General features: G+C 41.9%; 1 protein-coding gene across 4 annotated transcripts; it reads right to left on the reverse strand.

Moving 5' to 3' along the window:
• Positions 1-1,617: 1,617 nt before the first annotated feature.
• Positions 1,618-106,493, reverse strand: LOC132378971 (microsomal triglyceride transfer protein large subunit-like). Of its 4 annotated transcripts, none has more exons than XM_059946366.1 (18): positions 106,382-106,493; positions 103,625-103,809; positions 97,161-97,304; positions 96,008-96,115; positions 82,624-82,740; positions 72,355-72,494; positions 64,630-64,777; positions 43,815-43,972; positions 40,858-41,026; positions 30,737-30,844; positions 26,980-27,192; positions 24,987-25,201; positions 23,952-24,049; positions 23,704-23,825; positions 14,376-14,606; positions 9,702-9,826; positions 6,376-6,546; positions 1,618-3,823 (listed from the first exon to the last, which is right to left on the reverse strand). In XM_059946366.1, the coding sequence occupies exons 2-18, from the start codon at positions 103,718-103,720 to the stop codon at positions 3,688-3,690; spliced, it is 2,499 nt and encodes an 832-aa protein (XP_059802349.1). In that variant the 5' UTR covers positions 103,721-103,809; positions 106,382-106,493; the 3' UTR covers positions 1,618-3,687. The 4 variants fall into 4 exon arrangements, with proteins under 4 accessions (XP_059802349.1, XP_059802351.1, XP_059802350.1 ...); XM_059946368.1 differs by lacking the exon at positions 106,382-106,493 and adding an exon at positions 106,307-106,331; XM_059946367.1 differs by lacking the exon at positions 106,382-106,493 and adding an exon at positions 106,031-106,284.
• Between the last annotated feature and the right edge of the window lie 33,457 nt (positions 106,494-139,950).

Consider the following 139,950-nt stretch of genomic DNA (forward strand, 5'->3'; position numbering starts at 1 on the left):
TTGATTATTATTATACCCGTGCTTTTAGATTTAGTATTGACGACATAAATTATCTGTATGTTTGCATTGATCTTTTTTTTGTGCCCCTTTATCAATAAATACTGTTAAAAATAGTACCTTCAGACTTCAACAGACCTCTCTATCTTTGCTGGTAAGTGACCCAGTTACGGGGTTCATAACAAGAGACACGATGTAATGATGCAGCTCTATAAAACTCTAGTTAGGCCATATTTGGAGTACTGTGTCCAGTTCTGGTCGCCTCAGTATAGGAAGGATGCGGAAGGATTGGAAAAGGTACAGAGGAGATTTACCAGGTTGTTGCCTGGTTTAGAGAGTATAGATTATTATTAGAGATTAAGGGAGCTAGGGCTTTACTCTTTGCAGAGAAGGAGGCTGAGAGGAGACATGATAGAGGTGTACAAGATATTAAGAGGAAAAGTTAGAGTGGACAGCCAGTGCCTCTTCCCCAGGGCACCACTGCTCAGTACAAGAGGACATGACTTTAAGGTAAGGGTTGGGAAGTTCAAGGGGGATATTAGAGGAAGGTTTTTCACTCAGAGAGTGGTTGGTGCATGGAATGCACTGCCTGAGTCAGTGGTGGAGGCAGATACACTAGTGAAGTTTAAGGGACTACTAGACAGGTATATGGAGGAATTTAAGGTGGGGGGTTATATGGGAGGCAGGGTTTGAGGGTCGGCACAACATTGTGGGCCGAAGGGCCTGTAATGTGCTGTATTATTCTATGTTCTATAAAACGTAGAAGATTGAGAGGAGAGTAGATAGAGATGTACAAAATTCTGAGGGGTATAGATACGGTAAACACAAGCAGGATTTTTCCTAAGATTGGGTGGGACCACAACCAGAGATCATGGGTTATGGGTGAAAGGTGAGAAATTTAAAGGGAACATGAGGGAAAACTTTTTCACTCAGAGAGTTGTGAGTGTAGAATGAGCTGCTAGCACAACTGGTGCATGCAAGCTTGATTTCAATGTTTAAGAGAAGTTTGGATAGGTACATAGATGGTAGGGATATGGAGGGCTGTGGTCCTAGTGCAGGTCAACAGGAGTACACGGTTTAAATGGTTTTGTTATGGACAAGATGGGCCAGGTACTATGCTGTACTTCTCTATGACTCTTAATTCCAGAGAGTACAGGCCCAGAGCCATCAAAAATGAAGCATATCAATCAGAATATCTACATCATAGTTCTGAGTGTCATCCAATTGATTATAGACCTTAGAACCTAAATTTACAAATAAAAAATCTTTCATGTTTTCGCCCCCTCAGAGTTTGCTGGTCAATGGTGTTGTATTTGATGTTGGAGATGTAACCCTGGGAGAGGATGTTAATATTGGGTTGCTTATCCTTCCAGTAATTTTGATGGATTTACCGAAGATACCATTGGCTCTTAGTTATCCATGTCTCAGAGAGATAGGGATCCTTTCTGTATGGTCAACCATGATTTTTGTGCTGGGCCTGAGGTCAGTCTTCCAATGCCCTTTTCTTCAACTGGTCAAACTCTGTGCTGGTAAACAGAAAGCAGTAGTGAACGTAATCATCAATGTCTGTTTTCACAACAGAGAGGGACACTGATCTGAGATTTCCAGTCATCATATGAATCTTTATTGTGAGAGGAGTGCAGTGGGAGGCAGGTTGTTAGAGACCTTCCGTATCGTGGGTGTTGACTGTAAATCCCATAGTCCTTACATTGTCTTAACGCTTGGCCACAGTTAGCTTCGAGCTTTTCACGTCATTCATGTGCCTGACATCAGACTCCCAAAACAGACATTCTAGTCCTGCCGGTGAGTTTTGACCTGAAATGTCAATGATACTCTTTTCCATGGATGCTGCTTGGCCTGCTGAGCTCCTCCCAGCAGGTGTTGCATTCCATTGTGAACTCTGCTATGGCAGGAGATTACCAAGCAGACAGAACAGGACCACTCTATATGTGCCCTTTGGCCCACAATGTTGTGCCAACCTTTTAACCTACTCCAAGATCAATCTACCCTTCCCCCTCAAATAGCTCTCCAGTTTTCATTCATCCATTTCTTTATCTAGGAGGAAACAATTCAAGGAAGTGTTCAAAGCTTCTTTGAAACTATAATAGCCTCACTGAATCCTAGGTAGCTCAAAAAGAAGTACTTGGAATGGTGCTGAATTCCTTGAGCCTTTGCATTGAGTGCACAGAAGCTCACTATAGGCAGCAGAGGTACATCAGCTGGGTACCCACCCAGTCATCCACTTCCTACCCCATCTTCCATAGCCACCTTAACACCTAGAAAGCAAAGTAAATCATCCTGAATCCCGAGGGACTGCCCAAGAACATTCTAATTTATCTGCCGAATACTCCATTACATATTGTTTCAGATTAACACATTCAATAGTTATTAGTAGCCTTCAGTTTGTTGGTTTACATTTTAATCAAGAACACAGAAATAAACGATTTCTGTTATAATAAATCAGATATCACGTAAAAGCAGAAAATACTGGAAAATCTCAGCACCTCAGAAGTGCAAAGTTAGCATTTCAGTTCAAAGCTTTTCACCGGAACTGGGAAAAGGTAGGAGTTGCAGAGAAAGGAAGGAGAGAACAAAGAAAATTTCAGAGTTAGGGTGGTGATGAGAAGAGCTAATGTTATAAATAGATGAAAATGACAAGAAAATTCTAGTGAATAATGTCTGATTAAGGCTCATTGAGCTGACACATTAACATCATTTTCTCCCTCCATATATATTACCTTACCTACTGGGTAATTTTTAGATTTCAACAATTAGTGATGCCAGCTTGTATCAAACCTGCCCAATTCTAATGGAAGTCCATCAACCTCCATTGTTACCTCAGATTTTCTCTATCTAATTTTGCCTTACCATCAATATGTTTTTTAATTAAAAAATTTCCAGCAACTGCTGGGTTTTATACATCACAGTTCCAATTAGCTTCCCTTTTCTCATTCATTTTCCATTTGTATCATCCTCCATATGAACTGTAGTTAACAAGCCCTCACAATAGGCTTTAATTTAAATAAATTGAATTCAAAGTTAGAATGGGAACCAAATTAACCAATTATTGAGACTGTGGGTAGTTGGATAATTCAATTTGCCTTTTCAACTAACTGACACCTTATTTGCTTTGAAACACCCACTACTATTTCAACAATCTCTTAATTGCTTCATATAAATAAAGCAGTTTAGTCAAGCCCTGTTGCTCTGACCTCGCAATTAATAAACACATGGGAGTGATAAGATGATTAAAATAAGAAGAAAAAATACTGGGTAAGAGGCAAAAAAAATTGAGACATAAGTCAGGGATTGGCAGGGATCCGATGAAATTATATGAAATGCTATTTACTTGCTTTGAAAGATTAACTGATGCATCAAATTGAAGAGTGACTTTTAACACTGCATACTTCAATCTGCAGGATTGTGATCAAAATCCCAGGACATTTACTGATTTTCATATATGCACTTTCCTTTTAAATCAAATGCAAAAGTTAAGAATACTGATCATATCCAGAGGATTGGTTAAGAACCTGGCAAAGAACAGTTAACACTGTCAACTTTAGAACCATGTCTAAGTGGGTTTATGGAATAGCAAAGAGGAAGGAACAATTCACCGGAAATATTCCACCCAGCTAAGTTTACTCTTACATTAAGCAATAGTGCCAAACCAATTCAGCACCCAGATGAAACCTAGAACAGCTTTTTACACATTTCTGAATTGGCTTGATGAAGAGGTAACTCAGCTTCCTGAGTAGTCCTTGTTCTCTTCTTCCTCTTGATAAATGCTACCTGCTCTTGCAATGATTTGTAGATCGTAATCTCCTCTCTGAAAACAAGACAATTTAAGACTAACTTCAAAAATTTATTTGAACTGCACATGAATAATTTTCAAAATAATAGTTATTTCATCATATTCATTCCTAATGTGTCAGTCTTATAGAGAGAAAAGTTTGATGTGCTTGACATTAGCTCCTCGGAGCGTAAGTATTCATAGTTGAGAGTTCACGTATTGAGTCAATTAGCACCCAATTTCATCATAAAACCTATAATCCAGACTGACATTCCAGTATTGTACCGTGAGAAACCCAGGCTACGTCCATACTAGACCGGATAATTTTGAAAACACTGGTTTTGTGTAAAAAAGATAGGCGTCCACACTAGGCATTTTAAAAAATATCTCTGTCCACATTGAAATGGATATTTCGGCGAATCTCCTCTTACTCCGCATGCGCAGGACGCATCTACCAAAAACAAACATGTTTGTTGTCGAATCTCGCTGTGAAAGACAGTATGTGTTTGTTCAGTTACAGACTAGAAAAACTTAAACGACAGGCAGCTGTTGGCCCTCGTGCAGGAGGACTTAAAACTAAAAAAAAACGAATACTGGAGCGTATGGAGGCAACCGACAGGGTGTTCACGGACAATATGACCCAGCTGACGATGAACACTGAAAAACTGATGAACTCTGTTGCATTAATAAAGCCCCTTGTTAAATGTATAAAACATGTCACATCAGTGTTATCTTGTATTTCCATACAATGTTACATTAGGCTGTTACACATCTATTGTCAGAGAAGTACTTGCATAAAAAGGTAAACCACCTTCATACGAGCAAGGACAAAAAACAGGGCAAAGTGAGTATACTTATTTATTCAGTAAGTTATGGGTCAAAGTATTTGGTGAGTACATTTCTAACTCTTCTGACTTCAGTCTCATTGCTGTCTGTTCTGAAATTGCGTTCAGGAAAACAATGAAATAGCGTGCTGCTGTCTGACAGCACTTTCAGATTTCTCTGGTTACCCCATCCACATTGATCTGCCTAAGCAGCGTTTTCAAAATTACACAACCTGGAGAGCGTTTCCGAAAAGCTTCGGTTTCGGGGGACGAAAACACCATTTTAGTTTGGACGGAGGGTAAAAATGAAGAGAAAAAGCTTTGGTTACGGATTTATCCAGTGTAGTGTGGACGTAGCCCCAGTCACAGAATTACTGTCACAGTCACAGAATTGATCTGTTTGCTCAGCTGATTGAAAAAGATATGAATTTACTGTATACTTTCAACAATATTTATACATCAACCAACAATGACATTTAGAACTTGACCAGTAATTCATTTCAACAGTAGTTCATACTTGTGGGTTCTTAGTAAGAGCAAATTATTTTTTGTCTTCTTCCAATTTATAACAGCGCTCTCCACTTCAAAAATAATTGCCTGCTACATGCCTTGAAAGATTATGATAATTGGGAAAATGGCAAATTATTTTTTTTAAAAGGTCAAAACAATAGCTACCAATTATTAGCCAGAAAATGGAATTGTCTACATATCATTCTGTACAGAAACTATGCAGCATGTCCCTCCATAAAAAAAAATAGGTTCAGTACCAAAAATTCATGCAGGTGTTTCTTAGTTCAACACCAAATTCCCTGATTTATTCACAAAACATTATTGTCTCAAAATTCTGATGTACCCTAACAAACTTGCAGGCTAGGCACAGCAGAACAGTTATGAAAGTGCTGCGGAAAGACTGGTAAACTTGGTGACCGTATGCATAATCAGCCGACTGTGCCATGGCAAACAAGTGGGCAGAAATTCATCGTGAATCAGTATTTGAGAGGGAGGGGTAGCGATGGTGAGGGAGCATTTACTGGGCGATTAGGAGGCTGGGATTTACTGTTATGCGAAGGGGGTAGGGTACAGTGTTGGGAAAAGTGTTGAGAAGGATTGGGATTGGATCTGTAAGCTCATAATAGGGAGATCAGGTTTTAATTGATTGACAGCGCAGAGTAGGCCTTTCCAGCCCTTCGAGCTGTGCTGCCCAGAAATTCTCCACTTTAATCCTAGCCTAATCACAGGACAATTTATAATGACCGATTAACCTACCAACTGGTATGCTTTTGGACTGTGCGAGGTAATGAGAGCACCCAGAGAAACCCTGCTGTCATGGGAACAACATAGAAACCTTTTACAGGTAGTGGTGGGAATTGAACCTGGGTTGCTGGTACTGTAAAGTGATGTGCTAACCAGTATGCCACCATACCATGGGTGGCACGGTTAATAGGGTGAGATGAGCACTGGATTGGACGGCCATCCCAAACAAATTTACAGTGCAATGTTCCAAAAGGATTATACCAAAATATCAAAGATTCATGCCTGTAAATGCCCAATTAAATTCCCAGAGTGAGCTGAAGTGATCTCTTAATAATTTCAATCATGATTGAATTGGGGAAATTCAAATTACATAATACCAAAGAAAAGTTAACAGCCTGCAAATAGCTTGGTTATAGAGCATTAGGACTCTTTTGTAGGTGATAGTGGAACAAGCTTTATAGCAGAAACTAAGGGGTAAAATATAGGAGAATGGACTGAAGGAAGATTTACCTGTATTTGAATGGCCCATTTAACAGTTGAAGGCAAACAGGAATGGGGTAATCTATAAATTCAACAGAGCTGATGAAATCCAAAGAAGCTGTTGCCTCATAATTGTTTTTCACTCCTATTTGAAGAGAAGTGGTGTCGACTCTGATTATAGAATTAATCACCAGTGCCCCTCTGCAGATTAAATGGAAAAGTATTATACATGGCATTACTTAAAGGTCTAATCAAGCAATAGATAGGCCTTTACACTGTTTCCAGTCAATTGATCACCCCTCCATTTTGGATCAGGGAAATTTTAAAGATCTTAAAACTAATTCCCAGCATTTTACAGCTTAATTTCATTAGCACTGTAGACACCTATTGTACTATATACCAACAGACTGGTTAAACACAGACTACTCAGACAGTGGATATGAAGAAATACCGGATGAGGAATAACACTCATGGCATCCCTAACTTTTTTATGATACTATTGACACTTACCCACACTAACATTTTTTATGTGGCTCTAGATCAGATTTTGTCTGATCAAGTTTCTGGGAAATACATTGGTAAATTATATATCTGATCCCAATCCACTTCCTAAAAACTTCATTAGCTGGGGAAAAAGCCTTGAATCCTCAGCGACAATTAAATGTGCTGTGGCTTGAGAAGTAAACTTAAAGAATCCCATTGGTATGCTAGAGGGCAAAACCTACATACCTTTACTGAGAGACAACACCAGAAAAATGTAACTTGAATTGTTGTCATATCAATTTACAAGAGTAAATGCAGACAAACAAACAAGGTCATTGACAACAGTCTGTGGATTGGGAGTGCAATGCAAACTCTCACTGAAAATAAAATTCCTTTTGCTTCAAAGAAGGAATTTTATGCTGAAATCAGAAAAAAAACATGTTTACTGGTATTTCAAAGAACTAATACAAGCTCTTTTTAAAATCTAACTTTATTACAAAGTGTCTGCCTCCTTACACCTTTTTTGGGAGAAGCTGACTCAAGCTGAGACATTGAAACGGTAACCATCCAAAGTCTCCACCTAGTGGCTAATTATCATGCAGGAGCCTTGATCGTGATTCCTTAGAACAGATGGTGGAATTAGTTTGGAAAAAAAACAGAGGTAAGGCAATGAAAATAAGCAATTCCCATTAAGGGAAGGCTTTCCTCTCCGCCATCTTACAGGGACAATGAAAGCAAAAATTTTGTTTCTGAATTGTTTGCCAAAGATGCAGAAATAGGTGGAAGGGCACATAGCGAGAAAGATAACGAGAACCTCAAGTAGGCTATAGCTACAGTGAATGACTGGCCAAAATTGATAAATATAGAGGGATGTAGTGAGAGAGCTATAGGGGCAAAGAATTAAATGGGGAGAGGCAGTCAGAATATAAAATTAGTGTGGCTGAGCAAGGTGCAAAGACAGAGAAAAATGAGTGATTGGGAAAACAGAGAGGAGCAGAAGAGAGGGGGGAACAAACTGAGAATGTTGAGAGATAGAGAAGGAGAGAGACAGTGAATGGCAAAATATATGAGGGGTGATTGATAAGTTCGTGGCCTAAACTAGGAGTCAATTTTAGAAAACCTAGCACATTTATTTTTCAACATAGTCCCCTCCTACATTTATACACTTAGACCAGCGGTCATGGAGCATATGAATCTTGGACTTCCAGAAAGTGTCCACAGCAGGGGTGATTGATAAGGTTGTGCCTAAGATAGAAGGAGATGAGTTATACAGCTGTATCAGGTCACCTCTCATCCTCCGTCGCTCCAAGGAGAAAAGGCCGAGTTCACTCAACCTAGTCTCATAAGGCACGCTCCCCAATCCAGGCAACATCCTTGTAGGTCTCCTCTGCAGCCTTTCTATGGTTTCCACATCCTTCCTGCAGTGAGGCAACCAGAACTGAGCACAGTGCTCCAAGTGGGGTCTGACCAGTATCCTATATATCTGCAACATTACTTCCCTGCTCCTAAATTTAGTTCTACAATTGATGAAGGACTATACACCATATTCCTTTTTAACCACACAGTCAACCTACGCAGCTGCTTTGAGCGTCCTATGGACTCGGACCCCAAGATCCCTCTGATCCTCCACACTGCCAAGAGACTTACCATTAATACTGTATTCTGTCATCATATTTGATCTACCTAAATTAATCACTTCACACTTATCTGGGTTGAACTCCATCTGTCATTTCTCAGCCCAGTTTTGCATCCTATCAATGTCCCGCTGTAACCTCTGACAGTTCTCCACACTATCCACAACACCCTCAACCTTTGTGTCATCAGCAGACTTACTAACCCATCCCTCCACTTCTTCATCTAGGTCATTTATAAATATCATGAAGAGTAAGGGTCCTAGAACAGATCCCTGAGGCAAACCACTGGTCACTGACCTCCATGCAGAATATGACCCGTCTACAACCACTCTTTGCCTTCTGTGGGCAAGCCAGTTCTGGGTCCACAAAGCAATGCCCCCTTGGATCCCATGCCTCCTTACTTTCTCAATAAGCCTTGCATGGGGTACCTTATCAAGTGCCTTGCTGAAATCCATATACACTACATATACTGCTCTTCCTTCATCAATGTGTTTAGTCACATCCTCAAAAAATTCAATCAGGCTCATAAAGCATGACCTGCCCTTGACAAAGCCATGCTGACTATTCCTAATCATATTATACCTCTCCATATGTTCATAAATCCTGCCTCTCAGGATCTTCTCCATCAACTTATCAACCACTGAAGTAAGACTCACTGGCCTATAATTTCCTGGGCTGTCCTTACTCACTTTCTTGAATAAGGGAACAACATCCGCAACCCTCCAATCCTCCAGAACCTCTCCTGTCCCTATTGATGATGTGAAGATCATCACCAGAGGCTCAGCATTCTCCTCCCTCACCTCCCATAGTAGCCTGGGGTACACCTCATCTGGTCCGGGCGACTTATCCAACTTGATACTCTCCAAAAGATCCAGCACATCCTCTTTCTTAATATCTACATGCTCAAGCTTTTCAGTCCACTGCAAGTCATCACTACAATCACCATCTTTTTCCATAGTGAATACTGAAATAAAGTATTCATTAAGTACCTCTGCTAATACATTTGCTCTCAGATGAAGGAAGTTCCAAGAATTCATGTAACTAATTAGAACTTAACAACTTGAAATCGTGCTGATTTCTAAGAAAATATAAGTACTGTACTTATGAAAGGAAACTAATAGAACAGGAAATCAAGAGAGGTACCACTGTCACATCAGAAGTATTTAGTAAGCTATGTCGGCGCCTTATTACTAAAGAAAGAAACTCAAATATCTGATTTCAGTATGTTAACTTCCATACCTGCTTTTGATGTTGGTTTTACACTTTTGACTCCATAAACTGAGCTCAATAGTGCCTGAAACATCAATTCCAAGCCCCCCTTCAAATTCAGCATTTGCTAGAAGGCCCGACTGCAACATGAATGCCTGCAGGAAAGAGGAAATTGGATGCTATGAGACTGTGAAAAAGTAATTTGTTTTTGATCATCGCCAAGAGCAGTGGAAGTATGTGTTATGTGCCACTTAATCATCTCAAAACTGTATTTAAAGGGTACATGGTGAATATTGTTATTCTTACTTTCCAGCTGTGTTTAATTTCACACATCACTGACATATTTTTAATATTTCACATTTTAATGAAGCCACAGCTATTTTTTAAAAATTAATTTCTTGGGAAGACAAGCTTTCTTTTCAGAATTGTCTTTGAACAGGTAGCAGTAAGCCAGCTTTCTAAATATCTGCAGTTTTTCTGTGCTGTTTGATAAGGCATTCCAGATTTTAAGACCTGGTAACAGTGAAAGAATAGTTCCTTTTTTAAGGCAAGATTATGTGCAGATTGGAGGAGAATCTGCAAGTGATGATGTTGCACGTGCCTACTGGCCTTGTCCTGTATGGTGATAGAGATCAAGGGCTTGTCAGATGTAGTAGGAGTAGGCTGGATGAGTAAATACAATGCGTTTTGTAGATGCTGCCTTGGTTCACCAGTGGTGGAAGGATTGAATGTTTAGGGCAGCAGATAGTATGCCAATCAATGAACACACACAAAATGCTGGTGGAACACAGCATCTATAAGGAGAAGCACTGTCGACGTTTCGGGCCGAGACCCTTCGTCAGGACTAACTGAAAGGAAAGATAGTAAGAGATTTGAAAGTAGTGGGGGGAGGGGGAAGTGCGAAATGATAGGAGAAGACTGGAGGGGGTGAGATGAAGCTAAGAGCTGGAAAGGTGATTGGCGAAAGTGATACAGAGCAGACGAAGGAAAAGGATCATGGGACAGGAAGCCTCAGGAGAAAGGGGGAGGGGGGAAGCACCAGAGGGAGGTGGAGTACAGGCAAACAACTAAATATGTCAGGGATGGGGTAAGAAGGGGAGGAGGGGCATTAACAGAAGTTAGAGAAGTCAATGTTCATGCCATCAGGTTGGAGGCTACCCAGCCGGTATATAAGGTGTTGTTCCTCCAACCTGAGTTTGGATTCATTTTGACAGTAGAGGAGGCCATGGATAGACATATCAGAATGGGAATGGGACGTGGAATTAAAATGTGTGGCCACTGGGAGATCCTGCTTTCACTGGCGGACCGAGCGTAGGTGTTCAGCAAAACGGACTCCCAGTCTGCGTCGGGTCTCACTAATATATAAAAGGCCACACCGGGAGCACCGGACGCAGTATACCACACCAGCCGACTCACAGGTGAAGTGTCGCCTCACCTGGAAGGACTGTCTGGGACTCTGAATGTTGGTGAGGGAGGAAGTGTAAGGACAGGTGTAGCACTTGTTCCGCTTACAAGGATAAGTGTCAGGAGGGAGATCGGTGGGAAGGGATGGGAGGGACGAGTGGAAAGCAGAAAGAGTGGGGGAGGGAAAGATGTGCTTGGTAGAGGGATCTCATTGGAGGTGGCGGAAGTTAAGGAGAATTATACGTTGGACCTGGAGGCGGGTGGGGTGGTAGATGAGGACAAGGGAACCCTATCCCGAGTGGGGTGGCGGGCGGATGGGGTGAGGGCAGATGTGCAGGAAATGGGAGAGATGCGTTTGAGAGCACAGTTGATGGTGGAAGAAGGGAAGTCGCTTTGTTTAAAAAAGGAAGACATCTCCTTCGTCCTGGAGTGAAAAGCCTCATCCTGAGAGCAGACGCGGCGGAGACGGCGGAATTGTGAGAAAGGGATAGCATTTTTGCAAGAGACAGGGTGGGAAGAGGAATCAATCAATCAATGAGAATGAGAGGAACCAATCAATGAGATGCTTTGACCTTGGTTGTGTTGAGTTTCTTAAATATTGGAGCTGCATTCATCAAAACAAGTAGAAAGAATTCCTTCACACTCCTGTCTTGTAGAAGATGGACAAGATTTCAAACATCAGGAGATGAGTTACTGAATGCAGAACATGCAACCACTTGTAACCACACTATTAACAAGGTTGCTCGAGATGAACTCTGATCAAAGGTCGCCTTCAGAACATCGCTAGTGGGGAATTTCCCACTAAACATGAAAGTTTGGTACTCAGACTCTCCTTTGCCAGAGATTGTAATTCCCTTTCATTTTTCAGGTATGAATGTTATTTGTTACTTATCACCTCGTATCTGGTTATAACTGCTGGAGTTTAGAAGAGTTCGAAGGGATCGAAAGATATAATGTTCTTAGGGCTGTCCAGGTGGATTGGAGATAATATATGCTCACCTAGAAGAATTTAAACCTACTAGGTGTTTACAATCTAAAATAGTATCAACTACTTAAGACAGAGACAGAGAGACTTCTTTTCTCTTGGAGAGTCATGAGTGGTTGGAACGCTTTTTCTCAAAGAATGGTGGAAGCAGTCTTTGAGTATTTTTAAGGAAGGGATAACTAACTACTTGAAAAGTAAGAGAATAAAAAGTTACCCCAGATAAACATGAATATGAAGTTCAGATCAGCCATGTCTTTAGTAAGAAGAAGGGAAAGCTTATGACAGTGAATGGCCTACTCCTGCTCATAATTTAACTGATTCATCCACTGGAGCTTCAAACAGAATCAACAACCTTAATTCCTGATGAAGGGTTTCGGCCCAAAACGTCGTCACTACCTCCTCCCATAGATGCTGTCTGGCTTGCTGAGTTATGCCAGCATTTTGTGTTTTTATTTATTTCCAGAATCTGTAGATTCACTCGTGTTGTCAACAACTATATAATCAGAGAACATTCAGTTCTGATCTTACAAGGGAAGAAAAATCATAAATGAAGCTGCTGAAGCCAATTTAACTAACACACTGTTTGCCAGCTTATAAATACATCTCTCTCTTTTTAATCTCACACTCTCATCTCACTTCACCTTAATCGGTAATACTTCAGCAATCTCCTAAACATGAGAAAGACTGCAGATGCAGGAAATCCAGAGCAACACACACAAAACGCTAAAGGAACTCAGCAAGTCAAGCAGCATCTATGGAAATGAATAAACAGTTGATGTTTCAGGTCAAATTCTTCAGGACTGGAAAGGAAGGGGGAAAATGCCAGACTAAAAAAAGGTGTGGGAGGGGAAAGAGGCTAGCTGGAAGACAACAGGCGAAGCCAAATGAGTGGGAAAGGTAAAGGGCCAAAGAAGAAAGAATTTGATGGGAGAGGAAAGTAGACCATAGGAGAAAGGGAAGGAGGAGGAGACATAAGGGGAAGTGACAAGCAGGTGAGAAGAGGTAAAAGGAAGGAGAAATGGATATTCGTGCCATCAGATTGGAGGCTACCCAGATGAAATATGAGGTGTTTCTCCTCCACCCTGTGAGTGGCCCCATTGTGGCAAAAGAGGAAGCCAAGGACTGACATGTCAGGAAGGGAGAGGGGATAGGAATTAAAATGGTTGGCCACTGGGAAATTCTGCTTTCGGCCAATGGAGCAGAGTGCTTGACAAGGCGGTCCTCCAATTTACAGTGGGACTCATCAATGTAGTGGAGGTCATATTGAGAGCACCAGATACAAAGCATGACCCCAACACATTCACAGGTGAAGTGTTGCCTCACCTGGTGGGACTGTTTGGGGCCCTGAATAGCGGTAAGGGAGGAGGTGAATGGGCAGGTGTGGCACTTTGGCTGCTTGCTGAGAGAAAGGTTAGAGAGGAGAGCCGAATGGACAAGGGAATTGTGGAGGAAGCGATCCCTGTGGAGAGTGGGAAGATGGTAAAGATGTGTTTGGTGGTAGGAACCCACTGAAGGTGGTGGTAGTTTCAGAGAATGATGTGCTGGATCCTGAGTCTCATGAAGTCATAGGTGAAGACAAGAGGAACTCTATCACGGTGAAAGCAGAGGGAAGATGGGGCGAGCGTGTAAGTCTGGGAAATGGAGGAGATGTGGGTGAGGGCAGAATCAATGGTGGAGGAAGGAAAACCGCATTCTTTGAGGAATTTCTGACGACCTGGGAAGAAAAGCCTCATCCTAGGAACAGATATGGAAGAGATGAAGGAATTGAGAAAAGGGAATAGTATTTTTACAGAAGAAAGGGTGGGAAGAGTTATAATCAAGGTAGCCAAGGGAGATTAATTAGAGGTGATTGGTTTAATTAATTCAGCATAACATTGTGAGGCAAAGGGCCTGGCCTGTGCTGTACTGATCTATGTTCTTTGCAAAGAGGATGTACGTGTTCAAGGTTTTCAGCTGTTACTTCACAGATAATCTGTAACATTGCTCTGTTTATGATTGCTCTCTCCATATACATGTTCCCATCTTCTGATTCAAATTATATTAACATTCCAATCTACTGTTTTTGTTTTGAAATGTGTCCACCCTTAAAACAATAACTTAACAGAGTTCTTATGCTTACTGGTTAACCTATGATCTTGCAGCATTCTCTTGATTCAAAATTAATTCACTTCAAACCCATAAAATTATAATAGAAGTGGCAAAATGATAATCCTTTTCAACTGTTGTGATTGACCAAACCAGATTAATGAAAATATTGGTTACATGGGTTAATAATATCTATTTTGTAATATCAAGGGTGTGTCTGAGTTCATTACCTGTCGATGGTCAATCAGTAAAATGGATCCTTTTATTATACTTGCAGGCTCTTCAGTGACTGACCAGAGCTTATCCATTAGATCACTGTATCCTTGGAAAAATACAATGGGAGGGAACTGGACATCAAAGAGAATCACTGACATACCGGCCATGACTTCATCATCATCATCATCAGCCTGAGCTGAGCTTTGCTTGAAGAATGAGTCCAGACCTTTTGCTTCAATTGATACCTATTTCAAATGTGAAGATGTAGGTGCAATAAATAAGCATGCCAATATGATAACGTTAATAGGTGTGTGAGAGCAAATCAAGATTGAAACTTCCCAAAAGCAGATTGCTAATCCCATATATTACTGAACTGAAATTATGAGGGGCAGCTCTGTACGAACTTATTCTATCCCTTTCCAGAAGCACTGGGGTTAATTTTAGCATCACACATGCTGCCTGACAGTTCTTTAGCTCAGAAGTGGGTGACCTCAGTGGGGGATAGTATGCTGTCTTCATGAGGGATGTCAGAGGGTTATTTCTACTAGTGTTTTTTTCTGCAGAGATAGACTGAACATAAGAAATAGGAGCAGGAGTAGGCCATTCGGCCCATTGAGCCTGCCCCACCATTCAATAAGATCATGGCTGATCTGTCTGTATCAGCTCCATCTACCTGCTTTTCCCCCATAACCCTTAATTCCCTTACTATGTATAAACCTATCTAACTGTATCTTAAATATATTTAATAAAGAAGCCTCACTGCTTCCCTGGGCAGAGAATTCCACAGATTCACCACTCTCTGGGTAAAACAGTTTCTCCTCATCTCCGTTCTAAATCTTCACTCCTGCACCTTGAGGCAATGTCCCCTAGTTCTAGTTCCAGTTCTAGATGGGTAACACAGTAAGTATATGCTCATTTTTGTTCACTCACTAACTAACAGACCAGAAGTGTGGCAGGTACTTCCAATCGCTATAAAATAAACTGGATTACCTTAGTCTGTGTTTGAACCATCGGGAGGTAAGGGACAACTGCATAATCGTCCTGACAGAAATGTAGATCCAGGATCCAACACCAGACTCCGCTATCCATCAAGAAGGCTTAATCTCCTTCCAGGCGGACAGAAGTGTGATGATCTCCATTAAGACCCATGGAGGAGGTCTGTATGACTATGCCAATAAGAACTGTTGTGTGAATGCCTTGGTAGTAATGGCCCACTGTTGACTGCAGATTGAGGTTTTAACCTACGATAAGAGTTCACTGCCATTGTGGTTGATGCTGTTTACAACCACTCCCTGCACTAGTGTTGGGGAAGTGCTGCGGGAGTTCTACAACACAATCTGCAACCTCAATGCCACTCACCCCAATGGTTTCTTCATTGTTGCTGGTGACTTCAATCATGCCAACTTAAAAACAGTCCCACCAAAGTTTTACTAGCATGTCAACACAACCAGAGGAGAGAATATCTTAGACCATGCCTGCTGAAGTGGTCTGCCAGTGCTTCTCTGACCATTCTCTTTACAGAGCACTCAGCGCATTGGGCGTTGCTGTTACAAGGAGGCAGAGAGCCATCAGTCACATTACCGAGGCAGCAGAGAAAGCCTCAAGATGGCTCTGGATGAAGAAGTCCATGGGGATCTGCAGCACAAGTTACCTGAACTCAAGTTGTGGCTTGATCAACCACGACTGGGTCGCCTGGGTGAGGGTGTCTGATGTTGAAAGACCCGAAACACCTGATGACCCCAGGTTACATCACTGATGATGTGTCCGAAGCATCGTGAGGCGTGTTCTTCAAAAGAAGGACCTGTTCAAAACCGATGTTTGTGGAACCTGTAAGGCTGCCACCTGTCATTACCTCAGATACTCAAAGTTTCAGACCACATATCCATTTTGCTACTCCCTGCATACAGATCCCTGGTTATACACGTCAAACCAGTTTACAGGGAGTTCAGGACCTGGCCAGAGAGTGCCACCTAGGCACTGCAAGACAGTTTTGAAACTACTGGTGGCCACCTATGATCATGTCAACATTGATGAATGTGTGAGATCGGTGGCAGGCTACATAGGAAAATACATTGAGGACGTTACCGTGATTAAATACCACTCTGCAAGGGCAAACCAGAAATGATGGCTGACTGCAGAGGTTCATGTCATACTTAGGGATCGTGATGTTGCCTTCAAATTGAGGGATCGGATGACTTCAAGGTCAGCACGAGCCCTACTCTCCCATGCCATCAGGAGGGCAAAGCAAGAGCACTCACAGACAGCTTTGTGACAGCAGGGACATGAGGCGCATGTGGCAAGTTATACAAACTATAACAGATTACAAGTCCATCCTGTGCACCAACAACAATAACGCCTCCCCTCCTGATAGGCTGAATGCCTTCGATTTGATGCAATGAATGATCTGACGCAGAGGAAAGCCCCTTCTCCCCCCCCCCCCCCCCCGAGAACAGGCTCCCAGTCTGACCGCAGCTGAGGTGAGGAGGACCTTATCCAGGGTAAACCCAAAGCTGCAGGACCAGATAACATACGTGGTCAGGTGCGGAAGGATTGTGCAGCCCAGCTAATAGAAGTCTTAATGCATATCTTTACTACCTCTTTGCAACAGTCCACTCTCTCTCTCTGCAGACTTCAAGCCAGCCTCATCATTCCTGTGCCCAAGGGAGTGATGGTAGCTGGCCTAAATAATTGCCACCCAGTGGCACTGACTTCAATGATAATGAAGTGCTTTGAGCGGCTGGTAATGGATGATATAAAATCTTACCTTCCAACTACTTTGGATCCTTCATGGTTTGCCTACCAGTCGAACCAGTCCATTCATGATGCCATAGCCTTGGCCCTCCACTCCATTCTGTCCCACTTCGAAAATGATGCCTCATACGCCAGGATGTTGTTTATCAACTTCAGCATGGCATTTCACACAATCATCCCCGAGAGGATGGTTGGCAAATCTTCCTCATTGGGATTCAACAGCCCCCTCCATAACTGGATCTTGGACTTTTTTTGATTTATTCATTTATGGGATGTGGGTGTTGCCAGCTAAGCCAGCATTTATTGCCCATCCCTAGTTGCCCTTAAGAAGGTGGCGATGAGCTACCTTCTTGAACCGCTGCAGTCCCTGAGGTGTAAGTACACCCACAGTGCTGTTAGGGAGGGAATTCCATGATGTTGACCCAGCGACATTGAAGGAACGGCAATCTGTCTCCAAGTTAGCTCAGTGAGTGACTTGAGGGGGGATTTCCAAGTGGTGGTGTTCACAGGTACCTGCTGTTCTTGTTCTTCTCAATGGTAGTGGTCGTGGGTCTGGATGGGAAGACCCCAGTCAGTCTGAGTTGGCAGCGACATCTCACGTTCCATCACACTGAGCTCTGGTGCCCTTAGGGCTGTGTGTTCATGCTACTGACTCACGACTGCACTGCCAGATCCAGCTCAAACCACATCATCAAGTTGACTGATAGTACAACAGTGGTTGGCCTTATCAGCAACAATGATGAGTCAGCATACAGAGAGGAGATAGAGAGGCTTTTCAAATGGTGTGAGAACAACAAACTGAGTCTCAATGCAGACAAGACAAGAAGATGATTGTGGACTTCAGGAAGGCGCAGGTCAACTACTCTCCCTTGCTCTGCTGTGCAGAGAGTGAAGATCACAGAGTTCCTTGGTGTGCACATAATAGACAGTCTAAGCTGGACCCCCATTTGTCAAAAGGACACAGCAGCATCTACACATTCTGAGGAGAATGGGACATGCAAGGCTTCCTGCTCCCATTCTAACAACGTTCTACTTGAGCAGCATCCAGCGTGTCCTGCCTGGCTGCAGCATTGTGTGGTACGGTATCTGTATGGCATCAGATCGTAAGACCCCACAGATGATAGCAAAAACTAATGAGAGTCTTCCTCCTGACTACTTGTGACATTTACTGGGACCATTGTAAATGAAGGGTCTGAAATACTGTTGAGGATCCCCACCTTTGACCCACTATCGTCAGGAGGGAGCTACAGGAGCATCAGGACTGGGTAACAGCTTCTTCCCTCAGGCTGTGAGAGTAAAGAATATTCTGCTGCCACCGAGGTCTCGTCACTAGGACAGCGAGCTGTTTACTGTCTGTTGTACTGTTTACTGTTTACCTATGCTGCATACTACATGCATATTGAATTATATTTTGTTGATTTATTTATGGTAACATTTGTTTTATGTGCTGCGTGTGGTATATGTTTTGGGGTGCACCATGGTCCAAGGGAAGATTGGGTTGTATATATGTACAGTCAGGTGACGATAAACTTGAACTTAAGGACTCACTCAGCTTGGTCACAAATGGTGCAACTGAGCTACACAGAAAATCCTAACAGAGTTCATTGGTCCACTTGTTACTTACAGTGCTTTCTCAAACTGTCCTTCAATATTCATTGGAGGATGGTATTCAGGAGGTTTCCTTATACTTGTTTGACCTGAAGAGCAAAAGACTTTGTGATATCTGGATTTAATGTGCTACCACCTCTGATGTGTCTGTCTTGCTAGTGGGACAGGGCCTAACCAGGGACTAAGATGAAGATTCTGGCTTTATAAAACATTGGCGAGACTTCACTTTGAGTATTATGAGCATTTTTGAGTCCCTTGTCTTAGAAACAATGTGCTGAAACCAGAGAGGGTTCAAAGGAAGTTCACAAAGATGATTCCAGGGCTGAATGGCTTGTCATGTGAAGAGCATTTGATGGCTCTGGGACTATATTCACAAGAATTCAGAAGAATGAGGGGTGACCTCATTGAAACCTATCAAATGTTGAAAGCCTTGATAGAGTGGGTGTGGAAAGGATGTATCCTCTGGTGGGAGAGTCTAAGAGCAGAGGACACAGCTTCAGAATAGAGTGTTGTCTGTCCTTTTAGAATGGAGATGAGGAGGAATGAGTAGACCGGTGTTTCCATTTGGGAAATGCAAGAGCCCAACAGCACTAGAGGCAGAGGCTGACGCTACCTTGTAATAATAAAGAACCAACTGGAAGAAGATGGCACCAACGAACAACTCGACCACAGGCAACATCCTCCAGACAGTTCATGAAACTAATTGCTTTATGCCTTCTTTTTCTTTCAAATGTGGTTCTGCTACTGTTGGAGCCTGTGATCTACATTTTGGTGGCGTTTTCAGGTCGACTGAGCAATCTAGCGCTTTGCTGTTTCTGAGAGGGTTCGGTGAGGCTTCAAGTGAAGTGTGCAGCCTGGAGGTCAGGAAGCCCGTGAGCCCAGGATGAACTCCATTTCTCACCAATCTCGCCAATTAAAGCATCGAGGAAGACGGAAATCATTGAGGCGACAGCGGAAAGCGAGTAGGTGGTCAGCACCATCTGCCAGCCTCTTCTGTATGCTGCTGGAGAAAGATGTCTGCATGTGACAGTCCATCTCCCCCTCTTGCCTGCTGATTCTGGAGGCACCTGCCTGCATTCAAATGATCTCTCTCTCTCCCTCAATGCTGTTGGAAGAGAGTACTGGAGTCCTAGATCTTGGGCAAAGATTAATTGAAGCAATTTGTGGATTGGACTCTGGAGCTCAAGTTCCGAAGTGTTTCTGGTTCTGGCTGCTCCTGGTTTTGTCGCTATTTTGAGTGATTTTGATCAGGGCGGCCTGCAGATAACGAACTGAGCTGAACTGAACAAGCCTGAACTCTTTTCGATGTTGTCATTTTTCTCTTTTTTTGTGGCCATTTGTGCGATATGTTTTTTTTTGTGAGTGGGGGGATTTGATGTTTTTCTTTAAACAGGAGTCATAGTTTTCTTTGTTTCGTGTCTGTCTTTGGGGAAGGTGAATCTCAGGGTTGTAACTGTATACAAACTTTGATAATAAAAGTACTTTGATGTCAAGATTTCCCTAGAGTCCAAGTCAGGCTCTGATTTCTGCCACCTGGACTAGGCTGCATAAGAACAGTGCGATGTAACTCTTCAGCAGATTATTCCCTCTATTCCAGGGGTTCCCAAAGTGGGGTCCACAGATCCCTTGCTTAATGGTATTGGTCTAGAGCAGGGGTGGGCAAACTTTTTGACTTGAGGGCCACAAAGGGTTCTAAAATTTGACAGGGGCAGATGGACGGAGTGTTTTGGTAATACACCTCATAAGAGAAAATAAAATATCATGGGATATGTAGAAAACATGTGCTTTAATTTCAATTGAAAATGAACAAATGCATTACAACAAAATGTCTGTCTTTGAAGTCCCATGGTATTTAGCTATTTATTGAAATGACTTTTAAAACACTGAAAATTAAATGAATAAAATACAGCTTTTTTAAATAGTAACAGTTATTATTTTAAAGCACTGAAAATTCTGTTATCCTTCAAGATATTATCATCATCACTCTCCTCCTGACTGTCTTTATTTCAAAAATGGTAGGAGATGCAGGTCTACTTGTCCTGCTCCTTCTTATTCAATTGTCCCCTGTGCCAAAACTCAACAACGACCAGCACAAGGACAGAACACTGACAGCGCGCCAGTATGCGGAGCGCGTTATTTGATCTGGAGCGCATTTTTATTTTGAGAACGCACGTGCACCTGCGCACTACTCACGTCCATCACTTAACAGAAATGACATGTAACATGTAAGGCTTATTGAAAAAAATATTTTCAAATGCATTTTTTACATAACACAACGAAGAAACTTATTTTTAATTTCAGTGGGAACAGTGTTGTTGGTCTCCCTTTTTAGCCAGCGCATCAAAGTCTGGATTTAGTTTTGTTGTGGCGATTCTCAGGATGGATCTGAGGTGTTGGTCAGTTAACTTGGATCTGTGGCTGGCTTTGTTGATGTTCATGACGCTGAACGCCTGTTCACACAAATAGGTCGAGCCGAACAAAGAGTAAAGCGCAAATGTGGAGTAATACGCTGCACCTCAACAAAGGTCAATGTGTAGCGGTGTGCGTCATCTATTGGGAAAACACCAGAATTGCGGGGAAAAAACATTAACAAGGTTTATTAATATAATTTCATCAAGTTCTGCGGGCCGGATTAAAAAGCTTAACGGGCCGCATATGGCCCGCGGGCCGTAGTTTGCCCATGCCTGGTCTAGAGTTTAAAAAAGGTTGAGAACCTCTGTTGTATTGAGAGACAGATGCTATTCTTGAGCAAATTATTCTTTTTCTGGATTGGGGAGATGTCATCAGAGAACAGTTTAGTCCATCAGGAAGACTGCATTGCTACCCGTGGGCAGATAGCTGTTCACTAGAAACAGAGATAAACCTTTCATAATTGCATCTAGTCTCTTAACCAAGGGACCCCAACACTGCAGAAATCAACCCCTTCTCTATTAGGAGTAGAGTATTGTTCAAAGGAAATAAAATAACTTGGAGAAATCTGGAGAAAGGAGGGAGTAGGAAGCTGTGCTCTGAGATACGTCAACATATAGTGATGGATCTAGATGGGTCTTATTCCTGCACTGATCAATGAGAACACAAACACGAGAAAATCAGCAAATGCTGGAAATCCAAAGCAACACACCCAAAATGCTGGAGGAACTCAGCAGGCCAGGCTGCATCTGCTGACGTTTTGGGCCAAGTCCCTTCATTTCTGATGAGAGTCCTTGACAAGAATTATTTGGACCCAAATGCTGGGGTATCTGAAGCAAGGTTCGAGAGACCGATTAAACTGGATTTGAACACAAAACAAATGCTAGACAATATCACTAGTAGGCTTACGGTTGAGCACTGAACCACAGTTGAGGTGTTTCTTAAGTACTCAATTCTTGGCACTCGAAACATGATTACCAATAAGTGGGAATGTTTTGAACCCTTAAAGTGGCTGTGTCAGCTATCTGTACTCCAGTGAGTTTGTGTGTCTAAATCCCGGAAGTTGGCGTGGTTGGAGCTGTCTCGTAACACCATCAGGAAATCTCTCCCCTTCCTTTCCAGTCCTGATGAATGGACTCGGCCCGAGACATCGACTATTGTAAGTTGCTAATGGAGTGTTCTCCAGGCTCCGAAACTGACTGCTGGATTATTTGCTGTTTTTAAGAAGTATGCGGCAGCACAGCTGAAATTTATACTGGAATGCTGAAAAATGTCTCCCTGGAAATGTTTGCAATTGCAGGCCACTGTAGATAAAATTGTATTTTCAGCGCATTGAGCAGAGAAAGTCAGTAAGATTAGATCTAATTACTAGACATATATTAGTAATAAATTCCTAGACATACTTTACATTAAATAGTCTATAGTGCTGAAGTGAATGTACACATATATTCAACAGAATAAATGCTACAAGAAGTCCTCTCTTCTTTTGTATCTCTTACCACACTGATAGAGACGTAGTTTATTGGATTAAGTTTTAATTCCCTTTTCTTTAAGCAGGTAGATGTATCATTATTTCCCTTTGTTTTAAACAGATCAATCTGCCATTTATAGTTTGAAGCCTGCCTGCCGACTCTTTCTTCCCGAGTTGGAGATGGAACATTCAGGACAATTGTAACTGATGTCACATATGTTCACATAGCTGCAATATTATTCAAAATCTAGAGTTCATAAGCTTGCTTAGGTCTGAAATTGAATGTAACATTTGTTCCTGAAAAGAAAAGCATTTTTTTCTTGTTACAGGAGTGATTCAAATGTTTATAATTTTCATAAACTGAATGTTAGCTGTTAGGTTGCTTATTTAATAAGACCATAAGACAAAAGAGCAGAAGTCAGCTATTTGGCCCATCGAGTCTGCTCCGCTATTTCATCATGAGCTGATCCAATCTCCCCTTTAGTCCCATTCCCCTGCCTTCTCACCATAACCTTTGATACCCCGACTACACAGATACCTATCAATCTCTGCCTTAAATACACCCAATGACCCGGCCTCTACTGCCCCCCCTGTGGGAACAAATTCCACAGATTCACCACCCTCTGGCTAAAAATTTTTTTTCACATCTCTGTTCTGAATGGGCGCCCTGCAATCCTCAAGTCATGTCCTCTCGTACTAGACTCCCCCACCATGGGAAACAACTTTGCCACATCCACTCTGTCCATGCCTTTCAACATTCGAAATGTTTCTATGAGGTCCCCCCCCATTCTTCTAAACTCCAAGGAGTACAGTCCAAGAGCAGTCAAACGTTCCTCATATGTTAACCCTCTCATTCCCAGAATCATTCTAGTGAATCTTCTCTGAACCCTCTCCAATGTCAGCACATCCTTTCTTAAATAAGGAGCCCAAGACTGCTCACAGTATTCCAAGTGAGGCTTCAATATCACATCCCTGCTCCTATACTCTATTCCTCTAGAAATGACTGCCAACATTGCATTCGCCTTCTTCAGCACCGGCTTATAAATAAATAGCTAGCCTCAGATGAATACGAAGCCAAGGGATGCAAGATTATATTAACATACCTGTGTTGCATGAAGCTGACTTCCGTGAGTAAATAAAAAGAAATCTGTAAGACTATTTTGTAATATTCCCGTGTCTCCAAAGAGTAAATCCATATTGTAAGAGGATATTATATCTGTAGTAACTGATAATGAAAAAAATTAAATTGGAACTTAATCTAAAATTTAAATTAAAATGGTATAATATTCATATATATATTTTAATGGTCTAAAATGCATAATGGAAGGTAATGTAACCCAACTCCTTTTACCTGCTAAATATCCTGAAGCAGAAGATGAACTCCCAGTTCTGGACAAACAATTGTAATTATTTATCATTGGATCTTTCAGGAATTCACGGATTACTTGCCTACAAAAAATAGGAACGAGGAAGATTTTGTAAGGAGAAAATTATGTTTTGCAGTTTGTCTCTGTATCAGAAATACAAACATACATATATGCAAGCAACTGAGCATAAAATACCTATATTTTATCTAAGGCATAAATAAAGTCCCTCAGTGACTTAGAGTCCTACATAAGTGCCATTCTAAGCAAAGTTCCCAAACCCAATAATATAGAAAAACCTTCTGCATAAGGATCTCATTTTCACACCATGATATTACACTATTAACGTGAATGAAAACCTGATGCGCCATGGAGAAAGACAACAACAAAAACAAGAACAACAGGCAGCAGAGGCTACGAACTCTGCTTCTGCAAATATAACTCATTCTTCCTCATCTGAAGAATGCAACTTTATCCACTTCAAGTCTTGAGAGAATCTCAGACTATGGTACAGAAATGTCAGAATATAGTCTCTGCCTAGAGTCATGTGTGCAGAAACTACTATTATTTTTACTTCCACCACATCACTGCACAAAATTACAATTCAGTGTCTGTATCCACAGTTAAAACAAACTATGGGAGGGTTGGGGGAAGGACGCATGTGTGGTGGAATAATTTGCAGGGATATGGGAAATGTGCAGAGGAATGGGACTGATGGGTTGCTCTACTAGAAGCCAGCACAGATTTGACAGGATGAACAGGCAGGGGAACTTAACAATACTGAAATAAATTTCTGTGAAGCAGGGGAATTATCCAAAACAAATGATATGTAAAAAATAGTATTACAAGTAGCATGAGACCTGAAGGCATAGATGCACTTAAGGTAAAAGTAAATAAATTGTGAAATATGTAGTGTGAAATCCATGCTCATCGTAAAATCTAACATAAACCAGTTGAACTAAATGGGTTCCCACGGTCTTGCAAGAATTTTAATGACACTAGGTACTGCAGTTCACTGTCACCTTGCTGGGTGGTGGTCAGAATGCATGATATTCTGCAGCTTTGCCACGGTAAACTTAGAGAGTTCCAATTCCATTTCTCCCAAAGACAGCACAATATTTTTCAATTCCATGGATGAAAGTTGGTTATTGAGGATCACATCCAGAGCAGCCATTCGCACAGCAGCCTCATATTGACCCCTGCTTTGGTGAAAAATTCTGTTCATCTGCTTCTTCACCTAAATGTGAAAAAATATATCGATTCTTAAATAGAGACAGGTAAAAATAATGCATTGTTACCAACTTATATACCTCCACTTCCACTGCTCATTAAGTCTCTCTCTCTTTGTGCCTCCTTAAAATGATGCATGAAATCAGAATGCGATGTTCTATCTCCGAAGGCTTGCTCCACTATTGATTTACAATGAAGTCTTAAAAGCACTGTTTTTAGCACTGCTGATTCAACTGCTATGAGATTTGAAATTCGAATACCAATAATCAATTTGAGGTCCACATAATCAGGATCGACAGGCAAAATGTCATTCTTCAAAATGGGAATACTCATCAGAAATTTCATCGCACATGCAATAAATATGTCAGCTTGTTGATATAAATAGTCATAAGGCTGTGCTCCTCAACAGTACAAGAAAAAAAACTCCCTGCAGCAGGGCTCGTCCCTACCGATCGGTGAGGATCTCCGTGCAGAGAAAATTATAGTTGATATTTCCCATCAAAAGGTAATGGGGTCTGCATGGGCATAAATTTGGGACACAGCCAAGCCCTAACCCAACCATGACTTTTCCAGTTCTCACTTGGGTAGCAATATTTTTCCCACCCTGACCTAGCCACCATCTCTCTGTATGTATGGTCCTTTACACTGTCCCTTCTCTTTACGTTTTTCAATTTATATTATCTGTTTATATCTTTCTCTTTCTCTCTCTCTCTTGTTCTCTCTCATTCTCTCCCGCTTTCTTTCTCATTCTCTGCCTGTTGGCACAGATAGACCCAAACTGAACTATTTACAAGGGCACATAGCTGACTCAAAACAGAACTCGACATGTTTGGGTCCTTTCAGCTTCGTGCCTGGTGGTCTCTACAATTATGCACCCTGTGAAGAGGGTTGCTTCATGTAAGGATCTGGGTGGAATGAACTGCCTGAATAACCTACTTCATGAGCATGAGCAAGAGACTTTAAGCTGGCAGCCCCTGTAGATGCCACTCCAAGTGGCTAAAAGTCCTATTAAATAAAGGTTTTTTGTGAATAAGAGGTTTATCAGGCAGAGAGATTTTGGGAATTGCTGTGGTCGGTGATGAGATAGCAAAAGGCATGATTAAAAATGGTAGTCCTTGGTACGTAAATTGGTACAGCCAAGTCTCTTTACAATATTTACATCAATTATCATGATTCATATATATTACAATCTGTTTATGATGATACAAACTGTAATGTTATGATTTCCATCTTTCGACCCTATAATTTTAATTTAGTTGAAATTTGCACCAAAAGACCAAATGGAAAATTTCAGTGGATAACTGAATCTCCAGGTATGACATACTCAGGTATGTGCTTTGATACCATTCACAGGCTGCTCTTTAAATGCATATCTTTTTAAATGTTATTAACTACCTAATACTGATGTAGCATAGATGTTAACTTGTTAGATTTGCAACCAAGAGACCTGGAGCAAAAATCTCGAGTTCCAAGTTCAACTTCTACCATGGCAGTTTTGAATCTCAGTAAGACATAACTAGTCTTAAATACAATCCCAATCTGTCAGATTCTGGTTCACTCTAATGAAGGAAATCTGAATTTTTACTCTGCTAAGGTAAAATTGAACAAACCATCATTGGTGGCATTGAATTTTACAGATATAATTATTGTACTCCATACTTTAAAAAAGTGCAGTCTTCAGGAAAATTTATTAGAAATACTGGGGATATTCGCAATACAAATTTCAACCTGTTGCAATAACAATAAACCTCACTTTGACTTTGAAACTTTGTGCAAGACCTTTACCTCTTGAGTGATGTAGACACTTGGGAATCTCTGTAGTGCAGTCACAGCAATAAACGTCAAAGAATTTCTTTGCTTGCTGGTGTACTGTAACAATACTGGTATCGTTTCTGGAAGAAGTGCATTCTTAAGTGCTAGAAGGTACATCTTTACATCAGCCACTTCTTTAGCTGAATTCAGCCCATCCAAAATCACTTTCTTTGCAATTTCAACTTCCTGGAACAATGATAAGTGTAAAGAAGGGTTAAAGTATGTTTTGGGATGAATGCAGTTTATTCCTAATTTTCATAATCCTACTATTCCATTTCCTTCCTTGCCTTAGAACACAGAACAGGACAGGACACGAATAGGCTCTTTGGTGCATAATGCTGTGCTGAACTATTACTCTAATAATGCCTAACTAAACTAATCTTTTTTGCCCGTACATGGTCCATATCTGTGTGCTTATCTTAAATGTCTTTATCGCATCTGCAAACTCCACCATCCCTGACAGCACATTCCAGGCACCAACTAATTTGTGTAAATAACTTACCCTGCATATTTTCTTTGAACTTTCCCCCCTCACCTTAAATACATGCATCCTAGTGACCTTTGACCTTGGAAAAAAAGATAATGAACGGCTGTTTACTCTAACTATGCCTCTCATCATTTTATACATTTCCATCAGGTCTCCTTCAGCCTGGGTCTGTCCATTTACCTCTACCATTATGGCCTGACCAGCTGAATTCCTTCAGCATTTTATGTGTTGCTCTAGGTTTCAAGAATCTGCAGTCTCTCTTGTGTCCCCTCACACTCTGCCACCAAAAAGAAACAACCTTAGTTTGACCAAGGACTTATAGCACATATTCTTTGATTCAGGCAGAATCCTGGTAAACCATTTCTGCATCCTCTTCAGAGTTCCCACAATACTGCAGATGTAGAACAACCAGAGATTTATAAAGTTATGACATAATTTCCTGACTCTTACACTTAGCACCTTGACCTATAAAGGCAAGCATGCCATATGCCCTCTTGGCTCCTTGAACAACTTGTGTGGCCACTTTCAGGACGCTATGGACTTGGACTCCAAATCCATCTGTACATCAGTGATGTTAAGAGTCCTGCCATTAACTGTGTACTTCCTCTTTACGCTTGGCCTCCAGAAGAAGCTTGGGTCTTTAGGCAATGTTATTCCATGGCCTTGTTTCAACACCACAAAGGTGCATAATGTACTTTCATCTGAAAATTCTCTGAATTGGGGCAACAGAGATTGTGCATCAAGCCGAGGTGTGATAACTTAATCTTCATATTTTTCTGCAATAATCACCCCAAAGACAGATTTCCCTGTAATAACTTCTTAAGAAAAGGAAAACCATAACTGTCGACTCATATCTCTGTCCACCAGAAGCAGAAACTGCTTGCAAACATCAACTTTTCCCTTGCTTTCCCTCCTTCTTTTACTCCATTGTTGGCTAAGACTGAGTCATGGAGACCATTCTAAGCCAATTTAAAAATGACAGATTTCCTCTGTATTGTACCAGTGTGGTGGTTCAGTCCGCAGACTCTGGACTCCGGGTTTTCTGGCAGTCCCTTGCTGCAGTTGGCCCTAACTAGAAACACCTGAGGCTCATATTGGAACTGGGAATGTGTGTGTGTGTGTGTTGGGGGTTGTTTTGTCAAGATGTTCATAGTATAGATGGCTGGTGGAAGGCTAGAATGGACTTGCTATCCTTGGGGCTCTGTTGGAGAACCATGGCTTCTGGGAGCCTTGCTGGTTGTAGTTGGAGTGGTCATTGTGGTATGGACTCAGCTGTTTCCTGGGCCAGCTGGGTGGTTGTCAACCACTCTGAGCTAGGTGGGGATCTGGGTACTTCTGTAGCCAACCAAGGCTGCTGGCTGTAATGGCTACTTGGAGGTACCCTGATGCAGAGGTGGAACTGTCTGTTGTTCCTTGGTGTTTGTTTCTTCCTGTCCTTGCCTCTGTAGGGTAAGTCAAGCTGTTCTGATGTTGCCCTGTGGGGGGAATCTGTCTTGTCTTTGCCTCTGTTGGGTAGGTTAGGCTGTTTTACTGTTACCTGATGATGGTCCTGCCCCACCTTGGTGTGGAGTTATAGATGAGTCCTGACTTGTTGGAGGATAAGTCCTGGCTCCATGTTGATGTACAGTTCCTAGTCTGCCCCTAGCTCCAGCCTCTGAGTTTCCCAAGCTCCAAGCCTACAGCCTCCAGCCTCAAACCTTGACCCAGGCCTGCAGCCTCTGTCCTCAAGACCCCAAGTCCCTAGCCAAGCCTTGTCACGTCCTTGCCTGGGTTTGGGGGTCTGAGCCTGAGGCAAGACCCAGGTTCTGGGTCCTTGTCCAGTCTTGAGCTCGGAGTCCACCCCAGGCTCCTTGTTCCCAGTCTCTCGTCCTGGTCCTGCTTCCCCTGCCTAGACTGCATCCTGTCCTGTCCTTGGGTTCTGTCCCGTCCTGTTTCTGGGACTCCAGTGTCTGTGTCCTGCAGTTGGGTCCTGATTCAACACCTGATATGACAACCAGAGCTATGCTGGCAGGATATCAATACTATTGCATACTGATGGTGTACCTGATATATTAAGTGGCTATGTACCTTAGAATACAAGAGGATGTAACTCTTGTGTGCAATTGTCCTCATGCATGATGGACTGTGTGTGGTGAACTACATATACCTGTCTGGACATGTCCCCTGCTGACTGCTCCTGTGGCTCCTCCCACTGACCGTGGCTCCTCCCACAGACCCCGGTATAAAGGCGATTGGAGCCTAAGCCCTGCCCTCAGTCTCCAGGATGTAGTTTGGTGGTCAATTGCTGCTTGTTCTTTCTTCCAGCCAATAAAAGCCTATATCTCGCCTCGCGTCTCCGAGAGTTATTGATGGTGCATCACAATGTGAAGTAAGCAAAGTCATCTAATGGATCCAATGGGATCCCTCTACCAAGCACATCTTTCCATCCCCCACTCTTTCTGCAGCTGGCTGGCATGATCCATTGGAATTTTGTAGGTATGTGTAAACCTCTTAATCATATGCAAATCTGAGGTGTCCTCATTAAGGTGAAATGGGAAAAAAAACCCCGCATCACTGAAAAGCTCCTGGTATTTGGAAACACACTTCCATGCACCATGTGTTACTCTCTGACCAAGTAGAAGGTGATGATTACACATATTTTTGAGTGTCTTTATCTCCTCTTGGATGTAACTTTTAGTGGTATGCAGGAACATGAGATGATTAATGACCTGTAGGTTTATTGAGCTCGGCTGCCTATTTCAGTGTAGTTTGATAAAGATACAGGCCATTAGGGGTTCCCAACCTTTTTTATGCCATGAACCAATACCATTAAACAAGAGGTCTGTGGACCCCCAATTGGGAACCCCTGCTTTTAAACAATACAAATGGGAATGGAACAGAACTGGGACTCAACCTAGAGCTAAATGTCAGGTTTTCTAGCAACTCAGTTTTTCAGATTACTGTCAGATTAGTATTCCACAACGATTGGTGTAAGCAATTGCCTGTGTTGCTGATTTCCAGTGTTCATGTACATGCAGAGTCACTGCTTAATTAGCCAAGTATTGTGTGTTACACTAAAAACGTAGGATCATGATTCGGAACAAAACTGGAAGTGAATCAACATCGATTGAACTAAAAAAGGTATTTAACAGCCCTTTATTTGCCAAGAAAGGAATAATCATTTACTCATTCAATGTAACAAGCATAATTGTGAAGTATTGACCTGTACATTAACAATAGGGCAAATGTACCAAAGTTACTAACCTTGAGCTTGCACTGGTTCCTCAGACACATTTTGCCAATCACTGCCCCAATCACTGAAATGATGGTTTCCTGGACTTCTCTACTTGCAATCTTGCCTCTAAGCTTAGCCTGTAAATGAAACATATCAGTCAGCAATCCTTACAATATATAAAGCAAGCCTGGACCAGGTCTAGATTTGGGCATGTCTTGGTTCACTAGTTTCAACTTCAACAGAGAATACACTTTAGATTTACAATCGAGATTCCCATTTACTTCCTAATCTCCGGCTCAGCTTTACTTGGTTGAGTAAACAATGTATCAAAGTTCCTTTTTGCCCAAAATTTTTATGACTTTATGAGATACTGGTAATACTGGTGATGCATTTAATGAAGAAACACAACGTTTAATCTTACTAAGGAAGCTGAAGAATTTAACTTCAGTTAGGACACAAAATTAAAAGTCAATATCACTGCAGGAAAATGGCAAAAAACTATGCTTCACAAATATTCGTCAGTAAAGGAAATTGAAGAGTATTTCCTTTATTGTTCCATCTTTTATCTTTCCCTGTTTGCTTTTTCTGTGACTAACAATAAAATGAATCACCATGATAAAAGTTTCTAATTTATGGTCAATTATGGAGTGCCTACAAAAAAAGTTGTTGTATCAAACTTTACCAGCCCTGATGAAGGATCTCGGCCTGAGACATCAACTGTTTATTCACTTCCATAAATGCTGCCTGAGCTGTTGAGTTCCTCTAGCATTCAGTGTGTGTTCCTCTGGATTTCTAGCATCTACAGGACCTCTTGTGCTTGTGAGTGGAATCACATATTTAATGAGATAATTCATAACCAGCAAAATAGTGTATATCCCAATGAGGAAAAGAGATTTTAAGGGAGTTGTGAGAAAAAAAATCAATCATGGCTAACCAAGAAAATAAGGAACGCCAAGTTGAAAGAGATAGCATGTCAAGTGGCAAAAAGATGCTGCTGGGCTCAAAGATTTGGATTAACTCTGAATGAGTCATATTTAATACAAAGGTGGTGGTTGTGATTATTGGAATCCAATCATTTCAGCCTCAACATTTGCTTTTTAGGGCATATGTTCTCAGCCAAAACATCTGCAACCTTTATCATTTTCATATCATTATCAGTTCGCTTGTAAATTCATAATGTTCTATGTTTGTACTCTTCAGTTAATAAAGCTGTGCACAAAAAATGTGTATGTCACAAGTAATACCATACAAGATGATTGATGAGGACAATGTAGGAAGAGCTCCCCCAGAAAGGACAGAAGGTAACGAAGGCAGATGGGTGTCTAATTTGTGAGGTGTTGAACACCTTCCCTTGTTTGTTGGCATTATTGGAGCAGGCTAGGGTTAAAGTGGGAGGTTTTGGCTCAACAAGCTTTGGTAAGAACAGGCAGAGGCTCTTAAGTAAGTTTCAAGTCAGCTTTTTTTCCCCTCTTTCTTTCTCGATTAGTACATAGCTTGTGTACTGAGAATGTGTCCAGGGTTAGTGATATGTTCTTTGTGTGAGATGTGGGAACTTTGGGAAACCTCCAGTCTCCTTGATAACTACATCTGCAGAAAGCGCATTGAGCAGCAGCTCAAGGATAATATTAAGGAACTGGAGCTGCAGCTGGATGATCTCTGACTCATGAGGAGAATGAGGAGGTTATAGATAGGAGCTGCAGGGAGGTAGTCACCCCTGTTGCAGGAGGCAGTTAGGTAGGTGACTGTCAGGAGAGGGAAAGGGATTAGGCAGCCAGTGCACAGTACCCTTGTACTGTAGCCATTCCCGTCAATAATAAGTATATCATTTTGGATACTGTTGGGGGGAGGTGGGGAGGACAACCTACCAGAGGGAAGCCACAGTGACTGGACCTCTGACACAGATTCTGCCTCTGTTGCTCAGAAGGAAGGTGGGGGGGGGGGGGAAAGAGGAGTGTAGTGGTAACAGGGGATTCCATAATTAGAAGAGCAGACAGGAGACTCTTTGGACTTGATAGCATTCTAAACGGGAAGAGTAAACAGCCAGAGTCAGGGTACATATTGGTACTACCAATGACATAGTAGGAAAAGGGAGGAGGTCCTGAAGAGAGAATATAGGGAGTGAGGTAGAAAGCTGAAAAGCAGGACCTCAAAGGTTGTAATCTCTGGATTGTGCCAAGTGCCAGAGAGGGTAAAAATAGGATGATTTGGCAAATGAATGCATGGCAGAGAAATTGGTGCAGGAGGCAGGGTTCCAGATTTCTGGATCATTAAGATCTCTTATGGGGAAGGAAGGACTTGAATACAAAGAATAGTTACACCTGAACTCGAGGGGCACCAATATCTTTGTGGGCAGGGTTTGCTAGAGCTGTTGGGGGATGGCTTAAACTTTTTGGATGGGGACTGGAATGATAGGGCTGAGGTTGGGGCAGTTGTTATACAAATAGGTACAAATAGAGACTGAGGAAAGACTTGCAGATGACTGGGCAAAAATTGCAAACGGTGGGATGAGTGGAAGTGTAACATTGGGGCAATATCAAATAGAGTGATGACTAAAGCTGCTATATTTGTATGCACACAGTATATGGAATAAGATAAATAAAATTGTAGTACAGTTGGAGACTGGCAGATGTGATGTTGTGGGCATCAATGCAACTTTATAAAACTCTGGTTAAGACACATCTGCTGACAGTTCTGTTTGTCCCACTATAGGAAGGATGTTAAGGCTTTGGGGAAGGTGCTGAAGAGGTTCACCAGGATGCTGTCTGGTTTAGAGGCCATGTGCTATCACGAGAGGCTGGATAAACTTGGATTACTTTCTCTAGAGTGTCGGAGGGTGAGGGGAAATCTGACAGAGGTTTACAAGATTATCAAGGCATAAATAGGAGTGGATAGAGGGTATCTGTTTCCCAGGGTTGAAATGTCCAATACCTGAGGGCATGTGTTGAAAGTAAGAGGGGGTAGGTTCAAGGGGGATGTGTGGTGTAAATGTTTGTGGATGCCTGGAATGCGCTGCCTGGTATGGTGGTAGAGGTAAATAGATTAGAGGCTTTTAAGAGACATTTGGATAGGCATATGGATATAAGGAGGGTGATGGAGGGTTATAGACATGGTATAGGTAGGGGGGGGATTAATGTTTGGGTGTTTTTGATTTACTTTTTAGCTGGTTTGACACAACATTGTGGGCCAAATGGCCTGTTCCTGGGCTGCACTCTGCTATGTTCCAATGAGTCATGTCTAAAAGAAGATCATTGTTGTGAGTTTAACATCCAAGGATACATGTTGTATCAAAAGGACAAGCAGGTGGGCAGAGAGGGTGGTATGGCTCTGTTGGTAAATAATTAAATCAAATCATTAGAAAGAGGTGACATAGGGTTGGAAGATGTAGAATCCTTGTGGGTAGAGTTAAGGAACTGCAAGGGTAAAAAGAATGTGATGGGCATTACTGTATATCCAGGTCTCCATACAGTAGCCAGGATGTGGGCTGCAAAATTACAACGGGTGGTAGAAAAGGCATGTCAAAAGGGTAATATTACGATAGTCAAGGGGGATTTCAAAATGCAGGTAGATTGGGAAAACCAGGTTGGTGCTGGATCCCAAGAGGGGGAATTTCTAAAATGCTCATGAGATGGCTTTTTAAAGCAGCCTGTAGCTGAGGTCACTAGAGAAAGAGATCTCTGAACTGGATGTTGTATAATGAACCAGATTTGATTTGGGAGCTTAAGGAAAATGAACTCTTAGCAGAAAGTGATTGTAAAATGATTGAATTCACCCTGAAGATTAAGAAGAAGCTAAAGTCAGATGTATCAGTATTACCACGGAGTAAGGGGAATTACAGAAGCATGAGAGAGGAGCTGGCTGAAGTTGAATGGAAGGGGACACTAGCAGGGATGATGGCAGAACAGCAATACCTGTAGTTTCTGAGAGCAAAGTTCAAAGCTCAAAGTAAAGTTATTATCGAAGTACACGTGTCACAATACACAACCCTGAGATTCATTTTCTTGTGGGTATACATAATAAACCCATAATAGAATAATAACCATAATATAATCAATGAAAGGCCACACCAACTTATTCAATGAGCGTACAAAAGAGAACAAACTGCAAATACAAAATCAAAGAAAGAATAATTAATAAATAAATAAATAAATAGGTAGGTAGGTAGGTAAATAAATAAATGAATAAATAAGTAATAAATATTGAGAACATGAGATGAAGAGTCTTGAAAGGCTGTGGGAATATTTCAATGATGGGGAAGTGAAGTTGAATGTAGTTAAGCCTTTGGTTCAGGGATGGTTGAGGGATAGTAATTATTCCTGAACCTGGTAGTGTGTGTCCTGAAGCTCCTGTACCTTCTTCCCGATGGCAGCAGTGAGAAGAGAGCATGACCTGGGTGGCTGGGATCCCTGATGATGGATGCTGCTTTCCTGTGACAATGCTTTGTGGAGATGTGCTCAATGGTGGGAGGGTGTTTATACATTGTGGTGGACAGGGCCATATCCACTACTTCTTGTAGGATTTTCCATCCGAGGGCGATGGTGCTTCCATACCAAGCTTTGATGCAGACCGTCAATATACTCTTTGTCACATATCTATAGAAGTTTGTCGAAGTTTTAGATGTCATGCCAAATCTTTGCAAACTCCTAAGGAAGTAGAGGCAGTGCCATGCTTTCTTTGTAAGTTCCCTACATGCTGGGCCCAGGACAGGTCCTCCACAGTGATAACACCAAGGAATTTCAAGTTCGAGCCTTCACTAACTCTGATCCTCCAAGGAGAACTGGCTCATGAACCTCTGGTATCCTCCTCCTGAAGGCAATAATAAGCTCCTCAGTCTTGCTGACATTGAGTGAGAGATTGTTGTTATGGCACAACTCAGCCAGATTTTCAATCTCCCTCCTATTCCCTGCTTCGTCACCACCTATGATATTAGTGTGCTCAGCAAACTTGAATATGGTATTGGAGCGGTGCTTGGTTGCACAGCCATAAGTGTAAAGCGAGTAGAGCAGGGGGCTGAGCACACAGGCTTGTAGAGCACCTGTGCTGCTGGGGATTATGGAGGAGATGTTGTTGTCATTCTGAACTGACTGGGTCTGCAAGAGAGGAAATCAAGAATCCAATTGCTCAAGGATTTATTGGGGCCAAGGTCTTGAAGCGAATTTTAGGGGGTTGATGGTAGTGAATGCTGAGCTGTAGATGAGAAAGAGCATCCTGATGTATACATCTTTGCAGTCTTGATGTTTCAGTGTTGAGTAAGAAATCAATTAGATGGCATCTACTGTGGTCCTGTTGCTCCGGTAGGCAAATTGGAGCGGATCCAAGTTGCTTCTCAGGCAGAGGTCGATATGTTTCATCACCAACCTCTCAAAAGAATTCATTGTTGTGGATGTTCCTCATCTGGGCTGGGTGCTTTCTGTGGTTTTGCCCTCATGAACGCTGCTCACACTTCAGCCTCAGAAACTGAAACTACAGGATCGTTGGAAGTTTGTGATGGTCCCTCCTTGCTTTGATAGTCAAAGCAAGCATAGAATGCATTGAGCTCACCAGAAGCGAAGACCCCTGCTGTCACCAATGTAGCTTGATTTCACTTTGTGGGAGGTGATGACATGCAAACCCCGGCACAGCCGTCAAGCATTCTACATTTACAACACGCTGGAGGAACTCAGCAGGTCGGGCAGCATCCATGGAAACGAGCAGTCAACGTTTCGGGCCGAGACCCTTCGTCAGGACTGAAGAGGGAGGGGGCAGGGGCCCTATAAAGAAGGTGGGGGGAGGGTGGGAAGGAGAAGGCTGGTAGGTGCCAGGTGAAAAACCAGTAAGAGGAAAGATCAAGGGGTGGGGGAGGGGATAGGCAGGAAAGGTGAAGAAGGAATGTAAGGGGAAAGCACAATGTGTAGTAGAAGAAGGCAGAATCATGAGAGAGGTGATAGGCAGCTGGAGGAGGAGGCAGAGTGAAAGTGGGATGGGGGAAGGGAGAGGAAGGGAATTACTGGAAGTTGGAGAATTCGATGTTCATGCCAAGGGGTTGGAGACTACCCAGATGGTATATGAGGTGTTGCTCCTCCAACCTGAGTTTGGCCTCATCATAGCAGTAGAGGAGGCCATATAAGCATTCTACATTGATTTAGGTTTGGTCTGGAATTGCCACTTCATCCCTAAGTTGGCTTTCTGGAGACTGTACCCTGACTTCTTGTAACTTGTTTGGTCACCAGGCTTGAATGCCACTGATCTGACCCTCAGCATATTGCGGTCTCATGGTTCATCCAGGGCTTCTGGTTGGGGAAGACTCGGAGTGATTTTGTGGGGAGACACTTGTCTACAGCTACTTTAATGAAGTCCATGTCAACAATGTTGTAGTCATTCAGATCCACAGTGAGTCTTTGAACACAGCCCAATCTACTGACTCAATGCAATCCTATAGCCATTTCTCTGCTTCCCATGACCATTTCCTTGTTGTTCTAATCTCTAGGGCTTTGCTCTTTAGCCTCTACCTGTATTCAGGTAAGAGAAGGAGAACCAAGAGATCAGATTTAATGAAGTGCAGTCTAGGCATGGAACAGTTGGCATTCCTTACCTTAGGATAACAGTGAGCCAGTGTGTTGGGATCTCTACAAGTTATATGCTGACAGTAACTGGGCAGGATTTTCTTCAAAACAGGCCCGGTCGAAGTCTCTGTGATTTAAAATGCGTTGAGATGGACTGCTTCTTGTTTGGACATGGCATTATGCAGTATCTCAAGTGCTTGATTACAGTCGATCACTTGATTGTAGTATGTAAACTCCAGTGGGGATCACGGATAAGAACTCCCTCAGTAAAATAGAATGGACGTAAGCTCTGCTGGGGATCATGGATGAGAACTCTCTAAGTAAAAAGAATGAATGGCATTTGATTGTTAAGTGTTCAAGAATGGGGGAACACAAGTTCGACAAAACTGCCACATCGGCGCACCACAGAGATTGTCCTGAAATATACACCTCCACCTTTTGTATTTTCCATATCAGCAGTTCAGTCCATCCTGTGAATCAAGAAGCCTTCGGGTCTGATTGTTGTATCTGCTGTGCTGGAAATAAGCCACGTCTCAGTCAAACATAGAACACAGCAACCTTTCATTTCCCTCTGACACAGAAATTTTTTCCCCTGAGTTCCTCAATTTTGTTCTCCAGGGACTGCATATTTGCTAAAATTATGCTGGATAGAGGCAGTCTCATTCAACTGTGTTTCAGCCTGGCTTGGAGTCCAGCCCCTCCTTCTGCCTTGTTCTCAGCCATGGCAATGAATCTTCATCTGCTTAAAGGTGCTCTATCTGCTTTCTTGAGAGCCAAGTCCTTCATAAGATTGTGAAATCTGTAGATCATTAGGTCAATTTAAAGGGAAATTACATGCTGCAACATTGCAGTAGGAGTAATTCAAAAGAGGTATATTTAGAAGTATTGTTTGTAGCCCACAGAATTTCGCCACAGTTTACCGGCACCTTTCTGAATAGTAATTCAGAAGGTACAGGATAGATAAATCCCAAAGAATAAGGAGAATTCTAAAGGGAGGATGAGGCAGCCGTGGCTGACAAGGGAAGTCAAAGACAGAATAAAAACAAAAGAGAGAACATATAATAGAGGAAAAAATAATGGAAAATTCGAGGATAGGGAAACTTTTAATAATCAACAGAAGGGAACCAAAAAATGCTGTAAGGAGAGAAAAGATGAAATATAAGCTGGCCAAGATTATAAAAGAGGATACCAAAAGATTTTTCAGATATATAAAGAGTAAAGATATATAAAGAGACCAGAGCAGATTCTGGACCACCGGAAAATGGTGCTGGAGAAGTTGTAATAGGGGTAAAGAAACTGTGGAATAATTTTTGTGCCAGTCTTCACTATGGAAGACATTAGCAGTATGTCAGGAATTCAAGAGTATCAGGGGCAGAAGTGAATGTTATTGCTGTTACTAAGGAGAAGGTGCTTGGGAAACTGAAGGGTCTGAAGGTAGTTAAGTCATTTGGACTAGGTGGACCACACTCGAAGGTTCTGAAAGAGGTCACTGAAGAGATTGTGGAGACATTAGTGATGATTTTCCAAAAATCACTAGCTTCTGGAATGGTTCCAGAGGACTGGAAATTGCAAATACCAATCCACTCTTTAAGAAGGGAGGGAGGCAAAAATGGAAATTATTGGCCAGTTGGCCTGACTTCAATAGTTGGGAAGATATTGGAGTCTATTATCAATGATGAAACTTCAGGATACTCGATGGCACATGGTAAACTAGCCCAAAGTCAGCATGGCTTCCTTAAGGGGAAATCTTGCCTGACAAATCTGTTGGAATTCTTTGAGGAAATAATAGGTAGGATAGACTAACGTTAGTCAATGCGTGTTCTTTACTTTCAAAAGGCCTTTGACAAGGTGTCGCTCATGAAACTCCTTACCAGGATAAGGACTCATGGCATTGCAGGAAAGATACTTGTATGGATAGAAGATTGGCTCACTAGCAGGAGAAAAAGAGTGGGAATAAAGGGGGCCTTTTCTGTTTGGCTGCCAGTTACTAGTGGTGTTCTGCATGGGTTGGTATTGGGACCACTTCTTTTCATGTCATGTGTTCATGACTTGGATGAAGAAATTGATGGTTTTATGGCTAAGTTTGTGAATGATACAAAGAAAGGTGGAGGGGTTGGTAGGATGAGGAAGCAGGGAATCTGCATTAAAGACACAGACAGATTAGGAGAATGTATACTGTAGTGGCAGATGGAATGTAGTGTAGTGAAGTGTATGGTTATGCACTTCAGCAGAAGGAATAAAAGCACAGACTATTTTGCAAGTGGGGAGCAAATTCAAAAGCGAGTGGTACAAAAGGACTTGGGAGTCCTCAGCTCAGGCTTTACAAAGTATTGGTCAGACTGCATTGTATTGTGAGCAGATCTGAGCCTTTATCTAATAAAAGATATCCTGGCATTGGAGAGGGTACAGAGGAGATTCACAAGGATGATTCAGGGAATAAAAGGGTTAATGTAGGAGGAGCATTTGATGGCTCTGGGCTTGCACTCACTGGAGTTTAGAAGAACGGGAGTGGGGAGGGGATGGGTTCTCACTGTTACCTATCGAATATCGAAAGCCTAGATAGAGTGGATGTGGAGAAGATGATTTTCTATAGTGGGTGAGTCCAGGACCAGAGGGCACAGCCTCAGAAAAGATGGATGTCCTTTTAGATGAGGAGAAATTTCTTTTGCCAGAGGGTGGAGAATTTGATGAATTCATTGCCACAGACATTTGTGGAAGCCATTGGGCGTGTTTGAAGCGGAGGTTGATAAATTTTAGATAGTCAAGGCATCAAAGGTTACAGGGAGAAGGCAGAAGAATGCAGTTGAGTGGGGTAATAAACCAACCATGATGGAACGACGGAGCAGATTCAATGTGCCCAATGACCCAAGTCTGCACCTATATCTTACGGTCTTATTGTTTGGCCTCGAGGTTTTCAAATGCTTATCCTCTATTCTGAGCAGTGATTTCAGGGAGTAAGGGAAAATTTATGTTTCGTTAAGGAGGATTTCAACAAGTGTTAAAGCTTCTCCTCCATTTGATTTGGAATCTTTTCCCTCAATGGCTTGTGGCCGGTTTCTGATGTTAGTTCTGAGAATGGCAAGGCCAGTACAATGGAGCAGACTGAAGGTAATTAGAGCCTGGGAGAGAACACTGATATTCGTTTGTTTATCCTTTCAGTAGATTGAGAACATTGTGCCAAAACAGTTTTTATGGCATATTTCCAGTACTCTACTGCAGTTAGTCCATGTTTCAGAAGCATACAGGAATGCAGTGAAATGACAGACCGTGGTTTGTTTTACCATGGTTATTAATCTTCAAACACCGTTTTCCTCAATCAATGGGTGCATTGAAGATGCTGCCTACCTTCATGAGAGTCAGATCCTGAGTTATGATAACAGGTTCAGCTTTTGGCCTTTATGTATTGTCTACTTCTCAGGAAAAATTACTGGTTCTCCACTCCTAAGGCAGCAAGCTTCTATTGGCTACTGGAACATAAGATTTTATTCCTGTAGCTTAGTAGTAGAAAATTATTTAAGCATATTGATTTCTTATTACTGGGCTCACTCAAATTGCCTACTCAGTAACATGGACCACCCAAGCATCTGATCCTGTAATGCACACATACGTACCAGCAATGTATTTAAAAGCTCTTTAGATGGGTGAGAAGACAAAGCGGCAGCATGCACAAATGTCTGCATTTGAGGAACCTTTTCCTCTTTGGTGAAGTCCAGATATTCCGAGAGTGCACTCAGGGATGATTCCGTCTGTGCTGCAGTTGCTGAGTCTATCAGAAAGGAGCTAAAACACATCAAAAATGGTAAGAAACCTTCATTTGTAGAAATGTAGTCACTGGGATTGAAATTTTCTGGAAAACCTTCAGTCGTGTTTCATTCTCAAGCAAGAAACTATCTCAAGAGCTGAAATTTTATGAAGATTACAGAGTCCAACAGGCTTAAGTAGGGATGCAAGAGACTGCAGAGGCAAGGATCTGAAACAACAAATGATCTGCTGGAGGAACTCAGTGGGCTGAGCAGCATCTGTGTGAGAAAAGGAAATGTCGACATTTTGGGTTGAAATTCTGCACCTGGACTGAGAGTGGAGGTGAGATGAGACCATAACACAATAAGACACAGGATCAGAATTTGGGCAGTTGGCCCATTGATTCTGCTCTACCATTTGCTCATGGCTGACTTATTTTCCCCCTCAACACCATTCTCCTGACTTCTCCCCATAACCTTTGACACCCTTACTAAATCAAGAACCTATCAACCTCCACTTTACACATAGCCAATGAATTGGCCTCCACAGCCACCCATGGCAATGAATTCCACAGATTCACAACCCTCTGCCTAAAGAAATTCCTCCTTATGGCCAGAATATTAATAAGAAAATGAGAGGCCATCATGACCTGATGCCGAGCTTTGACCTAAACTGTGAATTCCTCTGCCAGATTGTTTGTTACCAATGTTCTTTATGTGCCGCACCACAGTTTCAGTAGTTGTAAATTTGAACATCCGCCATTTGTGTTTTCCAACAAATGGTTTTACCCAATGATAAATGACTCACAAACTGGCTGGAAGCAAGGGGATCGGACCCAAAGTTTGTGCAGAGATACATGAAAACTCAGTGTCCCTTTTGGAGAAGTCATGAAGATTTTCAGAAAGAAAATGGCCTATAAGTTCAACTATGTCATACCATTATTTACTTTGCCACAAGATGGATTCTTGAAAATATAATCACTATATATTACTTGCACTGAACTGTATTGAGTACAATAAGTGAGTCTTTAATTATGAAGCAGAAGTGAACCAGATGACTGTATGGAGTTAGTTAAAGGACCACAAATTACGTGGGATCCTGCTGCTGAATACAACCATCAGTCTTTCTCCAGGTAGATTCTTCATTAAATTTTTGTCATTCCTCCTTGTTTTCTACCTTATCACCAACTTCTCCCTCAGATCTTCTTGGTAATCTTCTTTTTGCTGCCTATGTTTCCTCAACAAGATCATCTGTCTGCCTGGGCCTTTGCCACTCGTCAATCCCATTGCATTGCCCACCAACAGCACCCCTTCACAATTTCTTGATATCTCTTCTTTAAGCAAAAGGATGAGAACATGAAGGTTTTCGTGTGAGGTTTTTGTTATTTAAAGTCCATTTTATCATGCACAACACCTTCATATTTGCTTGAAGGAATATCGCCAGTTTTGGAGACCCACTCAAATGTTGCATGCATTCTCCTCATTGCCCTTCCCTTGCTCTCTATTCCACTTCCTCATTGTTAATCCTGTGCTTCTCTTCTACCTCCACCTGCTCCTTTCTCCCTCCCTTCTGCATGGCACAACTTCACAGCAGATCTGTTCTGTCATGAGTTTTAGGTCAATCCCCACAATTCCATTCAAAAGAAGTAGAGATAAATTCTCAGTCAGCATTGAATATATCACTACACACATCACTGAGGTTGGGAACCTCTTCATCCTCTGACACTGTGCAAAAATTATAAGTAAAAATAAAAGTCCAGCTTTCTCAATAATTGTTTCTTTATTAAGAGCCTTACATGCCTTGTAGAAACAATAGTCACTACACTATGATTATAGATTGAAACATAAGATGACACCATTCTAATTTGACACCTCAGCTTTATGTACAACAATTGCTTTAATTTCTTTTTTATTTGAATAAGGGACTGATCATTGATAATCTGACTTATTTAACTAATTCCTTCCAATTTCCCTTTTCTCTGCTATTCTATTACAATCTTCTATTAACCAACGTGTTTTCTCCTAGTTATTATCAACTCACTACGTCACCATATCATGCAAGCTCTCCTTTCTATTACTGACTCATTCTTCTCATCATTTTTTCCTGCAGTCAAAAGATCTCTCCCTCCCCCTCTCTCTCTATGTCCCTCCCTTTCAATGTTTTTTTTCATAATTTTGTTTAAATTTCATATTTCTACATCTTCTTTTTTGTTTAATTGGCTGAAGGTTGATTACATGTGAATGTATGTTCTAACAAGGTCGCCAAGATTTATTTTCTTTATATTTATTTATATGTATATTATGTTATTTATATTTCTTTATATTTTCTTTAAGGGGCAAAAGTTTAGGGGTAACATGAGGGGGAACTTCTTTACTCAGAGAGTGGTAGCTGTAATGGAACGAGCTTCCAGTAGAAGTGGTAGAGGCAGGTTCGATATTGTCATTTAAAGTAAAATTGAATATGTATATGGACAGGAAAGGAATGGAGGGTTATAGGCTGAGTGCAGGTCAGTGGGACTAGGTGAGAGTAAGTGTTCGGCATGAACTAGAAGAGCCGAGATGGCCTGTTTCCGTGCTGTAATTGTTATATGGTTATTGTTATTGTTATACAAAACATTTTATCCCTTAGCATCACAGCTGAACTTCTCTTGCAACTCCTGAGAGATTTCTTATGTACAAAATAAAGTCCTGACCTAACAAAGAGGCTTACGAAAGAACAGGAATATTTCAGACCAGTAATAAGGTCTTTATCTCCCAAATAGTATTTTATAGAATCTTACACCAATGTACATTTAGAATAGCAGAAGGAACATATGCCATGGACTCACATCTCATTTTCAGCTGCCTTCTTCAGAAAATCCAGAATCACTTCCTTCTTTTCTTCTCTAAGTAGATGAACAAAAGCCAGAAAAACTTTTGCTGCAGATACCTTAGAAAGATTTTGCACACTGTCTTTTTCATTGAGACTGTTCAAGTAGCCATTTGCCTAAAAGAAAAACAATGTGATGTTAAATTGTGGATTCCATCCTATGCTTCACCGGAATTCAACTTAAGGAGTCTACAGAACTTCATCAAAGTCAAGTTTATTGTCATATGCACAAAAACGTGTATGCAATAAAAAACTTATTTCCATCTACAACACAAGCATGTAGTATCATATAAGCAGCATCACAAGAAAATCATAAACATAAATTAGATTAGATTAAATAACATTCATTCATCATACATAATGAAACATACATGCGTTAACAGCTAACACAATCTGAGAATGTGCCTGGGTAGTCCGCAACTGTTTCCATACTTCCAGTGCCAACATAACATGCCCACAACGTTCAGGAGAACAACACATTAGCAACATACAGAATCAGGTTTATTATCACTGACATATGTCAGAAAATTTGTTTTTTTTGCAGCAGTACAGAGAAATATATATTTAAAATACTGTGTTACAATAAGAAATATATATAAAAAAGTAATTAGATCAAAAATTGATCATGGGTTTCATGGTCTATTCAGAAGTTTGATGGTGGAGAGGAAAAGCTGTTCCCAAAACAGTAAGTGTATGTTTTTAGGCTCCTGATGGTAGCAATGAGAAATGGACATATCCTGGATGGTGAAGGTCCTTAATGATGGATGCTGCCTTCTTGCGGCATCTATTGAGAATATTCTTGATGATGCTGCTGGCCGAGTTTGTAAGCCTCTGCAGTTTTTTCCGATCCTGTGCACTGGCAGACAGTGTTGCAACTAGTCAGAATGATGTCCACAGTACATCTATGGAATCTTGCTGGATGCTTTGATGAATTATGAAATCTGCTCAAACTCCCAGTGAAGTATAGTCATTGGCGTGCCTTCTTTGTAATTGCATCAATATGTTGGGCCCGGGTTAGATTTTCAGAGATGTTGACACACAGGAACTTGAAGCTGCTTACCCTTTCCACTGCAGATCCTTCGATGAGAACTATTACATTTTCTCCTGTCTGCCCCCTCCTGAAATCTACAATAATTTTCTTCGTCTTAATGACGTTGAGTGCAAAGTTATTGCAACACCACTCAATTAGTCAACTAGCCCCATCTCTCTCTCTCTCTCCTGATGACTTATTGTCATCTGAGATTCTGCCAACAGCAGTTGGCATCCTTGGCAAATTTATAGATGGCGTTTGAGTTATGCCTAGCCACAGTCATGAGTCTAGAGACAGAGTAGTGCATTCTTAAGGTGTGCCAGTGTTGACTGTCAGCGAGGAGGAGATATTATTTCCAATCTGGACTGATGGTGGTCTCCCGCTGAGGAAGTCAAGGATCCAGTTGAAGAGGGAGGTACAGAGGCCCAGGTTTTGAAATGTTGTTTAGTACTGAGGGTATGATGTTGTTTAACGTTGAGCTGTGATCAATAAACAGCAGCCAGATGTAGGTAGACTTTTGAAGACACACACAACAAAACTCCTTCCTACTCTCCATACTCTCACTAGCCCTTATCCTTGGGGCCCACCAATCATGATCCTTGCCCTTGGGGACTGCAGATCTTCGTCCTCAGTACCTGCCTGCCAACCTGACCTCCGTCTTCTGGGATCATGGAAGTCCAACAACCGGACCTGCCAACTGAACTCAGGCATCTGGACTTGCCCTGTATGGACCTCTGATCTTAGGTCTTGCCAACGTTGGGATCACCGGCTCTCGTCCTTGGGGCTCACTCACTTCAGTCATGGACCACAGGGATGGCTGGTCTTTGTCCTCAGCACCAGCTGACCCAATGTCCTTTGGAGATCACTGGAGTCTAACATCAGGACTTGCTGACCAAACTTGTGCCTGCAGCCCACATGCCCATAAGATCCCAGAACTTGCTGATCTCGGGGATTGATTTCCTAGAGATGTATATGATGATGGACATTGAGGACCTCAGCAAGGCAATTGACGTCTGGCACCAGGGAAAGCTCCTGGCAATGATGGGATTCCTCCAGACCTGATCAAACACTACAAGATCTCACTCCTCCAACCTTTACACAAGGTCCTCCGTCAGTGCTGGAAGGAAAGAGCCATACCACAGGATATGCGCGACTCCAAAATTGTCACTTTGTACAAGAACAAGGGTGATAGGAGCAACTGCAACAACTACAGGGGTATCTCCCTCCAGAGTATTGTCAGCAAAGTCTTTGCTCATGTAGCTCTGGCACGTCTACAAATTCCGGCAGAACGAGTCTACCCTGAGACCCAATGTGGTTTTCGCGCAAGGAGGTCAACTGTTGACATGATTTTCTCACTCCGTCAGCTCCAGAAGAAGTGCAGGGAACAACAGAAACCCCTCTATGTTGCTTTCATCGACTTAACCAAAGCATCTGACCATGTCAGCAGGGATGGGCTCTTTCAGGTTCTCCAAAGTATCATCAAGTCATTCCACGACGACATGAGGGCTACTGTTCAGTATGATGGCAGCTCATCAGAACCCTTCGCTATTCGTAGTGGAGTCAAACAAGGATGTGTGTTGGCCCCAATGTTATTCAGCATCTTCTCTCTGCTATTGAAACACACATTTGGGACATCAACAGAAGGCATCTACATGCACCCCAGGTCTGATGGGCGGCTGTTCAACCCTGCGTACCTGAGAGCAAGAACAAATGTGCAAAAGATCTTAATACATGACATGCTTTCTGCCAATGACGCTGCTATTCCCTCACACACCAAACAGCAACTACAAACTCTCATGGACCGCTTCTCTAAGGCATGCAAGGACTTCAGGCTTACCATCAGCCTAAAGAAAACAAATGTCCTTGCCCAGAATGTAGTGGAGACACCAGTCATTACCATCGAAAGTTATGATCTAGAAGTGGTCCACCATTAGCGACACTCTCTCCCTCGAGGCTGAAATCAATAGGCGTATCGGCAAGGCAACATTGATCCTCGTTCGACTCTCCTCACGAGTCTGGGAGAATCCTAAACTCGTTACAAAGACCAAGACTGCCTTGTACAATGCATGTGTTATCAGCACCCTGCTGTATGGTAGCAAGACTTGGACCATCTACTCCAAACAGGAGAGGAAACTCATTAGTTTTCACATGCGCAGCCTTCGCCACATCCTCGGCTTCACCTGGAGAGACAAAGTCCCAGTCTCTGAGGTTCTCTCCCGCACTGGACTTCCCACAATGTTCACGCTTTTAAGAAAATGCAGACTGTGCTGGCTGGGCCACGTCTGTCGTATGAAGGATAGTAGACTGCTGAAGGACATTCTCTATGGAGAACAAGCAATAGGCAAGAGGAACTTTGGTAGACCCCAGCTTCGCTTCAAGGACCTCTGCGAGCGTGACATGAAAGCCTTAAAAATCAACACAGAGTGCTGGGAGGATACAGCAGATGACCGCAATAAATGGAGAGGGACTCTTCAGCAACACCTAGAGCAAGGCAAAAGAGTGATCCTGAGTCAGTTTGAGGAGCGGAGAGCTAAACGGAGAGCACAGCAGACAGCGGACAACAATTCCACAACGTCCTACACATGCAGCAACTGTGGCAGGGCCTACCGCTCCAGGATCAGCCTCAATAACCACGGTCGACGCTGCTCGACAAACCAGTGACTCCCAGAGGCGCAGTACCCATGGTCGACCATGACCGACGGAGGCTACAAAATATGATGATAGCCACAGACTGAGTGGATAGTTAGAACTTTTTTTCCCAGCCCAGACATAACTAGGGGCATATTTTAAGGTGACTGGAAGAGAGTATGGGGAAGTCAGAGGTAAATTTTTCTCAGAGAGAGTGGTGGTGGTAGAGGCAAATATATAAGGGACATATGATAAACTCTTAGATTGGCACATGGATGACAGAAAAATAGAGGGCTACATATGAGGGAAGGGTTTGACTGAACAGGTAAAAAGGTTGGCACAACATTGTGGGCTGAAGGGCCTGTAGCATTCTATGTTAAAAACTCTATGTTCTAAAAATCACCTGTCAAGCATCTAACTTTCAGGGAATATAGATTTTTTTTTCATTAAATCTCAACAACTGAGGAATTTTTAGTCATCCCCAGCTGATGCACGTATAACACTAAGGAACCAGAATCCTGAAATTCTTTTGAGGTTCACATGACAACACTGCTCTGTTTGAAATTCTCAGGTTCCCCCTTGTACAGTGCCAGTTTCAGGTTGAGCTACTATATGGATCCATAGGAAAAACGTTTAGTTTCACCGCTACAGGAGCCAGTCTTTAAAGAGATCCGCATAATGCAAAAAAACTCAAGCAGCTTTGATTTTACGTACGGCAGCTACGAAGATGGGAGAGGGAAATTAAAGTTCTAACTGAATCACTGTTCTTATTGTAGCTGCCAAGGAGCCAATCCGGAATGCTTGCTCGAGCTGGTTGCTAAGGAAGTCTCTGTAAGGGCTAACAAGGTCTAGCGTGTGAATATGTGCACTTAATGCACGTCTGCAGTGATAATAAATCCTTGTGCTCAAACCGCCTGTTTCTGTAGACTCAGAGAAAACTAGATGCTGTCATCTCTCCTTGAATTTAGAGTTTGGATGACCTTCCTGATACAGCACTGCACAGGAAACTTGTGAGATATGGCATAGATCAATGGCAGTGGTCTGGAATGATCTCAGGCTTGAAAGCTGAGACTGATAATGACCTTGACTTCAACTGACAGCTGTTCCGTTGAATACATAAAGCTGCATTTGAGTTTCCAGGAGGTCCCAGATCTTCATCAGTGCTATCTTAGTGAAGTGCACGCTTAGAGAACATTAACTATGAGTACAAGTCTGTGTAGATAAGGTCTTGTGTGTTGAGCACTTCTTAAAGCAATTCCCACGTGGTCCCTGCAGTTGCCTTGATGCCCCCAGCGCCTATGATCTATTGCCATACACTCCAGCAAGGGAAGTGTAACTAAACACAAAAAATGCAAGAAAATTTTACTTTTGTTTCCAGCTCTCTTGCAGAACGATGCACAAAATTATTAAATGCATGGATAAGCAATTTTAGTTCAGGTGTCGTCTGTGATCCTGACTTGAGAGCCAATCTGTCTACTTTGTTACAACATAATCTGCACTGTGTGCTCAGAAGATTCAAAGCTACAAGTTCAGTCTTGTAGAATTATCTTTAGATATATAAATATAAGTAGAACCCTGTATGTGTTTAGAAATAACAAAAAATGCTGTATTCCTCTTTCATTTCATAAGACCATAAGATATAGGAGCAGATGTAGGCCATTTAGCCCATTGAGTCTGCTCCACTATTCAATCACGGGCTGATCCAAATCTTCCAGTCATCCCCATTCCCCTGCCTTCTCTCCATACGCTTTGACGCCCTGGCTAAGCAAGAACCTATCTATCTCTGCCTTAATGCACCTAATGACTTGGCCTCCATAGCCTCTCATGGCAACAAAGTCCACAGATTTACCACCCTCTGACTAAAGTAATTTCTCTGCATCTCTGTTCTAAATGGACATCCTTCTATCCTGAAATCATGCCCTCTTGTCCTAGACTCCCCTACCATGGGAAATAACTTTGCCACATCTAATCCGCCAGGTCTTTTAACATTTGGAATGTTTCTATGAGATTCTCCCCTCATTCTCCTGCATTCCATGGAATACAGCCCAAGAGCTGCCAGATGTTCCTCATACAGTAACCTTTTCATTTCTGGAATCATTCTCGTGAATCTTCTCTGAAACCTTTCCAATGCCAGCATATTCTTTTTAAAATAAGGAGCCAAAAACTGCACACAGTACTCCGTGTGGTCTCACGAGTGCCTTAAAGAGCCTCAACATCACATGCTCTTATATTCTATGCCTCTAGAAAGAAATGCCAACATTGCATTTGCCTTCTTCACCACTGACTCAACCTGAAGGTTAACCTGTAGGGTATCCTGCACAAGGACTCCCAAGTCCCTTTGCATCTCTGCATTTTGACTTCTCTCCCCATCTAAATAAAAGTCTGCCCATTTATTTCTTCCACCAATGTGCATGACCATACACTTTCCAACATTGTATTTCATTTGCCACTTCCTTGCCTATTCCACTAAACTATCTAGGTCTCTCTGCAGGCTCCTTGTTTCCTCAACACTATCCGCTCCTCCACCTATCTTTGTATCATCAGCAAATTTAGCCACAAATTCATTAATCGCACAGTCCAAATCGTTGACATACATCGTAAAAAGCAGCAGTCCCAACACTGACCCTTGTGGAACTCCACTGTAGCCAACAGCCAGCCAGAGTAATTTCCCTGTAATTCCATGGGTTCCTAACTTGCTAAGCAGCCTTATGTGTGGCACCTTGTCAAAGGCCTTCTGAAAATTCCAGTGCACCATGTCTACTACATCTCCTTTGTCTACCCTGCTCGTAATTTCCTCAAAGGATTGCAGTGGGTTAGTCAGGCAGGATTTTCCTTTCAGGAAACCATGCTGGCTTTGGCCTATCTTGTCATGTGCCTCCAGGTATTCCATAATCTCATCCCTAACAATCGATCCCAACAACTTCCCAACCACTGATGTCAAGCTAACAGGTCTATAGTTTCCTTTCTGCTGCTTCTCACCCTTCTTAAACAGTGGAGTAACATTTGCAATTTTCCAGTCATCTGGTACAATGCCAGAATCTATTGATTCTTGAAAGATCGTTGTGAATGCCTCCACAATCTCTCCAGCTACTTCCTTCAGAACCCGAGGGTGCATTCACTCTGACACTGTTAGTTGTAGTTCTGCGCTAACATTGGAGTGTTGCAATCCATCTGAAACTTAACACTTACATTCAGTCCAGATAAAGGATCTCAACCTAAAATGTTGACTGCCCACTTCCCTCCATAGATGCTGCCTGACCCACTGAGGTTCTCCAGCAACTTTGTGTGTTTTGCTCACTTATTTTTAAAATGTTTTCTTTTCCCTATTTTTATTTTTATCCACTAGCCAACGACTTAAATCATTTTAACATATACAAGTCTTAAACAAATGATTCCTAAATACAGCTCAAAATTTAACAATACGTTTTATACTCCAGAATTGATTTTTTTTCCTGAATTACCATCTCTTGGTTAACAAAAAAATGCTGGGTGATATGGAATTGGCACAAAAGTAAAGTTGATTCCAATAGTCGAACCTGACATGATCGTATTGAAAATCAGGACTTCAGGAAGGGTAAGATGAGGGAACGGTCTTTGTCGCGGGACCGGCATTGAAAGGTGAGCAGTTTCAGTTTCCTGATTGTCAACACCTCTGAAACTCTGTCCTGGGCCCAGCATTTTGATGTAATTGCAAAGGCACAACAGCAGCTGCTTTTCAATAAGAGCTCGAGGAGACATGGTATGCCACCCAAGACTAACAAATTTCTTCAGATATACTGTGGAGAGCATTCTTACTGGTTGCATCACCACCTGCTATGGAGGGGCCAGGGCACAAGATTGGAGAAAGCTTCAGAAAGTTGCAACCTCAGCCATCTCCATCATGGGCACTATCCTCCCCAGCATTGAGGACATCTTCACAATACGATGCCTCAAAATGGGGTATATGTTTTTAATGACCCCAATCACCCAGGGCAAGCTCTCTTCTCATTGCTACCATTAAGGAGGAGGTACAAGAGCCTAAAGTCATACACTCAACATCTTAGGAACTACTTCTTCCTCTCCACCACCAGATTTCCGAATGAACAATGAATCCATGTACACTACCTCACTATTTTTTCTCTTTTATTGCTCTCTTATTCTGCAAAACAACAAATTTCACAACATATGCAAGTGACATTAAACCTGATTTTGATGGAGCTAGCTCAAGCATTTGTACAGCTGTTCCTATTTCTGATGTTTTTGTGTTTAGTTCAGCACTACTTACTGCAAGTTAACCTTCCACATCTGATAAGATGATGCCCAATGACGCAATTTTGATGTTGTTTTTCCTGACCCTGGTGCTCCCACCCTCCACTCTCAGATTTCCTTAATCCACAATTGCCGTATTCTCAGTCACTGATTGCGATGCTGCCAATGTACAATCCCTCTCCCCTACTGCCTCCAGGTTATTTTCTCTTTTCTATTCTGCTCCTAACATTTAAACACCGCTCAGTCTCTCGGCTTTCAACTTCCACACCTGCGATCCAAATACAGCCACTTTGTCAATTTCCCATTACTCCTCCTCCCCACAACCCAGCCATCCGAACATTGCTAGTTACCCTGTTTCACAATTCCCTACTCCACACTGCCTACCAAAACTCAGTTCTGCCGACAGCACAAGCCTTCCAGTCATCCTAACCTAGCAATGGGATGGATTGCTCAGATCTCAAAGGCTAGCACAGTGTGCATCAAATAAAGCCATTGTCTCACAGGTCCAGTGACCCAGGTTTAATCCTGACTCTCAGCAGTGTCTTTATGAGGTATATTCTCCTGTGTGAGATTCCTCTGGATGCTCTCCCTCTCGTTTGGCAGAAGATACAAAAGCCTTGCCACCAGACTAAGTTTGCATTTTGCTACTAGAAGATTATTGGAGGCTCCTCAAGTACAATAAGCATAGACTCTTGACCACACAATCCACCTCACTGTGGCCCTGCACTTCATTACCTGCCTGCATGACTATTTCTCTGTAACTGTAACACTCTCTCCTGCATTCTGTTATTGTTTTCCTTGTTACTGCCTCAATGCACTGATGTGAAGAAATGATCTGTGTGACATGCAAAACAGTTTTTTTTACTGTACATGACAATAATAAACCAACAGACTAATTTATCAATTTGACATAAAAAACATAGCAAATCTACAGCACAATACAGCCCCTTTGGCCCACAAAGTTGTGCCAAACATGTCCTTACCTTAGAAATTACCTAGGGTTACCCATAGCCCTCTATTTTTCTGAGTTCCATGTACCCGTTCAGGAGTCTCTTGAAAGACCCTATCGTATCCGCCTCCACCACTGTTGCCGGTAGCCCTTTCCACTGACTCACCATGCTCTGCCTAAAAAACTTACCCCTGACACCTCCTCTGTACCTACTGCCAAGCACCTTAAAATTGTGCCCTCTTGTGCTAGCCATTTCAGCCCTGGGAAAAAGCCTCTGACTATCCACACGATCAACGCCTCTCATCACCTTATACACCTCTATCAGGTCACCTCTCATCCTCCATCCCTCCAAGGAGAAATGGCCAAGTTCCCTTAACCTATTCTCATAAGGCACGCTCCCCAATCTAGGCAACATCCTTGTAAATCTCCTCTGCACCCTTTCTATGATTTCCACATCCTTCCTGTAATGAGGTGACCAGAACTGAGCACAGTACTCCAGGTGGGGTCTGACCAGGGTCCTATATGGCTGCAACATTACCTCTCAGCTCTTAAACTCAATCTCATGATTGATGAAGGCCAATGCACCGTATGCTTTCTTAACCACAGAGTCAACCTGCACTGTAGCTTTGAGTGTCCTATGAACTCGGATCCCAAGGTCCCTCTTATCCTCCACACTAACAATTGTCTTACCATTACTACTATATTCTATATATGCTGCTACGATATATATACAATAATATGTACAATAATGCATTTTGGTAAAAGGAACAATAGTGTGGACTTTTATCTAAATGGGGAGAAGGTTCAAACATCAGAGGTGCAGAGGGACTTAGGAGTCCTTGGGCAAGATTCCCAGAATGTTAATTTACAGATTGAGTCTGTGGTAAAGAAGGCAAATGCAATGCTAGCATTTATTTCAAGGGGAATAGAATATAAAGGCAAGGACATAATGCTGAGCCTTTATAAGACACTAGTCAGGACATAGTTGGTGTATTATCAATGGTTTTGGGCCTCATATCTCAGAATGAATTTGTTGTCATTGGAGAGAGTCCAGAGGAAGTTCACGAGGATGATTCTGGGAATGAAGTGGTTAACATATGAGGAGTGTTTGGCAGTTTTGGGTCTGTACTCACTGGAATTTAGAAGAATGCAGGGGGATCTCATTGAAACTTATCGAATGTTAAAAGAACTAGATAAGGTGGATGTAAAGAGGATGTTTCCTCTGTTTGGGATATCCAGAATTAGAGGGCAAAGCCTCAAAATTGAGGGGCAACAGAAGTAAGGAGGAATTCTTTTAGCCTGAGAGTAGTAAATCTGTGGAATGCTCTGCCTCAGACCGTGGTGGATTCCAAGTCTGTCCATATATTTAAGACAGAAGCTGATCCTTTCCTGATTGATCAGGACATCAAAGGATATGGTGTATAGGGCTATGATCAGCCATGATGACCCAATTCTCCTCCTATGTCTCATAGTCTTATGGTCTAGGAGCACTCTATGAAGTCATTTTTACCCTCGGTCATTAGGCTCTATAATCAGTCAACTTATATCTGGGGAAGTGATGACACCCTCCTATTAGACTGTTTGTGGTAACTTATATTTTATTCTTTCTACTTTCTTCTAATATTTGTATATCTATGCACATGTAATGCTACTGTGACACTGTAATTTCCTTCGGGATCAGTGAAGTATCTGTCTATCTGTCTACCTAATAGTCCAGACGTGATCTAACCAGAGTTTTATAAAGCTGTAGCACAAGTCCCTCACCCTGATTAGAAATTCACAAAATAATCTTCAGTAGTTGAGCCGTCATTTACCATTACCTCAACTAAGTAAATAGTATAGGTAGCAGTATGAACTAAAAACAACAATCTAATGATATAGAAACACCTAAAAATTAGATTCTCTTCCTGTATTTCATGTCTTCTAATATTTTTGGGAAGTTACAGTCTTGACAAAAATGACAATCTTAACTTGATGAGCAATCAAATTCAATAACAACATTATGGCGAAGTGGGGTGGAATGGAGATGAAAGAAAGCTTGAAAATATGCACAATCATTCTCATGCGGCATCAGAAACAATTCAACACATTGATCAATGTTTTTGAGAGCTGGCTGGAAAGGGATGTAAACAATGGAATTGAAAATGTTATGAAGTTCTAATTGTGATTCAGTTTATTAACTGCACATAGAGCCATGCTACTTGTAAAGTGTAGATCAAATAGGAAGGAGCATAAACACTTCTCAGTCAGAAGATACAGTAAACCTCTAACCACAGTTTCACCTCAAAGGCAGAACCATTGACAAGAATCCAAGGACACGTGAGAGACCAAGCTTATTACTATTTAGTTTGTCCTACTTTTTAACAAATAATTCAATTTCAATTTTGGCAAAAACAATGATGTACATCTGACCACCAACTAGCGCACTTTACAAAAGAAGATATTATTTTCAACTGATATAATTTTTACCTAATCATAGATTCATGGAGTTATATAGCACGTAAACAGGTCTTTCAGTTCATCTTGTCCATGTTGACCAGGGTGCCCAACTAAACTAATCCCACTTGCCTGCTTTTAGCTCATACCCTTCTTAAACCTTTTCTATCCTTGTACCTGTTAAATGCTATGCTTCCCCATCACTTGTTCAGGCACTTTGTTCCATATATCAGTTGTGGAGTAACAATTATTTTGTTCTTTACACTTGTGGACTGGAAATGACATTAAGCAACCTTGAAGCTTGAATCTTGAAACTTGACATCTTCCTGGAAATATCTGCCCTTTAGATCCCTTCCCTTCTCACCTTAAATCTATATCCTCTGGTTTTAGATACCCCATCCTGGGAAAAAGACATTTATCCAGATCATGAGCCACATGATTTTATAATGCAGTCTCTCAGAATCTTTTCTGATAACTTACCCACTACTGATAATAGGCTCAGCGCCCTATAATTCCCTGGGTTTCCTTACAGCCCTTCTTAAATAAAGGCATATTCGCCACCTCCCAGTCTATTGATACTTCAACTGTGATTAAGGAAGTTACTAAAATCACTGCTAGGCCCCAGCAATTTCTTCCTTTGCTTCCCACAACGTTTAGGAATACACTTGGTCATATCTCAGGCTTTTATGCACAAGGGGTATGTCAGAGGTACATCTCTCACACAGAGAGTGGTGGGTGTGTGGAATGCACTGCAGCGATGGTGGTAGAAGCGGATACAATAGGGTCTTTCAAGAGACTCTTAGATGGTACATGGAGCTTAGAAAAATAGAATGCAATGCAGTAGGGAAATTCTAGGCAGTTTCTGGAGTAGGTTACATGGCTGGCATGACATTGTGGGCCGAATGGCCTGTAGCGTACTGTAGATTTCTATGTTCTATGTTAATGCACCTCAAGATTGCCAACACCTCCTTTATCATATTATCAATGTTTCAGGACATCTCTGTCCTCTTACCCAAATTCTCTGGATTCTCCACTGTAAATACAGATAAGAAGTATTTATTTAAGATGTCACCCATCCCCTATGGCTCCACACACAGAAGACTACAATGATCCTTAATGGGACCTCTTCTCTCTCTAGTTACTCTCAGTGTATCTCTAGAATCTGTCCTTTACAAAGGACATCTCATGTTCCTTTTTGCCCTCAATGGGCCAAATATGAGCAAATTGGACTAGCTTAGATGGGCAACTTGGTCAGCTTGGAAAAAGTGAGGGCAAAGGGCCTGATTTTATGTTGTAATACTCTAGGTCTATGACTCTAATTGCATTTCTCTGTGGCACTTAGTGCAATTTTGGTGATTAAGATTCTTTGACAATGATCTCTGCATTTCAGAGTCCAAAGTTAATATTTCAAAGTAAATTTATTATCAAAATACATGTGTCACCATATACAACCCTGAGATTGACTTTCACATGGGCATACTCAATAAATCCAAAAAACCATAAATAGATTTAATAGAAGACCGCAACAGTAGGCAAACAACCAATAAAAATGTACAAATGCAAAAAATAACAATAATAATTTTTAAAAATAAGCAATAATTATTGAGAACAATGAGATGAAAAGTCATTGGAAGTACAACCATAGGTTATGGGGCAAGGGAAGTTGAGTGAAGCTAACCCCTTTGATTAAAGAGTCTGATGGTTGAGGGGTAAAAACTATTCATGAACCTGGTGGTGTGAGTTCTGAGGCTTCTGTACCTTCTTCCTGACAGCAGCAGCAAGAAGAGAACATGATGTGGGTGGTGGGGGTCCCTGATAATGAATGCTGCTTTTCTGTGACAACAATCTGTGTCGCTGTTTTCAATGGTGGGGAGGACTCTACCCATGATGGACTGAGCCATATCCACTACTTTTGTAGGACTTTCCATTCAAGGATATTGGTGTTTCCATACCAGGCTGCGATGCAGCCAGTCAATATAATCTCCACTACACATCTTTAAAAGTATGTCAAAGTTTTAGATGTCATGCCAAATCTTTGCAAACTCCTAAGGAAGTAGAGGTGCTCCCATGCTTTCTTTGTAATTGAACTCATATGCTGGGCCCAAGACAGATCCTCTGAAATGATAACACTGAAGAATTCAAAGTTGCTGACCCTCTCAACCTCTGATCTCCTGATGAAGACTGACTTCTGGACCCCTGGTATCCTCCTCTTGAAATCAAAAAGCAGCTCCTGGATCTTGCTGACATTGAGTAAGAGTTTGTTGTTGTGGCACCACTCAGCCAGATTTTCAATCTCCCTACTATATTCTGATCCGTTACCACCTTTGATTCAGCCTATGACAGTGGTGTTGTCTGTAATGGTCTGGTCTGTGAAATCCGCATTCCGGTTCATGGTCCGGTCCAATCGATCCTTATTCTGGGTTTTCCTGTTTTCCCTGGTTCCACTGGGTGTGTCTTAATTGATGCACCTGATTGTCGTTTTGGGCTGGCCCCATAAATAGATTCGGGATTCAGCTTCAGACTGTTGGACTGTAACCCTAACCCAAACCAAGCCAAGCCAGCATAGCACCTCATACTTCAAACTCTGCAGCCTAACCTCTGCCAGCCAAACATGTACATCCACCAACCCTACACTCAGACCTAATCCTAAAATCCAAAAGGGGCACACACCCCCACAAACCCTAGGCACTTCCTGACTAGCCCTGGCTTCGGCCCCACAAACCCTAAGCACACCCCAATTAACCCTTGCTAAACCCCCTCAAACCGGATATCCTATGTCGAGAGGGGCAAGATTCAACAAAGGCAAGTGTGGGACCTGGTTAATGAAGGCATGGGCCAGATCAAAGTGGCAGGGTCACGTGAAACGGAATCTCAAGTGAGGAGATCAAAAATCACAAGAGGGCTTTTTAGCCCACTGCCCGCATAACTTCAACCTAACTTTCCCTTTCTTCTGAAAGCCTTGCCTGAGGCCCTGCTGGCAACCTACACCTGAAGCCTTGCCAGCCCAAGAGTCCTTTGTCCTGCCCAAGCCAAGGCTCTGTGTTTCCAGTCTCCCAAGTCCTAGTCAAGGCTTCGTGTTCTCGTCCTGTCCTGTAGCCATGCCACGACCTATAGCCACATCTTGTCCTAGCCTAGATCCGGGTTCTGGTTCCGAGTCAGACCCAGGTTCCTAGTTCCAACCAAGACCAAGGTTCTGGGTCCTTGTCCAGGGTCCATTCTGGAGTACCGTGTTCCCTGTCCGTCTGAGCTTTGTGTCCTCATCCAGTTCTGGGGCCTCTTCCAGTCCATGTGCCTCGCCCAGCCCAGGAGTACCTTGCCCAGCCCAGTGCTGGAGATTCCTCGTCCTGTGCTGGATCGTCCCCAACTGAATCCTCGGCAGTCATCCCAGCCCTGCATCTAAGAAAGGGTCCTGGCCCTGCGTCCTAGTAAGGGTTCCAGCCCTGTATCCAAGAGCCTAACTAAGCCGAGTCCAAGAGCTGAGCCAAACCTAGTCCAAGAGCCTCATCCGGTGCTGGAGATTCCTCACCCAGCCCAACAGTACCTCGCCCAGCTCGGTGCTGGAGTTCCCTCGTTGTGTCCAGGAGTCTCTTGTCCTGTCCAAGCCAAGTCCTAGAACCTCGTCTCATCTTAGCCTAGTCCAAGAATCTCGTCCTGCCCATGTGCCTCGTCCTGTGCAGGAGTTCCATGTCCAGTCCTGTAGCCATGTCAGTTCTGTAGCCTAGCCATGTCTAGTCCTGTAGCCACGTCTCATCCTCGCCTAGATCCGGGGTCCCAGCCTGAGTCAAGACCCAGGTTCAAGGTGTCTGACCAGTCTCTGGCTCTGAGTCCTAGCCCAGGCACTTAGTTCCTATTTCCTTGTTCTGGTAAAACTGGGGGGCTAAGCACACAGCATTGTGGTGCTTTTGTGCTGATGGAGATCGTGCAGGAGATGTTGTTGCCAATCCTAACTGACTGAGGTCTGCAAGTGAGGAAATCGAGGATCCAATTGCACAAGTCGGTATTGAGGCCAAGGTCTTAAACTTATTGGTTAATCTTGAGGGGATGATATTTTGAATGCCAAGCTGTAGTTGATAAAGAGCATCTTGATGTAGGCATCTTTTCTGGGCAGATACTCCAGGGTTGGGTGAAGAGCCATTCAAATGGCATCTGCTGTAGACCTGTGTGCCAGTAGGCAAATTGGAGGTGATCCAAATCACTCCTCAGACAGGAGTTGATATGGTTCATCAGCAACTTCTCAAAGTACTTCATCACTGTGCTTAGAAGTAAGTGCAACTGGATGATAGTCATTGAGGCAGGTGACCATATTCTTCTTAGGCACCAGTACAATTGAAACTTGCTTAAAGCAGATGGGTACCTCAGATTGCTGAAGTGAGAAGTTAAAGATCTCAGTGATCACTCAGCCGATCAGCATAAGACTTTAATACTCAACAGGTGTTGACATTTTGTCAACGGATCAACATTGGGAAACTCACTATGGAACTCGTAATTAATTGAAGCTCGCACTTTATTGTCTCTGCACAAACAACAATGTAATCTGTTGATCCTGGGCCAACAGCTTAGAACATGAATTCTACTGTTCTCTCAATACTCTTTCAGACAACTTGTCCAATTTATAACGCTGACATACGGGATCTCCGTTGGCCAGATGATCGATCCTTTCCTCTCTCAGCCCCTGGCATGGAGCTTCTTCCTTGCGACGGTGATTCTCCAGAGTTGTCGGTGATAACACACTCTAAGTGTCCACTTTCATACTTATTTATTTACCATTCAAATATTGCATTCCAGCGTCATGGGCTGTAGGTCATCTGATTGACCTGTAACATCTTTTTGTTGGCTCTGCTCCAAGGCAGCATCCATTTTTCGCCCTCTTCCCAGCAAGTGACAATCGGTCATTTATGGCTCTTTGTTCTCCTCAGTAGCCAGCTCAAATCACTCCAGGCAGGCACCAGCTCCAACATTCACACACCTGCATGTTATATCCAACCAAAGAGCATCTCACAAATAACTTCTTATTTGGAAATGATCCTCAGTCCAGTAGATTACTTGAAGCATCAATGCGTCTTCTTTAAAACACTGAAAACCAATCAACTTCATCTCACAAAATGGAGGATGTAAAACAGTTCCACAAAATGGTAGCCTCCATCTCCAAGCACTGGACAGGAACAAAGATAATTGATTTGCCTGCTTCCACTGTCCTTGACCCATTCGAATTCAATGTTCCATATTTTAAATCTGCCACGGCCAACGTAGGTACCCGTCTGGGCTGAATGCTTTTCATGGATTCCCCTTCTGAAGGGTACTCCAACGTTGGCCTCAGAGACTGAAATCACAGGATCATCAGGGCTGTGGGAGCTTGTGATGGTTCCATGCTGTGACGGTCAAAGTGAGCATAGAAGGCATTGAACTCATCTGGAAGTGAAGTCCTGTTGTCACCTATTTCAATTTGTAAGAGGTGATAGCATTCAAGCCCTGCCACACCTATCAAGCGTCCTTCATTGATTCAAGTTTAGCCCAGAATTGCCACTTTGCCTGTGAGCTGGCTTTCCAGGGACAGACCTGGACCTCTTGTAAATTTCTTGGTCACCAGTTTTCCAAAGCATCAAGGATTTTGTTGTTCATATATTCCATAGGCAGCTGTGGAGGCCAAGTCTTTATATATATTTATGGTAGAAATTGACAGATTTCTTGATTGGTCAGGGCATGAAAGAATATGGAGGAGAAGGCAGGAGATTGGGTCTGAGAGGAAAATTGCCATGATGAAATGGCAAAACAGACACAATGGCCTAATTCTGCTCCTTCATCTTATGGTCTTATATTATGTACACACACACACACACACACACACACACACACACACACACACACACACACACACACACACACACACACACACACACACACACACACACACACACACACACACACACACACACACATCCATCCATCAGCAGTCTTTTACAGGCTGCCTCAACAAAGAGTTCATGTAGATAAAAGGTTATTGAACCTCAGTGTAGCCTCACCATCAATGAGTGTAAGTTCAGTATATGCTCTGTACTTGCTTCTTCATTCATTCATTATGTGCGGTGATGTACAACGTGGGTTCTAATGGTCCTTCTCTGACCTTGACTGTTCTTGCCAAATATTTCTGCGAAGTAGCTTGCCATTGCCTTCTTCTGGGCAGTGTCTCTAGATGGGTAACCCCAGCCATTATCAACACTCCTCAGAGTCAGTCTGCCCGGCGTCAGTGTTCGCATAACCAGGACATTTTAAAGGCACCAGCTGCTCTTACAACCATCCACCCCTGCTTTCATGGCTTTATGTGATGCTGACTGGCGGGGGAGGGGGCTAAGCAGGTTCTACACCTTGCCCAAGAGTGATCTGCAGGCTAGTGGAGGGAAGGAGCACCTTACACCTCCTTTGCTACAGACGTAGCAGAGAAATCTGAGTTGGTAACCAGGCATGTAAAATTGACCAGTATTTCTTTATTGTCAATCTCTTGTTCTTTCAGTTGGATTTCTCTGCTACCTGAAGGGAGAAATGACTGCATTTATGAATGGAAGAGAAAGTAAGTGTTGTGTACCTATATCATCTGTAATATATGGCATATATACCTATATGGCTGATAAGGAGATATGAGAGGAGCAGAAGCAGAAATTTGAGATGGAAAATTAGATAACCTCTTCATTAGGTATGAAACACTAATCAGTTTTGATCATTTTAGCTCTGATGTGGGTCAGGGAATCTGTAAGGATTTTCCATTATCAGCCACAGTATCTTCTTCAGGGCTTGCAGGCAGGGCTTTTCCCTGAAGGATTACCTCAACAGTCTTTAGTTGTGGGCACCTTTCTCTGCAAGGTGAGTGAAGTATAATATTGAGCATTCGGCTGATATGGTTACTGTATTTGAATAGCTGTCATTACAAAAGCTGTGAGATTTGGTCGTGAGCTTTGTAAAAACGCTATGTTTCACAATTTCATGAACTTCTGTAAGACTTAGTGGACTTAACTCTCAAACATGCAGCTACAGCACCTTTAGGCAAATGAAGGTACATCGCCATGTCTGAAAGAGAGGGAGGAGAGGAGGGGAGGGCTCTAAGCCAGGCTAAAAAGCAGTGTCTTCCCCAGCAAGAAGCATGAGATCCAGAACATGCTGAAGGCTAGAGGAGTGGCCAATCAAGTAAAATGCAAGAGTTCCTGGTACAGTCTCTGGAAACAAACCTCACATGCAAAGTGGCAATTCTGGACCAAACTTGAATCACTGAAGGATGCTTGACAGTTGTGATAGGGCTTGAATCAACATCTCCTCTTATAAAGTGAAACCAAGCAACATAGGTGACAATAGGGCTTTGATCCCAGATGAGCTCAATGCCTTTTATGCTTGTTTTGACTGTCAAAACATGGAGGCACCTTCACAAACTCTCACAGCCCCCAATGACCCTGTAATTTTAGTTTCTGAGGCTGAAGTGAGAGCATCCTTCTGGAGGGTGAAGCCATGGAAAAGCATCTGGCCAAGTTGGGGTACCTAGTCGAGTACGAAAGACCTGATGATCGACTGGCTGCAGTGTTCGCCAATATCTTTAATTGTTTGCTTCAGCTGTCTGAGGTACCCTTCTTCTTCAAGCAGGTTTCAATTAAACGGGTGCTTAAGAAGAACATGGCAACCTGCCTCAATGACTATTGTCTAGCAGCACTTACATCCACTGTGATGAAGCGCTTTGAGAGGTTGATGATGAAACATATCAACTCCTTCCTAAGAAGAGACTTGGATCTGCTCCAATTTGCCTACAGACACAAAAGATCAACAGCAGATGTCAGTTCATTGGCTTTTCATTCAACTCTTGACCATCTAGACAGCAAAGATGCATACATGAAAATGCTCTTCATCGACTGCAGCTCGGCACTCAATGCTAAAATCCCCTCAAAGCTAATCAATAAGCTTCAAGACCTTCGCCTCAATAACTTTCATGGATTCTATTGTGTTTCTTGAATTTAGACCATAGACCATAAGACAAAGCAGCAGAAGTCGGCCATTCGGCCCATCGAGTCTGCTCCACCATTTCATCAAGAGCTGATCCAATCTCCCCTTTAGTCCCATTCCCCTGCCTTCTCACCATAACCTTTGATGCCCTGACTACTCAGATACCTATCAATCTCAATTAAATACACCCAATGACCCGGCCTCCACTGCAGCCCGGGGCAACAAATTCCACAGATTCACCACTCTTCAGCTAAAAAAAGTTTATCGCATCTCCGTTCTGAATGGGCGCCCTGCAATCCTCAAGTCATGTCTTCTCGTACTAAACTCCCCCACCATGGGAAACAACTTTGCCACATCCACTCTGTGAATTTACTGTGAATGCCTACAAGATAATGAATCTCCGGGTTTGTGTATGGTAGTACATTTATTGAAAATACATTTATTTTGAACTTTGAAGTTTGTGAGGGTTAACTGAAGCCTATAGACATTAGCTGTTAGATATCGCGGCTGAGTGACCGGGTATTGTGCTTTATGCAAAACCGAAAGTGATGCATCTGGTGGTATAGGATTCACTGACCATGACCATAGATGCAATTTCACTGAACATTTTGTGTCACTGCAACCAGATTATCAAGGTTCACACTTGCATTAGCTTTTAAGACATTTACTCACTGCATTTTGAGCATGGTCTTGGAATACTTCCAGGTCTGCAGTCTTTGTTTCTTTGCCACTAAGGCATACAATGTAGTGTTGGTAAAACCTTAAACCTTTTGATGATAATCCAGTACTTTCTAGGACAAAACCACTTCTTGAAAGACTGTTAGTATGCACTACATATTGTGTTCGCCTTTAAGAGATATGGGGCAATTTTATCCAATGTTGATGAGTTGCAAAATGAATCCCCACAGATGAATATACCCTATATGCAGTGGGATTATTGCTGGCTGCATGAAGTAGATAGGCATGGCACAGTTGGCATGTCATTTCCACTGTAATCAATGTGCACACCTTAGTTTGATCTCTGCAGCTATTAGTGGTTTTCCAATTAGGCTTCAACCTGTTGCAATGATGCTGAGAAATCCTCGTTGACATCTGATATCCTCCAATTCAAGTAAGTTGCTCATCACCAGTTTTAATAATTTTACTGTTCCAATTCTCTTGCAGTTCTAGCAGATATTTAACAACTCCACCCCAAACCCTCTATTTCTCCTTCCTCTTTTAAAATATTCCTTAAAATCTATAGCTTTGACCAAGCTTTTGGTTACTTGTTGTAATATATCCCTATATGGTTCCGCACCAAATTTTAGCCAAAGGCAGTCCCATAAAGCATGTTGGGATGTTTTAATACAGATAGAAACTGTTATTGTATATGATCCAGATACAAAAACATCTTATGTAACAGTGTAACACATATTGTGAGACTTAGCTGAGACAGACTTTTATACCAAACTGTGCAGCTAATCGGCTCACCAAATGCGTAGTGTTAATATAAAGTGTGATACTCACAAGTGTACACTTCTTGCAGTTTACCTTCTCCAGGTCACCAGTCATAGAAAAGGGTGTGAAAATCCCAAGATCATGTAGTGCTTCCTGGAGACCTTCCTTATCAACTGGTCTGGGCTTTAACTCTGAAGTCAAATAGTGAAGCTGCTGTCTGTTGTGAGAAATAATTGTTTCACTCAATCAAGTCATATAACTACAGACTATACCCACATCCCACACAAATTATTAAAACATCTTTATAAATATGAACAAGATACCATTACCATTAAACAAAAATATATTCAATAAATTTAGGAAATGCAAAATTAGCATTGCAGTCGGCCATGATGAAATGTACCCTGCAATTCTTAAAATTTGAACCCAACTAGCTTTCCAAGCAAAACTCACACTGGCCCAAGCTATGTACATCTGTGTTGGATACAGGCCATCCCTGGGTTATGAAAGGGTTCCAGGTTTACAGAAGTCCAAAAATAATTTTGATAATAAATCAGAAATACATAAAATCATGATATGGTATGCAGAAATCCACAGGTATTGAATGTACAGAGTTGATAAAGGCCAATTAACACAAACATTTATTTATCGCCCTCCCCTGCCTAGAAACAAATGAAACAGAATCAGGAAGTCCCATGCTCAGGGGCTGGTTTCAATAGTCTTGATGCATCAGTGATCATTATAGTGCTTAACAGAGTACTTTTGCATAAGTATCGACACTCCGCGCACGATTTGAATGGAGGGGGAATGGAATAAAGTGTCACCACACCCTGGCAGCCTTCAATGCACCTGAACCCACAGTCACCTTTGCAGGCACCTTCCAGAGAGTAAACACACAGAAAGCATCCGGCCCAGATGGTGTCCCCAGCCATTTTCTCAGATCAGCTGGCAGGGGTATTTGCAAATTTTAACCTTTCCCTATTTCAGTCTGTGGTTCCCACCTGCTTAATAAGATCCCGATCATCACTGTACCCAGGAAAAGTTAAGATAGCAAGTCTTAATCGCTACTGCCCAATGACTCTGACATCCACTGTCATGACGTGCTTCAAGAGGTTGGTCGTGCTGTACATTAACTCCAGCCTCCCAGACAACTCGACTCACTGCAATTCGCCTATCGACGTAACAGGTCCATGCTGTCTGCCTGAACCTACACTCATCTCTGGAGAGACTAGACAGTAAAGACACCTAGGTTAAACTACTCTTTTCTGACTGCAGCTCCATTTTCAAATCTATAATTCCAAGCAAACTCATCTTAAAATCCTTGACCCATATCTCAAAAACTCCATTTGTAAATGGATCCTTGACTTCCTGACTAACAGAACACTATCAGCAAGGCTAGGCAGCAATATCTCCGTCATAGTTCTCAACACCACTAATGCCACACAGGGCCGCATCCTCAGCCCCACACACTCACCACTGCATGGCCTGATTCATCTCTTACTTCACCTACATTTTACACACCTTAGTGGGCTGAATCTCAAAAAGCAATGCTTCTGTTACGAACCCCGTAACTGGGTCACTTACCAGCAAAGATAGAGAGGTCCGTTGAAGTCTGATGGTACTAATTTTAACAGTATTTATTAGTAAAAATACACAAAAATAATATCAATGCAAACATACAGATAATATACGTCATCAATACTAAATCTAAAAGTGCGGGTATAATAACAATCAATAAGAAATAGCTCTATCGTTGTCTAGGGGATAATGTATTGTCCAATGGAAATATAAGTCACTCAGTTCATTTAGGCTGCAGCCTTTGGTTGGAGTCAAGGGAGAGATTTTTAGAAACTTGCCAGCTTTTCCTTTTTATGATTTCGATCCTTCGAGAGTTCCGCTGGTGTGGCCTCTCCTTTAGCTAAAGCCGTTCTTCCGTGGCGAGCCCGCCAATTCCCAGGCAAGGGGAAAGGATGCACGTGAGCCCCCCCACTGGCTGTCGCTATTAAGCGCTGTCATGGGATTTCTAGCGTTTCTCCTGGTGCGTCTAAAGGGGTTGTTCCCTAGACCCTCTTTTATCCTTACTCACGGGGTCTCAGATGTCAATCAGGTTGGGATGATGCAATCCCTCAACCAGCCCACTCTGGTCGTCCCCTGAGGGGCTTCAATGAATAGTGCAGTACTCAATACACAATTCCTTCTCCAAGAGACAATGGCCGTTATCCGTGGCTTTGTCTTGCTGAGGCCAGGACACATTCCAAAACCTTGAGGATTCTCTCTCATTTCCTGGGTCCCAGACCTGAATTAATAGCGATCTTGTGATTCTCACAAAGGAGGGGGCTACTTTGTACCCTTCGGCCCCTCAGAGTTGTGGCACATTCATAACACCCCCTTCCTTCAAAGCTTTTTTACCTTCGGTAAAAATGAATTAATACAGAGTCTTACAGGATTAATTAATACAGAATCTAACACAATACAAGAGTTTTTTTTTCTACAGAGTGATACAGTTATACATTTCATTTAGCGTCTAAACAGTTAGCGATTACATTGTCACTTCCTTTAATATCTTAACATCTTGTATCTTACTAAAGTCTTGTAGCATCAGACTTCAATTTGCTAACCACCTATTTTTATTCCTTTTCTTCAGCAAACAAAAACTAAAGACTTGGGATCTTAGCTTACGTGTATACTACAAAAGTTCATGCAAATACTAATCTTTATTTTACTTTCAAACTTAACAGTCAATCTTCCATGGGGGTTGTCTTTATTATTCACACGCTTTGTCTAAATCCCTTAACACCGGATCCGGTTATTTAAAATGGCATCCCATCAACCCTTGCCCCTTTTCCAGTTAACTCTCACGTGGTGGGCTTGTGCACCAGTGTGGACTAGGCTGTCGCCTGCTCCTTTCATAGGAGTTATTTTATCAACAATGTGTTCCAAACTTAGACCTTTTCCTGAATTTCCACACAATTCTTTAATTTTAAGCAAGTTGCTAGTTTTCTCTTCAGGACCCTTCATGCTATTAGTTCTCAATTTAAGATCTGCAAGCGATCCCTCTTCGTTCAAACAGCATTTTGAATTCTGCTTTTTCATACCACACTCTTGAATAACAATAGCGTGTGGGGCACCTTTACATTCCAACTCAACCTGTAATTGATTCGCAGGCACCAAGCCATTGTCTCTGTAGCCTGGTTGCTGCTTCTGACGTCAATCCAGACTTTAAATTTTCTTCATTCAATGTTGGAACTACACTTTTCCCTTTTCCTTCAATAATAATATTCACCTCACCACCTTTTATCTCCTCACTAACTTTTAACACACCTTTGAACACAAACAACTGGGAATTCTCACTTTCCACTATTACCAAGGTTAACCCTTTCTTCACTGAACCAAGTCTATCTGACCCACAAGGACTGCATTCCTTTTCAACTGAATCAAATACCTCAGACTTTTTCTGAGCTCCATTACTAGGTTCAGTACCACGTGAATCCACATCTTGAACACACTCAAACGGGACATTTGCCTCTTCCAGGCTTTCAATACCTGTACCCTTTTCAAATTCTAAATTCCCCTGATCCTCCCAACTACTCTCTGGGCAACTCCCTTCTGCAGTAAACTCAACCCCGCGGGCTGAAACAACCTCATCTGCCAACCCAGCAGACTTCTTCAAGGTAATGGCATCCTTTTCATCTAGGACTGCCCTCATTCCATTATTGGGAACACCTTCAGAACTTTCAACTTCTTCAAACAGTTCTGCCAAACCAGACAGATCATCCATGTCCAACTCTGGACCTTTTAACAGCCTTATCTGTTTCTCATCTTTACTTCATGCCTCTATAAATTTTCTCCTGGCTAAAGACAGGACTACCTCCTCTCCCTTACTCTTTTTCACATTCCTATTGTCCGTTTTACTACCCTCTTGGTACAGGGTCGGTAAAAACATCTCGGCCAAATCGATACCGGCCTGATTTAAACTGGTCTCGTTCTCAGCTGCCTTTCTCGACATGCTGCGAGTGATCGCGCATGCGGGATAGATCTTGGAATATAGGGGCGGGTCCTCAACACTTACAGGCTGGCTCGTCAGCTTCATTGCTGACCAAACCTTACCACCGGCTAAATCGTTACCAAGAAGGACGTCCACGTCAGTTCTCGGAAATTCTGATCGCACCCCTATTTCAACTGGCCCAGATACCAGATCACAATTCAGAATGATCCTATGCAAGGGCACCGCTTCTGTCCCTTTTCCTATTCCTCTCAAAGCTACCATTCCCGTCTTGCGACCAAAATCCAGTACCTTACTGCTAATCAATGACAGTTCAGCTCCCGTGTCTCTCCAGATCCGCACTGGAACTGGTGTGTCTCCCTCTCTCACAGACATGGTTCCTTTTGAAATGCATTTCTCAGACCCTTCTCGTACTCTGTCTACCTGGGGCTCTCTCGTCGATTTACTGATCACTACAGCACATCCTATAGGGACTGCTGCTTTCCATTTTCCTGTCTCCTTCCTTGGAGCAAGGCATTTAGATGCAATATAACCCACCTTTCCACAATTAAAACAGGTCAAGCCAGGACCTCCCCTGCCGTCTTGCCTCTCCTCCTCAATCTTACCACTAGCTCCTGGCGGGATCTCTGCCTCAGCCGGCGGGCTTTCTCTATCGTTCCCACGGTCTCTCTGGTAACTTTTATTCAAGGAAAACTTTGTCTTGTGGGTTAGGGCATATTCATCTGCAAACCTAGCAAATTCAGAGCTGGACTTATTCGGCTTCTCTTTCAAATACATCCGGATATCATCTGAAACACAACCTTTAAATTCCTCAATCAGAATTAACTCCCTGAGACGCCAAAAATCTTCTTCCACTATTTCTGCTGCACACCAATGATCCAAGAGCGCACCCTTCTCATAGGCAAACTTGGTTTACGTCTGATTCCACCCTTTCTTTAAATTTCTGAACTTTTGTCTATAGGCCTCAGGTACCAATTCGTAGGTCCGAAGAATGGCCTCCTTTACTTTCTCATAATTCTCCAACTCTTCCTCCTCCATGGACAATGCCGCATATGCCTTCCCTTTTAACACACTTTGTAACAATGCCACCCACTGATCTTTGGGCCACTTCTGATTCACTGCCACCTTTTCAAAATGCAAGAAATAACTGTCAACATCCATTTCCTCGAATGGAGGTACTAACCTAAACTCCCAACTAACATTAAACCGCTCCTCTCAGTCTGACCCTTGAACTCTTCGCTCTTGCCTTAACTTCTCCATATCCAAGTCATGTTGCCTCTGTTTCTCCGCCTCCCTCTCCTTCTTGGCCCTTTCTTTTTCCTCCTCAGCTGCTTCTAGCTGCTTTAACTTAATTTCATGTTCCAACCTTAATTTCTCCAACTATAACTGAGCCGTTCCACTAGCTGGTACCTTTTCAGGGATACTTTCCAATACCTCAGCAGAAAACACATTCTTCACAATATAATACTGAGTTATGGCCCTTCGCACCTCCAGCTTTTTCATCGACAACCTCACCTCTGCAAGATTTAGTCCTTTCACAATATTTATCAAGTCCAACTTTGTGGCCGCCCCTAGCGCCTCCAGAGTCGGGTTTTCTATAAATTCATCCACATCCATCTTTGCTGGTTTCCCATCTGGCTACCCGCATAACCAGATCCAAGTTTGGACTTACAAGCCCGATTCACTGGCCCTCCAATTTGGTATCAAATCTCGAGACGAGACCCCACGTTGTTACGAACCCCATAACTGGGTCACTTACCAGCAAAGATAGAGAGGTCCGTTGAAGTCTGATGGTACTAATTTTAACAGTATTTATTGATAAAGGGGCACAAAAAAAATCAATGCAAATATACAGATAATATACGTTGTCAATACTAAATCTAAAAGTGTGTGTATAATAATAATCAATAAAAAATAGCTCTATTGTTGTCTAGGGGATAATGTATTGTCCAATGGAAATATAAAAGTCACTCAGTTCATTTAGGCTGCAGCCTTTGGTTGGAGTCAAGGGAGAGATTTTTAGAAACTTGCCAGCTTTTCCTTTTTATGATTTTGATCCTTCGAGAGTTCCGCTGGTGTGGCCTCTCCTTTAGCTAAAGCAGTTCTTCCGTGGCGAGCCCTCCAATTCCCAGGCAAGGGAAAAGGATGCACGTGAGCCCCCCCTCCGGCTGTCGCTATTAAGCACTGTCACGGGATTTCTAGCGTTTCTCCTGGTGCGTCTAAAGGGGTTGTTCCCCAGACCCTCTTTTATCCTTACTCACGGGGTCTCAGACGTCAATCAGGTTGAGATGATGCAATCCCTCAACCAGCCCACTCTGGTCATCGCCTGAGGGGCTTCAATGAATAGTGCAGTACTCAATACACAATTCCTTCTCCAAGAGACAATGGCCGTTATCCGTGGCTTTGTCTTGCTGAGGCCAGGACACATTCCAAAACCTTGAGGATTCTCTCTCATTTCCTGGGTCCCAGACCTGAATTAATAGCGATCTTGCGATTCTCACAAAGGAGGGGGTGACTTTGTACTCTTCGGCCCCTCAGAGTTGTGGCACATTCGTAACACTTCAAGGTACCAGAAAGAGATAGAGAGCTTAGTGGCATGGTGTCATGTCAACAGCCACTCCCTCAGTATCAACAAAAGATTTCATTTTCCTCCCATCCTCACTCTCATCACCATATTTAAGAAAGAATTTAACAAAATTAAATAACCATCCCCTTTGCTCATCTTTCTACATGCATCCATGAATCTTTGTTTCAATATCTCTGTCTCTAATTGTTGGCTTTGAAAGTTTTTGTCACCTTTACAATTTTGAGCTGCACCCTATCACAGTCATTCCCTCTGTTCTTTCTAAATTCTCTCTCTCTGCAAATCTGATTGTTTTCTCACTTTACCAGGTCTGATGAAGGTCTTCGACTCAAAATGTAAATTTGTTTCTTTCCTCTCTGATGCCACTTGACCTGATCGTTTCCAGCATTTTCTGTTTTTTTTAAATTTCAGAATTCCCAGCATCTGCAGTTTTTTATTGCTCCACACTTTCCAACTATGTTTCTCTGGCAACAAATCACAGCACAAGTGTAACCAATACTTTATTCATAATTTGTCCTGGTGAATACTGCACTTGAACTTCATGTATAACATGTTAGGAATCAAACCTTTGAAAAATGGAATAACATAAATTGCTTCACTTCAACATTAATGCTCAAACCAATTTGAGTACTAGATTCGTACTTGGTTTGTGATTTTTTATTAGGATTCTAAGTTAAGCCAGAATATGAACAATGAACAATACATAATAAAAAAGTAAAATTAGGAAGCATCCACCCCTGATTATATAATGTATATCTGAGTAGATAATGTATTGTGCTAGAAAGTATATGTAGCTATGTATGTGTATGCATATATTTGTATGTTAAGACCTAAAATTACTGCCTGTGAGTCTAAAAGGGATGGTTATCTATGCTTGTTAAATTCACAATTAGACCTAGGGAGATGTTAAATAATATGCATTTCTTTGAGCTTACGTTATATGACACATGTGTGAATATACACTTGACTTTGTGCTGTGGGTATATTGTATACTAAATGCATACTTCTGTCAATGCAATACAAATATAAAGGAGCAGGAATGTTTTTATAGGTATTTTGTGTAAGTATTAAGATTTGCCAGGATCCAGATTTTTCTTAAACTTTGAACATTTTTATGTCTCTAGGAAGAATAAAACCCTTGACAACAAATGAGTGGAATCATCTCTATTATATATCCATGTATAATAAAAGGTAAAACTTGGCAAACCTTGAGCTGATTTTGGCTCCACTTGTTGTTTGAAGATTGAGCTTGAACACATGACCCTCCTCGATGACAGCTGTTTTGATAACACCGTTTTCCACAGAATAAAGACCTTTACATGTCGGTTGCCACTGAACTCCAAGAACCTTGAATGAAAGGTCACATTTTAAATTAAACATCTGCTTAACTTAGGGCAATTATGAAGGATATTTAAATTTCTGAAACACGCATTATATTGCAATATCCACATGTCTTTTTGTGGCATAAAGACAGCTAACCAGGGAACCTGCTGGTGCAGTCAGCTAGATAAAGGGGCTTCACCTTTAGTAGCTGAGTTCAATTAGGGACAAGATTAATGTAATATTTACTCTCAGACCAATTAATTTTGCCTGTGGGCTTACAAGGATGGAACCTAACTCCACTCCTGCTCTTTCTCAGGAAAGCTTCAAATCAGCTGTTGTGGGAAATTGATAAGATTTAACAGGTACCACAGACTTGCTGTATTTGGCTACAACTTATGCCAAGCATGCAATATATATTATTCAGCATCTGGTTATCCTGCGCCAAATATGGATATGTTCCATTGGTGTGCTGGCTTCCCTGAGAGAAGGGGACAATCTGTGGTTAACAAAGGAAGTCAAAGATAATGCTACTTTTTTTAATTAGGGCAAACAAAGGAGCAAGGGTTGGCCAGAAGCCAGATAGAGCAGGGAAAGACGGTAGACATCTGATTTTGAAAGAAAATTTGCATGCACTATCAAAACAAATATTACAGGACTCAAGTGACTCAGTTAAGTGTGGAAATGAAGAGAACAAGGATGGTGAATTAGTAACAGCAAACAAAGAGATGATGGTAGATATATTAAATTATTTTTGTATCATTCTTCAGCAAGGTGGGCGCTGAAAATATTGCTGAGGTAACAGATGGGATGATTTCAAATCTATCAGAGAAACTCATAGGTGAACAAATTGATAAGATTCAATGGTTTGCACTTGAGTTTTAAAAGGAAGTGGCTGCAGAGATTGTGGACTCTTAAGGTGAAAGTTTTCAAAGCTCGGTGAATTCCAAGAAGAAACCAAATGATTGGAAAACAGCCAATGTTTAAAAAGTGAACACTAAAAGTGGAGAATATAAGCCAGTTAGTCTAACATTTATTGTTGGTGAGATGATGAAGTTAATAGTCAAGAGAAAATAACTAATTATTTAGTAAAGTTGAATATAATCAGACCCAGTCAACATGGTTTAATGAAAAGTAAATTGTGTTTGACAAATTTTCTCAAATTCTTTTGAAGATGTAGTTGGGAGAGTCAATGTAGTGGAACTTGTACCTGAAGTGTACTTAGGTTTCCAAAAGTCAATCGACAAGATGCCATATAAGAGGCTGGTGCATATATTAACATCCCAAAGTAATGGAGGGTGTGTTAGCATGTATTGAAAAGTGACTGTCACATAGAAGGCAAAGCTTTGTGAAGAATGGGTCCATAAGACCAAAAGGGCATAAGACCATTAGGCACCAGAGCAGAATTAGGCCATTCAGCCCATTTGAGTTTCATGGCTGTTCCATCATGGCTGATCCACTCATCCTCTCAACTCATTCTTCTGCCTTCTCCTCATAAATTTGACGCCCTGTCTAATCAAGAAAGACTTAGCCTCCATAACCATCTGTGGCAATGAATTCCACAGATTCACCACCCTTTCCCTAAAGAAATTCCTCCTCATCTCTGTTCTGAATGGAAGTCCCACTATTCTGAGCTTGTGCTTTCCAATTCTAGGCTAACCCACTACAGGAAACATGCTCTCCACTTCCATTCTATCAAGTTGTTTAATATTCAACAGGTGTCAATATGAACCGCGCCCCCCATTCTTCTAAACTCCAGTGAGTACAGACCCAAAGCCATCAAATGCTCCTCATGTGTTAACTCTTTCACTCTCAGAATCATTTTTGTGAACCTCCTGTGGATTCTTGCCAATGCCAGCACATCTTTTCTTAGATAAGGGGCTCGAAACTGCTCGCAATACTCCTCCCGCAGCCTGCTAAAGCCTCAACATTAAATCCTTCATAGTATATTCTAGTCCTCTCAAAATAAATGCTAACAATGCATTTGCCTTCCTTGGCACCGACTCAATGTGCAAGTTAACCTTTAGAAAATCCTATATGAGGACCATCCAAGTTTCTTTGCACCTCTGAGTTTTGAATTTTCTCCCCATTTAGAAAATACCTATGCTGGAGGGATGCAACAAGTCGAGTGCCTCTGGGATCAGTTATTTTATTATTAGTGTATTATTGTCACATGTACTGAGATAGAGTGAAAAGGCTTGTTTTGCATGCCATCCCTACAAATCATTCATCAGTCAGTGCATTGAGGTAATAATACAAAGGAAAAGCGATAACAGGAGGCAGGATAAAATGTTAGTTACAAAGCACAGTGCAGAGAGAAAATAACATGCAAAGCCATAGCAAAGTAGACTGTGAAGTCAAGAGTTAAATCTTGTATTTCCTTCAGCCTGGTGCTATATGCTTTTAGGTGTTTATATCTTCTGCCCGATGTGAGAGGTAAGAAAAGGTCTGGGGTGAGTGAAGACTTTATGTTGGCTACTTTACTGAGGCAGCAAAAAATGTAGACAGAAACCACGTAGGGGAGGCTGGTGTTTGTAATATGTTGTGCTGTGTCCATTACTCTCTGGTCTTGGCCACAGCTATTGCCATAGCGAGCTGTGATACACAGAAATAGGATGTTTTTATAGTGCATTCATTAAAATTATTGAGTGTTGACATGCCAAGTTTCTCTAGCCCTCTGAGGGTGTAGTCTTGACCAGTGATTGGACCAGGAAAGGCTATTAGTGATGTCCACTTCCAGGAACTTGAAGCTCTCAACCCTCATGACCTCTGCACCATTGATCTAGACAGGAACATAAGCATCCCTTCCTCAAGTCAAAGATCAGCCCTTTTGTTTTGCTGACATTGAGGGAAAGGTTGCTGATATGATAACATGCCATTATGCCATCTTCCAATTCATTGTTATATGAGATTCAACCCACGACAGTGATGTAATCTGCAAACTTGTAGATGGAGTTAGAGCAGAATCTGGCTGTGCAGCTGTGAGTGTACAGGGAGTAGAGTAGGAGCTTGTGGAGCATCAGTGTTGAGGGCAATCGTGCTGGGTGTTGTTGCCTATCCTTGCTATTTGTTCAGGAAGTAAAGAATCAAGTTGCAAAGGGAAGTGCTGGGTCCCAGGTCCAGGTCATTTTATATTTATTCATTTATTGGATGTGGGCGTCCAGCATTTATTGCCCATCTCTAGTTGCCCTTGAGAAGGTGGTGATGAGCTGCCTTCATGAACCGCTGCAGTCCCTGAGGTGTAGGTACACCCACAGTGCTGTTAGGGAGGGAATTCCATGATTTTGACCCAGCAACAGTGAAGGAACGGTGCTACGTTTCCAAGTCAGGATGGTGAGCAACTTGGAGGGGGATTTCCAAGTGGTGGTGTTCCCAGGTATCTGCTGTTCTTGTCCTTCTAGATGGTAGTGGTCGTGGTTCTGGAAGGTGCTGGCTTAGGAACTTTGGTGTGTTGTTGCAGTGCATCTTGTAGTTAGTACACACTGCTATAACTGTTCGTCGATGGTGGAGGGATTGGATGCTTGTGCAAGGGGGACCAATGCCTTGTACCGAATGGTGTCAAGCATCTTGAGTGTTGATGGAGTTACACTCATCCGGGTGCGTGGGGAGTATTCCATTACACTCCTGTCCTGAGCCTTGGAGACATTGGACAGGCTTTGAGGAGTCAGAAGGTGAGTTACATGCCGCAGGGTTCCTAATCTTTGACTTGCTCTGGTAGCCACGGTGTTTTTGTGGCTAGAGCAGTTCAGTTTCCTGTCAATGGAAACCCCCAGGATGTTGATAGTGGGCGATTCAGTGATGGTGATGCCACCGAATGTCAAGGGATGATAATTAGAGCCTTTCTTGTTGGAGATGGTCATTGCCTGGCACTTGTGTGGTCAAATATTACTTGCCACTTGTCAGCCCAAGCCTGGATATTGTCCAGGCCCTGCTGCACTATCTGAGGAATCACGAATGGTGCAGAACATTGTGTAGTCATCTGCAAACAGCCACACTTCTGATCTAATGACCTTTAGAGATGAGTTTAACCTGGAATTATAGCACTGAAGACAGAATGCTAGTCAATAAAGAGTAGTCTTAATGTAGGGAAGACAGAATGCTAGTCAATAAAGAGTAGTCTTAATGTAGGGCCAGGGTGACAGCATTTGCCATGTACCTGTTTTGATGATAGATGAACAGCAATGAGTCAAAGTTACACAGGAGGCTAGATGGATGTGTGTCCTGACCAGCCTCTCAAAGCCCTTCATGCTGGTGGATGTCAGAGCCACCAGGTGGGAGTCATTAAGGCATGTTAACTTATTTTCTTGTGTGTAGTTTTCTTAAAGCTGATGTGAAGCTCAGATTGAAATAGCCAGAGGCTGAAAATGTTTGTAAATATCCCCACCGGCTGACCAGCGCAGGAACTAAAGATGCAGCCTGGCCAAATGCTTTCCAAGAGTTCACTCCTGAACCTGACATCTGCAACAGTGACTGTTAGTACAATTGCATTGAATGCTGTTGGGTGGATGGTGACACTCCAGTCCCCTTCTGGCCAAAATGTGCGCAGAATGAGTTAAGCTCAAAATGAAGGGATGTGCCCAACTTCATTTTGTAGCCTGTTATGGTACGTAAGCCCTGCAACAAATATTCAGTCTAGGGCTGAATTTTAGACTGGTATTGTCTTTCAGCACCCTGACAGTTTTGTGAAGGTCATGTCTTTAATTCTTGTGTAGGTCAGGGTTACCAGGAACACCGTGGTCGTGGTATTCAATAGAAAGCAGGTCCCTCAGTTCATCCATGAAAACACCTAAACTGAACTCTTTGATACACAGACCTCTACATACTTGCTGATGAAGTTCGTGACAGAGGTAACATACTCATGTTGGTTGGCTGCTGAGAAACTTGAAAGGCTCTTGGCTGTTTTTTTTTGTTGACACATTGAATGAGTTCACATCATGAAGAATTACTATCAACAGGACTATAACACTATCAACAGGAATATATTAGTGTGCTAGCTAAAGCTATATAAACTTTGCCGATTGTAATCAGTGTATAAATGATGAGAGGAAATCATGTCAGGAAACAGGAATGTCATTTTCTTCTATCAATTGTTTTAAAGTCTTATTGCCTTGCAAATAGTTTAAAGTGGATTATATCAGTTAAAATAACTTCTAGATACTATTGTCCCTATTTTAATATACAGTTATGCAAACTACTTTGTTGCCTTTAGTGCGTTGTGACCAATGTATAAATGCTAGAACATTAACTCGGGATGATAGGGAAGTAGTTCTGCACAACATGAAAGTACAGAGATTAAACACGAGAGGTTCTGGAGATGCTGGAAATCCAAAGCAACTCACACAAAATGCTGGTAGAACTCAGCAGGTCAGGCATCATCCATGGAAATGAATAAACAGTTGGTGTTTCAAACCGAGGCCCTTCTTCAGGACTGGAAAGGAAGGGGGAGGATGCCAGAATAAAAAGGAGTGGGGAAAGGAAGGAGGACTAGCTAGAAGGTAATGGGTGAAGCCAGGTGGGTTGGAAAGATAAAGAGTTGGAGAGGAAGGAATCTGATAGGAGAGGAGAGGAGACCATAGGAGAAAGGGAAGGAGGAGGGGGAGGTGAAAGGTAGGTGGGAAGAGGTAAGAATGCCAGAGTGGGGAATCAGAAGTGGGAGATATTAAGTAGGAGTGATAAGTACAGACATCTGCATGTCTGTGAAATTTAGCTACCCATGGACGTTCTTCTCTAGAGAATGAAGAGGAAATTAAGTATTTTTCTGAAAGTTCAAGTAAGAGTTTCAGTATTAGAATGCTGCTGTATCAGAGACAATCAGACCTCGGCTCTCAAACTGCATGTCTCTTTGACATACAGCTTTTGGTTCTTCCTGACCTCTGATTGAATATGAAGCTTTATATTATAGTAATTATACTGTTTCCCATTAAATTTTGCCAGCACCAGCACAGAAATAAAAACTGTTAAGGTGCAGAGAAATCTCACCAGAGTGTATATATAAGCAAGAAAAAGCTCTTTTGTTTAATCAGTAGGCAGCTGTTTAACACAGTGATACAAAAATTGATTGTGGTATTTATATGGAACAGAGCAAATATCACATGACCAACAACACCGTTATTTGATGGAAAAAATTAAAGGATTTGGCTACGTCTATAGTTACAAATATAACGTGATTGTTTGTATTTGTTTGGTGGGGTGGTATGTAGTGCAAAAATTCGTCATGCAACACGTTTGGCTAATGGCAAATGTGAATGAGGCTCCTGAATCATACGATTACAAGTGCTACAGTTGTATATGTAACTACAGTACATGTTGCTGACAATATTAACAGCCTAACAGCATGATTATCAATCGCTCTTCTGTAACATAGAACATGTTGAGAAGTTTGTTATTTGGCCTAATTTTATGAAGTATTTCAATATTCCGCTGGGAGAAAGAGGTTAACTCATTGTACAAAGTTCTTATCTCATGATACATTTTAAGAAGGGAATTGAACTTCACATTTCTTGGTTGATGGGAGCAATTAATTTGCAGCTTTGGAAAAGCAAGAGTAACCGGATGATTACGAGAAATTCTAAACAGCACAGCCTTACAGATCTGTGAAATAGAAACTACACCCCCTCCCCCCCCACACCCAGGCTGGAGCAATACAAGATGATGGGATGGTAGAGGGGTGGAAAAAGGAAAGGTTTGACTACGTTAATCATATTACCTGCCTTGCCTTCTAATAATCCCAGTGTTTTGGGTCACCATTCAGAGGCAGAGTTTCTGTTTCATTCTGATTCAGGTAGGAAGAGGAGTTAAATTCCTTCCCTTGATTCCTTGTGGCCATTATTACAACTGTTCTGCACTACCTAGTGTCTCATCAAACCCTCCTCTAACAAAGTTGCTGTAACGGACAAATTGACATTTGGGGTGGATGTACGTTGAGCGGCCATTTTATTAGGCTCATTTGTACACCTGCTCACTAATGTTCTGATCAGCCAATCACGTGGCAGCAACTCAACGCATAGAAGCATGCAAACATGGTCACGAGATTCCGTTACTGTTCACATCTTACACCTGAATGGGGGAAGAAACGTAATCTAAGTGACTTTGACCAGAGAATGGCGCGAAAATCAAAAAACACCCAGTGAGTTCCCTGAGCAAAAATGCCTTGTTAACGAGAGAGGTCAGAGGAGACTGGCCAGACTTGTTCAAGCTGACCGAAAGGTAACAGTAACTCAAATAACTACGCCTAACAACAGTGGTGTTCAGAAGAGCACCTCTGAACATAGAACATTTCGAACCTTGAAGTGGATGGGTTACAGCAGCAAAAGGCCACAAACATATATTCAGAGGCCACTTTTTTAAGATACAGTGGCACCTAATAAGATGGCCACTGTGTATACTACAGTACTGTGCAAATGTCTCAGGCACATGTATTTCGCGAGGGCACCTAAGACTTTTGAACAGTGCTGTATTTGCCAACGTGCAGCGGAGAGTGAGTTTGTAAATCTGGTGGGAGCAAAGGGTGTTGGAGATGGTGAGGATGGAGCGCCACGGGAAGGTGTGGGATAGGTGGCAGAGAAGGAGTGCCAGGGGTGGGGTTGCACAGGTGCAGACACAGCTGTCATGAAATTCGAGTTTTCCCATATTTAGCTTCTCATGCTCTGGTAAGCATTTCCATCAAATTAAAATCAAAGCTCAAAGAATATATCTGCAATATAAACCCCTTTAGTGTAGGTATAAATAAAGCAGTTAAGGGTGATTACGGGTAGAAGAAGTAAAAGGAATGGAGCGAAGCCAAAGTGTGTCTCACACCATGAGCTTCTCCTTGAGAGTCCTGAAATTCGATTTTTATAGCAGCAAAACAGTGCAATACATAAAATTACTATAGTGCTAGGCAATAGTCTTAGGCACCCCAGCTACATACATGTGCTCCAGACTTTCGCACAGTACTGTACCTTTGACCTTGAACATGGTCTCCTCAGCACCCACATATGCACTTCCTTAAGGGTTTAGCAGAAAGTGACCACCGGAAGGGACCTCTCCAGCTGCTTCTCCCTAAATCCAACTGTGGCTAGCTGCTATTGAACTTCTCTCTCTATCACAGCTCCATGTGAAAAACATTTGACAAATTGTGGATAGTTATTCAACTACCCTAAATATTTTATACTGCAATTGATTTTAATTTTACCTTCCATCACCGAAACTGAATAATTAAGAGCGAACTGCAACCTGCATGAAAGGCCTTGTTATCCCAAGGTTAAGTGATACTGGCAAGTTATTTGCTGCATTTTTGAGAATACGATTGTCAAAATGTTCTTCCTTATGCAGTACTCTATCTGCTATTTATGACAGAAACTATTATTTCTTTTATATAAAGCAGGTTGCAACTGTCAGGGTGTTAACAGCGAGCCGGACATATTCTGGAGGTTTTATTTCTGATGGTCCTTTCCATGCTCAGAGAATTTTTAACTATTTCTTTAAGACACAAGAAAATTGATCCAACCACAGATGACAGGAGAAAATCAAAGGTTGTATTAAATCTCGGGGAAACACACAAAAGCAGTAACTTGCGGATCAAGAGTGCTTGAGAATTCAACAAAAATTTACTTCCAGTAAGATGGCCGTGCATATGAATGCAGCGTCCTCTCGGGGGCCAACCAAAGATGCTTTTTACTTCCTAAAATTTGTTTTTTTAATGATCCAAGACAACCCAAGAACACCGGGTACTGCAGGGCTGCTCCATCAGTGAACTGCTCATTGACTGGAGTAGTTGGACTGATGTGAGCAGCAGAGCTGGTCAAAGTGTCCAGGGGGCCAGCCAAGAGGTTGAAGGAGCTGGTCGGGATGTTGGAGGAGTTGGTCGGGATGTCGGAGGAGCTGATCTGGCTGCAGATTGTGTTGCTCCTCTCTACTTGGAAGCACCGGAGTTGGTGCAGTATAACCGTGCGAGATTGTTTCAGACATTTCACTTATGTTCGCAAGACTCTGTTGGTCAGTGATAATGTAAGTTACCGCAGGCCGGTTACCCTTGTCTAGTGAAGGGGCAGTTGACATGAGAGCTGCGTAGCCTTAGTTGTAGCAAGTACTAGGCCACAAGCCTCAGGGCTTGCCTACTGCTACAGACCAGGTGAGGGATGTGTTAGTGCCACAGTTGGCCTCTCCAGTTGGTGCTGCCCTCCTGTGTTCAAGTGGTGGAATGACAGGCCAGATTGTGTAAGTCTGGACATTGTCGATCAGGGTCTTGGACTATATATTTTTTTCAAGTGAACATTCTTTTTTTGCTTGATATTTTGAATTATACTGCTTGTATTTTTGAATGTTTGCTTGCTATTTCGAATTCTTTTTTTTACACCTTGGCCCCAGAGGAATGCTTGTCTCATTCAGTTGTATCTATGTGTGGTTTGAATGGTGGTGAAACCTGATTTGATTTGATTTTGAAAAAAGTGAGAAAGAAATTTATAAAGAAAAGAAAAATGGAATATGAGAGCAAACTAGGAAGAAACACAAAAACTGTTAAATAGGAAGGAAGATAAGTAAAGGCAAACGTAGATCCATTACAGAAAGATTTTTGTATTTGGGAAAGCATGGTCTCACCAGGGACAGCCGACATGACTTTACGTGGGAAGGAGGTCCTGTTTCACAAACCTAAGTAATCTGGTGACAAAGGTAACTGATGAGTGTAGGGTAGTGGACATTGTTTACATGGACTTCAATGAAACATTTTACAAGGTCACCTACAGTAGGCTGGTCCAGAAGGTTAAGTCACATTGTAAATTTACGTTAGTAAATTGGATCTAAAATTGGCCTGGTCATAGAAAACAGACAGTAGGTGGTAGAGGGGCATCTTTTTCTGACTGGAGATATGTAACCAATAGATCAGTGCTGGGACTTCAGCATTTTTGTAATAATGTTACTGAATTGGATAAAAATATAGGGAGCCAGATTAGTAAATTTGGACATGGTGTGGCTAATTGTTCTCATCCAAATGAGGATATACCCATTAACTCCTCCCTAATTAACTTTCCACCAGGTTAGTTTTAATCTTTGCCATTGTAACTGGAACTATGACTAGGCAAAATGAAATTCAAAATAGTATTATTAAAAGCAAAACAACAGAATGAATATTGTGTGATTCAGTATTGCACTAACCAATGAAGCAAATGTAACATACCTGGTTGGATGGAATAAAGCCAAATTCTGATCTCTCACAACTAAGGAGGTCTTTGATCTTGGTCACCTGGTTATTCTCTGTTTCATACGTGACTTTGCAGCTTCCAGACACGTCAACCTGAGAAGGAGAATAAATTCCACTTTATAACTTTATCACTTAATCTCATTCCACCACCCTCTGGTGCAGTGCATACACAACCCCCCACCCCACCCCCGCCGTCAGATTTATGATTGGACAAAGAATCCAAGAACACTTCCCCACTATTTACCCTAAAGCAGGTAGAGTTAGTGGTGAGGAAGGCATGTGCATTCATTTCAAGAGTTCTAGAATACAAGAGCAGGGATGTGATACTTTATAATGCCTCGCCTTGAGCATTGTGAATAGTTCTGGGCTCCTCAATGAAAAGAAATGTGCTGACATTGGAAAGGGTTCAGAAGAGATTCACAAGGATGATTCCAGGAATGAGGAACATTTGATAGCTCTGGGCCTGTACTTGCTGGAATTTAGAACAACGGTGGGGGTGGGAGAATCACATTGGAACCTTTCAAATACTGGAAGGCCTAGAGAGAGTAAATGTGGAAAGGATGCTCCCCATGAGAGCACAGCCTCAGGATAGAGTGGTGGAGTTGCAGAGCTAGAGAATGGTAAATTTGTGGAATTTGTTACCATAGGCAGCTGTGGAGGCCAGGTTGTTGGGTGTACTTAAGGCACAGCTTGATAGGTTCTTAGTAGGACAGTGTGGTGAACTACATATACCTATCTGGACACGCACCCCTCCCCCCACCCCGCTGACTGCTCCTGTGGCTCCTCCCACAGACTCCTGTATAAAGGCGATTGGAGGCACTGCTCCTCCCTCAGTCTCCAGGATGTCGTATGGGGATCTCTTGCTGCTGACTGCTCTCTTCCAGCTAATAAAAGCCTATCTCTTGCCTCACGTCTCGGAGAGTTAATGATGGTGCATCAGACATGGCATCAAAGATTATGGGGAGAAGGCCAATGAGTGGGGCTGAAGAGGAGAGGAAGGGATCAGCCATGATTGAATGGTAGAGCAGACTTGATGAGCCAAAATGGCATAATTCTGTTCCTATGTCTTGTAGTCTTATTTATTTCCTCTCTTCTTGCACTACTTTTTTAAATGTAATGTTTTTATATTTACTTACTGCAATTTATAGTTTTTTAAAAAATTATTATGTATTGCAATGTACTGCTGCCACGAAACAACAAATTTCATGATATACGCCAGTGGTATTATACCCAATTCTGATTTTATTAAAATAGTTTTCATCATTCTGCCCCCAGTTCTTTTTGTATCTTCTGGTTACCAGTCCTCCAACATGGAAATGTTTCTCATTATTCACTGTCAAAAAGTTTAAGACTTTGAACACCATTATTAAATGACTACTCAAGCTTCTACACTGTGAGGGGAAATAGTTCATTTTCTCCTCATTCTCTGGTCTGGTGTTACTCTTTATCTTTAGAATTTTGTTTCCCTGAAGACCTGGACTAGAAACCAAAATAGTCCATATATCAAAGAAGGAATTCAGAAAAAGATGATATCTATACGAATCAAGTAGCTAGGAAGTGAGCATTTCTCATGTAGGGAAATATATAACAAAATGAGGGAAAAACATACAGGGTAAAGTTAATAGGGGTCAGATAAATGGACAGAATATTCCTGTGGAATAAAAACATTGGCATTAACGCAGTGGATCTAGATGGCTCATTAATGTGCTGCAAATAGTTTACTATGTTTACACACTTGGCAACATTTTTTAAGGATTAAACATAAGTAACATATTTCTGTACTTAGCCTTTTATTAAGAAAAAGCCAAGGATTACTGTTTTCCTTTTTCACATCCAGTATTATTATATAATTATACTCCTCCTCGCAATTTGCTTTATACCCTTCCACTATTTTAAACACATATACTCCCAAAGTTCTGTGTTTCTCCTATAGCAATGACTTATCTACCAATTACATTGTAGATGTATTAAATTATATCTTTTAAAACTTCATGTTCTTTAATTTTCCATCACTCCAGAGCTATAATGCAATTTGCTGAGAATTTCCAACTTTTTCAGTTTTCATTTTGTGTTTCTGACATCTGCATATTGATATTTTACCAAGGTGTCTGAAACACAAATTGCATAAACATCCCTGACTTTATTCTCAGCACTTTCACTTTTTCTGTTGTTCCAATTACCACAGCAATAGTGACTAAGCTTAAATATGAGGGACATTTGAGAGGTGTATGGGTGAGATCCTGCCTTCAAAATATTATGTATACCTTTGACGACTTTAGATTGTAACCACTGTTGCAATTCTCTTTCAGAATACAATCGCTATTAATGGAACAGGGCTGAATAGAACCATTGCAAGTGCCACTGTGAATCTCCTAATGATCCACGACTTGTGGGATGACCCACAGCTCTTTCATCAATCTGGCTTTCAAAGTTCAAAGTTTAAAGTTGAAATGTCAAAGTACAATTATTATCCAAGTATGTACAGTATACAACCCTGAGAGTCATCTCCTTACGGGCAGCCACAAAACTAAGAAACCCGATAGAACCCAATAAAAAAAGACGACGTACACAATGTGCAGGGGAAAACATACAAACTGAGCAAACAACAAAAGCAAGGAAACAACCGAAGATCACAAGAGTGCGTCCACAGCCGCAAAGCCAGACATCATGCAGCCAGCCGTCTACTATCTAGCACATTTCTAGGTATCTTGTCTATGCCATAATTTGTATTAGAAACATGGATAGGAAGAAACCATTAGACCCTTTGAGCCTGTTCTAGCATTTAGTTAGATCTTGGCCATTCTCCATTATCCTAAAGATTATGAAACTATTTGTGATAGGAAACTGTGGCTGCATTGATTTATCCGTGCAAAAATGTGGTTCCTAATTTGTTCTTCCACTCTCTTCCTCCACCTCCACTTCCTCATTTCTCCACAGCTCAGTTCCTCACCTGAAGTTCGGAAGGTCAGGCTATCCCTTCATGACAGCCTGGTCATATAGCATTTACCATTTCCCCATGGATCATGAGGTACATTCAGCCAAACAAAGCAAGATCATTCAGAGAAGCCCACGTAACAAAACTCTTACTGAGAACCTCAAAGATCTGTTCTATCGTTTTTTAATGTGACAGCCTTGCTAACACTGTCTGTGAGCAGAGTTGAGTATTGAATTATGACTGTATGCCAGCAAGAAGCCAGTATCATATGGAACTGCTGCTTGGTGGAATACAGAATAAACTTCTACCAGATCTCTGGCCACTGACCTTCACAACGTGTATCTCAGGTCACACAAAAGATGAATATTGAGGGTACTAAATTCTTTCCAGTCTGCGTCTAACACTAGCTAACCAATGCTCGGGTGCTCAAAGGCAATTTGTAACATGATAAATTCTGTAATCAATAAAGAAGCTCCTGCTCATGCTCTGCTCACCTCGGGAAAGAACTAGCTCCCATTGAATGAGGAACCACGGTGACCGCAACCATAGGTACCAAGTTAGGAGGATGTTCGTGCATAAAAGTTACTTTGGATGCCATTGGGAGTTAAGTGAAAATAAAAAGTACAACTGATGGAAAACTGAAATTTAAAAAGAAATTCGGGAAATGTTCTAAACACCCAGGTCAGGCAGCATTTGTGGAAACACAAGTACGAGGGGTGATTGATAAGTTCATGGCCTAAGGTAGAAGGAGTCAATTTTAGAAGACCTAGCACATTTATTTTTCAACATAGTCCCCTCCTACATTTACACACTTAGTCTAGCGGTTGTGGAGCATATAGATCTTGGACCTCCAGAAAGTGTCCACAGCAGGGGTGATTGATAAGTTTATGGCTTAAGGTAGACAGAGATGAGTTATACAGCTCTCGTTACATGCACATGCAGTTCAACTCTTTGAGTGATTATGCAGAAACTTTGAAGTTAATATCTCCTTCTACCGTAGGCCATGAACTTAGCAATCACCCCTGATGAGTTATTAACTTCAAACTTTCGGCATAATCATTCAAAGGGTTGACCTGCATGTGCATGTAACGAGAGCTGTATAACTCATCTCCGTCTACCTTAGGCCACAAACTTATCAATCACCTATCTGTGGACATTTTCTGGAGGTTCAAGATCTGTATGCTCCATGACTGCTGGACTAAGTGTGTAAATGTAGGAGGGGACTATACTGAAAAATAAATGTGCTAGGTTTTCTAAAATTGACTCCTTCTATCTTAGCCAACAAACTTATCAATCACTCCTCATATAATCAATACTTCAGACTGAAGAACCTTCAGCAGAATTGATGAGATTTTGATCAGGAACACAAATTCTTCTCCATTCACAGCTGCTACCTGCCTTGTGCTTGCTTCTAACAATATCTGTGCTTATTACCGGAACTTATGTTCTCATCCTGCTTTGAGATTTTAATTATAGCTGCAGAAGTGTCTGACTTTATTGAGATTCTCATCATTTCACACTTGGTGCCTCAGTAGAATCCATCCCTAGACACCCTGCATTGATGCCTGGCTGCCACCTCCTCTATTAGTGCAGTTTGTATGGAAGCAACTTATTTATGCAGAAGCCTTGAGAACAAAAGAAAAGTTTCTCAGTAACTGCTACACCATTCCCTATGACTTTTCAAACATCAATGGAAAGCGCTAAACATGAACGAACTGTAACAAATCTATGCTTGTGTTCTAATCATCATGTTAGTCATCGGATCACACGCATGCCATAGACACATTTTAGAACTCTTGGTACACATGCTCAAAAATCAGTTCGTGCAGACAAACCTTTCAGGATGCTATGACAAAGTGAGAAGGGTTTTGAAAGAAATGCTGTATATAGAAATCTTGGGTCCTGCTACCAAGCCCAATTAGCTAAGAACAAAAGATCAGCTAATAAATAAACCATAATATAAATGCACAAAGTAAAGCTATTCCTAGAATGGGGTTATGTTAGGATATTAAATTGTATTTTAAATGTATGTTTTTTTTGCTGGAATGTCCTTTGGGCGGAGCTGAAGATGGTGCCAGAGGGTGACCTCTCCCAGCTCATCAGTGAAACAGTTCAATTTTTCATATTCTGATGTTCCTATTTCCCTTTTCAGGGTGGCTGGGTCCTATCGGGATCTTTAATCTGCAGCGGCACTCAAAGACTGCGGTTCTACACGGTAACATGTTGGTGTTCTTGGGGCTTGCCGATCAGCCACATTTTAGCATGTCCAGGTTCAGCCTGAAGTTGGGCACCTTCAGGACGTGCACGGCCCTGTGGACACACATTCTCGCCGGTGTTGCATACTGAAGCGTAGCGGGAGCTGGAACATCGAAGACAGCAAGATTGGCTGTCGGAGTGCTCTGCACTTAGTAATTGATTTGCCGATTCTCGAGTTGGGGAACTCGGAACAAAAAAGCAATGCTTCAGATTGACTGTAACATCGAAATAGTGACTGTTGTCTCCCCTGTCGCTGTGGAAGAAGAGATATCTGTCTCTTTCGTGTGTGTGTGTGTGTGTGTGTGTGTGTGTGTGTGAGAGAGAGAGAGCGAAAGTGCGCGCATGTGAGCTTGTGGGATGTCAGAAATGTTGGAGTAAATAGTTAGCTTTTGATGGACTGTAGACCATGGTCTCTCTTTGGGGGCTTTGCTGTTGCTTGCATGGTGGGTAGGAGGAATTCAGGTGCTTTATGCTAGAATAAGTGGGGCAAGGGATTGTTGCTGCTTGTGCATGGGGGGTCCGGGGGGGGGGGGGGCTTTCTGGTTTTTATGCTTTTTCTGTCATTCAATTTTCGAGTTTTTTTCTTCTGTTTCGAGGATGTCTGTAGAGAGTTAGAATTTCAGGTTGTGTATTGTATACATCTTCTGATATTAAATGGTGCTATTCAACCATTGAAAACTAATCAGAAAAATGATAACATTGTATTTGGCAAACCATGAGGAGCATTTATAATTGATAGCAAACATAGCTAGGAAAATTAACTCAAGGTTTTAGTCAGGATACAGTTTTCATCAGAAACTCTTAGTTTCTGCATTTCACAGAAAGAAATAAAGTTGACCTCTGCAGCAATCTGGCTCCCATGATTTCTAGCATGAAATAGAAAGGAGTCCTGATGCACAAAAATCAACTGGTATGATATGTGGAAAAACACTTCCATATGACATTGGGCAAGATATGTCAAAATACTGACGACTTATAGTTTCTAAATGGTTTTGCCAACAACAGTCCCCAGAAGTGCAGAGAAGACACAGTAAGAAGGCTCACATGGGTGGGTGGAGGGGGGAATGTAATAACCTCACTGAACCTCATTGATTGGGCACCATGGTAGCAAAGCCATTAGCACAACGCTATTACAGCTCGGGACATCAGAGCTTGGAGTTCAATTCCGGCACCCTCCCTGTGAAATTAATGGGTCTTCCTCGGGTGCTCCAGTTCCCTCCCACAGTCTGAAGATGTACCGGCTCATTGCAAATTACCCCCCATGATAAGTTTGGAGTTAGATCGGGATTGTCAGGGGCTGTGTGGCGCATAGGGCCAGAGGGGCTGAATCACCAAAATAAATAAATAAATAAATTTGTGGGGGTCCCTGGTATATCTACGTTTCTCTCTTTGAAGTGAGGAAGGGTGAAGGACACTCAATAGAGGTATATAAAATGATAAGAGGCACAGGCAGAGCGGACAGTGGCCAATACAAGAGGACCTACATTTAAGATGATTAGAGGGAAGTATGGGGGATGTCAGAGACAAGTGCTTTTACACAGAGAGTGGAGCACACTGCCAGGGGTGGTGGTAGAGGCAGATATATGAAGATATATGAAGGCATTTAATAAACTCTTAGATTGGATCATGGATGAAAGAAAAGTGGAGGACTGTGTGGGAGGGAGGGGTTGGATTGATCTAGGAGTAGGCTAAAAGGTTGGTACAGCACCGTGAACTGAAAGGCCTGCACTAAACTGATTACATCATCCTTGGTCAGTGAAATCCAGTGGTGAGTGAGAGTCGATATTAATACCAGCATTACAAATATAACAAACTATGTTTTAAAAACAAGAGAAAATCTGCAAATATCCTATCCTAAACATATCCTATGTTTTTGACTTTATTTTAAGACTGGAAGTGATCCCTTAAGCAGAGGAATTGAGGCATAAAGTGCATTATGAAAAGCTGAAATGGCACAGAAAATGCCAGATATACTCAGTAAGCCAAGCAGCATTTACAGACCTCATTTCCTCAGGCCGACGAACAGATGCAGAAACACACTGGCCAGTCAATACCAAAGCAAGGTTCAGTGACAAGGCAAAATGACCTGGAAAAGGTCTTTATACTGAATTATTCAGGAAAGAACTAATGCTCTTTCCACCACCCCACCATTTTTTATTCTCTCTCTCACTAGTTTATTATTCCGAGTGTTCTCTAAATGCACAACATTTCCAGAAAAGATCTTGCCTCGCTGTCCTCACTCTTTTTGTGATATCTCTGGGACTGGGGTGGGGTTTGGGCCTCCGGCTGCAAATCCCATGACAAAGAGCTCGAACTCTGCACCGATTTACAAATGCCACAACAGTCACTGCGCAAGTCTCACATCTGGAGCTACTTCTGCCCGTACCCTCAGTGAAGCTCCCAACGGGAGCGCTGGGTAAAGTGGCTAATCCCAGGATTAAGTGCCTGGCCACCCCATAGTGACTATCCCCTCCAGCTCAAACATCTTTTCATTGTACCAGTCGTTCTGTGATTCCTTAGTGGCCTGTTTTCTGGTTAATAATGAATTTGGTGCTGTTGATGCCCTGCATCTGCACAAGGTAACTCCAAATAAAAAAGTCTTGTAAAACTACTCTTGAAGCTCAATAATTACACTTCTGAAGAATATCTCTTAATGTAAAATATGATACACCCAACTGATAATGATTTACTATTATTTTCTAGGTTGAATATAGCACTAAGAAGATACCCATTGCTTTTTGTGCACGCCGAAGGAAGATAGTATGGAGCCACCTTCCCGACGTTACTGCCAGGTAGAAACTCCAGCATTTTGGGCCAGTAGCAACTCGAAGCTCAAAGAGTGTTGCAGTGATACATTCGTTCCACACTTATATATGGAAACAAATGTTATTGCAGTAAAATGAGGAAAGACTTGAAACTGCATTCATGTGTTTCTTGTTTTAGAAGAATGACGAAAATGTCGTGGAAGGACTGAGTAACAAATGAGGAGCTGTTGTGAAGAAGCCGGAATAAGAAGAGAGCTGATATCATCAATCAAGAAATGGCAGTCAGAATTTCTGGGACAGGTACTGAGGAAAGAGAAGCTTGATCATTTTGCAGCAACGGGAAAAAATGATGGAAGAAAAAGTCGCAGTTGATAATACCTGTCCACATCACACAACATGGTAATGCACGTCTCAGTCAGGATAATGTAACATATTGCAAAGCTGAGAGTTATACCAAAGGTACTATAAATTTACACCATAAGTTGAGTTATCAATTACCCTAGCAAGCTGCATTAACAATGACTGAAAGAGCAGAAACACAAGGGAATTTCCATGCAAGACTTTTTGCTTTTGGAGGCACTACCACCTTAAATAGCCAATATCTGTGAATGACTTCATCAATACAAAACTGGTATTCCGTGAATTAATTTATGTATGGAAAAATATGAGGTAAACATGGTTTTAATATGCTGGGAAGTAAATAATAATGGAAGTAAAAGGGTGTGGACAGATGAAGATCTGTTTATCTAGAGATAACCAAAAGTGCTTCTGTTTTAAAGTAGAAAGTAGGCTTAAAAATGGTCAATTGAGAGCAAATTAGTGGGTCCTCAAATCCTACAACATTCTTGTAAATTTTCTCTGTACTATTTCAGTCTTATTGATATCTTTCCTTTAGGCTGGTGACCAAAGCTGCATTCAATACTCCAAATTTAGCCTCACTAGCATCTTATACAAATCCATCATAACATCCCAACTCAGCTCCTCTACTCAGTGCCACGATTTACGAAGGTCAAAGTGTCGCCTCCAAGGAATTATAGATCTGTATTCTCAAGTCCCGTTGGTCTACTGCACACCTCAGAGTCCTATTCACTGTGTAAGTTTTACTCTAGTTAGAATCAGGTTCAATATCACAGGTATATGTCATAAAAATACATAACAATACCAAAAAACATAACAAGAAGAATATATATAATTAAATAACTAGTGCAAAAAGAGAGCAAAAAAAAGTAAGTTAGTGTTCATGGGTTAATTGTCCATTGTAATCTGATGGCAGAGGGGAAGAAAATGCTCCTAAAATGTTGAGTGTGTGTCTTTAGGCTCCTTTGCCGCCTCCTTGAAGGTAGCAATGAGAAGAGGACAAGTCCTAGAAGAGGGCAGTCCTCAATGATGGATGCAGCCTTTCTGCGGCATCACGTTTTGAAGATGTCCTCAAGGCTGGGGAGGCTGGTGCCCATAATGGAGGTGGCTGAGTTTGCAACTTCCTGCAGCTTTTTGCTATCCTGTGCAGTGGCCCCTCCACACCCTGACAAAGGGTCTCGGCCCGAAACGTCGACAATGCTTCTCCCTATAGATGCTGCCTGGCCTGCTGCGTTCCACCAGCATTTTGTGTGTGTTGCTTGAATTTCCAGCCTCTGCAGACTTCCTTGTAGGAGTAAGCACATCTGAGTGATAGTCATTGAGACCGTTCATCCTGCTCTACTTGGGCACTGCTATGACGTTACCCTTTTGAATATTTATTGTGCTCTACATCATTATGTTCTTTATCTTAGTATTTTTATATGCTGCAACAGATCTGGAGTAACAATAATTTTGTTCCTTAGTTTCACACAGTGCATTCAGAATATAACATTTAAAAATTAGCTTTATTTATCACATGCACATCAAAACATTGAACATACAGTGAAACGCGTTGTTTGCATCAATGACCAACACACTGAAGGCAGCCTCCAATCGTCGCTATACTTCCAGCACCAACATTGCTTGCCTACAACTTACTAACTTCTTTGGAATGTGGGAGGAAACCCACACAGTCACGTGGCGTACGTATAAACACTTTGCAGACAGCGATGGAAGTTGAACCCCAATCTTGCAGCTGGTGCTGTAAAACTTTATGCTAACTGCTATGATAAGTTAGTTTAAAAAAATCCTCATCCTTCATCCCAATTTACATATCTATGAATTCAGTAATTTTTTTCAATTAGCATATCTGAATTTGATAACCAACAGTTACTATTGAGTTTTTTAAACCTGTTTAATCTAATCTCTATATTAGTTGTATCAGAACTTTTCTATTAAACCCCTCATCGGCAATTTCTCTTTTAAGGACAATAATCGCAGCTTCTTTAGTCTCCAGATAACTGCAATCCATTTTCCTTGGTATAATAATACACTTTTGCACCACATCTAGCCATTAATTTCTTAAATATGTTATGGAATGCACCACTACTAAAGTCTCTAACATACCTTTAACCTTGATAATAAATGTGCTACATGATACTTAGTTGAGATTCTTGAGTTCCACAATAAGTTTAGTAGAAATATTGCAGAGAGAAAATTATAATTCATATAAATATGAACAAGTTAGAGAAATTACAGTGGAGCGGTCAGCACAAGTGGCTGGCATCTTTTCCTGTTACAAGATAGATAGATAGATACTTCATTCATCCCCAAGGGGAAATTCAACATTTTTCCAGTGTCCCATACACTTATTGTAGCAAAACTAATTACATAAGTATTTAACTCAATATAAATATGATATGCAAGAGAGCCAGTTCTGAGTAAGTCACAGGAAGAGTTTTTTTTTTCATTTTTTCCATCTTTCTTTCTTAAATCTGCACCCTCTCTTGTGTTTCAAATGGTGTGTTAAACATAGCCTGTTACAGTATTTATTATCATTCATATATTCCATTTGACCTTAAATAAGACCTTATCAAAATATTTTAGACAACATTTTATGGTCTAGTTAATGCAGGTTGCAGCAAGCAATTCCCAGGTAAGAAAGTACCTAACTTGTGTCACCAGCTGTTAAGTCTAATACATGTTGGATGATAAAAGCTACTTCATCTGTAGCTCTACTCTGTGAATTAGAGCTTAGTGATGATACTGTTAAATGGTAACTTCTTTGTTTGCATCTTTGGAAACAACTTTATTTCTATCTTTGATAACTCTTTTTCTTCCTTTCAATATTCTTTTGAAGACCCTGACCAGAAGTTACATGCTGACTTCAGTGTGTTGTGAGAATGGGACCTGCTGTCTGGGCCTCGCAGCCAGCCGCTTTTCAATGGATGTCCCAATGGTGCGGCCCGGAAGGCTAGTGAGCCATCAGGGTGCTGGATTTTCGTGGATCTGGAGGCGGGCTGGTGCAAGGTTGGAGTCGTGGAAACCAGCGGCTTGCTGTTGGCTGTGTGTCCAGAGGCACAGAGCTTGGAAAAAGCGACGCAACAGACTTTTAACACCGGAAACCAGTGAGTTGTTTTGTTATGTCTCCGCTCTCACTGATAAATGGGGACACCTCTTTTTCCCTTACTACAGGGAGAGAGAGAGAGCCTGTGGTACGTTGAACACCAGGTGAGATGGTATTTGGGGTACTACAAGCCTGTGTCTTTATTGCTGCTCTGCTGCATGCTTGAGTGTTTGGTGGGGGCACCGATGCTTTTCTGCTGGTTGGTGGGGGGCGGGTTTCATTGCCTTGCAGCTGCTTGTGTGTGGGAGGGGGAGCTGGGGGGGCTTTGGGGTTCTAACATTTAACTGTCAATCATTCTTTGGGGCACTCCTCTGTTTTCATGGACGTTTGCTTAGAAAAAGAATTTCAGGATGTATATTGTATACATTTCTCTGACATTAAATGTACCTACTGAAACCTGCTTAATGGACTTCATGTGGAATTCAATCTGCAGCTCCGCTCTGTGAATAGACTCACGTGGAATTCAATCTGCAGCTCTGCTCTGTGAATAGACTCACGTGGAATTCAATCTGCAGCTCTGCTCTGTGAATAGACTCACGTGGAATTCAATCTGCAGCTCTGCTCTGTGAATAGACTCACGTGGAATTCAATCTGCAGCTCCGCTCTGTGAATAGACTCACGTGGAATTCAATCTGCAGCTCTGCTCTGTGAATAGACTCACGTGGAATTCAATCTGCAGCTCCGCTCTGTGAATAGACTCACGTGGAATTCAATCTGCAGCTCTGCTCTGTGAATAGACTCACGTGGAATTCAATCTGCAGCTCTGCTCTGTGAATAGACTCACGTGGAATTCAGTCTGCAGCTCTGGTCTGTGAATAGACTCACGTGGAATTCAATCTGCAGCTCTACTCTGTGAATAGACTCACGTGGAATTCAATCTGCAGCTCTGCTCTGTGAATAGACTCACGTGGAATTCAATCTGCAGCTCCGCTCTGTGAATAGACTCACGTGGAATTCAATCTGCAGCTCTGCTCTGTGAATAGACTCACGTGGAATTCAATCTGCAGCTCTGCTCTGTGAATAGACTCACGTGGAATTCAGTCTGCAGCTCTGGTCTGTGAATAGACTCACGTGGAATTCAATCTGCAGCTCTACTCTGTGAATAGACTCACGCGGAATTCAATCTGCAGCTCTGTGAATAGACTCACATGGAATTCAGTCTGCATCTCTACTCTGTGAATAGACTCACGTGGAATTCAATGGTCAAATTTCCTCTCCATTTTATGCTGCATCTATATCTGGTAAGTGGAGCTACAGTATTTAGAAACAACAGGCGGCTAGTTTAACCTAATCCAATGTAGCTCTCAGATACTTTTAAAAATAAAGTGAAATGACCATTTCACATAAAATGAACTGAAATAGCTGGAAAGGTGAAGCATCCATAGCAGCTGTACTCACCCAGTATTTTTACATATTTAAGTTTTACAGATTAAGATATTTGTATATCCTAAACCCCAGATAATATCATTCAGATCAAATCACCTCCTAAATAAAGAAGCAAAATTATATGAGGGAGTTTTACAGAAGTAACTAATATATACATACTCAAACTATTTTGCATATTAAGCACCTTCAGCAAATTTTGAATGTTCCATACAAGTTCAAGCCCAGGATTTCCTGTTTCTGAACCCAGATGATGTTGACATTTAAGGCATTCAATTATTTTTACTTCTGCCCTGCCTGGTACTAAATGTATTGCCAGTCCTATGAACTTTAGGAGGAATGTCAAAGGGTGAATGAAAAGTGTTAATCACTTTACATTGTGTTTATCCTGCTTCATAAACTATCCCAAAATATTTTTGGCACTTTTGAATCAGACCCATTGTTGCAATTCTGGCATCCACAGCTACCACTTGTGCAAGGTATGGTTCTGTAAGGAAATGATATTAGAAGACAAATATAGAAAGATAACCAATTCTTCAACTGAAATGAATAGATTACCTCAGTGATTGTCCCAGAGCTTGTTTGTAATTGGAAAAGACTAACCAGGCCTCGTTTTAGGTTCAGAGGTAATCCCCTTTCTTCAGCAGAGCCATACAGAGTTTCTACCTGAAAAAGACATGAAATAAACCAATGAAAACATTCTAGCTTTACTTTAAACACAGATTCTGCAGAGGCTGGAAATTTTGAGCAACACACACAAAATGCAGGAGGAACACAGCAAATCAGGCAGGATCTATGAAGAAGAATAAACAGTCGACATTTTGATGAAAGGTCTTGGCCCAAAATGTCAGCTGTTTATTCCCCTCCATCGATTCTGCTTGACTTATTGAGTTTCTCTAGCATCTTGTATGTACTGCTCTAACTTTACTCTGCGGCTTTTGTTGGGTATCACTTTAAATTGATAATTACAAAGAAACTGTTCACGTACCGACAGTATCATCAATCATCATTACTTACAAAAAATATCTATGAACCTACCTCATGATTAAATTTAAATATATTAATACTACAAACATTTGTACAATTTCAAACCAACTAGGAAATCCTTATTTAAACCTTTTACTAATAAAATTACATTTAGATTTTATAAAGAAACAGTTAATTTACATCAAGCATGAGAAAGTCTGCAAAAGCTGGATATCCATATCAACACAAAGTGGAAGAATTCAGCAAGTCAGGCAGCATCTATGGAAATGAATAAACAGCTGCCGTTTCAGTCCGAAATGCTGACTGTTTATTCACTTTTATAGATGCTGCCTGACCTGCTGAGTTCCTCCTGCATTTTGTTTACCTTGAAGCCACTATATAAAACATAGTGGCAAACTGGCCTTCCACTTAGCTTTCCTTCTGTGGAAAATTGATCAGGCAAAGAGTAAAATGTACTCCTTATTTTCACCTAAGTTGCTGTCACTACCCAAGAGATTTCCACTTTAATTCTGTTTTGCAGGTACCTCCAGATGAATAAATGTTGGTCAGGGTACAGCAAATTCTTCGTTCAATATCACTTCCTCAACATCACATTAAAGGACTGTCCTATATGATAGGTTTAAGTACTGGAAATGTCCTTGAATTTAATAGTCTTCTGAACCAGGTAGGCTGCTATCACCGAGATTAGCTGACACTGAACAAGAACGTTGCTGCAGTGAATTACCTTCCCAGATTTCCAATGGAAAATTACAGGCATTTTCAAAGCTACCGTTATTGTTGGCTCCAGCAAATTCTCAACATGAATGTTTTTGAAGTTGTTTTGATTCTCATTTTGTTCAGTCACATTAAGTAGTTTTATTTCTTGGATCTGTATGGGAGAAAGACATTGTTCAAAATTATAACTTTAACAGAAGCTTTTTAAGCATTTATTCATAGTGTAATTTTACTAAATTGCTGCAGATTCGTAATAGCTTTCAGAGTTTTTCTCAGAGTAAAATTGCAGACCCCATTTCATCCACCAAAGACCTAGTCATCAGTCCCTTCCAATAATAATGATTTTAGGATTGTTCAACAAAAATACAAATGTACTGAAGGAATTTACAGATATGCAATAACAGCAGTATTATTAATATTCACTTAATATTTCTGCTTCTTCAAAGTAAACTTTTTTTCAAAGTATGTATATGTCACTATACGCTACATTGGGATTCATTTCTTGCAGATATTTACAAGAAAATAAAGAAATATAATAGAACGTTTGAAAAAAACTACAGGCTTCCCCCGCTATCCACAGGTAGAGCGTTCCTATGAAACCGTTTGTAAACTGAAATGTCATAAAGCGAAGAAGCAATTACCAATAATTTATATGGGAAAAAATTTTGAGCATTCCCAGAACTAAAAAATAACCTACCAAATCATACCAAATAACACATAAAACCTAAAATAACACTAACATATAGTAAAAGCAGGAATGATATGATAAATATACAGCCTATATAAAGTAAAAATATTGTATGTACGGTGTAGTTTCACTTATCAAAATAGGGAAGACAGCAAGCCAAAATTGATTTGGAGAAAAAGAATCGGTACGTACACGCATGTGCACATATACGCCTACACACGTACATGCATGCGTAAACAACTGCCCGCACAAGGCTTCACGGCCATTGTAGTCTTTCTCGGGTAAACACACGAATAAAGCGGGCGTCTTTTTTTCGTAAAAGTGAAAATCCTCTTTGGTTAGCAAAAACAGGTACTAATGTTGGTCTTTCGTAACAGCTGAAAAATGGGGGCCACCTGTATACATAAAATAAGATTAACAAACAACCAAAGTGCAAAAGAAGATAAATCATGCGAATTATTAAAAAATAAATAACTAAGGCTAAGAATTTAAGTTGAAGAATCACTGAGAGTGAGCCTATAGGTTGTGGACTCGGTCTAGCTGTGAGGAGAGTGAAGTCATTTATGCTGGTTCAGGAGCCTGGTGGTTAGAATAATAACTGTTCATGAACCTGGTGGTTTGGACCTAAGGCTCCCGTACCTCCTGCCCAGTAGAGGTGAGAAGAGAGCAAGGCCTGAATGATAGGGGTCACTGATGATGGACACTGCTTTCTCGTGGCAGGGCTCTTTGGAAATGTGCTTAGTGGTGGTTAGGGTTTTGTCTGCGATGGACTGTGCTATATCCATCACTTTTTGAGACCTTTCAGTTCCTGGGCATTGGTTTTTCCAATGGGGATTCGAGAGGGAGAAGGGGATTGGGGAATGGTTAGGGAGAGGGGGGGCTTTACCGGAAGTTTGAGAAATCGATGTTCATGCCATCAGGTTGGAGACTACCCAGGCGGAATATAAGGTGTTGTTCCTCCAACCTGAGTGTGGCCTCAGCGCAACAGTAGAAGAGGCCATGGATAGAGATGTTGGAATGGGAATGGGACGTGGAATTAAGATGGGTGGCCACTGGGAAATTCCGCTTCTTCTGGTGGATGGAGCACAGGTGCTTGGCAAAGCGGTCTCCCAATCTATGTCGGGCCCATCCACTTTTCCCACTCTCACTTTATCTCCTTACCTTCCCATCGCCTCCATCTGGTGCTCCTCCCCCCTTTTCCTTCATCCAAGGCCTCCTGTTCTCTCCTATCAGACTCCCTCATCTCCAGCCCTGTATCTCTTTCACCAATCAACTTCTCAGCTCTTTACTTCATCCTTCCCCCTCCCAGTTTCACCTATCACCTTGAGTTTCTCTCTTCCCTCTCCCTACCTTTTGAATATACTCCTCATCTTTTCTTTCCTCCAGTCCTGCTGAAGGGTCTCGGCCCAAGATGTCAACTGTACTTATTTCCATAGATACTGCCCGGTCTGCTGTGTTCTTCCAGCATTTTGTGTGTTGCTTAGATTTCCAGCATTGGAAGATTTTCTTTTGTCTGTGACTGGCTCATAGTCCTCCAATTTCTTTCTCCTGAAGTCAACAATCAGCTCTTCGGTTTTGCTGACATTGAGTAAGGAGTTGTTAGGGCATCGCTCAGCCAGGTTTTCAGTCTCCCTCCTAAATGCTGATTTGTCACCACCTTTTGCTTGGCCAACAAAAACGGTGTCATCAGCAAACTTAAATATAGCATTAAAGTTGTTCTTAGCCACATAATTATAGGTATAAAGCAAGTAGAGCAGGAGGCTGAACACACAGTTTGTGGAGTACCTGCGTTAATGGTGATTGTGGAGGAGATGTTGCTGCCAATCCATATTGACTGGGGACAGCAAGTGAGGAAATTAAGGATCCAGTTACACAGTGAGGAATCAGGCCCAATTTAGTGATTAATTTTGAGAGGACGTTAGTGTTGCATGTTGAGTTGTAGTCAACGAAACGCGTCCTGATGTATGCATCGTTATCGTCAAGATGTTCCAGAGCTGATTGAAGAGCCAATGAAATGGCATATGTTGTTGATCTGTTGTGATAGGAGGCAGATTGGAGCATATCCAAGTCTCTCATCAGGCAGGATTAGATAGACTTCATGAACAACCTTTCAAAGCACTCCATCACAATGGATGTAAGTGCTCCTGGACAAAAGTCACTGAGTCAGGTTACCTTGTTCTTCTTGGTCACTGCTTGAAGCAGTTGGGTATCTCAAACTGCTGAAGCAAGAGATTGAAAATATCAGTGAACACTCCAGCCAACTGATCAGCACAGGTCTTCAGCACTTGGCCAGGTACATTGTCTGGGCCAGATGCTTTCCGTGGTTTCACCTTCCTGAAGGATACTCTCATGTCATTAAACAGCCAAGAACGGCAACCTGGCCATACTAAATTATAAGTCTGTGATTTAACTTTCCCAAACAACACCTTTGGCACTCTACACACATTAATTTGGAGTTCAAGTTTAATTGTCATTCAATCATACATGAATACTCACGAATGCAGCCAAATGAAAGAGCATTATTCCGGGGTCAAGTACCAAGAGTCACACATGGTTCAAGTCGAACACAACACAACCTGTCCTCTGTGAAGCAAACACCAGGGGGCAGCACCATCTCCACCACCGGCACTCAGGTGAAGCACAACAACTCCCAACACTTCTCTCCTGGGCAGCTGCAAACAGGCAACACTGTGGCCCAAGTCCCGCAGCTCCCCTGCTGTCCGCCCCCACTATCCACCAATAAATCAGTGAATCGGACCCGCAGCATCCACATCGACAACAGGGTCTTGCGATCACAGGAAAAGCGACCCAGACTGCACACTGCCTTCATGCATCGGCTCCTCTGACACAGGCAGCAACGCGATCCGTGCCAAGCGCAATTCCTCCACCTCCTCTGCCAGTGAGCAACCCACTGATGGTGTAGACCTGCAGCACACCAAGTTCTCAATATCCAGCAAGGTCTTGCGATTGCAAAACACATGATTACAATAGGCGACAACACCTCTGGTTGGTCCCTAGAACCACTGTGCCTGAGTGTGCTGCCATCTTACCAGAGGATCATGTGTTGAGTATCTGGCCTTGAGTGACCTGCAGCCCTGAAAAGAGCTGCAGATTTAAAGAGCAGATAAACATAGAAACATAGAAAACCTACAGCACAATACAAGCCCTTCGGCCCACAAAGTTGTGCCAAACATGTCCCTACCGTAGAAATTACTAGGCTTACCTATAGCCCTCTACTTTACTAAGCTCCATGTACCTATCCAAAAGTCTCTTAAAAGACCCTATTGTATCGGCCTCCACCACCGTTGCCAGCAGCCCACTCCACACACTCACCACGTTCTGAGTAAAAAACTTACCCCTGACATCTCATCTACTCCCCAGCACCTTAAACCTGCGTCCTCCTATGGCAACCATTTCAGCCCTGGGAAAAATTCTCTGACTATCCACACAATCAATACCACTCATCATCTTATACACCTCTTTCAGGTCACCTCTCATCCTCCGTCGCTCCAAGGAGACAAGGCCGAGTTCACTCAACCTATTCTCATAAGGCATGCTCCCCAATCCAGGCAACATCCTTGTAAATGTCCTCTGCACCCTTTCTATGGCTTCCACATCCTTCCTGTCGTGAGGCAACCAGAACTGAGCACAGTACTCCAAATGGGGTCTGATCAGGGTCCTATATAGCTGCAACATTACCTCTCGGCTCCTAAATTCAATTCCATGATTGATGAAGGCCATTACACCGTATGCCTTCTTAACCACAGAGTCAACCTGCGCAGCAACTTTGAATGTCCTATGGACTCGGACCCCAAGGTCCCTCTGATCCTCCCCACTGCCAAGAGTCTTACCATTAATATTATATTCTGCCATCATATTTGACCTACCAAAATGAACCACTTCACACTTATCTGGGTGTGCCAATAAATTGTTTGCTACTACGATAAGACTACCAGAATACCTGTACACAACGTCAAAGTGCATAGAAGGGCTTTGAACAAAATTTGGGGCCTATTCACTCAACATTCCCATGAAGAGCATTTCTAATGTCTTCCTTTTGCAACTTTAAATCTATCACCACAACAGTTCTTAGCACAGTCCTGAATGTATCTTCCCTGTTGTGAGAAGTTGTGAGCCAGGAACAGAGGCTGCTACACGTTAGTGGAGTTATTACTCTTAGATGTTACTTCTTAAAGGAGGTTTTGAGAACATCCTTCAATCATTTCCTCGATCTTCCCGGTAATCTTGCAATGATAGAACCTGAAATAGTGTGTTTGTTACAGGAGTGTGCTGTCAGGCATGCAAGTGACATGGTTGCCCTTTCGAGTTGACTGAGGATGCTGCTTTGGGACTTGGCACTGATATTTATTCTCTTATTCTGTTGATGGGAATTCTTCAGTGCTTGATGTGCCTAGTATAGATACACCATGTCTCACTTCCATTTAATAAGATTTTACAAATATCTATTTGATAGTATTCAATCAATTTGATTTTATTTAATGTGTATTGGTTAGAATGTCAAAAACAGCTTATTATTGCAGTTTGAAAGATTTAAAATTGAGTTTGATTTTGGCTCAACTAATCTTCAAAACACTTCTCAAAATAGCATCATGTGATTTTCTACACCCACTTGAAAGGCACCTTTTAACATCCTGATTCAAAGGGCAGTTCCTCTGGTGTGCTACATGAATTTAGCTCAAGTTATTTATGCAGTCATCCTTAGACAGAAAGTTTACTTTGAGGATCAATTAATATTAAAGATCATTTGTGATGTGGTTTTCAGGTATCTTCGAGTAGATCTTTTTGAAAGGTGTTGTTTATAAAGCGTGATAGCAATTAACAGTATTAACGATACTGTTCATTCTACTTCTTTTAGAAATACTTTTTCTCTGTGTTTTCCTTTTCTTGGATCTTGGCTCTCAACCTTTAGATACTTTTTTCAGACCTCTGAGCCTATGCAACCACACTGATTTTGATAATGCATTTTATAGTGTCAGATATAAACTCGACTGTAAATTTGACGTCAAAATCCATGTGAATTTGGAAGTAAAGAAAATGAAATTCAGGAGGTTTCAGATGACACCCACCTACCTATATGTCCTCTCCAATAATGCCTTGGGTTGCACTAATGTTCTTCTGTAGTTGCCTAATTTGGTTCATAATTAAAGTATAGAGGGACTGCACATTAATTATTATTCTGTACGCAGTTCAGATCTGAGAACCTATTGGCTCACCGCTCTCCCATAACATGATTATGGTGTCTCATGTAATTACTCTTCTGTAGAACATACACAGCTATTCAGACCTCTCATGCAACCTGTAACTCCCTGGTGTAACTGGTACCTGGTCTCTCAGCACAATTAAACAACAACACGTGCATTTATATAGCACTCTTTATGTGGTGAGCACATTCAAAAGCACACTATTAAAACATGAGAAAATTTCACATCCAACTATTGAAAGAATAAGCAAAAATGAGGTGAGTGAGAGAAATTTAAGAAACAACTCAACAAAGGTGGAGATATTTATAGAATGATTCCAGTGTTTGGGATCTTAACATCTGAGGGCACAATCAGCAAGGGCTTCACTGAAGATTTAAATATGCAATAGACCAATAATTGCTAACGCACAAAAATTACAAAGACAGGAAGATTAGGAACACCTTAAGCCACAATCACCACCCTAATTCTCAGTTATTCAAATAATCTTATATCCTACTTATCAAACTTGGCAAGGCAAGTTCCTAGAATTTAAACTGATAGCAAAGAATGACATAGTTTACTTACTTGCAATTGAATCAGCTTGTCATGCTGACTGCTGCTATTTTCCCAAACTACATGAAGTTGAGTGAGAGCTTCAATCCTCAGCCCTGATCCCGGCATTGCAGCTGGGTGGAACAAAGTCTCCAGGGACAAATCGACAATGTACTTGTACTTGAACAATGCATTTGAATCAAGATCTACAATTATTCCTATTGGCAAAATGAATAATAAGTTATTAACACATATTCAAACAAGCATCTGCGACAATCATTCTCTGATTATATTCAAGATATTTATGATTTTTTTTTAAACAAAGTGTCCTGTTTCAGTATGAGTGGATTCTGCTTTTAAAGCACTGTGATTTCACTTGGGCTGGCTTTGATTTCAGCAGAGCTCTTTCTCTCTGTATTACCCTAAATTACATGATTAGATTATTTCAATATACTGTATATGACTATACTTTAACTATTAATTCTATAGACTTTCTTACCAGCCTCAATAAAAGGCTCCAGGCTCAATGAAAACAAAAACGTTTGGTCCATTTAATACTTTCAAGATTTATTATTTTTTGTGATCTGAGTAATACTGGCAAAACTATCATTTATTTGAGATGGTGATGTTGAGCCACCTTTTTGATCCATTGCACTCCTTATAGTGAAGGTACTCCCACAATACCATCCGAGAGGGAGTTCAGGGATTTAGACCCAATGGCATTTAAAGAAACAGAATTCATTATCAGGATGTTGTGCAATTTAGTATGGAATATGCACGTGGTTATACATTTACTCATCCTCTTCCTATTTCCTTTCTGGTAGTAGAGATCATGGTATTAGGAGATGATGTTGCAATAGTCTAGGCAATAGTTTATATATTGCAGATGGTACACAGTGTAGCTATGATGCACTCGCAGTGAAGTAAATGAATATTTAGTGTGATGGATAGGGTATCAATCAAGCAGGTGCCTCTGTTCTGGGTGTTGCTTTAGTGTATTTGGAGTTTCATCACATTCATAACTTGGGCCTTATAAAGGATGAAGAAGTTTTGGGTTTTCAGGAGTAACTTTCAACATCCCCACCCCAATCTGTCATTATAAATCCTCAATATTTATGTGGCTGATCCAAATGAATTTCTTGTCAACGGTGGGACCCCAGGATGTTGTTGGTACTGCCACTTATAATAGTAATTACCTGAGACGAAAGAGGGTAAAGTAAAATCGGTAAGAAACAAAAGAGTATGGTGAGCCTTCTTAAATCTTTATTGGTTGAACTGACTGGTTATACTTTGAAGCAAGCATGGATTGTTACCCGCACATATAGTGCTAATGTTTTTGTTAAATTGTTCTGTAATAGAAGCAGAATTATATTTTAAAGTCAGTTTAATTTGCCTTATTCATTCATAGTTGAATTATTTATACATGCATAATTTATCAGTTTCATTCCATTGCACTGATTCAGGCTTTTATACATACTTCCTGTAAAATGGTAAAAACATGGCGAAAACTTCAGATAAACCCAAATGTCTGCACTAGATGGCGGCAAAATTAGTATCCCCACAACTGATTTGGGAGTTGACTTCCCTTGTCAACCTGACCAGTTCTCTTCACCTTTCATTATATTTATCAGTTTTTGAACTCTTTTCTTCTGGATTTTAAAGTATAGTCATTTTTATTTTTATTATGTTTTAAATTAAAACAGTAAGTACATATATAAATGAAGTCTAGTAATTTGGGAAAAATCAGTTTATGCTCAGTTTTAATACATATTCAGACTATATATGAGATTTTCAGCACATTTTGCATTGTTTGCAGATATTTCTTGGTAAGTCCTGCCCTTTTTGAAAATGCACCAGGCATTTCCTAACGCAGTTTGTAATGTTTTAAAGTGTTTTCCTCTTGCCCTGCAAAACTATTTTAAATACTGTATTAATATTCATCCCCTGTGCTTTTTACTTCCAAAATTTTATTCTGCTGACTGCACTGGGAATTGACCAAAGTTTCAGCGAACTAACCAGGTAATTGTCACTTTACTGACTCTCACCCTATTTTCTGTGACAACCCCCCCTTCTCCCCTCTTCAACGTGCTGTTTTGTTTTTGTGTGGCTCAAATACCAGCGCAAGCAGTCCTCTGTTCATTGCAGTGTGGAAGTTAAAAAACTTAACTGCAAATCATTCTTAAAAGCACACATAATGTTGCTTCCTTGAAAGAAGGAAGCCCCAGTTTTGCAATTTTATGGTACCTTCCGATCTGAAGTTAATCTCATCACATAGAAAAAGGAATGAAATCCACTTTCTTGCCTTACATGTGAAGATTCCACGTCAGATAGTGGGAAAATGCAAGGCCCAGAAAGATCAATGAAGTCTTACTACTTTTGGCTTGCTCGCTTTTCCAGAAAGCCTCACCTTCAGCGCATCGCAGCACGAGGAGTACTAACATCAGCATGCCCTTCCCTGAGAGTTCTGGATTCCCCATAATCCACTCATCCGTCTCTCATTAACCAAAGGAATAAAAACCGTTCGAGTCCAGTCTTTTACGGTCTAGCTACGGGACACAGAAAGAAACGCCAGCCTGGCAAAGCAGAAACAGGGAAAGAGAATGGCACCGTAGACCTGGCCACAGAATTTAAACAAAAAGATCTTGCGAAACTTGCCGGAACTTGCAAAATATTGTAACTGTGTGTGTGTATGTGTTGTGATGTGTGCACCCGTACTTCTGCCTGGGTTTGCGGCTTTGTCTCGCCAATGTATCTACGCTTACGTGCCTATGTTCAGGAATCTACGAGTACCTTCCTGTCTCGATCGAGTCTGCCTCTGTGTAACTCATTTCTAATCACTTATCTCTCTGTATGTGAATCTGTCGAATTCCAAATCTACAAACATTGGAACACTCGGTTCGCAAGGAAAAACGAAAAAGACTGGTGTAACACTTTTAAAGTCCCGAGGAAACAAAATCACTCCGAGCTTTCAGAACTATAGTCCGATATTCAGTTTTGGAAAAGAAGTAAACGAAAAGGGAAAAGAAATCTAATGACTAAAGGATAGCAAAGAAAAATGAATAGATGTATTTAAATATTATCTTAATAGAAGAGCACTGAATTATAGCATGTTTAAATGGGACAAAATGCAATTTATTTTCATTGAACAAATCTTGTGATGAAAACTCATTTTGCAGATCAGTATTAATAGAAAGTTCAAATTGTATCTGTCCATTAATCTAGACGCTGGTGGTGCCAGATGAACAAATTTTCTGAACTATCAGATGTAAAATTATTAATTTTTCCTTGAAGCTGGTAAGTTTCGAGGAGCGTGGGAAATGGGGTCCCCCATTGAGTGGGAGGGAGCGCTAGAATCAGTATCTCAGGAACCAGTTACGGAATCATCACAATTTCAGACAGTTTGAGAGTGGATTGTTTGAGTTTTACTGTAGATTACAATTAATGATGAACCCAGTGATCAAAACTAGTTTTTAAAATCAATTGTATGAGTGGTTTCAATGTAAATGTAAGATATTTTCTACCGTCCGTTATCAGGAATTGTAGAGGAGGCTTGCTCCAAAAGCAGCACATCAGAGAAACTTTGCAGTGAACAATATATTACTATGAGAGAACAAAGGTTGTGCACAAGAACTGGGTTTAAATAGGCTGCAGGTGATGAGTTCGAAATGAGTGGCAGGAGATTCCTGTTAGTTGGGTGGATTCTGAGAGGTACCTGCCTATGCAGGCCTGATAAGCCCTCCCCCCTTATGGTTGGCATCGGGCTGCCCAGGGTGATTCTGATGGGTCCAGTGTTACTCTTTGACGAGCAATGGATCCAAGATGAAAGTAATGTGACCCAAGATTTCTCTTCCATGCTGTACACGTCCCAGACAACCAGGTACTGCACACACTGTCCAAGACAATGTGAATCCATCAACCCATGAACTGTGTCCACCGGACCTTTTTCCACCATCCTAGGATCTGGAAGTTCAGGCCCAGCTGAGTTGAGTGGTCCATGGACAATGGGCCTGAGGCAGGATAGGAAGAAGGCAGGTGAGATCCTGAGGGGCCGTGGCAGCTGGAAACGGTAAGTGATTGGATTTTCATGATGGGGTAAACTTCCAAGGGAACAATGAACTGGGACGAGAGCCTATGGGAGTTGGTTTACAGAGGCAGATCTTGTGTGGACAGCTAGATATGGTTCCCAGGACACAGTAGACTGGCTGGGCACCATTGGCAGTTGGCCTGGTGGCAGTAGGCAAGGTTGTCTCTCCAAACCCTCCTCTAAGCTTTCTTGGAACAGCAGACTCGAGACCCTGGAGGACGGGACTGTCACAGGGAACTGGGTGATAGCCATAAAGAACTTCAAAGGGTGACATACCCATGGCAGAGAAGGTGTGTAGATTATGGGACAGCTCAAATACTTCTTCTATGTGGGTGGGTCAGAGGTGGAAAAGCTTCACAGAAACCTCTTCAGTTGCTGATTGATTCTTTCTGACTGCCTTTTGGTCTGTGGGTGATAACCAGAGGACAACTGCACAGGAGATGAACTGAGGCGACCAGTCCGGCACATTGTCTCGGGGGAAGCTGTGGTGGCAAACTACATGTTGGGGAACCAAGCCTGCCATCTCAGAGGCAACCTTGGAGAAACTGTCCACCACTGTCGAGATCACTATGGCCCCGTGGGAAGGTAGTGAACCCGTGATGAAATCAGTGACGGTATGGGACCATGTGCATCGAGGGACGAATGGGGGCTGGAGAAATGTAGAGGGCTGCTGGTTGGAGGAATTTGACAGGGCACATCGAGAGCAGGCAGCAATGAACTGATGTACGTCTGCGATCACAGTACATCACCAGAACTGGTATTGCAGAAATCCTGGAATCCATTGTGCACCTCGATAGCTGGAGAGGGGTGAGGAATCAGCCCATTGAAAAGTCTGAGGGTACATGGCCACCAGCACATATCTGCGGTTATCAGGAGTGTCAGCCAAAGCAGGTTCTTGCTGTAGGCCCTGGTGGATCTGCTTCTCAAGTCCCAGATGAATGGGGTGAGGATCTGGGAGGATGGACTCCTTTCAGACTCCTTTCAGCTGGGTCAATCGGTCGTAATAGGGAGTCCACCTTAATGTTCTTGGAGCCGAGTAGGTAGGAGATAGTGAAGTTATATTGCTTGAAGAAAAGGGTCTAGCAGACCTGATGTGGGTTGAGTTGTGTGTCTGCTGTATGGATATGAAGTTCTGGTGGTCAGTCCAGATCAGGAAGGACTTGGTGTTTCCCATAAGCAAATGTCTCCATTCCTCCAATGCCCATTTGATGGCAACTAGCTCTGTTTCCTACTCCATACTGGTGCTATGCAAAGATGAACTTGAGTGAGAAGAAGACACAAGGGTGAGCCTTCCCATCCACACTTCATAGAGAGAGGATGGCTGCAGTGCTCATGTCAGATCCACCTCTACCACAAATGGTCCAGAGGGTTTTGGATAGCGGAGAATGGGAGCAGTGGTATGGCGTCTCTTAAGCTCTTTGAAAGTGTGGCTTGCAGCAGCAAACTAAGTTGTCCGAGAGATAGGTGACTGGGTGAGGGAGGTGAGAGGAGCAGTTATTTGACTGTAGTTTTGTTAGAAGTTGGAGAAGCCCAAGAAATGCTGTAGTTGCTTGGAGGAGCATGATTGGGGCCACTCAATGACAGTGTGCACCTTTATGTGGGTCCATGATCATGCCTTGGAGTGAAAGGACGTTACACAGGAAGGAAATGACTGGGGTGTTGTGGTAAACTACGTATACCCGTCTGGACACGCCCCTCACCTGACTGCTCCTGTGGCTCCTCCCACAGACCCCTGTATAAAGGCGATTGGGACACTGCTCCTCCCTCAGTCTTTGAGATGTCTTGCTCCCTTTTGCTGTTAATAAAAGCCTATCATTCACTTCCAGTCTCCGAGAGTTATTGATGGTGTATCAGGTGTGGAGCTGGCATTTTCTAATTGCAGTACTGTTGGTTTTTGAAGAGATACTGAAGGACTGAACGAATGTGACAGACATGGTCTTGGGGATTAATGTTTAAGTTGGTTTGCTTAATTTGAATGTACATTTGTGTTTTAAATTAATTAAATGTTTTAAAATTGTTATGAAGGATGAACAACTCTGATGGGCTGAAGGGTGCAGAGTGACCCACGCCCCCCCCCCCTTTTTGGAGAATCGCAAATTGCTACTATTTCGATGCTGCTACCAAGGAAGTAAGAGAGACAAAGGAAAGCTATCAGGGCAGTTGTTATTGATAACAGCTCATGAAAGTTAATGAGAGAGAGACACAGCTCAGAGATACACAAGGTGGAACGTCTCCTACCATTGATTTACTGCTATTGTCTTTTGGAGAAGGATTGTTTACTTGGTACTGTTCTATTCATTGAAACCCTTCAGGGGGCAACCAGAGTGGGCTGGTTTAATGGGTTACATCATCCCAACCTGATTGACACCTGAGACCCCGTGAGTGGGGATAAAAGTGAGGTCTGGGGTAACACCCCTCAGACGCACCAGGAGAAATGCTAGTGAGCATCAGAACCCCCACGAGACAGGGTGGGAGACCAGAGACTGAACAAAGGGTCGGTAAATTGTAACTCACAGTGTTTTGTAGCGAGACCGGTGGGGGCTTGTGTGTGTGTCCATCCTTGCCTGGGTGAAGAGTCCACTACAGAAGAACGGTCTAGCTAAAGGACGGAGGGGTCATACGTGAATGGCCACAACAACAACGCATTGACAGATCAAAATCATAAAGGAAGGTTGGCAAGATAATCGCTGTTACTGTTCACACGTTTTCTCTCTCTCTCCAACAATTGCACCACATCGACAAACAACTACTGCAGCCTGCATGAACTGAACTGAACTTCATATTTCCATCTGACAATTCATTATCCCCTAGACAACGCTAGAGCTTGTTTCATTAGTGAATATTATTATACCTGCACTTTTGGGTTTAGTATTGCTAACGTATATTCTCTGTATATTCACATTGATATTATTTTGTATATTTTTGCTAATAAATATTGTTGAAAATAGTATCACCAGACTCCAACGGACACTTCTATCTTTGCTGGTAAGACACCCAGTTATGGGGTTCATAACAAATTGGGGCCTCGTCTTGAGATTTGATACCAAATTGGAGGGCCAGTGAATCGGGCTATAAGTCCAGACTTTGATCTGGTTGCATGGGTAACCAGACAGGCAACCAGCAGAGATGGACGTAGACAAATTTACACAAAACCCGACTTTGAAGGCGCTAGAGGATGCCACAAAGACGGACTTGGTAAATATTGCAAAAGGATTAAATCTCACAGAGGTGAAGTCGTCAATGAAAAAGTGGGAGATGCAGAGGGCCATTACTCAGTATTATATTGAGAAGGATGTGTTTTTGGCTGAGGTATTGGAACTTATCCCTAAAAAGGTATCAACTATTGGGACGGTTCAGGTAGAGTTGGAAAAATTGAGGCTGGACATGGAACAGAAGAAAAGGGAGTATGAGCTCTAGCTAAAGGAGTTAGAGGTGAAAAGGGAGAAGGAAAGAGCTGAAAAGGAGAAGGAAAGAGCTGAAAAGCAGAGGGAGCATGAACTTAGGTTAAAACAGCTGGAAGCAGAGGAAAGGGAGAGGGAAAGAGCTGAAAGGGAGAAGGAAAGAGCTGAAAAGGAGAAGAATAGAGCTGAAAAACAGAGGGAGTATGAGGAGAAGGAGAAACAGAGGTAGCATGAGCTGGAAATGGAGAAGGTAAAGCAAGAAAGAAGAGTCCCGGGGCAGACCGAGAGGAGAGGTTTAATGTTAGTAGGGAGTTTAGGTTAGTATCTCCGTTCAAGGAGGCAGATGTTGATAGTTATTTCTTGCATTTTGAAAAGGTGGCAGTGAATCAGAAGCGGCCTAGAGATCAGTGGGTGGCGTTGTTACAAAGTGCATTAAAAGGGAAGGCTCAATGGGCATATGCGCCATTGTCCATGGATGAGTCTGCAGATTATGAGGAAATAAAGCAGGCCATCCTTTGGACCTATGAGTTAATCCCTGAAGCATATAGACAAAAGTTCATAGATTTAAAGAAAGTGTGGAATCAGATGTCTGCAGAGTTTGCCTATAAGAAGGGTGTGCTCTTGGATCGTTGGTGTGCGGCAGAAAGGGTGGAGGAGGATTTCCATCGTTTCAGAGAGTTAATTCTGATTGAGGAATTTAAAGGTTGTGTTTTGGATGATATCCGGATGTATTTGAACAAGAAGCCGAATAAGTCTATATCAGAATTTGCCAGGTTCACAGATGAATATGTCCTAACCCACAAGACAAAGTTTTCCTCGAATAAGAGTTACCAGAAAGACTGTAGGGACAGTAGAGAAAGCCCGCCGGCTGAGTTAGAAAATAAGCCAGGAGCTAGTGGTAAAGGTAAGGAGGAGGAAAAGCAGGCTGGCAGGAGGGTTCCTGGCTTGACCTGTTTTAATTGTGGAAAGGTTGGTCATATTGCATCTAAGTGCTTTGCTCTGAGGAAGGAGACAGGAAAAGGGAAAGCAGCACTCCCTACAGGGTGTATTGAGTTGATCAGCAAATCGACGAGAAAGGTCAAGGTAGATAAAATACGAGAGGGGCCTGAGAAATTTATTTCAGAAGGGACCATGTCTGTGAAAGAGGGAGACACACCAGTTCCAGTGCGGATCTGGAGAGATACTGGAGCTGAGCAGTCATTGATTCGCAGTAAGGTACTAGATTTTGGTCCTAAGACTGGAGAGGTAGTTTTAAGAGGTATTGGAAAAGGGACAGAAGCCGTGCCTTTGCATGGGATCATTATAAATTGTGACCTGGTATGTGGACCGGTTGAAATAGGGGTATGGTCAGAATTACCGAGAGACGGCGTGGACGTCCTTCTTGGTAATGATTTAGCAGGGGGTGACGTGTGTTCAGCAGAGAAGCTGACAAGCAAGCCTGTAAGTGTTGAGGACCCGCCCCTAGATTCCAAGATCTATCCTGCATGCGTGATCACTCGCAGCATGTCGAGAAAGGCAGCTGAGAAAGAGACCAGTTTAAATCAGTCCAGTGTTGATTTGGCTGAGACATTTTTACTGACCCTGTACCAAGAGGGGTTAGGGGATGGTAAAACGGAGAATAGGGAGGTGGAAGAGAGTAAAGGAGAGTAGGTAGACCTACCCTTAGCCAGGAGGGACTGTATAGAGGCACAGAGTAAAGATGAGAAACAGATAAGGCAGTTAGAAGGTCCAGGGTTGGACATGGATGATCTGTCTGGCTTGACAGAACTGTTTGAAGAAGTTGAAAAATTTAAACGTGTTCCCAATAATGATATAAGGGCAGTCCTAGATGAAAAGGATGCAGTTGCCTTGAAGGAGTCTGCTGGGTTAGCAGAAGAAGTTGTTTTAACCCGCAGGGTTGAGTTTACTCCGGATGGGAGTTGCCCAGAGAGTAACTGGGAGGATCAGGGGAACTTAGAATTTGAAAAAGGGACTGGTATGGAAAGCCTGGAAGAGGTAGATGTCCCGTTTGAGTGTGTTCAAGATGTGGATGCACAGGGTATTGAACCTAGCATTGAAACTCAGGAAAAGTCTGAGGTATCTGATTTAGTTGAAAAGGAATGCAGTCCTTTTGGGTCAGATGGACTTGGTTCAGTGAAGAAAGGGTTAACCTTGGTAACAGTGGGGAGTGAGAACTCTCAGTTGTTTGTGTTAGGAGGTGTGTTAAAAGTTAGTGAGGAGATGGAAGCTGGTGATGTGAATATTATTATTGAAGGAGAAGGAAAAAGTGTAGTTCCTAAATTGAATAAAGAAAATTTAAAGTCAGGATTAGTTTCAGAAGCAGTAACCAGGCTGAAGGAACAATGGCTTGTTAACAAGGTGCCTGTGAATCAATTACAGTTTGTTTTGGAATTTAAAGGTAAACAACTTGCAGATGTTAAACTGAAAACTAATAGAATGAAGGATCCTGAAGATAAAACTAATGACTTGCTTAAAAATAAAGAATTGTGTGGAAGTTCAGAAGATGGGCTAAGTTTGGAAAACATTGTTGATAAAATAACTGCTATGAAAGGAGTATGCGAAAGCCTATTCCACACTGGTGAGCAAGCTAACCACATAAGAGTTAAATGGAAAAGAGGCAAAGGTTGACAAAATGCCACTTTAAATAACAGGATCTGGTTTTGAGGGATTTCGACAAAGCATGTAAATAATAAAGACAACACCATGGAAGATTGACTGTTGAGTTTAAAAGTAAAATAAAGATTAGTATTTGCATAAACTTTTGTAATGTACTACAGAATAATCACACATGTATTGGTTCACATTTTGTAATATACACTTAAGCTAAGATCACAACTCTTTAGTTTTGTTTTGCTGAAGAAAAGGAATAAAAACAGGAGGTTATTAAGTTGGAGTCTGATGCTGCAAGAATTTGATATTAAGATACAGCATATTAAAGGAAGTGATAATGTACTCATTGACTGCTTATCTAGATGCTAAGTTGAATGTATATCTGTATTGTTCTGTAGTTAAAAAAAAAACCCTTCTGTATTGTGTTAGATTCTGTAATTCTGTAAGACTCTGTATTAGTTAATTTTCCCCTTTGGTGAAAATTCTTAGAAGGATGGGGGTGTTACGAAGGATGAACAACTCTGATGGGCTGAAGGGTGCAGAGTGGCCCACGCCCCCCCCCCCCTTTTTGGAGAATCGCAAATTGCTACTATTTCGATGCTGCTACCAAGGAAGTAAGAGAGACAAAGGAAAGCTACCAGGGCAGTTGTTATTGATAACAGCTCATGAAAGTTAATGAGAGAGAGACAGCTCAGAGATACACAAGGTGGAACGTCTCCTACCATTGATTTACTGCTATTGTCTTTTGGAGAAGGATTGTTTACTTGGTACTGTTCTATTCATTGAAACCCCTCAGGGGGCAACCAGAGTGGGCTGGTTTAATGGGTTACATCATCCCAACCTGATTGACACCTGAGACCCCGTGAGTGGGGATAAAAGTGAGGTCTGGGGTACCACTCCTCAGACGCACCAGGAGAAACGCTAGTGAGCATCAGAACCCCCACGAGACAGGGTGGGAGACCGGAGACTGAACAAAGGGTCGGTAAATTGTAACTCACAGTGTTTTGTAGCGAGACCGGTGGGGGCTTGTGTGTGTGTCCATCCTTGCCTGGGTGAAGAGTCCACTACAGAAGAACGGTCTAGCTAAAGGACGGAGGGGTCATACGTGAATGGCCACAACAACAACGCATTGACAGATCAAAATCATAAAGGAAGGTTGGCAAGATAATCGCTGTTACTGTTCACACGTTTTCTCTCTCTCTCCAACAATTGCACCACATCGACAAACAACTACTGCAGCCTGCATGAACTGAACTGAACTTCATATTTCCATCTGACAATTCATTATCCCCTAGACAACGCTAGAGCTTGTTTCATTAGTGAATATTATTATACCTGCACTTTTGGGTTTAGTATTGCTAACGTATATTCTCTGTATATTCACATTGATATTATTTTGTATATTTTTGCTAATAAATATTGTTGAAAATAGTATCACCAGACTCCAACGGACACTTCTATCTTTGCTGGTAAGACACCCAGTTATGGGGTTCATAACAAATTGGGGCCTCGTCTTGAGATTTGATACCAAATTGGAGGGCCAGTGAATCGGGCTATAAGTCCAGACTTTGATCTGGTTGCATGGGTAACCAGACAGGCAACCAGCAGAGATGGACGTAGACAAATTTACACAAAACCCGACTTTGAAGGCGCTAGAGGATGCCACAAAGACGGACTTGGTAAATATTGCAAAAGGATTAAATCTCACAGAGGTGAAGTCGTCAATGAAAAAGTGGGAGATGCAGAGGGCCATTACTCAGTATTATATTGAGAAGGATGTGTTTTTGGCTGAGGTATTGGAACTTATCCCTAAAAAGGTATCAACTATTGGGACGGTTCAGGTAGAGTTGGAAAAATTGAGGCTGGACATGGAACAGAAGAAAAGGGAGTATGAGCTCTAGCTAAAGGAGTTAGAGGTGAAAAGGGAGAAGGAAAGAGCTGAAAAGGAGAAGGAAAGAGCTGAAAAGCAGAGGGAGCATGAACTTAGGTTAAAACAGCTGGAAGCAGAGGAAAGGGAGAGGGAAAGAGCTGAAAGGGAGAAGGAAAGAGCTGAAAAGGAGAAGAATAGAGCTGAAAAACAGAGGGAGTATGAGGAGAAGGAGAAACAGAGGTAGCATGAGCTGGAAATGGAGAAGGTAAAGCAAGAAAGAAGAGTCCCGGGGCAGACCGAGAGGAGAGGTTTAATGTTAGTAGGGAGTTTAGGTTAGTATCTCCGTTCAAGGAGGCAGATGTTGATAGTTATTTCTTGCATTTTGAAAAGGTGGCAGTGAATCAGAAGCGGCCTAGAGATCAGTGGGTGGCGTTGTTACAAAGTGCATTAAAAGGGAAGGCTCAATGGGCATATGCGCCATTGTCCATGGATGAGTCTGCAGATTATGAGGAAATAAAGCAGGCCATCCTTTGGACCTATGAGTTAATCCCTGAAGCATATAGACAAAAGTTCATAGATTTAAAGAAAGTGTGGAATCAGATGTCTGCAGAGTTTGCCTATAAGAAGGGTGTGCTCTTGGATCGTTGGTGTGCGGCAGAAAGGGTGGAGGAGGATTTCCATCGTTTCAGAGAGTTAATTCTGATTGAGGAATTTAAAGGTTGTGTTTTGGATGATATCCGGATGTATTTGAACAAGAAGCCGAATAAGTCTATATCAGAATTTGCCAGGTTCACAGATGAATATGTCCTAACCCACAAGACAAAGTTTTCCTCGAATAAGAGTTACCAGAAAGACTGTAGGGACAGTAGAGAAAGCCCGCCGGCTGAGTTAGAAAATAAGCCAGGAGCTAGTGGTAAAGGTAAGGAGGAGGAAAAGCAGGCTGGCAGGAGGGTTCCTGGCTTGACCTGTTTTAATTGTGGAAAGGTTGGTCATATTGCATCTAAGTGCTTTGCTCTGAGGAAGGAGACAGGAAAAGGGAAAGCAGCACTCCCTACAGGGTGTATTGAGTTGATCAGCAAATCGACGAGAAAGGTCAAGGTAGATAAAATACGAGAGGGGCCTGAGAAATTTATTTCAGAAGGGACCATGTCTGTGAAAGAGGGAGACACACCAGTTCCAGTGCGGATCTGGAGAGATACTGGAGCTGAGCAGTCATTGATTCGCAGTAAGGTACTAGATTTTGGTCCTAAGACTGGAGAGGTAGTTTTAAGAGGTATTGGAAAAGGGACAGAAGCCGTGCCTTTGCATGGGATCATTATAAATTGTGACCTGGTATGTGGACCGGTTGAAATAGGGGTATGGTCAGAATTACCGAGAGACGGCGTGGACGTCCTTCTTGGTAATGATTTAGCAGGGGGTGACGTGTGTTCAGCAGAGAAGCTGACAAGCAAGCCTGTAAGTGTTGAGGACCCGCCCCTAGATTCCAAGATCTATCCTGCATGCGTGATCACTCGCAGCATGTCGAGAAAGGCAGCTGAGAAAGAGACCAGTTTAAATCAGTCCAGTGTTGATTTGGCTGAGACATTTTTACTGACCCTGTACCAAGAGGGGTTAGGGGATGGTAAAACGGAGAATAGGGAGGTGGAAGAGAGTAAAGGAGAGTAGGTAGACCTACCCTTAGCCAGGAGGGACTGTATAGAGGCACAGAGTAAAGATGAGAAACAGATAAGGCAGTTAGAAGGTCCAGGGTTGGACATGGATGATCTGTCTGGCTTGACAGAACTGTTTGAAGAAGTTGAAAAATTTAAACGTGTTCCCAATAATGATATAAGGGCAGTCCTAGATGAAAAGGATGCAGTTGCCTTGAAGGAGTCTGCTGGGTTAGCAGAAGAAGTTGTTTTAACCCGCAGGGTTGAGTTTACTCCGGATGGGAGTTGCCCAGAGAGTAACTGGGAGGATCAGGGGAACTTAGAATTTGAAAAAGGGACTGGTATGGAAAGCCTGGAAGAGGTAGATGTCCCGTTTGAGTGTGTTCAAGATGTGGATGCACAGGGTATTGAACCTAGCATTGAAACTCAGGAAAAGTCTGAGGTATCTGATTTAGTTGAAAAGGAATGCAGTCCTTTTGGGTCAGATGGACTTGGTTCAGTGAAGAAAGGGTTAACCTTGGTAACAGTGGGGAGTGAGAACTCTCAGTTGTTTGTGTTAGGAGGTGTGTTAAAAGTTAGTGAGGAGATGGAAGCTGGTGATGTGAATATTATTATTGAAGGAGAAGGAAAAAGTGTAGTTCCTAAATTGAATAAAGAAAATTTAAAGTCAGGATTAGTTTCAGAAGCAGTAACCAGGCTGAAGGAACAATGGCTTGTTAACAAGGTGCCTGTGAATCAATTACAGTTTGTTTTGGAATTTAAAGGTAAACAACTTGCAGATGTTAAACTGAAAACTAATAGAATGAAGGATCCTGAAGATAAAACTAATGACTTGCTTAAAAATAAAGAATTGTGTGGAAGTTCAGAAGATGGGCTAAGTTTGGAAAACATTGTTGATAAAATAACTGCTATGAAAGGAGTATGCGAAAGCCTATTCCACACTGGTGAGCAAGCTAACCACATAAGAGTTAAATGGAAAAGAGGCAAAGGTTGACAAAATGCCACTTTAAATAACAGGATCTGGTTTTGAGGGATTTCGACAAAGCATGTAAATAATAAAGACAACACCATGGAAGATTGACTGTTGAGTTTAAAAGTAAAATAAAGATTAGTATTTGCATAAACTTTTGTAATGTACTACAGAATAATCACACATGTATTGGTTCACATTTTGTAATATACACTTAAGCTAAGATCACAACTCTTTAGTTTTGTTTTGCTGAAGAAAAGGAATAAAAACAGGAGGTTATTAAGTTGGAGTCTGATGCTGCAAGAATTTGATATTAAGATACAGCATATTAAAGGAAGTGATAATGTACTCATTGACTGCTTATCTAGATGCTAAGTTGAATGTATATCTGTATTGTTCTGTAGTTAAAAAAAAAACCCTTCTGTATTGTGTTAGATTCTGTAATTCTGTAAGACTCTGTATTAGTTAATTTTCCCCTTTGGTGAAAATTCTTAGAAGGATGGGGGTGTTACGAAGGATGAACAACTCTGATGGGCTGAAGGGTGCAGAGTGGCCCACGCCCCCCCCCCTTTTTGGAGAATCGCAAATTGCTACTATTTCGATGCTGCTACCAAGGAAGTAAGAGAGACAAAGGAAAGCTACCAGGGCAGTTGTTATTGATAACAGCTCATGAAAGTTAATGAGAGAGAGACAGCTCAGAGATACACAAGGTGGAACGTCTCCTACCATTGATTTACTGCTATTGTCTTTTGGAGAAGGATTGTTTACTTGGTACTGTTCTATTCATTGAAACCCCTCAGGGGGCAACCAGAGTGGGCTGGTTTAATGGGTTACATCATCCCAACCTGATTGACACCTGAGACCCCGTGAGTGGGGATAAAAGTGAGGTCTGGGGTACCACTCCTCAGACGCACCAGGAGAAACGCTAGTGAGCATCAGAACCCCCACGAGACAGGGTGGGAGACCGGAGACTGAACAAAGGGTCGGTAAATTGTAACTCACAGTGTTTTGTAGCGAGACCGGTGGGGGCTTGTGTGTGTGTCCATCCTTGCCTGGGTGACAAGTCCACCACGGAAGAACGGTCTAGCTAAAGGACGGAGGGGTCATACGTGGATGGCCACAACAACAACTCATTGACAGATCAAAATCGTAAAGGAAGGTTGGCAAGATAATCGCTGTTACTGTTCACACGTTTTTTCTCTCTTTCTCTCCAACAATTGCACCACATCGACAAACAACTACCGCAGCCTGCATGAACTGAACTGAACTTTATATTTCCATCTGACAATTCATTTTCCCCTAGACAATGATAGAGCTTGTTTCATTAGTGATTATTATTATACCCGCACTTTTGAGTTTAGTATTGCTAACGTATATTCTCTGTATATTCGCATTGATATTATTTTGTATATTTTTGCTAATAAATATTGTTGAAAATAGTATCACCAGACTCCAATGGACACTTCTATCTTTGCTGGTAAGACACCCAGTTACGGGGTTCATAATAAAATAAATTTATTTTTAAGTTATTACAAATGTTATTATTTATTTCAATTTGTTTTAAACGTCTCTGTTCATCGGAGATACTTGGAAACAATTAAAAGGCGTCTTCAGAGCATTGTTATAACGTGAATATTTTCACGGACTTTTGAAGAATTACATGCCCTTCTTTTGTTTTGCCTTTGGATGTTTATCATCTATTTGAATGAACACATGGTATCACAGTTTAATGTCTCATCATAAAGTAAGTACCTAGAAATACTGGATTTCAGCACAGTTCTAATGTATTGGCCTAGATTATATGATATAGATGCTAAAGTAATTATTAACTTCTAATAATCAGCATTTTTGATTTGTTGGAACACCAGATAACTCACATCATTCTCTTTTCAATTCAATGGTTCAATGTTGTGGATCTTGATCTGCCTTCACAAGAAGAAAATCTGATGAAGGAACCACAGGATCTCAGTTCACCAGGTCATGGAGGGAAAGTATACTTCAAGTTTTGAGTCAAGACCCTTTATCTAGGCTGAAAGGAAGCGAGATAACGAGTATACAATGGCAGTGGGAAGGGATGGAGAAAGAGCTGGCAGGTGATAGGTGGGTCCAGGTGAGGATTGTGATAGGAAGAAGAATGGGAATGGTGTCAGAAGCTGGGAGATGATAGGGGAAATTACAAAGAACTGAAGATGATGGGATAAATGGAGGGAAGTGGAGAGGGGAACCAGTGGGAGAAGAATGTGGATGATGGACAGATGGAGAGGGTAGAGTAAGGGAATGGTGGGGCCTGTGGAATAGGGCAAAGAGAATAAAGAAGAAAACGAGGTAAAGAGACAGAGGGGGAATGGTTTCTCGAAGTTTAAGAATTTGATGTTCATGCCACTATATTTCAGACTCCCCAGACAGAATATGAGGTGCTATTCCTCTAATTTGAATTTAGCCTCAACCTGGCAGTGGTGTGGGCCTTGGCCAGATATGTCTCTGTGAGATTGGGAACTAAACTTTAAAAGGCTGGCCACTGAGAGAATCCAGCTGGCATGGCAGACAAAGTGAAAGAGCTCTGCAAAATGGTTACCTTGTCTGTGTCCAGTATCATCGGTACAGAGGAGGCTGCAATGGGAATGTCAGATGCAATAAATAACACAAATTAGCAGTGGAAGACTGCCTTACTAGCTCTGTTCTTGTGATGAAGCTTTCCAGGCCAGGACATCTATATAGACAGATATTACTACTATAGACAGAGCCTTTTAAACACATCTCCTCTATTTCCCACACTGCTGCCCTCACCCCAGCCACACCCCAAACCCCTCCCCCCTGCAAATAGGCATAGCAGGAATAATGTTCCCCTTATCCTCACCTACCATCCCACCAGCCTATGTATTCAACATATATCATTCTTTGCAAGCTGTGCTAACTACAATGAGATCCTATCATTGGGCACATCCTCTCCTCTCTTCACTTTCTACAGTGATCACTCTCTCTGTGACATTGTGATCCACACATCTCTTCCCCCTCCCCAGGTACTCACCTGTGTAACCACACAAAATGTTACTCTTGCTCTTGCATCTCCTTCCTCTCCACCATCCAGGGCCCTAAACAGCCCTTCCAGGTGAGGCAAGCTTTAACATATGGCATGCCCAGTGCTGATTTTTGCATCTGGTGCTTCTAATATGGCCTCATTTATATCAGTGAGATCAGATGCAGATGGGTGTCCATTTCACTGATCACCTTTGCCCTGTCCACTGTCCCCACCAGGATCTCCTGGTGGCCACCTTCCATCATCTTCAACCCTTTGTCACTTCCACTTATCACTTTCCAGTTTCTGACATTAGTTCCCACTCCCCCTCCCATCTCTCTAAGACTGCCCTCACCTGGTTTAACCTACAATCTCTTACTTCACCTTTTCCTCTGTCTAGTTACACCAGCTATATCCCCTCTTTTATCAGTCATGAAGGGCCTCATGTGGTGAACTATGTGCCCGTCGGGACACGCCCCTGCTGACTGCTCCTGTGGCTCCTCCCACAGGCCCCTGTATAAAGGAGATCTGCGGCCTGACGCTCGGACTCAGTCTCCAAGACCTTGTATGATAGACACTCACTCCTGGTTCCTTCTTCCAGTCAATAAAAGCCGATATCTCGCCTTACGTCTCAGTGTGAGTTATTGATGGTGCATCACCTCATCCCAAAGATATTGACTACTCATGTCCCTCCATTGATGCTGCATTACCCACTGACTTCATCCAGCTCTTTGTGTGTTGCTCCAGATTCCAGTATCTGCAATCTCTTAGTGAACTCAAACCTCCACTAAATCTCAGCTGTCTGACATTACTTGGCATTAATGGGAAAGAAGTTTATTTTTATTGGCAAATTTGTACGGGAGTAAAACATTATCAGGTTTATTTCAGTTGAACCTCTTCGCTGTGATCATCATTCTGCTGCATAAAATTATTTCTCTCTCGCTCTCCTCTTCTTCTATTTCCCACTCTGGCTTTTTACCTTTCCTCAACTGCTTATCACCTCCCCCGGTGACCCTCCTCCTTCTCTTTCTCCCATGGTCTACTCTCCTCTCCTATCAGATTCCTTCTTCTCCATCCCTTTATCTTACCCACCCACCTGGCTTCACCTATCAGCTCCAAGCTATCCTTCTTCCCCTCCCCCCACCTTTTTATTCTGGTGCCCTCCCTCTTCCTTTCCAATGCTGAAGAAAGGTCTCGGCCCAAAACGTCAATTGTTGTTCATAGATGCTGCCTGACCTGCTGAGCTCCTCCAATATTTTGCATATGTTGCTTTTGGATTTCCAGCATCTGCAGACTTCCTTGTGTTTACAGTTGCTTTCAGCACTGTCATGTTCCTGAAAGATACTTTTCCACTTTACTATCATCCTTAACATACGTAGACAACCTTTCTGACTTGAACTATTGGGGAAAAAAAATCATCCCTGTGCAAATATTCCATGTCAATTTGCATGAGAGAAATGGTTTATTGTACTTCAATTACCATAGGAATTTAAGCACATAAGATACTGGAACAGACCAAATATCTCCTTGAGTTTGTTTTGCCATTCCATAACTTCGCGCTTACCCTGATCTTGGCACTTTGCACTCTGTTTGCTATAACCCTTGATTTTTTTCTCAAAACAGTATGCCTGGAATATATTCAATAATTCTTCTCCACAGGTCTTTAGTGTAGAAAGTTCCAATCAGGCATTTGAGAAAAAGATGGTCTCTATAAGCATTATGTTTAATGGATAACTAAGTTCTTTAGTTCCAGTTCTCCGCACCAGGGAAACATCCTTTTAGCATCTACGCTGTAAAAGCTTTTCTGAATATTCATTGTTTTAATAAGATCACTTCCCATTCTGTAAACATCCTAATAAGTGTCGTCTTAAACAGTTCAATCTTTCCTCGGCCCAAGGAATTAATCTGGCAATCATTTTCTGAACTGCCCCTAGTGCAGACAAATCTTTCCTTTAAAAAGACCATAAATGAAGCAGCTTTGCAGGTAAGGCCTCAAAAAAATCGCCCGGTACCACATCACTACTGTTGTACAGCGTGTATTTTGTAATGAAAGGCAAAATTCTTCATGTCTTCCAAATTAATTTCTGTATCTGCTCACTAACTTTGTGTTTCATGCCTTTGTGCATCAGTATTTTGTGTCTCTCAACACTTAAACAATGTTCTGCTTTATTTAAAACATACTTGCATCATTTATTTAAGTCATTCCTATTGCAGAAGTGCCATGAAGGGCCATGAGCTCTGGAACAGAGACGCTGATCATGAAGACTTAACTTCAATGTGGATGGAAGGCAACACCTTCCAAAGATAGTATTTTTCTTCTGAGCTGGCACATGGCACCAGAAACCAGGGAGGCCCCACAAAGTGCTATAAAGACTGCGTGAAGGTGTCCTTGAGGGCATTCAATATAGCTGTGACTGGTTGGGAGGACTTGGCCAAAGACTGCGACGCCTGGCGCCCAGCAGTCTGCAAGGGAACCAGCACATTCGAAGAGCAGAGGCTGAAGGACTGTAATCAAAGGTGCCAGGAGAAACGACCTGACCTTTCAATGGCTGTAACATGCCTGACCTGGGGGTGCATCTGTGCTTCCCAGTTTGGGCTTTGCTCTCATCAGAGGCATCACTGACATTATCGTCATTCCCGACGGACTTCCAAGAAGAAGATTGGGTCTATATAATTGCATCTCCAGACCAATCCCTATGATTCTCCAACAGTTACAGGCTGGCTACCAAGAATGATCAATTTATCTTGATTCTGATTTCTCATTAGCTAACCATGAGTCTATACTTTACCCTAATACATTGCATTCTTTCCTTATGTTGTTACCACTGTTCCCTCTAAGCTGCATGGGTGTATGACTGTGCAGCAACTAAAATGCTCCCACGTATATCGCCTTTGTTGATGAGCACCTGGAGTTTTCTTTTGTACTGTATAATATGCCATGCAGTTTTCAGGCCACGTAAAACACCTTGGTCTATGCAGGTGTAAAAAAAATTGGAAAGAACATTGGTTGTTGTCATATACATGATAGCTGTCAAATGCTTTTTAGAAATCTAAATACACTGCTTGGTACATCTTCAAATAACTCTTAAAATATCACAACATAGTTTCCTTTCATAACCCATGTTGAACATCATCTGCATGTTCATCTTCACGTTGCACAGCCTCTTGACTAAGAACTACGTTGCTGTTCCTTGATTGTCATGGGATCTAAATTCTGAAACTCCATCCCAGCAACGTTTTGGAATTGCTCTCAATAAAAATCATGTAGCAGTTCAAGAAGATGCTTATCAAGGAGAAAGTTGGAGCAGACAATAAGTGTTGATCTTGCCAGAAGTGTTGGTTCTTAAAAAAAATGATGAATGAGTAAAAAACCTCTTCTTCTCCATATTATCACTTTCAAAATGTCCTGATCCTTATAGATTTCAGTATTTTCTCAAAATTAGCTCCTAGATGAGTCTGTACAGGACTAGGTAATATCTCTGTAATGTCCGCTGCTGCTTCTCCACCATATATCTTTTAATCTATTTTCTACTCAGATTTGTAATGGTCTCTTCTTAGGTCTAAGACACACATTTCAGACACAGAGCATACTTATTTCTGTCAGACGGAATATGGAATTCCACCATTCTGTTGGTCATCAATAAAAAATTATGAGTTAAGAAGTGTATTCTGCAGAGTTTGTTCTGCACAGACAAAATAGACTGAAGTTATCTGATGTATCTAAATAAGGATACAAAATCCATCATTTACGGCAAGATAGAAGTAACTAAGAAAATATTTTCTGCAAACAAGATAGCGCACAGCCAGCATTGTTGATTTGTTTTTATTGACTGGAGTTGAATGACTCAAGTTTCAGTCTCATTTATTTTCATGTTAATTATAAACAGCATTGAAGGTTTCTGAGCCACAGAATGAAATGCAGATTTTCTGATCATGCACTTTTGAAGACTGTAACAAATACACACAATACTTAGATGTGGAACATATAAAACAAACATATGCAGTTTACTAGCAGTTGCCAAGAGTATTCTGACCCAATGGCACAATGCTAAATAAAGCTTGTGAACCATTCTACACTACTTTCAACTTATGACCATATAACAATTACAGCACAGAAACAGGCCATCTCGGCCCTTCTAGTCCATGCCGAACGCTTACTCTCACCTAGTCCCACCGATCTGCACTCAGCCCATAACCCTCCATTCCTTTGCTGTCCATATACCTATCCAATTTTACTTTAAATGACAATATCGCACCGGCCTCTACCACTTCTACTGGAAGCTCGTTCCACACAGCTACCACTTTGCAAAGATTAGTTTCTAAAGCATGGTAATTACTTAAGGATTAAGCAGCACATTTTTTTAACTTGTTGGCTATTTAGTTATTTATGATCTCTGCTACACTCATTTTTAATGGAAATTGTTTTGTGAAAATCTATTCTTGAGAGAAGAAAGTTCACTTACTCTTGAATGAATTAAGCCATAGTCACATTTATCAAAAATAAATTTTAGTTCCCTTGCAGATTGGTACCATTTCTACAAAGCACATTATGTTAAAATAGATTTTAGTCATCATGAAGATGGTAGGCTGAGGAACTCTTTCTAGCTATAAATTTACAATCTTGTAAGGGTCATGTTGATAAAGAATATTGATTGGGCAGAACATAAAAGCCAAAAGTTATACTAAAATATATGTTAACAAATAAGGGAATCTGGAACTTGGATGATTTTCAACACTAAGAACATTTGTAATTTGATATTGTTGATCATATTCACTCAATATTGGTGGAGTTACTTGGATCTTAAATGGATTATTGTATCTGGTTAATCCAGGAATAAAAGCATCAGTTGCTTAATATATTAGTCTATACTCAAAGAAACATGTTAGCTATTTTACCTTTGAAGAAGCATGAATTACTCATGTTAATCAAATACATAACCCCCAGAAATAATGATTGGACCGATGCTTTTGCATATTTGTCACTAGACCAAATCCAGAATATAGGAAGAAAAAAATGCATTAAATCTTGAATTTGCATATGTCTAGAAGGTTAATTGCAAGGCTATTAGCATTAGTACTTATACGTTTGAAAATGCTCTTTATTCCAGATTAAAGCAGGATAATTATTATTTTTTGGTTGTTTGGTTTCATTCAAAAATTCCACTAGCAAGTTCACAGCATGATTCATTCTTAATTATCTGAAGTGATCACTGTGAGAGAAGCACACCAAGCAACATTGTTCTTGAAATTTCATAGCAAAAGTGAGTTTTTGTTCCAAGGCACAGCAATCATGCTCACTTGCAGACAACTAAGATATAACGTTGACAATCAAGCCACAGAAGCTAGAAATTTGAAATAAATAGACTGCTACACTTGGCATCTTCAGAGAAAAGAGGAAATTAATATTTAACATGGAGAATCAGAAATGAGAAAGTGAACTGAAGGTTAGTTTCGACAAGTACCTGGGGGTGCACCTGGATGATAGACTTGACTGGAGCACCAACACAGAGGCTGTGTACAAGAAGGGCCAGAGACACCTCTACTTCCTAAGGAGACTGAGGTCCTTGGAGTGTGCAGGCCTTTCCTTCACAAGGTCTACCAGTCTGTTGTTGCCAGTACAATCTTCTATGCAGTGGTGTGCTGGGGCACTGGCATTAACATGGGTGATGCCAACAGGCTCAATAACTGATTAGAAAGGCTGGCCCTGTTACAGGAGTCAAACTGGACACACTGGAGGCTGTGGTAGAACAAAGAGCACTATGGAAAACTGTGGCAATTCTGGACAATGGTTCTCACCCTCTGCATGCCATCTTAGTTGAAGAGAGGAGCACTTTTAGTAATAGACTATGACAACTGCACTGCTCCAAAGAGCGCCATATGAGGCTATTCTTACCCTCACCAGTAGGCTCAATAATGAGTCAACCTACAGTTGGAGCAATGATGATCTCCTCCTGTTAGACCATTTTGTGGTAACTTATTTTTTATTCTTTCTTCTTCTCTTTAATATTTATGCCTGTGCACTTGCAGTGCTACTGTGACACTGTAATTCCCTTTGGAATCAATAAAGTGTCTATTTGTCGATGTATAGAGAGGACAGGAAGCAATGAATGGGATAAAAAGTGTGGCCAGTGTAGCCCCAGAGAACCCAATGTTTACAGAGGACTGCAGAGAGGGGATTTACAGAAGGCATTGTAAAATCATCAGGATCACCTAAGCAACTCTGCTCTCACCCTATCAGTAACATTCCCTCTGACTTATCCATCTGTCCCTCATCGTCTGCAACAAGCTAAACTTGTTTTCTCACTTTCCAGTTCTGATGAACAATATTCAACCAGAAATATTAACTCTGTGTCACTTCAAACAGAAGTTGCCTGACCTGCTCTGTATTTCAAATGTATAACACTTTAAATATCACAGTTTGCAGTCTTAACTTCAATTACTTACCTTACATTCTTCAGGCATCACCTCCCCTACATTCCAAAAATAGTTCAAATTCCGCTTCTCACTCTTCCAAGAGGACCACAGCCTTGTTGTGGTTTGAAGGCTTGTGTGCCTCATTGGCCAGAGAGCTATATTGGCGGGAGTCAGGGCTTTATACTTTGGTTCCTGGTAGAGTCACCCATGCCAAACAAGTCAAAGGGTAGAGACCAGACTAAGAGTGGTCCACTAATCCTCCAGGTTTGGAGGTTCAGCTCAGGGCTAACAACTTTGACTAGTAAAACAAAATTGTTATGGAAACAGCAATGAAGAATTCTTGTATCTGAGTGCGATGGTTTTTCTGAGTCTCCACCCAGGTCTTGCATGACCGACAGTAGTGAAAACCGAGAGGAAGCTACTAACTCGATGAAAGAAGTCTTGAACATTGATGCACCATCAATAACTCTCGGAGACGTGAGGCGAGATAGGCTTTTATTAGCTGGAAGAAAGCACTGTCAGCAGCAAGAGCCCATCACACAACATCCTGGAGACTGAGGGAAGAGCAGTGCCTCCAATCGCCTTTATACAGGGGTCTGTGGGAGGAGCCACAGGAGCAGTCAGTGGGAGGGATGTGTCCAGACAGGTATATGTAGTTCACCACAAACACCTCCAGAGATGGAGGACTTCCATTGTTTCTCTAAGAGCTAGTGGAGTAACAGGCAGTAAGTAAGAATGTGAGTTCCATTTTCACTGATCTCATGCCCATTCCCACTTCCAAAAAAAATCCCTCTTCCCCTTATTCCCACCTGCCAAATTGAACCCAAATTCTTGATCCCAAAATCACCATATCTTGAGTGAAAGCAATGAAGTTCATGTACCCAACTTCCCTTCCCCCCTCACTCACACACACACAGTGATGCAATGTCACTGGCCAGTTAGACCCCTGGCCCTGGCTGAAACACTGATGGTCAAAACTTCTGCGAATCATTGATCCTCCAATGAATGGATCTCAGCTTCTCCCAACTTCCCTCTTCCCCACACCATAACCCTTCTGACTGCCAGAACTCCCCTGGCTCAGACCCAAGTTGTAAAATGACCTTTCCATTTTACCCTCCTTAAACTTTCATCAGTCATATTTAAGTTTATTGTCTGCTTGCTTGTTTGATCTATGTCTCTCTTAAGACTCTGCATCCTCTTCATTAATTGTCCAACTTCCTTTGCAGTTCCTTCACTTAAGTTACTAATATAGCTGATCAGTAGTTGATTTGTTGTGTGACATAATGACACAGTTAGTAGAGCTGCTGCTTCAATTTCCATTAGTCTGGGTTCAATCCTGACCTCTGTTACTGTTCTGTGTTGAGTTTGCATGTCTTTCCTCCGTGTGGGTTTCCCCCAGAGGTTCCTCTTTCCTCCGCACATGCCAAAGACTTGCAAGCTAGGTGGTAGAAAATTACCCCTAGTGTGTAGATAGTGATATAGTATAAGAGGGTTTTGATAGGAATGTGAGGAGAATAACACAGATTAGGGAAGAATTCATGCAAAATTGGACATTTGATTCTTGGGGCAGGCTTAACAGGTCTGCTTCTATGTTGTAGCTCTCCAATTTTATGACTGCAGAACTAGTCCCCGTGGGGCTCCATGTGGTACAGCTTACTGAACTGAAAGACCCATGTTCCTGATTATTTTCTATTAGTTAGCCGATCATCTGTTTGTTTTATTAGTCCCAATTCACCACGCCTGCTAATCCTTTTTGTGTCACATTATTTAAGGCCTACTCAAAGGAAGCATCCGTGGAACGAGGCTGGTTTCCATGATGTACTGAACTGTCTCTGCAGTTTCTTGTGACCATGGGCAAAATAGTTGCCATATTAAGCCGTGATGGATGCTTTCTATGGTGCATTGATAAAAATGGGTGAGGATCAAAAGGGAAACAAATTCCTTTAATCTCCTGAAGAAGCAGAGGTGCAGGTGTGCTTTCTTAACTGTGGTATATACGGGGTTGGACCATGATGGGCTTTTGGTGATGTTCACTTGAAAACTTCAACCCTCTCTAGCTCAGCACTTTTGATGGAAACAGGAATGTGTGTACTGCCCCTCTTCCTGAAGTCAATGAGTAACAGCTTGTATCTTATTCAAGAGGAAACATTACCTGGATCTTGGTATAAAATCCATGATTTAACTGCAGGTTAGAATTAAATAAAATAATATTTTCTGCTAACCGGGAACTGCATTGCAACACTGGAGATGAAAGATTCAAATTTCAGTGTCATTTATGTTCATTGGTTAATTATAAACAACAGTAATGCTCTCTAGGCCAAGGATTGAAAGCATCTTATCTGCCTATCATGCATTTTGGAAGAATGTAATGATTACACTATTTGCTTGTATTTGGGACATATAAAACAAAGATGTGCTGTTTACTATCAGCTGCCAGGAGTATTCTGACCCAGTACTCAAAAGCCAAATAAAGTATGTTGAGCAATCCTACAGTGCATTTAACTTCACAAGAAATGGTTTTCCCAAGCAGCAACATGTTCGCTAACTGCAGTTTATAACCTGTGCTACACTCATTATTAACAGAAATTGTTAGTTACTGGAAAATTTACTCTTAAGTGGAAAAATACTGGGATTACAATGATCAAAAATAACATTTCCAAAGAGGAATGATGTCGCATCTACAAACCATGTTACTTTAAATTGAAAGAATATGGTTTACATTCTTAAAGGGGAATTTCAGATGTAATATTGATTAACGGGCAATAGCCCGACAAACTTTCTTATCAGGTACATTGACAAGCAAAGAAATCCAACAGTTAGATCATTGTCCAAGCTATTCGGTACTCAGAGATTTCTGATTTTACTCGTTCTTTAAGAACTTTTGGGAACACTTGGATATTAAACAGATCATCATATCTAGCAAAAACCAAAGATCCTAGGTCCCAGGGATTGGATGTTTTTGCAAGCAGGAAATACAAGGGCCGGTCAGTCAACAGTCTTGGAGTTCAAGCCTGGATTTTGGGTCCCATCATCAGCTGGTCCGGGGGTTGATACCGAAGGTCAGACCCTGAAGGTTGATTGGAGGTCTGGAGGTCAAAGCCTGGAGACTGGAAGCCTGTCCTGGAGTTGGAGGACTGTCCTTGTGTGTTGCTGTGTCAGAGGAAGTAAATGGGCTTCTTCTGCTGTTGGTGTTTTGTTATTTGCTCTCCTGTTTTGTCATGCTCTGTGTTGTTCTGCTGAGCATTGTGGGCATGCTATGTTGGCGCCAGAATGTATGCTGACACTCATGAGCTGTCAACACTTCATTCTTTGCTTCCTTCAATATTCTGTGGTAGATCCCATCAGGCCTTGGGGACTTACCCTGTCAAGCCTGCACAGGCAGGCTCCTTCCAGTCTCCACTGAGCTAACAGGATTCACCTGCAGCCTATTTAAACCCAGCTCTCATCCCAGTCCTTTTTAACTCATACAAACCAGCCCGCCTCAAACAGTAGCTCCTAGTCTTCAGTTATCTTGTTGTCTGTGGTGTTTAGTATCTTCTCTCTTGTATCGTGACCCCCTTATGGCTTGTTATTTTTGCAGTCTATTATTAAAGTTGCCATTCATCTCTAAATCATCTCCATTGCTCTGCTTTTGGGTCAAGCTTCCTATACATTTCCTGACAGGATGAGTGAATCCTTGTTTGACCCAGCAGAGTATGCTCACCTAAAGGAAGTTGTCCATCGAAGGGAGCACATGATCCTGAAGCAGGAAACCATTGATCATCAGCTCACCATTCTCAGCCAGCTCTCTATTTCAATACAGCAATGAAATGCCAATCAACATTCTTCTTCGGAGCAGTGAATTCCAGTGTCTGAATGCTTCAAACCAATGTCGCAAATTCCTGTCACAGTGTGTCTTACAGTTTGAGCTTCAGCAATCTCTGTACGTAATGGACCGAGCCAAGATCGTCTTCGTCATTTCTCTCGTGACTGGGCGAACTCTGACCTGGGCCGCTGTTAAGTGGGACAATAAAGGATCCATTTGCAAACTGTGTGAGGAATTCATCGTTGACCATCCGGGAAGTGGAAGGGTGGCAGTGGATCAGATACTTTGCCTGCATCAAAGCTCATGCTCGATGCTGGATTACATTGTGAAATTCAGGAACCTCGCAATGGACTGCAGCTGGATTGTGGAAGCACTGATGCCCCATTACCATCACGGCCTCTCAGAGCACTTAAAATACAAGCTGTCTACCTGGGAGATGCTCACCAACCTGAAATCCTCATCACTGGCCCTCCGAATTGACAAGCATCTTTTGCAACGATCCCGCAGATCATCAGCCAGAACCTCATTCCGTTCCAAAACCATTTCAAACTGAAAGACCCTCATCAGCAACACCTCCATAACCAAGGCAGATGGGGCAAGTTCCCTTAACACCCCCCCCCCAGAGCGTGAGCGTCAGCGAAATAACAACTTGAGCGCTTACTGTGGAATTGCCAGTCACCCAGGCATCAAATACACACTGCCTCTGGGAAAACGGGGCCACCAGGTAGACACCAGGGGCCTTTTATCTAGTAAGCTACCTACAGCTCCTTACACTAGCACCATAGCCCGCCTCAGTCTCTTCGTCTTCCTCCATGTCCCGACGCAGACAGGGGATTCCAGCACTCCAGGCAACTTTCAGGTCTGGAGTGTGCAGACTGGGCTTCCTACCAAGTCTATCTCTCGCTCCTTCTGCATCATGGCCATTGGCGGACATCCCTTGGGGTCTGGGCGTAGTCAGAATGTGCACAAGGCTTATACATATGAACGTCCGAGAGCACTGAGAGTTTATCCAATTTCCTCTTATTGACTCACCCAACATTCCTCTCAACTTAGCTTTCCACTGACGACCTGGTCATCCAGTTCATTGCTGAGTCAGAGACCTACCTGCCTGCAACCTCCACCCCATCAATCTGTGGAAACCCTTGACCCCACCAAACTTCCACAGGAATACGTTGACAAGCCATCACTTTCAGTAAAAGGGAAGCCAGCACCTTGCCATTTCAGGGAGCACATGACTGCACAATCCACCACCTCGCAGGTTCCACCTCTCCCCAAGTTTGTCTGTTCTCCTTCAGCACTGCTGAGACCCAAGCCATGAACTACTACATCATTGAAATGGTACAGCGTGGATTCATTAAAACATCCCAGTCCCCAGCCAGCACAGGATTCATTTTTCATCAAAAAGAAAGATGGGGGTCTCCATCCTTCCATCGACTGCCACAGCCTCAACAAACTCACCATTAAGGACCACTTCCATCTTCCCTTGATAGATAGCACAGTCAAAACACTCCACGGGGCCCAGATCTTCAGCAAACTGGATCTATGGAGTGCCTACAACTTCATCCCAATCCGTCCGAGAGATGAATGGAAGAGAGTGTTTGTAACACCCACTGGCCACTGTGAATACTTGGTGATGCCTTTTGGACTTTGCAACAATCTAGCCATCTTCCAATCTTTCATTAACAAAAATGTTCCAAGGGTATGTGTTTCACCCCATGACATAACCAGGGAGTGTGCACTGTCGTTGGATGGCCCCGACTGCACTCAAACAGCTACAACTTCTTGGGCTTCTTCAACTTCTACCGCCGGTTTATCAGAAACTACAGCCAAATCACCACTCTCATCTCACTCACCGAGTTACCTACTTCACAACTAGCCTAGTCTGTGGCCATGGACCACACTTTCGAGGAGCTCGAGACACTTCACCACCGTTCGCATTCTCTGCCATCGGAACCCCACTGAACCTTTTGTGGTAGAGGTGGTTGCATCTGATGTAGGCTCCAGGGCCGCCTTCTCCCAGCAAGGACCAGATAGAAAGACACACACTTGTGTCCTCTTCTTGTGTTGTTTCAACTCTACACAGCACTGTTATGGAATAGGATCTACACACCATTAAATGTGCCTTGGAAGAATGGAGACTTTAGCTGATGGGAAATACCAAGCCCTTCCTGATCTGGACTGACCACCAGAATCTCATATCCATTCAACAGACCCACCAGCTCAACCCACATCAGGCTCACTGGGCCCTCTTCTTCGAGAAATTCAACTTCACCATCTCCTACTGACCCAGCTCCAAGAACACTAAGGTGGACGCTTTGTCACAACAAATTGACCAGTTGAAATGGGGATTGACACTCAGCCCATCATTCCATCTTCCCGGATTCTCGCCCTGATCATCTGGGACCCTGAGAATCAGATCTGCCAGACCCAACAGCATGAACCTGCTCTGGCCAACACACCTGACAACTACATAATACCATAAGACTATAAGCCATTGGAGCAGAATTGACCATTTGGCTTATCGAGCCTGCTCCATCATTTCATCATGGCTAATCTATTTCCCTCTAAAACCCATTCTCCTGCCTTCACCCCATAACCTTTCACACCCTGACTTATCAAGAACCTATCAACCTCTGCCTTAAATACACCCAATGACCTGGTCTCCACAGCTGCCTAATTCCACAGATTCACTACCCTCTGAATAAAGAAATTCCTCCTCAAGAGTGATGCAAAATACTTATTCATTTTGTCCGCCATTTCCGTGTCCCCGATTACTACCTCTACGACATCATTTTCCAGGGGTCCATTATCTACTCTAATCTGTCTTTATATACCTAAAAAATTTTGATATCCTCTTTGATATTATTGGCTAGCTAACATTCGTATTTCATCTTTTCTCTCCTTATGGCTTTTATAGTTGTTTTCTGTCGGTTTTAAAAGTTGCCCAATCCTCTAACTTCCACCTAATTTTTGAACTATTATATGTCCTTTCTTTTGCTTTTATGTTGGCTTTGACTTCCCTTGTCAGCCACAGCTGTGTCATCTTGTTTTTAAGAATACTTCTTATTTAGGATGTATCTATCCTACACCTTCCAGATTGCTCCCAGAAACTTTGGCTGATCCATTAGTTTGAAACCCTGTTCTCTGCAATGGTTTTTCAGCCACGCATTCATCTGACAAATCATCCGTTCTTATCCTCCTAGGCATGTAGGAGAAACAGCAGTCAAGATATTGCTACCCTGGAGGTCCTGATTTTCAAATTTCTACATAGCTCCATAAAGTCTCTTCAGTATCTCCTTGCTTTTCCTACCTCTGTCATTGATGCCAATATTTAAGAAGACTTCTGGCTGCTCACCCACCCCCCACTTAGAAATCTGGGCATCCAATCCAAGACATTCCTGACCTTGGCACCTGGGAGGCAGCATTCCATCCAGACATCTCTTTCGAGTCCACAGTGTCTATTCCTCTATCTATGGAATCCCCTATCACTACTGCAGTCCTCTTCACCTCTCTTCTCATCTGAGCCTCAGTGCTAGAGACCCAGTCACTATTGCTTCCCTCAGTTAAACCCCTCCCCCCCAAGTAGGTCATTCCACCTTAACAGTATCCAAAATGGTATTCTTATTACTGAGGCAAACTAGCTACCCATATTTATCCCTCCCCTGACAGTCATCCATTTACCTGCCTTCTGCAACTTCGGGGTGACTGGAGCTTCTGTCTATCATCTCCTCAGTTTCCCATATGAGCCAATGGTCTTCGAGCTGCCGTTCCAGTTCCTTAACGTTGTCTCTGATGCAGATGTGGTTATCTGGGAAGCAGGCAGTCTCCCAGAACTCCCACATCTCACCCAAAGAACACAATACAGCCCCGGAGCTCTTCTCACTACTCTAGCTATGCACTGACAGGCGAAGGATGAAGAAGAAGAAACACCAGACACTTATCTCATCCAAGTCCATTCATGCTGAAACCTTATGAGCCTAAACCTCCTCATTCTAACCCTTGTCTACTCACACAATGCCTTATTTTTATTTGTCCTTCTAATGAATTGTGACTGGACATGCACTTGCACTTTGATGCACTCCAATGGGACCACTCCTCACCACTCACTGGTCAGTCAGGTGCATGACAGACTCTGGATTTTCTGTGATGTTGGTTCTGGTGGCCCACCATCATCGCAGGCACATGTCAGCTTGCTGCTGTCTGCCTTCAACGTGTCCAGTCCAATTCCTCCAACCAGCAGCACAATAGGCTCCTGCAGCCTCTGCTGGTTCCTCGACACCCATGGTCCCTTGTTGCCATTGATTTCATCAGGGGTTTACCACCTTCTGATGGGGGCCATGGTGATCATGACAGTAGTGGTCTGGTTCTCCCAGGCTGCCCACTTCCTTCGTCTTCCCAGAGTTCTGTCAGCCACTGAGATGACTGAACTGTACCGGGTTCTCCAACACGTAGTTCGCCATCATGTTACTCTAGGACATTACATCAGACTGGGGCCTACAATTCATCTCCCACTTCTGGCGAACCTTCAATTCCCTCCTGCACACCTCAGTGAGTTTGCCCTCTGCCTATCATCTGCACACCAACAAACAGTCAGAAAGAACCTATCAACAAGTGGAGAAGTTTCTGCATTGCTTCACCGCCTCCGACCCTTCCACATGGAAGAAGTATCTGCTTTGGGCCGAACAATCCCACCATCTACACTCCTCCTCTCCCATAGGTATGTTACCCTTTGAAATGCTTCATAGCCAAGAACCCCTGTTGTTCCCCAGCTTCCAGGTTCTAAGAGTAATTTCTTCTATGCTCTAGACTTAACTTTTTAACAGTAATTTTAAATAGATTTCTAACATTGACTCCTCAATCATATTCCTAAATTATTTTTAAGTGAGATTTGATGACAATTTAAAAGTTCTTGTGAACCATCTATTGCATGCCCTTCAAGTATCCAGTTACTTATCTCAATGAAAAATGTTCTGTCAAACATGTTTATCATTTGGCATGTTTATCTTCTTTGATTTACTGTATCTGCATTAGCTTGAAGTGACAATCGTGGTTCATCTGTATCTGACAAAATAACTGGTTTACTGTATAACAGCTCAGTTCCTCACTTTGAATTAAACTTTTATTTGGCCATATATTAATTACTATGAAGTTTGAAATATGTTATAGATTGCTGCCTCACTTTTTTATTTAGGAAAAGGAAAATGGCTGTGCTTTAAAATGAGATGGACTTCCCAGTGGCCTTTTGATTGGATATATAATCTACTTATGTAAATATCTTTACTCAATGTACCGTGACTACAGAAACTAATTAGTGAAATACAAGTATACTAATTCAGGTATTGATTTCAGTAAAGAATGCTTTACTTATTAAAAGTTGGGGAAGCCTTTGTTAAAGCTATCTAGTTAAACCCGTTTTCTTAGCTTTGTATCTAAGGAAAAAAATCATCCAATCATGAGCAAATTAAGTTTACTTTGAAAATGTTATATAAATACTACAAGGATATACTTAGAATGATTAGTTTGTTTAAATTGCTTAAAATAGTCAATTGTTTCCAAAGGTTTTGATTTGTAATTTATTTGATCATTGCTGAAGAAGGGCACAAATTTGCTATTTAATAGGTTTTTGTGGTGTTACACATCATCCAAAAATAAAACACTGCGGGTGGCAATAATCTGTAACAACAATCAAAATGCAGGAGAAGCTCATTGTTCAGATGTGAAGAGAGAAATAGTTCATCTTCAGAGCAAACACAAGGAAATCTGAAGATGCCGGAAATTCAAACAACGCACACAAAATGCTGGTGGAACACAGCAGGCCAGGCAGCATCTATAGGGAGAAGCACTGTCGACATCAACTGCCTATAGATTTTGCCTAGCCTACTGTGTTCCACCAGCATTTTGTGTGTGTTGTTAGTTAATCTTCATGTCAAATCCACAGATGCATAATAATGTGTTCAGTGCATAATATGATAAAACTTGGAAAGGGTGTAGACATGGTTTACAAAATTGATACCAACAATGAGTAACCTTCTGTCTGAATCAGAATCAGGTTTATTATCATCTGCATGTGATGTGGAATTTGTTAACTTAGTGACAGCAGATCAATGCAATACATACTAAAACTCAGTATTGTGCAACAACAGATCCTTCTGGAATCTTCTGTAGTTCTTCAAATTGTGCCAAGCTATAAGACTGAAATTTGGAAGGAGAGCAGAGCAGTGATGTAAATTGTGGCTGTATCAGTTCTCTAAAAAGAGCTCTTTGAAATTGCAGAGAGAGCCTGTACAATCCCACCCATGTCGCAGTGTTGTAGGGTCATGGGCAACCCCGGTGATGCTCCCAGTACTAGTGACAATCCTGTAACCACCAGTAATTGCACGTTAGTGTTATTCAATGACAAACCTATACCCACTAGTATTGTAAATCTATGAAATGCCAATAACACCTGTGTACAGCAGTAAAATCCCATATTATATAGTCACATTCCTTCGCATCAGCTTGTCTTCAAGGATGTGGTTTGACAGAGGCTGGACCCTGAGAACCCAAACTTAACATTGGCTCAAACTTTAGGGATACGGGCTTGACATCAACTGGACCCCCATGGACAGGCATATTCAGCTGTCATCAGTTTCTGCCATCAGCTGAGCCAAGGACTTTGGCTCAATATTCATTAGGTTCCACATAGCTGGACCAACTTTGGCTGAAACCAGAATACCTCAGCCCAAATGGCTCAGCAGTCAATCAGGGGAATTTCAGTTATCTTGGTTCTTCAGTCACCGCCTCCATAATGTTGCTTCTGGTTGTCTTTAACCAGAGTTTCAGTGTAAACCATGTGAGGAATCAACATTCCCTCTTTGAAGGAATTGTTCCTTTCATGAGAATTCCTGGGCTCACCTCCATGTTCTCTGATGGTTTAATGGGAAAGATAGCATTCTGCATCAAATGGTTTCCTATTTTCCTTATAGAAATGGGAAATCCTTTAACACACAGGACTGTTTCCACCCTAGGAGAAATAGATATTAGAAACCTCACACAATATTACTCTCCACTTACCTCAGTGGAATGCAGTCAACCAAATGTAAGATTGTGATTGGATTCAATCTCACTAATTTTCAAAGGATTGGTTGGATTAGTCATCCCAGCCATTTTTTTAATACAGTCCACTTTACATGATAATAGTCTTCCTCGATTTAAAGCAGACACTTGAAAATTTAATACACATAGTAATTGAAATTGCCTACTTTCCTCAAGATTGTTCTGCTATCTAATTCCACACTGGATGGCCTAACTGTAAAGTAATTTCCCTTTTCATAGATGGAAGTAGAGTAAGAAAGGGAGGCAGAGTTTCCATCAGCAATCCTAGAAAGTTGGGTTTCCTTGTATATTGCAGGCCTTGACATTCAATATACTTCTATTTTCCAAGGTTTCTGTTTACGTAGACTTAAAGTGCTTGTTTTTGATAGGAAGTATTATAGAAGTGGCCATGGCCAGAAGAATATCCTGCAGCTGCTAGTGCCAATACAAATATGGGTTAAAGGTGAGTCCCAAACCTTGTGTCAGAATCTGAAAATGTCTGAGGCCTAAGGGAATTGACCATGTTGCCAAGAACACTGGATATATCTCTGAAGTCTGAATGGGGAAGAATGATGGAGAGTTTCAGTCTCTGATTCAGGACTAATTCTTGATTGGGGAACCTGATGGATGGAACAGGATGCAAAGTTGAAATTCGGCCTGAATCACTGCTCATTGTCCTTCAGATGCCAGATATCCTAAGGCACTTAGAATATAGCTCACTAGAGTAAAATCAAAATATTCAATTGGTCAACATGTCCCATTACTAATAAATATTAAAAGGTGAGAGAGCTGGAGATCAGTTGGGTGACATTTTTAAATTTCTATAACCACATCAATTTTTAGTCACCTACACTCCAGAATCAATGTCACCCAAACTTTAGAGGTTGAGGTACAGTATGCAGACAATGTCTCCACTTGTCCATGCTCAAAATCCAGGCTTTGTTGACCAAAGCATGCAAGAGGATAGACTTATACTCATGTACAAGGTCCTTTACCTGTATCTCTCTGCCCACTGACAACAGAGGTTCACAATGAGATGCTAGATAATGTGGACTGCATCCCTTATCTCAAGAACCATCTCTCAGTAAAGTCACATATCAATAATGAAATTCACTGTACCTTTAATGCACCAGATCTACCTTAGACAATTGAGGAAAATGGTATCTTGTGGTTTAATAGATAACACCTCTGCTCTCTTTTATGCCTCTGATTTCTGGACTATATACAGCAGGAATCTCAATACACTGGAAAAATTCATTGGACTGATAAGCAAACAATGTTAGCATCTCTCCAAGACCATTGACCCCAGGACATTTCTAATCTGGAGTGGCCATGTCGTTTGCAAGGCTGACACCAGACTCCCAAAATAGATACTCTAATCTGAGCTCTATCATGGGAAGAGGTTATGAAGCAACAGAGGGAAAAATTAAATGTATGCTCAAAACCTCCTTGAAATACAACATTCC

This window comes from Hypanus sabinus, chromosome 21, assembly GCF_030144855.1.
Source record: "Hypanus sabinus isolate sHypSab1 chromosome 21, sHypSab1.hap1, whole genome shotgun sequence".
NCBI classification, from domain to species: Eukaryota; Metazoa; Chordata; class Chondrichthyes; order Myliobatiformes; family Dasyatidae; genus Hypanus; species Hypanus sabinus.

Coding starts and splice junctions, on each gene's coding strand:
- LOC132378971 (XM_059946365.1), bottom strand. CDS start 106,068: ATGGGGAATCCAGAACTCTCAGGGAAGGGCATGCTGATGTTAGTACTC. Junction 97,305..103,624: donor ACAAGCTGATTCAATTGCAA/GTAAGTAAACTA, acceptor TCTCCCATACAG/ATCCAAGAAATAAAACTACT. Junction 24,050..24,986: donor TCTGACCACCACCCAGCAAG/GTGACAGTGAAC, acceptor TATTTTTTGTAG/GCAAGTAATCCGTGAATTCC.